General features: G+C 39.7%; 4 protein-coding genes across 7 annotated transcripts in view; 2 read left to right on the plus strand and 2 right to left on the minus strand.

Moving 5' to 3' along the window:
* Positions 1-1,149, minus strand: part of LOC140586896 (plasma membrane calcium-transporting ATPase 4-like) — a 33,419-nt gene extending 32,270 nt beyond the window's left edge. Inside the window, exon 1 of the mRNA XM_072708386.1 lies at positions 1,135-1,149. Coding sequence (XP_072564487.1) covers positions 1,135-1,149 — 15 coding nt within the window. The remainder of the gene's footprint in view (positions 1-1,134) is intronic.
* A 2,215-nt stretch (positions 1,150-3,364) lies between these two features.
* Positions 3,365-50,556, plus strand: LOC140586895 (plasma membrane calcium-transporting ATPase 1-like). The gene is made up of 20 exons (XM_072708385.1): positions 3,365-3,371; positions 5,099-5,296; positions 5,539-5,796; positions 6,608-6,733; positions 6,865-6,990; positions 8,930-8,965; positions 11,044-11,223; positions 11,499-11,713; positions 11,847-12,089; positions 13,048-13,292; positions 13,786-14,020; positions 16,488-16,667; positions 21,441-21,528; positions 24,174-24,280; positions 30,609-30,800; positions 31,073-31,286; positions 31,480-31,691; positions 31,898-32,005; positions 32,962-33,144; positions 42,493-50,556. The coding sequence occupies exons 1-20, from the start codon at positions 3,365-3,367 to the stop codon at positions 42,700-42,702; spliced, it is 3,363 nt and encodes a 1,120-aa protein (XP_072564486.1). The 3' UTR covers positions 42,703-50,556.
* A 20,514-nt stretch (positions 50,557-71,070) lies between these two features.
* LOC140586894 (protein Mdm4-like) lies at positions 71,071-104,349 on the plus strand. 4 transcript variants are annotated; one of them, XM_072708382.1, is made up of 10 exons: positions 71,071-71,231; positions 72,047-72,119; positions 72,380-72,476; positions 84,199-84,273; positions 84,461-84,594; positions 84,692-84,741; positions 98,392-98,456; positions 99,550-99,649; positions 104,077-104,136; positions 104,284-104,349. In XM_072708382.1, the coding sequence occupies exons 3-10, from the start codon at positions 72,399-72,401 to the stop codon at positions 104,289-104,291; spliced, it is 570 nt and encodes a 189-aa protein (XP_072564483.1). In that variant the 5' UTR covers positions 71,071-71,231; positions 72,047-72,119; positions 72,380-72,398; the 3' UTR covers positions 104,292-104,349. The 4 variants fall into 4 exon arrangements, 3 of the variants coding, with proteins under 3 accessions (XP_072564483.1, XP_072564484.1, XP_072564485.1); XR_011988685.1 differs by lacking the exon at positions 98,392-98,456 and having other exon boundaries at positions 104,284-104,339; XM_072708383.1 differs by lacking the exon at positions 104,077-104,136 and having other exon boundaries at positions 104,284-104,306.
* On the minus strand, positions 89,005-92,288 carry LOC140586893 (uncharacterized). Its single transcript, XM_072708381.1, has 2 exons — positions 90,149-92,288; positions 89,005-90,049 (listed from the first exon to the last, which is right to left on the minus strand). Exons 1-2 carry the CDS (start codon positions 90,919-90,921, stop codon positions 89,584-89,586), a joined length of 1,239 nt encoding a protein of 412 aa, XP_072564482.1. The 5' UTR covers positions 90,922-92,288; the 3' UTR covers positions 89,005-89,583.
* Positions 104,350-108,760: the final 4,411 nt, after the last annotated feature.

Here is a 108,760-nt window from a genome sequence, read left to right on the forward strand (position 1 = left end):
TAGAGGCTCAATGTCACAGTGGGCCTGCGTTCATAGTGGGGTACCGCAGGGTTCAATTTTAGGACCCCTTTTGTTCCTAATTTACATAAATGATATAGACACCAATATATACAGTAAACTGGTGAAATTTGCAGATGACACCAAGGTGGGTGGTGTAGCAGATACTGAACTAGCGGCTCAGCAGCTACAGCGGGATCTAAATTTAATTAGTGACTGGGCTGACACCTGGCAGATGAAATTTAACATAGACAAATGTAAGGTACTCCATGTAGGGAGCAGAAATATAAAGTACAGGTATTTTATGGGACCTACTGAAATAAAGGTAGCTGATTATGAGAAAGACCTTGGTGTGTATGTTGATGCTTCCATGTCTCATTCTCGCCAGTGCGGGGAAGCAATAAAAAAGGCCAATAGGATGTTGGGGTATATCTCCAGGTGTGTGGAGTTTAAGTCAAGGGAGGTAATGCTAAGATTATACAATTCCTTGGTGAGACCTCACCTAGAATATTGTGTACAGGTTTGGTCACCATATCTTAAAAAGGACATAGCGGCCTTAGAAAAGGTGCAGCGTAGGGCCACAAGAATGATTCCTGGTCTTAGAGGAATGTCATACGAGGAAAGGTTATTTGAGCTAAATCTGTTCAGCCTCAAGCAAAGGAGACTGAGGGGGGACATGATCCAGGTCTATAAGATTCTAACAGGTTTGGATGTTGTTCAACCGAATAGTTACTTCAGCATTAGTTCAAATACAAGAACTCGTGGCCATAGGTGGAAATTAGCGGGAGAACATTTCAAACTGGATTTAAGGAAGCACTTCTTTACACAGCGTGTAGTCAGAGTATGGAATAGTCTTCCTGATAACGTAGTGTAAGCTGAATCCTTGGGTTCCTTTAAATCAGAGCTAGATAAGATTTTAACAACTCTGAGCTATTAGTTAAGTTCTCCCCAAGCGAGCTCGATGGGCCGAATGGCTTCCTCTCGTTTGTATAGTTCTTATGTTCTTATGTTTGTGTACATGTGCACTTCATCTTCAATAGCAGCTGTCTTGTTTACAATCACTGACGGTGAATGGATGCAGTGGAATTATTAATATGTTTAAAACATGTACAGACGCTCTTCTTAAGAATGAGATACGTTCTGAACGGCCATTCGTAATTTGAATTGTTGATGAATGATGGTTCGGACAGGAAACAGGAGCCCAATGAACACAATTTGGACTTACAGTCCTCTTAGTTAGTATGTATGAAAGTTCGTAAGTTGAAAGTTCGTAAGTAGAGGAGCGTCTGTATATGAAAATTACACAGTGTGTATCGTCCCATATATTTTGATACTTAAAGCACCCTTAACTAGACATAACAGTATAATCTAGGTTTTTAGTTATTAGTCCATTAATTCTATGTTTTGTACTTTAAACAGATACATTTATTATTAGTAATGGAGAAGTATTGCAAAGGAATGCAAAACTATTGCAAAAATATTTTCCTACCCAAACCTCTTACTGCAGCTGTTCTGTAGAAAAAAAAAATCACTATCCACAAATATGCATTTTTATTTGTGTTGTATAAAATAATACCCTCAAATTTATGGACTGATCTGAACACGTGAAAAGGGTTTTGCAAATTTCCCATCTATTTTTGGATCACATTACAATTGTGACCTAGCTCCTTTTTATTTGGGGATTTTTGGCCAATTTCTACTGCAGCTGATCTATAGAAAAAATCCATAAATACAAGGTGCAACCATGATGTATATCGTTATCAAGATATGAGATGACTTGTATTGCGATATGAGGTTTTTGTCATATCACTCAGCCATAACTGGTATACAGATTTGCTTGTGCCCTTTACTAAGGACTTTACTAAGGTCCATCCAATGGTGATAAATGCAGCTTAAATTGGTGAGGAGAACTGTGCAGAGTTGCTTTTTACTATAGTACCCTTCTTTATCTACTGTAATAAGTCTGTTTTAATCAGTATAAACAAACAAGAAAAACAATGTGCTGTCAACCAGTTGTGTTGTTCGAAACAACCGAAAAAATGTGTTGATGTGTAAAAGAATTGTGCATCTTATGTCTTTCCCAGTTAATACTTCCAGACTGCTTTCCCTACGCACCCAGACAGGGCAATGTTTTCTGTGTCCATTTTGCTGCTATCAATTCTGGCTCATTACATTATCAATATGCAGACAGGCTTATCTGCACACAAAATTCCACCAGCGTGTGAAGAGGGTCATAGAATAAGAAATAAATGCAGGAAACAAGTAATTAAAATGTTTATAATTTTATCATAATTAGGGCTGCCACTAATGACTATTTTTCTATAGATTAATCTATTGACTATTTTATCGATTAATCTAAATGTTGTTCCAGAAAATCAACTTGACCGTTTAAGTAAATTTTGACAAAAACTCTTAAATAATGTATGTTGATTTTCGGCACTTTACGGGACTGTAGCGCCAGTGTGATTACTATATCCCAGCATGCTCGCTGGCAATTGTATCTCCTGTCTATCTACTGTAAATACATGTTTGTAGATGTAGTTCTGAAACCTGATATATGCATGTATTTGTATGTTTTAACAAATTGGGGAAAATATTTATTCTATCTCTATTCAGAAATCCATTTTTTTGCCTCTATAATCCATTGTTTGCCTCCATAATTTGCGTATCATGCCCCTAATTTGGCAACTCTGGACAGTTGTCCAGCTTTAGGTTTCAGGTCATTTTGCCAGTCAGTGTCACTTCAAGCCCCATCTTATCGTCCACTGGATTATTCATGGCTCTGTTGGCCGCAGCCACTCTTCCTTAAGTCCAGGGTGTGATTATGCATCATGTTGGTGTTGCATTAATTGAGAAGTATTCATCTGCAAACAATGGCTCCTCGCCCTTACCTGCCCTAGATTTAAAGTCTCTCCCTAAACTGCTTTGTGTCAGGGAGGCTTGGAAAACTGGGGGATGAAGTGTAGTGTTCAGAAAAGTACAGACAAAAGTCAGAATGTAGCATATTTTATTTACTTCATTTTTATGAAATGTACACTCACTGACCATTTTATTAGGTGCACCTCTTCAACTGCTTGTTGAAGAAAATATCTAGTCATCAAATCATATGTCGGCAGCACTGTCTGTAAATCATGCAGATACAGGTCAGGAGCTTCAGTTAATGTTCACATCAAACCCCAGAAGGGGGAGGAAAGGTGATTTAACTGACTTTGAATGTGGCATGTTTGGTGGTGCCCTGCTTATTTCAAGATTAACTCTGTACTTTCAGTATCCTACATAAGATAATATAAACTCTGGTTTGTAACTGAAATGTGTTTTCCGGTTTTGTTAAAATTTATATATTCAGTTTTTTTACATCCTTACAGTTATGAAGGGTATGGTGCATCAAGATAACAGCTAGTAAGGTAACCATTAATTCATCTAATAATATAGCTGTTTGGTTATAAAATGAAAAACACATGAGTTGGAGTTGCCAAATTGTAGGTGTGAATGTGAATGGTGTGTGCCTGCAATAGGTTGGCACCCCATCCTAGGTTATTCCCTGCCTTGCACCTGTTGCTTTCGGGATAGGCTCCAAACCCCCACAGTCCTGCATAGAACAAGTGGGTATATAAAATGGATTGATGGATGCTTCTAGTAGAATGTTCTATGCTACATATATTAAATACCCGTAGCTTTGTGCATTTTTGAGATGTTGTATCCAAATGTACATAATTTATTTACAAGCTTTTCATTATTAAATGACAGATTAAATTTCTCCTTATAGTTCTAAGTTAACAGTCTGTGTTAATAGCATTCTTTTCAAGAACCTGTTAATTGTTTTATATGCTCTAATTCATCAATACCTTTACCAAAGAAGACTCTGGGAAAGATATGTTAATATTGTTGGTAACACTTTCTATGAATGTCATGTCTATAAGAATCTATGAACACATTCATAATACGTTATAATTCATTCATAAAGCCTTATAAATAAGTATTTATAAAAATTAACACATTATAGCCATGTTTATTTTTCATTATGAAGCTCTTATTGTAACACTTTCTATGAATGTGATGTTTACAAGAATTTATGAGCACATTCATATTACATTATAATGCATTCATAAAGCATTATAAACACGTTTATAAATACATTGCTCAAAAAAAATGGAACACTTTTTAATCAGAGTATAACATCAAGTCAATTAAACTTCTGGGATATTGACGTGTTCAGTTAAGTAGCAGAGGGGGTTGTTAATCGGTTTCAGCTGCTTTGATGTTAATGAAATTAACAACAGGTGCACTAGAGGGGCAACAATGAGACGACCCCCAAAACAGGAATGGTTTAACAGGTGGAGGCCACTGACATTTTTCCCTCCTCATCTTTTCTGACTGTTTTTTCACTAGTTTTGCATTTGGCTACAGTCAGTGTCACTACTGGTAGCATGAGGTGATACCTGCACCCTACAGAGGTTGCACAGCACAGTCCAACTCCTCCAGGATGGCGCATCAATACATGCCAATTGCCAGAAGGTTTGCTGTGTCTCCCAGAACAGTCTCAAGGGCAAGGAGGTGATTCCAGGAGACAGGCAGTTACTCTAGGAGAGCTGGACAGGGCTATAGAAGGTCCTTAATCTATCAGCAGGACCAGTATCTGCTCCTTTGTGCAAGGAGGAACAGGATGAGTACTGCCAGAACCCTACAAAATGACCTCCAGCAGGCCACTGGTGCGAATGTCTCTGACCAAACAATCAGAAACAGACTTATTGTTATCCACAAAGGCCCAATGTGTATGTAGATTTTTGGGATAGCCTTTAGATCAGCTGTTGAAACCCAAGTGTGAAGACTCTTCAGTCAATCAGTCATCTAATTAGTAATCTAATTATGGAGTTGCAGCTAAAACCAGCATACACAGCAGCTCTTTCTGGGTAAGATTGGCCACCTTGCTGTAATGCTTTATTAATTCTTATACCAGCTATTATGATGGTATCTATAATGAATTGTAGATGACAGGTTTAAATAAAGCGTTACCACATTCTTTTATATGCATTCATAAAAACTGGAAAAGGTATTGCTTTTTTTTTTTTTTATTGTAAAACCGGTATTGTTTTTTCCCTAGGTCTTTCTGGCAACCCTACGGACCTGGAGAAGCGCCACAGCGCATTTGGGAAGAACTTCATTCCGCCCAAGAAACCTAAGACCTTCCTGCAACTTGTATGGGAGGCCCTACAGGATGTCACACTCATTATTCTGGAGATTGCAGCCATCATATCTTTGGGACTTTCCTTCTATCACCCACCAGGGGGCGACAGCGAATGTAAGTTGTTGGGTGGGTGGGGCTTTCCCTGGATGCATGAAAGAAGCCTTTCTTTATTGCTCTAATCTGTGTGTTTTTCTCTTTTTAAGGTAGAGCACAGTCCAAAATTATCTGAATAGCATTAACATTGTGTGATTTTTAATAAGTAGAATTTTGCAATTTCAGGCCGACTATGCTAAATGGTATTACATATATTATTGGTGGTGATAGTTGTGCCTTGTGGTGATATGTTACCTTTCTAGTGTGTGGCCAGGCAGCAGCTGGTGTGGAGGATGAAGGCGAGGCACAGGCTGGCTGGATTGAGGGAGCAGCTATCCTGTTTTCTGTCATTATTGTGGTGCTGGTGACGGCATTCAATGACTGGAGCAAGGAGAAGCAGTTCCGAGGGCTGCAGAGCCGCATTGAGCAGGAGCAGAAATTCACTGTTATCCGGAAGGGCCAGGTCATTCAGATCCCTGTTGCTGAAATAGTGGTGGGAGATATCGCCCAAATCAAATACGGTGAGAAAAGTCATTTGTATATATAACCAGATGGATTATTCTGGGAAGTACACACTTGTATTTTCTTTTATGGCTTCTTTTAACAGTTTTCTTTGCATTTTCGTATAGTTTGTATTTCTGAACCCTTTTCTGAACTATAGAAAACACAAAGTGGCTAGTTACATTACAGATAAGATAGATGTCTTCCACTTCATTAAGGAAAATATTGTATGCATTGCAATTTTGAGTAACAGTTTACTTAAAGCACCCATATATAATGCATTATAAATACCTATACAATGTATTATAAGGCTTTCATAAAGTATTATACACATGACTATATTTATTAAAAGGCATAACACATTATAGCTATGTTTGTTATGCATTATGAATGCTTTATGAAGCTCTCATGTGTAATGCACTATAAATACCTTCATAATGTGTTATAATTTCTTATACTGACCATTACAATGCATTATGAAGGATTTCTATAGTGCATTATAGATGAAGGGCATTCATGATGCACAACAAGCAAGTGTTATGCCTTTGTATAAATAGTTATGGATGTGTTTATAATACTTTATGAATGTGTTATTATGCATTATGAAGGTCTCTATAATGCATTATGATGATTGCTTTTAGTGTTACTGAATTTTACAGCATAAATTGCATCTTAGCATAAATTTTGTATATGCACTTGTGAAAATGTAGTAACAGTACAGTGTGTCTGATTTATAATGAACACTCTATCCAATGTAGTCACTACGACAAGAGTGGGTGAGAGGTGGGCTTGTTGGACTAAGCTAAGCTGACCTCATCTGTGTCATCTCAGGTGACCTGTTGCCAGCAGATGGAATCCTGATCCAGGGGAATGACCTTAAGATTGATGAGAGCTCACTAACCGGGGAGTCCGACCAGGTCAAGAAGTCCTTTGAGAAAGATCCCATGCTGCTTTCTGGTGAGAATTTCCCTTCATGCATTACTTGATGAATGATTTTATGTTTTCCAGTGGTCTCGACTTGACAGATATGGTATCTTGCTAATTATTTGTATTGCTTAGTGACTGATGGTCTGTTTCTCTTTCTCTAGGTACTCATGTAATGGAAGGATCTGGAAGGATGGTGGTCAGTGCGGTCGGCCTCAACTCCCAGACCGGAATCATCTTTACACTGTTAGGTGCAGGAGGTGAAGAGGAGGAGAAAAAAGTGAAGAAAGGTATGAAAATCTATCATGAGAAAAGTTCTTTCAGTCTAATCTTCCTGTTTTCAATATGTTCATTTTAACTCTGGGGTACTTTTAAATCAAATGTCATTCATAACCCCATCTACATTTCCCCACTACCACCTCTTCCTGACATTTAGATGCGTGTACTAATGTATAATTGTTATTTTATGTGAAACAATAGAACAAAAAAAAAAAAGTTGTGTGCAGTATTTTTATTATCAACCAACTTTAGTTTGGGCATTTGAGCTGGAATAAATTACAGACTATTGGGGTGCTTTCCTAAGTACATACCAGACATTTTCCAAATTTGTCTTTACCTTCACTTGTCAATGTTTTCTTTGTCGTCTTTTCAACAGTTAATTGCAGTAATTAAATATAAGGGTCCTGTAACTTGTAAGAAACGTTGGAACTGGTGTTAACCAAGCATGTAAATTGAAGCTTCACATTGTTATTAAACAGAGCATACATGTGGAAACTTTTTAAAATCTTTGTATGGGAAACATTTAGTGTACTAGAGCCAAACCAGTTTTGCAAGTTTGCCAGTTTAGCTAATTGGCATTCAGGTTCAGTCATGTGGTATTGATACTATTCTAAATGTATGTTTCAGCAGGGTGGTTTCAGTGTGTTTGACTATATTGGCCAGATCCAGGTGTTTGACAAAGTTAAATCGTTCAGAGATTTTTCCCCCTCAAATTATCTGTTGTATATTTCATTTGTAAATAACTTTTGATTTATTCCTTCTTTTCAGTTTGAATAAGTTGAAGTCCTTAACTCATATTGAGACAGTTTTTATTTGAACTCTTAATGCTATTTACCTTTTCAGCAGTTAATCATGGTGTTCATCAGTTACATTAGCAAAATGGTATTTAACAAATGCATAACAAGCACATTGTTAGTTGCATATCGATCACCTTATGATACAGGTGTATTGGATAATTGCATCTGTTCAAATTATTCCCACATCAGCAAATCATTATTTTTTTAGGAAATTACTATTTAGTTGACCCAAAGTTGTTTTAATAAAGATAAGCATGCATACCAAGGCTAAAGAAACCCAATCATAAATGCAATCCTACTTTCACTGCAGCAGTAAGCCATCAGTACTTGAATGATTTTATTGACACATCCGCTTGTCTGAAGTGATAGCCTTGCAGTCTTTTTCTGTCACATCATGGTTGTGTATGTTCACAAAGAATCTTAACCCAGCTCACTGCCTGGATAGAGCTTACAATCAAGCAGTTCAAAACCTTTTCAATGTAGCCTTCATGTTTTATGTTTTCATCAGAAATGGCATGGTAAAAAATGTATAAAATCAGATTGAATCATGGGGAATTGGTAATACAGAGCGCTTTTAAATGACCTTTAAATCTGTGACTTGGGAATCCTGATAAATGTGGCCTCTGAAACAAATGTGTAAATGTATCAAATATTATATACACACAGTGGGAATGTGTATTTACCTCAAGTAAACCTATTTTGGCACATTACAAAACCTTTGTTGTTTCCATGAAGTTCATTTATGCAGCTAATATTTAGATAAATTTCAGTTTATACCAACCAACTTTAGTTTGGGCATTTGAGCTGGAATAAAATACAGACTATCGGGGTGTGCATGCAACATAGTTCAAGGTAATCTCCCCCAAAAAAGAAAAGCAGGTTACTTCAGTTTCATTGAAGCTTTTCATATTTTTAAATTGTGAAAGTAGAATAGAAGGTAGGAAGCTGCTTTTCAGTAATAAGTGTGCTGCATCTTCGACTATTTCCATTTTACAGGTTTTCAGAAATCTTAATTTCTCTCTGATAGGACAGCTCCTATCAGTTTTATTTGTGACTTTTATCGGTTCATTATATTGGTTCAGTATTATTTTCAGTTTTTTTTTTCTTTCAACCCATGTGATCAGCAGTCCACCCTCTTTCTGTGTTTAAACAGGTAAAAAACAAGCGGCTCCAGAAAATCGCAACAAAGGTAACCCGCCCTCAGACCCTCCCCTGCACATCCAGCAGCAGTCTCGGAGTCCCATCTCAGTATTTCAGTCTTGTTATGGCTCTTTCTCTCACACTCTTACGCTGTCGCTTTTCTCTCCCACCAAGCCTGGAGGAGGTTCTCACCTAGCTTTATATGTAAAAGGGTGCAATTCTCACCTGCAGAAAAACATTGCTGTACTTCATGAAGGCTCATGAGTTCAGTTCATCCAGTAATGTTCTGATGTTGCTATGACATGATTATTTTTCTTTTGAGGAAAAAGACAAATTGTTACCATGGAAGCAGTAAAGTTTTAGGGCTCATGGTTTGTTTATTACAAAATTATTGATATTTTTTCAATGGATTTTAATGTTTAACATTTAGCAGGTTCTCAAAAGGAATTGTCATACTGTGGGACATGAGCTATGAAACCATCTACTTTGCAAGGGTTTTTTTTTATCATACTGATGTTCTAATCCTGTTTTTGTAATACTATAAATGCTTTATCAAATCTATGTAAAATGGAAAAAGCCATTGTTGACAATTTGCATCTGATAAATGCTATATAATAAAATTTCCAGTAAGGGCCAGGCAGATACGGATGGATTGAGAGTTGCACCCTTGCTTACTGATTGGCTGTGGATCGGTTTGCTCTTCTCACTGTTCTCGCCTCCTTCCAGGATATGCTCAGGACCTCATGCTGTCTTGTAACTTTATCTCACGTCACTGTTTAACTCTCTGCATTGCTCTCAATCGTCTAGAGAGCTTTCAGCTTCTTGTTGTTTTATAATTGATTTTTTTTTCCCCCTTGCTTTTTTTTGTGACACATTCGCCCCCTGTGCGTCTGTCGTGGCATCAGCCAGTCAGTTCGTTAGTCCCGTGTGTGGTTGTTTGGTCAGTCTAGTCGGTTTTGTGTTGTGCCAAGTCAGCTCAGATGCGATGACTCTTGCCCTTCAATTTGTGCTTTAGAGGCTTCATTTAGGAAACCAAATATTCCAGTTCCATGGTCAAGTTCATAGGGCAGGAGCAGCAGAAAAGCAGTAAAATGCTTTATAGGATTTTATTCTGTACCAGGGTTTTTTTTTCATTGAAGTTGCACAGCTGCACTTTAAATATGAAATATTGTATCTTGTTAGGATGCCATATCTGAATTTTCAACTTTCTATTTAGAATCAGGGCTCAGTACCTTTGGCTTTGTTTATTCCTTAAATGAGATTAATAAAGATGAAAAATATTCAGATATGATTGAATTATATGATTTTAAACACAACAGTTTTGACAGAGTTAAAGCTAACTGTATATTTGCAAATGAACCAGCGAAGAACCTACATTCTGCTCTTCAGTGAGACAAAAGGTGTTCTTTCTGCTTATCCCGGGGTACGCTATGGCAACCCACTCTTGTTATTGTCAAGATGTTTCTTTCCAGGACTAAAGTCTTGAAAGGGTGACATTTCTATTCTCTGATGCTTGTACAAAACATTGATGGGCTTTATTAAAGTGCTGTCTGTAATTTGAAAGTAAAAATGTAATTTCTGCATTAAATCTACTGCTTTTTCTCTTTAGGCTATTCTAGAGCTTCAGCGCTCCTGCAGATTCAACTAAACGTGTATTTTATTTGTACCTATAAATCATTTAAACCAAAATAAAGAACATTTTTATTTGTGCTTCTTTTTAGATTAAATAGAACTTAAATAACCAAATGTTTTATGATTTGTAAGAAAGTAATGGTGCATTTAAATTGCTTAAGTGAGACTGGGGACAAATTAATATTTTGGACACTAGTTTTTATACTGGGTTGCTGAAAGTGGTGGTATTTGGATTTGGTAAATTAGAGAAAGTGCTTTCTCATGCTGCTTCGGCCTAACAGTGTTATGCGGTGGCATAGTGAATGGGGAATTGCAGTTCGAGGGGCCTGTTCATACCTCCCGACTGTAGTCAGTATGTCTGGTCCTTGCTCACTTTAACACAGAATTTTGCCCCTCAAATCCCTTTGTTCCCCACATCCCTTTGCCTGTTTCTCTATCCCTGTTTTGATATGCCGCCTCCTTTCCTGCTTCCCCCTAAAAACACCTTACTGACAGCTAAGACCCAAGATGGGATTGCCCTTGAAATCCAGCCACTGAAGAGTGAGGAGGGAGCTGAGTCTGAGGACAAGGAGGAGAAAGAAGAGAAGGAGACCCGGAAAGTCAATGTGACCAAGAAAGAGAAGTCGGTGCTGCAGGGCAAGCTCACCAGGCTGGCTGTGCAGATTGGCAAGGCTGGTGGGTGAATCTGACCTGGGTTTTGAAATGCACTTCAATTTTAGCAATGGCACTGGTTTAATTACAAATTTAATTTCATTTAATTTAAATTTAATTACATTGTTAAAAATAATTGTACAAAAATAAAGCAATGTATAGAGCTGAGTCCAATATGATGAATTTGAAGCAGACAGGCATATAGTTGGAATGAAAGTTATATAGTGACAAATTTAGTTCATGAACATCTCAATGAGACATTTGCAAAGCAATACGTTCTTCCGTGCTCATTTTTTCAGGTCTGATCATGTCTGCTGTAACAGTGATCATCCTCATCCTGTACTTTGTTATCGACACTTTCGGCGTCCAGGGACGCCCCTGGTTGAAGGAATGTACACCCATTTACATTCAGTACTTTGTGAAGTTCTTCATCATTGGCGTGACAGTGTTGGTTGTGGCTGTTCCTGAGGGATTGCCTCTTGCGGTCACCATCTCCCTGGCGTACTCTGTAAAGGTGAGGACCAGGATATCTACTAGTGGTATAGCTGTGCATGATCCATTTCTTGAGTGTAGGGTAACGTCTATTCCACCATGTCCTTGAGTTGGAAACTTCTCTAGGGTGGTTCACCCCCTGCCTGTGATTTTAGAAAATGATGAAGGACAACAACCTTGTCCGGCATCTGGATGCCTGTGAGACCATGGGAAATGCGACAGCCATCTGCTCTGACAAGACGGGTACTCTGACCATGAACCGCATGACGGTGGTGCAGGCTTATATCGGTGACACACACTACCGCACTGTGCCCGAGCCAGAAGTACTGCGACCAGAGACACTGGAGCTGATGGTTAACAGCATTTCCATCAACTCTGCATACACAACCAAGATTCTGGTAAGCAACATCCTGGTGGTCATTCTCAGAATATAAAACTGCCTTGCAGTCAGTGTGCAAGACGTTTGCAGGATGCTGTTGCATAAAAAATATATAAATAAACAAGCGCCCACATATTGTGAGCTAACACAAACTAATCCGTGGTGGAATGGAGTGGTGAGTCATCTGTGTGGGATAGAGGTGAGCTGCTGTGCGACTCAGGAGTGCTAACCAGAAGGTGCTGGGGTAAAAATCCCTGGAAACCATTCGTTTTAAGCAAGGTCACATATTGATCTTTCGTGTTGCATCCCACGCACCTCCTACGCTACAGAAAGTACTTGTAGAATTCGTCTTTGTATGAATATAAATCAGTTGATGGAGTTAAAGAATTTGGGCACTCGTCAGCACTGAATGTATGGACATTGAAATAAACATGTACAAGCTCTGGTTAGTAACACAAATTTGCAATTTGGAATTTCAGTACATGTTTTAGTCCCATTTAGCAGAGATTTATACCACACAACAGTGTCAAACAATTGATTTACTTCCTTAATTTTAGCAGCTATTAATGCTTATCCCTTTTCGGTATAATGTAGTATAACTTTTTCTGGCATTTACTGTAACCATGTTTTTCTACATTATGTGAAAAATATTATCTAAGAAAAAAGTGAAAAAAACTTCTTAAAGCTTTTTATAACCACAGATCAGTTGAAATATATTACCTTTCAGTCATTTATCCATTGTAGGCTTGTGGGAGAAACACAAGGCACCTTGTACAGGATGCCAGTGTATTGCAAGGTTGCAGGGCATCCATACATTCACACACACGCACACATACCCACTCGCACTCATAATCTCATTATGGGCAATTTAAAGATGCCTACACACAATGTCACCTGTTTATGTAAACATACAAATTTTAAGATTTATCAAATACATCAAAACACTCCTATCATCTTCATCTGAAATTTTGATCTAGCCCCCAGAAAGGGAAGGGGGACTGCCTCGCCATGTGGGAAACAAGACTGAATGCTCACTGCTTGGTCTAGTGCTTGATCTGAAGCGAGATTATCAGCCGATCCGCGATGAGGTGCCAGAAGAGAAACTCTACAAGGTTTACACCTTTAACTCTTCACGGAAGAGCATGAGCACAGTGCTGAAAAACCCAGATGGTACAGGCTACCGCATGTATAGCAAGGGTGCCTCCGAGATAATCCTTCGCAAGTACGCATTTTTTCCTTCTATCATGTCATCATGTTTTGTTTTATTTCTTCTTATTGTTATTCTTATTTGCATGTTCTTGGTTTTTGTCCAAAATGACATAACTGAGAAGATCAGGGTCAGCCAGTCCATGGAACAATAGGGGTTAAGGGCCTTGTTCAAGTACCCAACAATAAAATCATGCTGCCAGCTATGGGATTATCACATTATCACACTAGAGGCAAAGCTGATTTGTATTTATGTATTTTTACTCAGCAACAGTCTGAAATACTTGGTGATTTGACTTTTAGAGAAACCATGAGGAGAGTGGCTGAGGACTGATTTAAGAGAAAAGTATGTCTCTGTCCATGAGAACAGTGGCCAGAGATTTCCAACTCTGTGTAAAACTCCATGAGTTCTTCCCTACCCCCACAGAAATAAATATGTTTTCATGTCAGCATTGTGACAATACTCTTGTTTGTGTTCTTCCTTCACTCTCCCTGGATCCACTTTCCAGGTGTTCCCGCATCTTGGATGCCTCTGGCCAGCCTAGGGTGTTTAAGCCAAAGGACCGTGATGAGATGGTGCGAAAAGTGATAGAGCCCATGGCTTGTGATGGCCTGCGAACTATCTGCTTGGCCATGCGGGACTTTCCCGGCGATACTGAACCCAATTGGGACAATGAGAATGAGATTCTGTCTGACCTGACCTGTATTGCAGTGGTGGGCATTGAGGACCCTGTACGGCCAGAGGTAAGATACAAAACCTTGTGTAAATGAGAATAACCAAACTGGTCTAGACAGTGACATAGGTTTCCAAACACAATGACAAATTGTTCATATAATTATGTAGTTTCCTTTTATTTACTTCTGAATGTGAAAGAACGCATGTACGTGAGGACAGGTTTATATAGATGGTATTTCTGAACCGCTTCTTTGTTGTGAATAGGACAGTTAAAGTTGTGTGTTTTGCTATTTTTATACTGTACCCCTTAGCATGAATCTGGCCGTGTTAGGTCTGAGCAATATAACAATATTATCCATAATCGGTAATATCAAACAAGTTACCCAGCATCAATATCTAACTAACCAGCAATTATCACCTTTGTTGGTAAATTTGGCTTAGGCTATACCTAGCAAGGTAGAGATTTTTTGCCTAGGTTTCCAATGAGGTTTTTTTAAATGCCGATTTGACAAGTCTTGCCTATTGCGGTAATATTTTGTTCACCATTCTTGTAAGTTGGGAAGTTCGACATTGTCACATCATCAACTTCTGTCTTCCAGTCAGCAGCCAGAATGTTAGCAGTTCCAGTGGAAATTCCTGGTGGTAATTTTGAACTTACCAACTTATGTGGATGATCTACCAAGACACGACCTTACCACTGTTAGTTCTCTTTCATGATAAGAAAATTATCAGGATAGCATTGATAGCCCAACTACAAATTCCTTCTTCCCGGCTACTTTCATTTATGGGAGGGAGTGATCTTCACAGACTATAGCTAAAAGTTGAGCTAAAAAAATAACCATTAACAATTTTAGATGAACTAGGGTAAGCTATTAATTAGTTTTAAAAGCATGTCTGTTGCAGTGTGCAGACCATCCTATATGGAAAAATAAAATGCATTGTCCTGTGCTTATCCATGAAAATGTGCAATTTGTCTTAGACATTTCTATGGAGCCCCTAAGAGGGAGGAGGAGAAAAAAAATTAATGGGAAGAGAAAAAAAAAAATACAATAAAAAAACAATGAGTTCTTTTGCCAGATTATTTGTGATTTGTGCCACAGTAGCCCTTCTGTTGATATGTACCAGAAGGGATAGCCTTTGTTCATACCTCATATCTTGTCTTACATCTCATGTCTTGGCTGCCTAAAACCCTGTTGGCAGTTTGTAGTTTTTCTTCCTCTTTGGACCACTCTTAGAGGGTGCAAGCCTTGGCATTTGGGAGATGCTCTGACCCGGTCATCTGGCCATAATGATGTGACCCTTATCGAAGTCACTCAGGTCTTTACCCCTGCCTATTTCTTTTGCATTAAGCACATTGCCTTTTAATTCTGGGTGTTAGGTGTCCATTTAATATATTGCACAATTGGACACCTGCTGTTTTAACAAGATAGCCTGCATTATTTGTTTCACATGGGAGGTGGTCATTATGTTTTGGCTCATCGAAGGTATAATTCAGTGCTGGTGTTTACAACAAAAAATGATGAAAAGGTATTGTTCGCCATGCTTATTATGAACAGCACTTCCACTTTGACTATGTTAAGATACCATTTAAAGAAGATATGTACCCAGCACAGTTGATGAGGATTGCCCAGAGCCGAGCTTTTTGGAAATATTTAATATTCATATGGTTACAAGTGGGGAAAAAAATTAGCCATAAAATCTCTACATTGTGTAATATTCTGTGGACCTTCTCAATATTATTGTGATTGGAGGAGGTGTCCACCCTGTCCTGTCTGTAGTGTGTTGGGAGATTTTTAATTGTGTATAAATAAATTAGTTGATTGGGTTTGAAGAGGGATGGGGAGTAATTCATCATCAAGCCAAATGTGGGTAAATACTGCAGTCAAGCCCCCCCCCCCCTCTTTACCTAACCTCCTCTGCATTAAGACCCCCTGACTAGACTGAAAAGTCACTTTGGGCTACAGCTTACTGAGCAAAGAGGAAGGCATAGTATCATGCTGAGGAAGACTAAAATAACCTAAGCAGACTGAGATTTAATGTCACTTTTCATCTCAGCAGTCTCTAGTCAGGATTACAAGGAAGTGCTGAAGGGATGTGTTATTTTTTGGAGGATTTTCAGATTATCATAATTTATTGATCATGAAGAAAAAAATCCCCCAACACACTTAAATTTTATGAATGAAGGTCACTTGTTTAAAGCTCGTTTCATTGATTTTTCTCACTGCAAATATGCATTGTAACAGTGGAAATAGAATAATGTCATTTTAATACTGCAGTATTTATCTAACTGAATCTCTTGGTACCACGATTTGGTAAGCATGGATTTGTTTAGAGGTTTTCAATCCATGTTCAACTATCTTCCAACTGCTTATACAGCATCATGTTGTCAGTCTGCGGCCAATCCAGTACAATCATTGCTCCTTTAAATGAGTTTGCCTTGGTGTTTATATGATAGAGCATATAATTTTATTTTTAATATTTTAATTCATTAATTTTCCAGCATGTGGGTTATCAGACTCATATGTGTCATTCTAGGTCCCTGAAGCTATTTCTAAGTGCCAGAGGGCTGGGATCACTGTGCGCATGGTAACTGGGGACAACATCAACACGGCCCGTGCCATTGCCACCAAGTGTGGCATTCTGCAACCTGGAGAGGATTTCCTGTGCCTGGAAGGCAAAGAGTTCAACCAACAAATTCGCAATGATAAAGGAGAGGTAAGAAAGAGGGAAACTAGAATTTTACATTATTTTATACATTAATATTTTTGCATTTACTCAGTCTGTTTTCAAATTCATTGTCTTAAGTGTATTTAACAAATAAAATCATTATTATCAATTGGTTGGTACAGAGTTGCTTCCAAGAGGCATATGTAATGTTTATTTTATTAGAATTAGGTGATCAGTGATCATACACCAACGAAATGTGTCCTCTGCATAACCCATATGTGACATAGCAGGGGGCAGCTAATTCAGCATCTGGAGAGCAGTGCTTGGGGGCGGTATCTTGCTCAGGGTACCTCAGTGGTGCCTTGCTGGTCAGGGATCTAAACCAGCAATCTTTCAATTACAAGTGTGCTTACCTGACCATTAGCCCACCACTGGCCACATTTTTTCTTTCTTTCTTATAAAGAATACAGTGGTACCTCAGTTCTCGAACTCACTAGAACTAGAATTTCTTGAGTCGAACAAACCAGTTTGACCTAGAACTCGATCTGAATATCAGAAGTCGAACCATGAACGATGACCTAATATAAATTGTACGCGCCAGGAAATGAGTCATACTACAATTAGGGCTGAAGGATTTATCGATTTCAAATCGAAATTGCGATTTGAAACAACGCGATTAGCAAATGGCAATGGCTGCGATTTAGGACTTACATTATACATCACGTCGGACCCAGGGTTTAAAACTGTTGTAAGAATAGTTTTCTAAACTCATACCATGCTTCCTATATGACAGTCGTTCTCACCAATCACAAGCGCCGTGCTCCTTATGTGACAGTCATGCTCACCAATCAGAAGTGGCCCGAGGCGACGGAATACACGCCCACAAACAGCAAACACGTGAAGAAAATGTTGCATTCGCGGTGCGGAAAAAATACTGATTCCGCGACTGAGCTATAAGTGAATTGCCTTCCTATTTCATGGTCCGAGATTGTTTCAGAAAGGTCCTATCATCAATAGAACCGGCGACCTCCTTTTAAACACCAGCTGCAATATACAGTACTTCAGCGTATCACACCTTTTGTTTTTGTTAAGGGAAATCACATTAGCATATAACCCATCAAAACAACAATGAGACGGTTGGTAATCCTGTGACCCCCAGAAGTGCCGTAAAATCCATAATACAGTCGTGTTTATGTCATATGTTTTTGTGCTCATTGATTTTCCATAGATTAATCTTGTGAAATTAATCTTAATACCACAACAGTAATAAAATGAAAGCCTCGCTTGAACACAAATACTAAAAGAACAGATCGCTTTAATCGTAATTACAGTTGGGTATGGGCATGGTCTTACTTAAAAAACATATAAAAAAGTGACGCATATAATGTTTTCTCCGTTTTATATTTGTCAGAGCAAGTCAAATCTTTGGTCAGCTGCCTGGAGTGAGGCTTTCTGTTTGAGACGAGTCTGCACATACATTTACATGTATGTAAGAGCTTTATTACCATGTAAATAGTCTGTAGGGTTTGCGAACTGCCCTTACGTTTTTGATGCAGCTAAGTCTAAGTTCATAATGGAATCATTTAGATTTGCCATAAGATTTCTTGTGAGAGAGTCTGAAAGCGTGTTACCCAAACCCGTGAGAGTTTGCAACCCTGAACACATACATTTTCTGTTTCCCCTGAATTGATTTGTATAAAAAATAACCTTATACAGTTGTTAAAAAGCGGAAACGTAGACCAACATGACAACCAATAAACTACGTCTATGTATTCGACATTTTATAAAATGCATACTATGTTTTACAGTTTCAGGACAGAAAAGCTGCTCTGATATGAACATTGCAGCTTTCTGAATGTTAGATTCGCTGCTGTTATTAACACTAATAACCAGAGGTGTCAAAAGTACACACATTCTTTACTCAAGTACAAGTATAGATACCTGTGTTTAAAAAGACTCTAGTAAAAGTTGAAGTATTGACTCAACTTTTTTACTCAAATTAAAGTGAAAAGTACAGGCTCTAAAACATACTTAAAGTATAAAAGTATAAAGTAACCTTGCGAAGGACAAAACCACCATTTTAGGGAAAAGCTTCCTGGACTCCATGTCCAAGTGCAAGCAGAAAAAAATTAAGTGAAATGAATACAAAAAGCTCCGTTGACCAATCTTTTCTAAACACATTCAAAAAATAAAACTGCTGTAAAAGATTGAGGGATTGCAAACTCAATGTGCACGGTGTTCAAAAAATTTATTGGTATGCAAATAGATATTAGCCTACACATAAATATTATCCATCACAACAGACTTCAAAGCCTAGACAATAACATTAAAAGCATACCCTATTACTAACTTCTATTTAACAGCAAGAGATCATGTGTAGGACTTTAGGTGCATCTATGTGAGAACTACCCACATCACTGTGTGTGTGTGTTGGGGGGAGAGGGAAGAGAAAGACACAGCCAATGATGTAATCCTTAACTCTGAATTTGTGCATGTCATCATTCAAAATACTGAGTCCCTTCAAAAAACAGAGAAGTAACTACACAACTGCCAAAACCTCATGTATAACTTTGTATACATACATACATAGTACTTAGTTTTGGTTGTTTGGAGGCTGGGCCTTCATCTGGCGCTGTGAGCCTTTTGGAAGTGAGGTTTGTGTACCTCTCCAATTGATTTTTGTGTTTTCTCTGGAGGCCAAAAGCAGACACACACACATTAGGACTACATGAAATAACAATTTCCTTTGAATAATATCTGGCTATACACGCAACAGAGTATGCTAAATAATATTAGGTTATGGTAATGAAGTGATTATGAGCTTATTTTCAAACTGATAGCTAGCTAACCTAAATGAGTAAACCAAGACACACCGTGTCGCTGCTAGCCGAGTACAGCATTGCAAACGTAGCCGAGCCATTATTACTAAAAACAAAGAATTAACTATCCATGACAAGAAGCATTTCTTACCTCCACATGTTTTTTCAAATTGGAAGGCGAATTCTTGAATGCCAGTTTTATCAGTCATTTCGCTGAACTTCGCTTCTTGGTGCCACTGTCGCGAATGATATGATTTCCCACCGAGTTGCCGCCTGGTTTAAATTTTTTTCTCTTACCCGCTTTACGTTCATCGTCTTGTGCGCAAATGCACCAATAGGATTGTCTTTTCTGTATGTGTTTATATACGTTTCTAAGCATAAACCAATCAGTCACGTTGTCTGCGTGGCGCGTATTATTGATACGGAATAGGTAAAATGCGTTGCAAAATGGCATAATAAATATGACATTTACTGTCTATGATTATGAACAAACACCATTTAAATGCAAGAGTAAAAATCTAGGGAGTAGAAAGTACAGATACTCGTGCTAAAATGTACGAAGTAAAAGTCGAAAGTTGACACAAAAATTAATAGTGAAGTAAAGTATAGATACCTGAAAATTCTACTTAAGTACAGTAACAAAGTATTTATACTTCGTTACTTCCCATCTCTGCTAATAACACATTAGCGCAAACAAAACGGCTGCATACACCGTAGAAGTTCTTGCTTGTTCACTGGCATGGGAAAGACGGTTCTAGTGTTATTAAGGGGGTAATCAGCATTACCTGCATAGCTGCATTTGTTCATTATTACATTATTTAACTTAACACACCACATCTTTAAATTCTCATCCTTGCATTAGAATATAGACCAGTTAATATTTTGATGGTATCTCGTGGTAATGCTGCATCATATGTTTTAAATTTACTACACACTGAATATTCAACTGAAGCTTGACATAAAAAATTATATCGCAAATCAAATCGTAATCGCAATGTCTGTCAGAAAAATCGCAATTCGATATTTTCCCCAAATCGTTCAGCCCTAACTACAATGCAATTCTTACTTGAATGCCTTCTTCACAGACTGGACGATTAACCAAATAAAGCAGCACAACATTACAGTAACTAACAATAAATAAACCACTAACTTACGTGTACTATTAAAGCATTTATGTCATTAATTTAAACTTTATTTTACCTGGTAAATTAACTGAAAACCAGTTCTCACGGCTTTACGTAATATTCAGGAGAAATAGCAGATTACGCATCGGAACTGCCTGGGATACAAACGTCATGCATGTAACTAAACTATTCAGCCAATAAGGGCAAAGGTGTGTCGTCACGGAGGCGGTTCCAGTTTGTGCAGCCGGGTGAGAGGTCGCAATGCATCTAACCGTAATGCATTGCATTACGGTTAGGATCAGAATGCGTTGCTTTAAGCCAGCGCTGTAAGAAAGTCGAATGCACCCAATGAGCGGACTGGCGAAGCAAACTGAAACGCGGACTTAATACAGAGGACTAATGAAAACAACCAGAAACAGTTGATCACATGGGGATCCCACACGAGGTTAACGAGGGGGCGTGGCACACGGAAGGAGCGGACGATCGGGGCAGGACAGGGGTAATGTTGGGATAAGATCTTTATCGTTTTGGAAGCCATTAAGAAAAAAATGCTGCTTTTGTCTTATCCTGTTCATTTTGTGTTTAAATGCTTTAAAAAAAAAAAAACAACATATTTAGGTGTAATTTTGGGGGGCCGGGAACCAATTAATTGGTTTTCCATTATTTCTTATGGGAAAAATTCGATCAGGACTTGAACTTTTTAGGATTCGATCCGGAGTCCGGAACGGATTAAGTTCGAGAACCGAGGTACCACTGTATATATACAGCATATTAAATATACAGCAATTTATATACAGCATATTAAAGTGTTAATCTCTGGTAGATAAGCGACATTGAATTGTAAAATGGACTTAATTTTCCCCTTTCTCCTTGTTTAGGTGGAGCAGGAGCGTCTGGACAAGGTATGGCCCAAGTTGCGGGTCTTGGCACGCTCATCCCCCACGGACAAGCATACACTAGTGAAAGGTAAAGCATGGCCCAGAATTTTATAGGCAAATAAATGCCTTTAATGAGTTGAGAACCAGGGTTTGTCTTTCGGTTTACAGAAAGTCATCTAAGACTTGACTGGATCAATTCACATTGGGAAAGGTTTTATAAAAAAATAATATATAGTGGGATTCATTTGAGCTTACTCATATACAACTGATGGCATGCAGTACTTTTTTTTCCCCAGATTAATTCATCTGGGTGTGGAGATGACTTCAGTCTTAGCTATGCCCTCCTTTCAGACAGGAATCCTTTTCCTTCATCTGTGAAATTTGTCATCCCTTTTATGTGTCAGTGTATTTACTCATGGTGAACCCAGGGGCTTTCAGACTTCTTCAAAGCCATCAGTTTTTTAATCTCATATTATGGGAGAGAGAGAGGTATATGTACGGGTGCTGGCTATGAATATCTAACTTGTATGTTGTTCAAGGAGTTACGAAACAGCAGTATAAGAATCTCCTTCTGGCTGAGACTTGCATAGGTTATGTAAACCTGCTATGTGCTGACTTCTTTGACACTTCTGTGGCACATAACACATAAGTACACCACATTTCAAATTATTATGCAAATTGTATTTAAGTGTCAAAAAGATTAAATACAATGGTACCTCGATTCTCGAACTTAATCCGTTCCGGACTCCGGATCGAATCCTAAAAAGTTTGAGTTCTGATCGAATTTTTCCCATAAGAAATAATGGAAAACCAATTAATTGGTTCCCGGGCACCCAAGTTACACCTAAATGTAATTTAGGTGTAACTGGTTTTCAGTTAATTTACCTGGTAAAATAAAGTTCAAATAAATGACATAAATGCTCTAATAGTACATGCAAGTTAGTGGTTTATTTATTGTTAGTTACTGTAATGTTGCACTGCTTTATTTGGTTAATCGTCCAGTCTGTGAAGAAGGCGTTCAAGTAAGAATTGCATTGTAGTATGACTCATTTCCTGGCATGTACAATTTATATTAGGTCATCGTTCACGGTTCAACTTCTGATATTCAGATCGAGTTCTAGGTCAAACTGGTTTGTTCGACTTTCAAGAAATTCGAGTTCTAGTGAGTTCAAGAACCGAGGTACCACTGTATTTTGTTTTTCAATTAAACTCATGGGGATGGTATTTTGTCTCAGGACTCTTTGGATCACTGAAATCAATCTTGGACACCTGTGATAGTTAGTTTGCCAGGTGAGCCCAATTAAAGGAAAAACTACTGAAGAAGGACATTCCACATTATTAAGCAGACCACCATTTTTAAGCAATATGGGAAAGAAAAAGGATCTCTGCTGCTGAAAGGCATGAAATAGTTGAATGCTTTGGACAAGGAATGTAAACCTTAGATATTTCACGAAAACTTTAGCATGATCATCGTACAGTTAAGAGATTTGTGGCTGAGTCAGAGCACACGGGTTCGTGCAGATAAAGGCACAACGAGGAAGGTTTCTGCCAGACAAATACATTGGATTAAGAGAACAGCTGCTAAAATGCCATTACAAAGCAGCAAACAGATATTTGAAGCTTCTGGTGCCTCTGGAATCCCGCGAACGTCAAGGTGTAGGATCCTCCAGAGGCTTGCAGTTATGCATAAACCTTCTATTCAGCCACCCCTAACCAATGATCTCCAGCAGAAACAGCTGCAATGGGCCTAGAACTACATGTAGACTAATTTTCAAACAGTCTTGTTCACTGATGAGTGCCATGCAACCCTGGATGGTCCAGATGGATGGAATGATGGATGGTTGGTGAACGGCCACCATGTCCCAACAAGGCTGTGACGTCAGCAAGGAGGATTTTGAGCCAGAATCATGGGGAGAAAGCTTGGTCGGCCCCTTTAGGGTCCCTGGAGGTGTGAAAATGACCTCTGAAGAGCATGTGGAGTTTCTGACTGACTATTTTCTTCCATGGTACAAAAAGAACTGTGCTTTCCATATCTTCATGCATGACAATGCACCATCTCAGGCTGCAAGGAATATCTCTGCATCATTGGCTGCTATGAGCATAAAAGGAGAGAAACTCATGGTGTAGCCCCCAACCTCCCCTGACATCAATCCTATGGAGAACCTTTGGAGCATTCTCAAGCAAAAGATCTATGAGGGTGGGAGGCAGTTCACATCCAAACAGCAGCTCTGGGAGGCTATTCTCACGTCCTGCAAATAAATTCAAGCAGAAACTCTCCAAAAACTCACAAGTTCAATGGATGCAAGAATTGTGAAGCTGCTATAAAATAAGGGGTCCTATGTTAAAATGTAACTTGACCTGTTAAGATGTTTTTGATTGAAATAGCTTTTGATTTCAGGAAATATGACCTTTTAATGCTGCAAATTCAACAAGTGACCATTTTCAGTTCTATACAACCTTTAAAATGTTTTGAAACTCTGTTGTGCATAATAATTTGGAACAGTGCATTTTAAGTTTATTATTTTTGAAAAACATACTGTTATCATTGGGAGGTTTGTTCAGTAACATTTGAATTATAGTCTAATGGTTGATGACTAAGAAAATCAGAGAAAAATATCATTTGCATAATAATTTGGAAGGCGGTGTACGCTCTTTGTTTCTTCACTGACTGGCGTTTTGAGTTTAACGTGGCATCCTGCTTTGGGTAATTCAGTCCTGGTTTGTGTTTTTCAGGCATCATTGACAGTACAGTTGGGGACACACGGCAAGTAGTGGCAGTGACAGGAGATGGAACCAATGATGGCCCTGCCCTCAAAAAAGCTGATGTTGGATTTGCAATGGTAATTTAATGTTTTCCCCCTTTTCATATGTATATTATAAACAATAGTATGCATTCAATTAAATAAATCACAACATTGATAACTCCCTTAACATTATTGAATGATTTGTTACTTTAAAAAGTCCGCGTTGTCACTGGTTTTTATCAAAAAAGAACTTAACATGTTAACCAGATTTTTAAAAGTTATTCAATTTATGCATACGACACTGTGCAATAATAGTTAGAATTCAGTATTATTGTGCTGATGTGTATTGTAGTTACAAAATTTTTGAATGAAATTGAAAGATGTGTCTTTTGACTAGATATCACCTTATATTCTCACTTATCTCAAAGTCCTTTGAGAAGAAGCTGCTCATCTGAAAACATATTAACATGAGTTTAACATTTAATAAAGTAAACAGCTTTGTGGCTGCCGGGATTGCTGTAGAGGTTGCTGGGATTGCTGCACTGTGAGGGAGTGGTGTAGATGCGGGGTGCACTTGTTGTGTTGTGCGCCTGTTAAAGCGGTTGATTGGAATTATTTGGAAGTATATTTGAGTGCTTGTGTGCCAGTATGGTTACGTGGGTGGTGGTTGTTACATTTTTTTTTCGGTTGGCGTGAGTGCTTGTCTGTCTTTGTTAATAAATAGCTGAGTGTTACTGACAGCTGAAGGGTGTCGCGTGAGCGGTGTTTCTGTGCGCGTACCTTCGTAACAAACACCACGGAGGTAATATCTAATATCGGTAACATTAACTCGGAAAAGGACAGTAGCTCCTGAAATTTGTTCGGTCACCAGTTGGGGCCGGGAGGACATTATCCACTTTTTTCCCTGCTCCAGCAGTAGCCTGCTTTGAGAGGGTTTTTTGTGGTTTTTTGGCCTCTGAAGAGCAACTTTGCTTTATTTTAGTTAAACATGATTCAGTAGGAAGTTATTCTCGGGTAAGTAATTGTTAATTTGGTTATTTTAGAAGTTTAATTTCTAAGGTTGTTATCTCTGACCCTTTCGGATACTTTAAAAAGTTCCGCTTTAACGCAAGTCTTAATTTAGTGTTTTGTTGTACTTGGCACTTAATTTAATTAACGTATAGTTAATGTAATAAAGTAAAAGTTAAATAGTTAAAAATAAATATACTGGGCTGGGAGTAAAAGATGGGGTCATAGTGGGTTAGGTAATTATGGGGCCAGCTCAGTGTTGTGTTTGTAAGATGTTTGCCCTTCTGGATGTTTGCGTCCAGTCGGACTTCATCTGCGAGCAGTGTAAGTTAGTGGACTCACTCATGGTCAAGGTTCGTGACCTTGAGGAGCAACTGGCTCTCATCCAACACAACTAGGAGATAGAGGAGAGAGTTAATACGCCTTTTAGGGAGACGGTGTACGTCACAAGTGGGGACGAGAGAGCTGGGTGAACGTAGGTCATAGACGTAGAAAAGGGCGTACACAGTTCACAGAGGTGGCATCACCTGAAGTGACCATGTCTAACCGCTTTCAGGTGCTTCCAGCTTTAGAGCCGGAAGAGACTGGGGAGGCAGGAGGGTCCTTGGGCACTGAGGAGCCCCCTCCCCCCAGGAAGAGAGAAGTTGTGATAGTAGGGGATTCAGTTATAAGAGGTGTAGACAGTTATGTATGCACCCGTGATAGAGGGTCACATATGGGGTCTTGCCTGCCTGGTACCCAGGTAGGGGACCTTCCAAATCGAGTGGACAGGCTTTTGGCCCCAGCCGGGGTGGATCCAGTGGTCGTGGTGCATGTTGGCACCAATGACATAGGCAAGGGCAGGAGGGCTGTTCTGCAGGATAAATTTATAGAAGTTTCGGATAAGCTTAGAAGTAGAACGTCCACGATGGTATTCTCTGGAATACTTCCCATGCCACGTGCGAGTCAGGTTAATTTAGCTGAGATAAGGGGATTAAATGTGTGGGTAAAATGGTGGTGTAGGAAAGAGGGGTTTAGGTTTATGGGGCACTGGAATACCGTCTGGAACAGGTGGGACCTGTTCAAGCTAGATGGGTTGCATCTGAACCAGAGGGGAACCAGTGTATTGGGGAGAGGTAGTTATGAATATAGGTGGGGAGAGACAGAAAGCCCCAATTAATATTAAAAGTAGGCACTGTAAAAGACCTACCCTTTGCAGTCTATACTTAAAGGCTAGGAGTATTAGAAACAAAATTCATGATTTAGAGGCTTTAATTTCTCCAGACTCTCATGACATTATAGGAATAACAGAAACATGGATCAGTGACAATGATGGTGAGGAATATAATATGATGGTTACACATTGTTCCGTAGAGACCAGATAGGCAAGAAGGGAGGTGGTGTTGCAGTATACATAAAAGAAAACATGCAGGCAAGGGAGCTCACTTATAATAAATAAAAGTACAGAAGCTGTATGGGTAAAACTAGATGCTAAAAACTCAAATGGCCTAATTGTCGGTGTTTGTTTTAGAGCACCTGATGTAGCTGCAGAGGAAAGCAGAATGTTATATGACAATATCAGGATTATGAGTAATAAAAATGATGTGGTGGTTATGGGTGATTTTAATTTACCTGGGATACAGTGGGACATAGTCTCTGGCTCTTCTGTAAATGAACTTGAGATGGTGGAATTAGTACAGGATTGTTTTTTTACTCAGTTTGTTAATACTCCTACCAGGGGAGAAGCCCTTCTTGATCTTGTTTTCTCTAACAACCAGGATAGGATTGGAAAATTAGAGGTTTTAGACCCATTGTACGGTAGTGATCATAACATGGTTAAATTCGAGGTTAATTTTAGTGTCCGAAGAGCAAAGTCGAAATTAAAAGTATACAATGTTAGGAAGGCTAACTTTAATGGTATGAGACGGAAATTAGAAACTGTAAACTGGACAGAGTTAAATAGCAAAACAGTTGAAGAGGCATGGGAATTTTTCAAAAGCACATTGTTGCAAGTGCAAGAGGACTCCATACCGGTTTCCAGCAAAACTAAATCTAGGAAACTGCACCCAAGGTGGTTTACTATGGAAATTAAGAATAAAGTCAGGAGGAAAAGGGCTCTCTTCCACAAATGGAAATTAACTAGCAATTTCAAAATAAAGCAGGACTATCCAAGTCTACTGGTTCAGTTAAAAAATAACATTAGACTCGCCAAGAGGAATGTAGAAAGGCAGATTGCATTGGAGGCTAAGGATAACATTAAAAGTTTCTTCCAATATTTTAATTCCAAATGAGCTCTAAAGGCTGAAATCACCAATCTGCAGGATAGTTAGGGTATTATAATTGAAAATGAAATTGATATAGTAAATGAGTTTAATGATTATTTTACACAGGTGTTCACAGTAGAGAACACAAGTAACTTGCCACCATTTAGTACAAGTACAGCGTTCTCTATGACCAATATATGTATAACTGAGGCTGATGTGATACAAAGCCTAGCTAAGCTCAAAATAAATAAATCGCAGGGCCCTGATGGCATCTTACCTATAGTTTTAAAAGAGATGAGGGATATTATTAGCCAACCTTTAACATTACTATTTCAGAAATCCTTATCTACTGGTGTGTGATAAGGGTAGTTATTAGAGGCACAATGTCACAGTGGGCCTCCGTTCATAGTGGGGTACCGCAGGGTTCAATTTTAGGACCACTATTGTTCCTAAATTACATTAATGATATTGACACCAATACATACAGTAAACTGCTTAAATTTGCAGACGACACCAAGGTGGGTGGTGAAGCAGATACTAAACTAGCAGTACTGAGGCTACAACGGGATCTTGATTTAATTAGCAACTGGGCTGATACCTGGTGGATGAAATTTAACACAGATAAATGTAAGGTAATCCATACAGGGAACAGAAATTTAATGTACTGATATTTTATGGGTTCCATTGAAATAAAGGTAGCTGATTATGAGAAAGACCTCAGTGTGTGTATGTTGATGCTTCCATGTCCCACTCGCGCCAGTGTGGGAAAGCAATTAAAAAGGCCAATAAGATGTTGGGTTGCATCTCTAGGTGTGTGGAGTTTAAGTCAAGGGAGGTGATGCTTCGATTATACAATTCTTTAGTAAGACCCCACCTAGAATATTGTGTGCAGGTTTGGTCACCATACCTTAAAAAGGACATTGCTGCCTTGGAAAAGGTTCAATGTAGGGATACAAGAATGACTCTTGGTCTTAGAGGAATGAGGAGAGGTTAGCTGAGCTGAATCTGTTCAGCCTCATGCAAAGGAAATTAAGGGGGGGCATGATACAGGTATATAAGGTTCTAACAGGTCTCGATGCTGTTCAGTCAAATGGCTACTTCAATATTAGTATAAATACTAGAACTCATGGCCATACGTGGAAATTAGCAGGAGAACATTTTAAACTGAATTTCAGAAAACACTTCTTTACACAGCATGTAGTTAGAGTATGGAATAGTCTTCCTGCTAGTGCAAGCTAAAACCCTGAGTTCCTTTAAATCAGAGCTAGATAAGATTTTAATTCTAAGTTATTAGTTAAGTTCTCCCCAAACAAGCTTGATGGGCCAAATGGCCTCCTTTCGTTTGTAAATTTCTTATGTTCTTATCTTATATGGGATTGTGAGACCCTATATGACACTCCATTTCATTAATGCTACGGCTGCTCATATTAAACCTGGAATCACTTCTGACGGTTTGCGTATAGTTGCATATTAAATTATCAGTTAGTCAATCAATTTTTTCACTTGTGTAAATGACAAAGTAATGTAGTCAATATGGGAAGTAAATTTTTCTTAAGTAGTTATTTATACACATCAGCACAATAATACTGAATTCTAACTATTATTGCACAGTGTCATACGCATAAACTGAATAACTTTTAAAAATCTGACTAACATGTTAACATGTTAAGTTGTTTTTTGACAAAAACTAGTAACAACACGGACTTTTTAAAGTAAGATTGGTATCTTAAAATCCTGTGTCGTTATTAAATTACATTTTTGGGTATTTATGGTTACCAGGTGGTTCCACAGTTTTACTGGATCTCTGACATTTGATTCCTTCCACTTCACTGAACTGAGAGCCTGCTGCTCTTTGCAGGGAGCTGTTGAGTCTGTCCATTCACCAAACGGTGTGAAACACATGCTCACTGAGCTTCTGCCTAGCTAGTAGGGGACCCTACAGCTCAATCACTATCAGTCAGCATGTCCGTGTGCATTGGATTGAGTTACAGTGTAGGAAAAAACTCAGCAGGGTGCACAGTGTAAAGGTGTGTAAAGAAAGGACACTGGGCTCTCCCATTACATAAATAATATGTGTATTTAACAAATAAAATCATTGACAGTAACACAATTAGTTGGTGCTTAATGTTAATGCTATATACAGCATATTAGTGTTTATGTGGGGGGCTCCCTGTGTAAGATGGAATAGACTCAGTTTAGTAGTGCAGTTAGTGTAATTCTCAACAAATTCCCTTACAATAAATATTTTTTTATTGTATTATATGACCAAGTAATAAAACAACAACTTTAACTAAATAGCAAAGCAGAGATAAGACAAACAAGGAATGACAAGAAAATAGAACAAAACAGTGAAATGCATAAACTAAGAAGTAGTTATATAATTATAATATAAATAAGTTATACTGAGTAAATTGAATATTTGAGGTGTAGTCATAACAGGCTGCTCAAATGATTAAAAAAATCTAAAAAAAAATAAGAACAAAATTAACTTTCATGGTAGCAATGAGTGAATTTAATACTGAATATTATGTGATGACAGTAGGGAGAAGTCAAATCTAAATATTTTTGTTCAGGTTGTATATCAAACACCAAGGACTAATTTGTAAAATTCCATGAAAGTTCCATGAAATTCTATTTGGATGCAGAGGTAAAACAATTTTCACCAAACATCAAATAGTTCCTTAATACAATGTAGATGAGTACCCAGGTAATAATATTATTAGTAGTATTTATATTGCAAGGAATTCAAGGGTATTGCATGATTTCCGCATATCCAATGGTTCAAATAAATCCAAATGTGAGAAATTTTTGATAAAGGAGCTCTACAAAATTCAGTTTGTTGCTTGCAAAAGTATGACTATTTACAAAAGGTATGAATATTTACATTATGTATAAGGGGATTTCTGTTTAGTTACATAGCAAACCCTTTTATCGAAGTAAAGTTATTTTATCTTTGAAAAATGTATGCATATAAAATATTTTTGTCAACAGTAACACCACTACGGGAACTTGAAACTGAGATTGATTTGATTACAAGGCTTATTTTTTAATCATTACACAACCTACTGCTCCTTACTATCTGCAAGAGTGGATGTTAAAGTATATAAGTGAATCACCAGTGTTGTGCTCAATGCTACAATGACAAATTATTGTCATTACAAATTTGCCTCCAGGGCATTGCTGGTACAGATGTGGCAAAAGAGGCCTCAGACATCATCCTGACAGATGACAACTTTACTAGCATCGTCAAGGCAGTCATGTGGGGCCGCAATGTCTACGACAGTATCTCGAAGTTCCTTCAGTTTCAGCTTACAGTCAATGTGGTTGCAGTCATTGTAGCCTTCACTGGTGCCTGCATCACCCAGGTACTGCTCCTTTGCACACAATTCTGATTCTCAAAGGTATAAATGTAGCATCTCTCTTGGAACTGATAATTATGCTGTTTTTCTTTTGTTGATATCAAGAGAACTAAATCAATACTGGCTCAGTAACTTGGATTTTGTAATGGCTTATAACTGGTTTGGATTTTGTAATGAAGCCAACGAGACTTCTTGAAGGAAACATCAATTCAGTTTTGAAACTAACTGCTTCGGTTGCCTTAAAGCACAGTGTTTACTTCAAACATGGTCTTGTCTAGGACTCCCCTCTGAAGGCAGTGCAGATGCTCTGGGTGAACCTGATTATGGATACCCTGGCCTCCCTGGCTCTGGCTACAGAGCCTCCCACAGAGTCACTACTTCTAAGGAAGCCATATGGTCGTGACAAGCCACTCATCTCCCGGACTATGATGAAGAATATCCTGGGCCATGCTGTCTACCAGCTGACCATCATCTTCACTCTGCTTTTTGCTGGTAAGGAGGACATAGGACATATGATTAAAGTACATGGCTTTTTTTCCCTGACCATGCTTAGTAAGTTTGTCTGGAGCAGAGGAAGCATGTGTTTAAAAATGCTCTTTTTTAAACATTTAATAGGATGTTCAATCTTGGGAAACATTGCCCTCTGTCTTATCATTTAATCGTTTTTATCCCTCTCCATCCACAGGAGAGAAGTTATTTGACATTGACAGTGGACGCAATTCTCCCCTTCATGCCCCACCATCAGAACATTACACTATTGTCTTCAATGTCTTTGTCATGATGCAGCTGTTCAATGAGATAAATGCCCGTAAAATCCATGGCGAGAGGAATGTCTTTGAGGGTGTTTATCGCAATCCAATCTTCTGTAGTGTTGTTCTAGGCACATTTTTTCTGCAGGTATCTGCCCTTTATATTATATTATTTATTGTACCATGTTATTATTCTTAATATCCAGACCAATAGTGGGTCAAAGCAAAGACAAAAAAACCTAAAATATAGCACTAAAAAATAAATGACCATTTCATTGATCTGCAGTGTTATCATTTTATTGTATTTTGATAAGTTTGACTTTTCTGACTTGCTTGTTGTGCTGTGTATTTCAGATCATCATTGTGCAGTTTGGAGGGAAGCCATTCTCATGCACTGCCCTGAAAATTGACCAGTGGTTGTGGTGTATCTTCATTGGTGTGGGGGAGTTGCTCTGGGGTCAGGTGAGCACAATGGTTTAAGACAGGGGCCACATTAGTTCTCAAGTAAATACCAGGAGCAGGTGTGGCTCATCAGAAGCCAGGTAGGATAGAAAACCTACTGGATAGTAGCCCTCCAGGACCGGAGTTGGTGACCCCTGGTTTAAGAGAATAGCATGGTAGTATGAGATTCATGATTTATAGTTCAAAACAGTAGCATTTTTAGATCTCAAGGGCACCATTTCCAATATTATAATTAATCCTCACCTACACTGTGTGTCTTGTGAAAGCAGACATTTAAAAATTGGTTGTTGAGTGTAAATTTGTTCACTTATCAGGTGCTGTCCTCTGCAGAGCTGTAAAATGAAAGTTTTACATTGATGTAATATGTTAATATCTAAAATGCTAAAAATTGCCCAGCTTTAGCTTCACTTTGACAATGAGCGCAAGTCTCTGTGCATCGGGTGGTACAGTGTTAACATGTTCACATGGTAGCCAGCAGGCTCTGTTCACCTATAAGCTCTGTCTGCTTACAACCCCTGCCCTGCCCTTGGTCAACTGTGTCTGTCAGCCTCTATCTCTGTAATTAGCTGTGAAAGCAGTCAATATTAGTTATTAGACAAAATGATGTACAGCTGGACAGAACAGCTGTCCCAAAAATGCATAAGACCTTCAAAATGATTTTGTGAGAATACCTCCAGATTACCAAGATTATGTTATTAGCTGATTGTTTGGCATCTTTTTATCAGTGAAGGTAATTTTTCAGCCGAAACAAAAGAGCAGAAAACCAGCAACAAACCCCAATAAAACCCAAAGTTATGTCCGGACTTCTCCAAAGATGGATATCAAGTTATACACATACTATTGAAAATACTGTGTAACAAAAGTGCAAAAAACTTTACAGTTAGTCATAGTTCTTTTCTACATAGCAGTAGGAGAATGAAGCTCAGGATTCCAGTGATCTTCCTTTCTCTTCACAGTTCATCTCTGCCATCCCAACGCACCGATTGAAGTTTTTGAAGGAAGCTGGTCATGGTATCCCCAAGGAGGAGATCCCGGAAGAGGAGCTGACAGAGGGGGTGGATGAGATCGATCATGCTGAGATGGAGCTCCGCCGCGGGCAGATTCTATGGTTTCGTGGTCTGAACCGTATCCAGACTCAGGTAAAATCCATCTTAGGCTCTTGCCGAGCATGTCTGTGGAATTCCCCCACTGTTTCGATGCCTCCTTTGTATCTTGCTGAGGCGTTAGCTGGAGCTTGTGTTCTGTCCTTTACTGGCCAAAGCCTGTCTGTCCCATTGTCTAGGAAATACTGCCATGGGAACATTCTGGTTGTTCTGTGACAGCTGATCTGTTTTTCAGATAAATCTTTGCATTGTTAGTTATTGTAATTTTCTGTAAAGAAGAAAGTTGTTTGGACAAGTAGAACAGTTTGCCCTCATAGTGTCCTCAATAGACTCTTGGTCTGATACAAACATTGTATCAGGAGGTAAAAAAGATCTGAGAAAAAACAAGGACCAATTTCTTATTTCTGCTTATTTTCACATGCATTGAGATATACAGTTGCCTGTACCACACATATGGATCTGTTTGTATTGTAAAACAAATGGCAAAATTTGGGTGAATGAACCATTTCTGCGCACAGAATTTCTTACTTCTCATCTTTGTTCTTGGAGTTTTGAAACAAGCAGGGATTGTAAAAATCTAACCACCATTTTTTTGTTTTCTCAAGGAGAGTTATGGGAGTGTCCCTTTAGAATGTATGTTTCAATCATATAACATAAACTGAACATATTTTTTCAAAACATGCTGTCTGCATTTATATATTTATAAATAAAAATATAATAATATTTATTGTTATATTTATTCATGATTCTTTGGTATGTACTTTAAGTATGGCTAAGAATGTTTTAGTAAGTATAATGCACCTTTAACTGAGTTTCTCACTTGAAGCCTAGCGTTCCAATAAACTATTTAGTTTCTGAAATTAATGTATTCTGGATACAGTTCATGCAGAATTCTTTTATGTATCAGTATATTGTGATCTATTTTTTGGTCTACTTATGGGTTTTATGAAGCGTTTATCTTAGTTTTGCAGATCCCAGCTGGATCCATGTTATGCTCTATTAATTCCAATTGATTTGCATATTCTAGGTAAAAGACACCTGTAAGGTCACAGCAAACTGACGAAACAACCATTATAATGCTGTTATTTAATTTATTAATAATTAGATTGAAATATATTTCTATATAATGCACAGATAAGAGAAAATTTCAGGCATGTTTTTTCACTTATGCAGGATTTTGAAAAGTTTACAATCCCTGTGTGTACTTTTATTTCTCATTTTTATACAGTATTAACTAAAAGCACAAAAAAATCCCTTATGTTGTAATTAGGCTACTATGGAAGTTTAGACATTTGACCATTTTAAAAAGTACATTTCCACAGGCTTAAATTTACCGTGATCTTAGCCATGAATTCATCAGTGACCTCTTCCCAACAAGTGTCACTTGTGCCTTCAGTTCTTCAATCAACAAGAGCTTCCCGCGAGCAAGATCTGCTTAAATACCAGATATTATCTCCTTTTTCTGTTGCTACCAATTTGTTTACCAATTAATGAAAAAATTACTTTTGTATTTATTGTGTTTTTTTTATTATTCTGTTGTTGTGGATTGCAGTCTGTCATCCCCTACCATAGCGATCATAATTAAGGAACAAGTGACAGTTGTGTAGTCTTACAATATTGCTGCTTATCCAAATTCAAAGTTATTCTGAATGAACAGATGTATTTTAATCATATTTAATCAGTGAAAGTTATCCATATCACAAAATAAAAGGTTTATACAAGAAATTTGGAGAATTTGCGTACGGTTATAATTTTACTGCAGAAGTACACAAATGGATTTTGTCAACTTTTTTGATGTTTACAATTTTTATAAATTAAGGGTCTTGCTTTCATTGACTTTGGCACATCAGCATCCATAGGACACAACTAATTTCTCACGCTGCTCTGATTTGATTTTGTTCCACTCGTCACCCAGTTTCTTCTACAATTTATTAACTAGTAGGTTTGTTTGCCATAACTTAGTTGCCAATTACCTTCCAGATATTTTTTTGATAGGGTTCCAATCAGGAAATTGGTCGGCCATTTCATAAGCTTGATGTTCTCACTTTTAAGGAATTGATTTAGCTGTTTTGTAGTGTGACAAGGTCTATTGAGTTGTACAGAAATGGCGTGTCAGCCTTCATCTGAACAACCTGATGTCACAGGGTTTCAGTCACCTTGGAAAGGCCCATTATCTCGCAGAATGCCTGCCAAATAGATTGCCTTTCTAAATAGTTTGGGGCTGCCAGACATTTCAAAATATTTCAGATTAGAAATGAAAACTGAAAGCATAACCTATACTTCTCTAATTTTGATCGCAGACCATCTTTGAATTTCTTGTTTAAACATCTTGTTTTTTGTTGTGCAATCAATTTTTACTGATTAAATATGATTAAAACGTATCTTTCCTATTCATGTCAGAGTAACTTTGAATTCAGATAGGCAGCAGCTCTGTAGATTACAAAAATGTCACTCGTTGTCTAATTGTGATCCTACTGTTTAATGTCCACTAATGGGTTTTTCCTCAAGTCTTAGCTCCATTTGATTTTATTGTCCTTTTGCTGTATCATTCCCATTTTCGTCATATCCTCTTCTCTAAAATATAGAGTCAAATCCCTGGAGTAGTAGGAGTTAGAGGCCTTGCCCAAGGGATTAGTAGTGATATAAATTCTCTGCTGGCCACAGGACTTGAATTTGCAACTTCCAGTCATGAACACAGATCCCTAACCACCGAGCTACACATCACATTCATACTTTTTCCTCCAATCCCAAGAGCTGGCCACAAAGTAGTCATGGTAGTACTTAGCTCTTTGCCACCCTGTGGTTTTGCATTATACATGGGGAGTCACAGTAAAAAGAAATAAATAAATAAACCGGGTATAGCCAATAGGAACCAAGGCCTCATCTCAGCAACTTTTTCTCCCCACTTAATGTCAGATTCTCCTCTTTTTTCTCAAAGCTATTTCCCTTATTGTCTTGCCTTTTAAATCACCCTGAGTCTCTCTAATGCTGTTCTCTTTTTTTCTCAATCAACCTGCCCAAAGTCTGTTCCATCTTGCACTGAATTTTGGTCTTTCTCCTGTCTCTGTTTTACGCTCACTTTCTCTCTCTCTCTCTTCTCACTTTCTCTCTTTACCAGTTGCTCCCTCTTACACTACACCCTCAATCTCTGACTCTTGCTGTTCTTTGCAGATGGACGTGGTTTATACATTCCAGATGGGCCAAACTGCAGTGCCGGGGGCCCTGCGCCGGCAGCCCTCAGTGGTCAGCCAGCACAACGACGCAAAAACTGTTTCTAGTCCCACCCATGTAGGGATTTCCTCTTCCTCGTTGTCTGCCAATTCTGCCATGGCTGCTCCGCCCACCTCTGCCTCCGCTTCCTCTTCTGCTGCAGGCAGTGAGTGTGCAGCCTCTCTACAACCAGTGCTGCATGTAATAAATGACTTCATGGGCAATACTCACTGATAATAATCACTCCTCTTTTTATTGTCTCATTCTCCCATTCTCCAAATGTCCTTTCCTCTGCTGTTATGCAAAGAAACTTTTCCTTTTCCAGCTTGGCATTCTTCTCTAAATATTGCTGGCTAAACACCCACTTCATAGTTTAACCCTTATGTGAATCTTAAGGATATACTGAACAATATTCAGTTTGCAAAGCATCATTGATTTGAACTCAACTGTTATTGTCTTAATTGATTAAAAAATATTGCTGTTGGTTCTGGCTGTTTTTGGGCCAAATTTGATAAAGGTATCGTTTAAGGGTTAATAGCTGAGGGTGCCTACATTTTTTATGTGCTTACGTATGTATTTATGTGTGTGGGTTTGTTACACTTTCCCTCTTCTCAAACTGATTTGCTTAACATGGTAAACCATTGATTAAGCAGAATCCAGTGTACTGACATTTAACAAAGGCAGAAAGAAAAGAAGCTAGAGTGTTTGCCATTACAACTGCGAGTGACCTTGTTTGTGCTGTGTATAGAGCCCCTGCTTGGACAGTATGCTGCCTGTCCCTTTGTCCTGAAAACGGCTGCTGCTGCTCTGCCTGCTAACAGAGCCTTGAGAGAGATGTTCACTTTGAAGTCTCAGACTTCATGGAGAGCTGGCAGCTGCTGGAAACACCTCTCTTTCACACACTTGATTTCAGTGAAGTCCCCCTCCTCCACTCATGTATCTGCTCCCATTAATGGCATTTACTCTCTTTACATTCTGTTCCTTATCCTGCCTTTTCAAAAGAAGTTGTGCAGTTATGTGAACATGTATACACAGTATATTGAACCCCTATACCTCAGCATATATCCTTCAGTAATGCAAATGGTCTGTGTAATAGCATTAATAGCTTTGACAGATGGGAAATCAGAAAAAAATGCGATGCTTTTAAAAAGGCATATATATGCAAAGCTTTCACAGTAAAATTTACACTTCTACCCCTGCAAAGGAGTAATATTATATTTATTAATCAACTTCAAATTTACTCTGGGGCATCAGAATTCCAGTCTTCTTCATATGCTTTGTCTGCTGAATGAATGATGTTGGAGCCCAACCACCTGACACAGTCTGAGTTAAGTTTAGCCAATTCCATCATTCTGTCTCTGCCTTTTTGTCCCTGTCCTTCCTCTCCCCATTCTATTTGGTTGGAGTCTGGCAGATACATTCTGCACCTCACCTCTTGATTGTGTTTTTTTTTTTTTACTTTATTGAAAACATCTTTATCACATACTCATGTGAGTTTTGTGTCTTAGCTTTGAAAACTAATGCTGAAAAAATATTTCAAGGGCAGATGGGCTTCTGGTTAGGGGTACTGAAAGCAGTGTTTATGTATCATTTCATTTTAGGCACCAAGAATAAGTCAGCATGTAAATTAAATCGGAAAGTTCCCAAAATGCAAGAAATAATGATGTTGTCATTATCATGTTATGTTTTGGAAGACTTGGAGACATAGGGAAGTTTTCCACATCTAATTGCCACTGCTGTAATGGCGTACACTTCTGTTACTTTTCAACCATTGAGTTTATTGTGTTACCATTTTTCATTTTGTCTTATGTAATCATTTCAAATGTATTTTTTCTAGAGGAGAATTTTCATTTTTAATATTGCTGGCATTTTCAGAGGTTGCACATGACAGATATGCCAAACTAGGTATGACAATGCCTAGTTTGGTTAATGGAGATGCAACAGGCATTAGAAACCAGATGTCTGGTGCTACCCCAGATGAGTAATAGTAGATTGCCCTTCAGGTGACACTCTATGGCTGCTGAGGTAGAGATAACTCCCATAAAAACAGTACCTTTCAGATGAATTTGTATGACTCATTGTAAAAAAAAAAAAAAAAATCCAAACAACTAAAAGATTTTCTCAAGTAAGATCCCTCTAAGGATAGTGTAGGTGTTTCTCCAACATGCTGGTCTTTCTCACTGAGCTAGAGGCCCACATTCTTATGGCTTTCTTTATTTCCCCTGCAATAATCTCCCACCAAAGGCAGTCAGATCATATATTTTCCTCCTCCTCCACCTCCAGCTCCTTCCACTCTGTGTGACTTCCTCAACAGTATTGTGTTGTGAGTGATACTGCAAAGTATCTCTGTCCTCCGTAGCATGCAACTGGATGAGTCAAAACTGGATACAAATGCTGCCCCCCTCAGGAGAACCAGTTGTTTGCCTTAATATAAGCTGACATGTCATTTTGAAATGTCAATAGTATTTTTTTCACAGCCCGCTTTTCCATGGAGTTGGCAAGCACTTCCAAAAAACTGTAAATCAAAACTTTTTAAAAGCAGTAAGCATTTACACAAAGAATATGAAATACAACCCTGTTTCCAAAAAAGCCATACTGTCTAAATAAAAACAGAGTGCAATGATTTGCAAATCATATAAACTCATATTTAACTGAAAATAGAACAAAGACAGCATATCAAATTTTGAAACAAATTTTATTGTTTTATGACAAATATATCACCTCTTCTTTTAACAACACTCTGTAAATGTTGCTGGAGGTTTGAAAGTGAAATGTCCCATCTTGAGTGATACAGGATTTCAACAGCTCAACAATACGGAGTCTCCTTTGTCGTATTTCATGATGTGCCAAATGTTTTCAGTGCGTGACAGGTCTGGACTGCAGGCAGGCCAGTCTGGCACCCGGACTTTTATATTGCGGAGCATGCTGTTGTAATATGCACAGAATGCAGTTTGACATTGTCTTGCTGAAATATACAAGGCCTTCTCAGAAAAAGACGCTGTCTGGGTGTTAGTATATGTTGCTCCAATACCTGTATATATCATACAGCATTAATGGTGTCTTACCAGATGTGCAAGCTACCCAAGCTATGGGCACTATTGCACCCCCATACCATCACAGCAGCTGGGTTTTGAACTGTCTGCTGATAATAAGCTGAATGGTCCCATTCCTCATTAGTTGGGAGGATACAGCGTCTATGACTTCCAAAATGTATTTGAAATTTGGATCTGTCAGGACAGTTTTCCATTTTGCCTCTGTTCATCTTAAATGTGCTCGGTCCAAGACAAGTCAGCAGCATTTCTGGATGATGTTTAGGTATGGTTTCTTTGCATGATAGTTTCATCCTGCATTTTTGGATACAGACAGTGGTTTTTAGTAGTGTTCCTGGGTCCATGCAGTGATTTCCACTCTAGAAACAAGTTGAGGATCTGATAATCACTGCTATCCAATATTTGTTTTTGGCCTTGCCCCTTGCGATTCTCTTAATCTTTTCATAATATTATGTACTACAGATTATGAAAATTCCAAATTCTTTGCAATACTAAGTATGTTCTGTAACCATTTATTTGGTAGTGGGGTAGAATTGCAGATGTGTTGATCTTTGATGCCATCTACTGGTAGTTTGGGGATTGGCAGCCATGTCTGTTGGTATCTGTCTTTAATGATGTCATCAGCAAGCATCCTCGGTTGTTCGGATGAGCCAGCATTGTTGTCTCCCACATTTTCAACTACTCTAATTTTCATGCCAGTTTTAGGAGGCACCGTTGGTATGTCATTTACTTTACAATGCATATTTATGTTAATTAGAAGCATTACCCAAAAGCGTTTGACGTGAATGTTTCTAAAAGGAACTAATTAGGAAAATCTTGGTGAATGTAAATTATCAGTAATGTAAAGGTGAAAACTAATCATTGTTTATTTGCTTCTAATGGCGTCATATGTTTATTTTTTAGTTTTACCCTACTTCAAATGGCTACGATAAAGAGTGAACTTGGGATCACTTGTCTGCGTGGTATTTGGAGAGGAGTTATTCTAGCTGTCGACTTCAGCAAGGCGTTGGGGTAGAGGACAGCATAAACTACATTGTTCTTAAAATGTTGCACTATTTGCCTTTCACAGAGTGGTGAACCTTCACTGCACAGAGATGACTGACCTGTTGCCAGTGAACCTAATTAGTTGTGAGATATTCAACCAGGTGTTTTGTTTTAGCATTACACATCTTTTCCAGTCTTTTATTGTCCCTGTCCCAGCTTTTTTGAAATGTGTTGCTGGCATCCAATTCGAATTGAGCATGTATTTCTCAGTTTCAACATTTGATATGTTGTCTTAGTTCTATTTTCAATTAAATATGGGTTTATATGATTTACAAATCATTCCTTTCTGTTTTTATTTACATTTCACACAGTGACCGAACTTTTTTTTTTAAATGAGGTTGTAGATATATCAGTTTCTATGACATAAAATGTATGGAATAATACTGAGGATTGGGCATTGCTCCATTTGCTTTTCAATGTTAGGACTTGCAAGTGCCTGTATGTCTGCTGTTTTTTTTTTTTTTCCTTCTCCCTCATTGTGTTTATATATGTCTGTTTGGGGGCGTGTCTGGTATTTATACAGAAGGACTGACAACTAATTTCTGGCTTCATATCGAAATAGTTTTGAGCAAGATTGTTATTCTTGAATTAGAATAAAATACAAATGGAAATAAGAACGTAAATCTCAAACGAACAAACAATGATGCCTCATACTTGTAGTTGTGATGGAACTCTGATGGAACTGAGAAGAATGTCCTTTTCGGCACATACAGTCCCCTTTGAGAGTGTTCTGTGCTTGGTTATATATTAATGCAGCCCTTAAACAAACTATTTTTCAGGAAAATCAGTGAGAATTACTGCAATGTACCTTACAACAAATTTATATTGAAAATAATTTAAGTGAACTGAATCTGTAAGTTTTGTTTAAGTATTCAAAATGCAAAAGCATTTGTTACTGATCTACCACTATCTGTCACTGTCTTGAAGGTCCACACACGCCCCTTTAAATGGTATCATTCACCATTTCCGGCTGGTTTATTTGTTGTTTGCACAAATCATTGGGGACAATGAGATTCGTAAGGCTAAAGGCAATATCTTTTCAGCAATGCTGCTAAAAAAATCTTTCCTTTTTTCAAATATAAATGTCATTTTCTGTTTTTATTTTCATTTACAACCTTCCTGTTGATACTTCCACATTCTATGAATGTTGTTTTTGTTCCTCTCCATTTAGGCAAACAGGTAAGTGTGTTACAAGGCATCCTTCATAGTTAATATACAGTGTAAATGTATTCTGTACATGCTGTTTTGCAAGAGGTACAATTTCTAAGTGTGTGCTGGTACCTGATGCCTACACTGGTAGGAACTGAAAGTTTGTCAGACACATCACTCAGATGAGTGATGTGTCTGACAAGTTGTGGCACCACAGAGACTGAGTTAATTGGATCTAAAAGTTGGCATTTTGTATTTGTACTATTGTCACTCTAATTTAATGTGTATGTAATGGTGTGCCACACGTTTTTTTTTTTTTTTTTAAAACAATGTCATTCCCTTTCACCCGTCTTTTTCCTCTCTCTGTATGTTTATGTTGACTCCAATAGCCAGAGAATTGTGTATTTTTACGCACTTTGATGGCTTTCTTTCTAGACAGGTAAAGAAAAGATGTTGCCTTTAAAAGTAGTGAGAATGTTTTTGCACGGGGTGTTCATGTATTAATTTATGCAAGATATAGTGATCCAAAATGTAATTCACACTTAATTTTCACATGGTCCTGGGATGTTTTGTTTTCTTAACATATTTCATTTGATTGGTTTATTTTTCCTTGCATTTCACTTTTTTTCCAGCAATACCTTTTTCAATCATGGTGCACATTTTATGGTTACATTTTAGTTTTTCCTGATTTTTCAGTGTGTTGTACTGTGTGTTGCTTTCTAAAAAATGCAAGTATAACCAAGGCTACAGTGATTGTAGTCATTTACAGCAATTGGTCATTCTTTTTCTGCAGATATAGCAACCCACCCCTCATTGCAAAGCAAAGTACACAGTAAAACTGTAAAAATCATCTGATACTAATTTTGCCTTTTTCTCTTTTTCTCTCCATATACTACGAATTCCACCTATCTGCGGATGCAACCGGCCACAGATTAAAGTGGTTAATGCATTCCGTAGTTCCCTTTATGAAGGTCTCAAGAAACCAGAATCCAAAAGTTCCATCCATAACTTCATGTCCCATCCAGAGTTTGTCCCAATATCTGAAGAGGCGGTTACAGTCCCTGTAGTTGAGGAGAGCACTGCTGAAGCTGAGATTGAGACTCTCCCCAGTTTCTCTAAAGAAAGACAAAACTTCCTCTAACCACCTCTGTAGTTTTCTGGTCTGTTCCACTGCCACCAACACTCTAGTAATCCTGATCCCTATTCTACGTCTTGGACACCGCATTCAGAAAATCTCTCTAGTGGACTTTTGGACATTCTGCAGCAACCAACTGTCTGCGACACTTTCCTCTATGAAGCAGGCAAAGACCCCCCCTCCCCCAGAGTGTGTATACTGTAAGTACTGGTGGTTGCATTACACAGTGTACACTAAGAGGTGGGAATGTCATCTTGGGCTGCATCTTCCACCTCACCCAAACACCACACAAACTCCATTCCTGTCTTTATTTTATTTCTCGTATAATCTATTTATTTTGTTTTTGTTTTTACCTAAAACTTTTTTTCTACACATTTTTTTCTACCTAGTAAAATGTGTTTTTAGATTTTTGTATTCACGTATATACTATATGCATACATAAACCTAAATAATTACATGTGTATATGTATGTATGTGTATATATTGTGCATGCATATGTCTTTATATTTCACAGTAAACCATAATGCTAATTGGCAGGTATGTGCTATACAATTAGGTGCTGTTATTCAATAGTTCTGTCACTGAAACATTTATGTAATTTTATTTGTGTTAAGACAAGAATGAGTCTCTAGCTGTGCTACTCCTTCAAGTGAATAAGTCAGTCAGTAAGTATATAAATAAATGTCCATAACAGTTCAAAGTCAATGAGCACCAATCTGCAGCTTAAAGTTAAGGTAAGGTTCAAATAAATCCTCCAAAATACTAAGTCAGGATATAGACTAGTGAAAAATCCAGTATGAATTCATGTTTGTCATGGAGATTTATAGTCTATCACAAACACGTTGTCTGCTTGCAACAATTTATCTAGATGAATATAATATTAAATATTATTTATTCATGATAGAACTTACTCTTTCATGCCTTTTAATTTAGGGAGAAAGTAAAATGGCACATTTTACCTTGGAATAAAATTGTGCTAAAATATTTCTGTTCAGGGCCTGTAAATGATGTATTGCAATTTTTAATTCCTGATGTAAAGAATCCTTTTATTTAGAAAAAGAAATGACATAAGAACTGAATAAACACACACTATCACCACTATGAAACATACCATAAGAAGCCTAATGATATAGCACACCTGTGCATGGTTAAATGTAAATTTAAGTAATACTTACCAAGCATTCGTATGCAACAAATGATCTTTGTTCAGTCCTGTAACTCTTCTGTTAGCCAACAGCTGCATAAATACTCTGGTCTCCTGGTTTGATGAAAATGTTCCTGAATGATGTTTTCTTATGGTTACCAATACTGCAGCACTGCCATGTTTAAACCATGCTTTTTATCTACCTATTGTTCTGTGAAAACTACTACTACTGTACTATTTAGTCATTAGCCATATTTTCAAATTAATTTGTATCCCATTCACTTAGATTTCTTCTTTCTCATCTTCCAAGCCGGCCAAAACAAAAATTGTTTCACTGCCCTCAGATGGATCACTGTTGTTTTTCAGACAAAGCAAAATGTAATGATTGACTTCTCTAAGAACATGTTGAGAAAAGATTTTTGTCTTTTTATTTTTTATTTTTTTTGTGCAATTTTTGCGAAACCTCTTGGATTTCATATAAACAAATTAACCGTTTAAAAATGTTCTGTATTTTTATATTTAGTATTTTTAATAATATTCTCTCTCATATACACATACATACACACAAAGCTTAGGTCACATTTAATAAATGAGATAAATGAGGAATACCAAAAAAAAATAAATTTAGCATATTACCCTATGGTTTGAAACTGTTCTTGATGTTTACCCCATTTGACATGACACTGGGCAGATTTCTTGAATTAGCACCATCCAACAAGTATACTATGACTGCATAACTTGCAGTACTATATTAATCTTTATTTATGTTGCTATTGCACCAACTTCCTACTATAAAGTATATGTGCGATATATATTACTTTCATAGAAACGTTACTGATTTTCTTTTTCTGCAATACATTAGTGAGTAGTTATCAATGGAATATAAAGCAAGAAACAGAACTTCATCAATATGGAATACTTTTGAAGTATTTTTATATATATATATTCTATATTTTTCTGTTATGATTGAATTATCAGCAGGTATAATTTACTGAGTAAGAGGAATGGTGCTTCAGATTACTGTTTTTGTTACCTTGTTTAGCAAAAAAATCTTTGATGTTGCCAATTATTAAATATTCCTAGAAAATACATTTTAAATGAGAGAACACCAAGGCAGTTTTTCACTGATGTACTTTGAAAGTAAAGTGTTACTGCCATAAGAGGGTGTAAAGCACACAAGAATCCATTTGGTGATTACAGTTACAGGCGTTAGAGATGTTATTCAGTGGGCCATTTGAAACAGAAACTAGCTTATAGTTCTATGAAAGCCTTAGATACGCAAAACTTTTCAAAATGACTCTTGCACATCCAACTTACTGTAAATAATGAAAGCGATTGTGATTTGCAGGTAAATTGTGAGTAATCAAATGTCAGGGACCACCAGCAAAGCTTTAGGAATGTTCTGCCAAAGTGTTGTGTACAGTCAAAGCTTTCTTTTTCCATTTTCTCTAACAAATTGCTATATATACTAATATTACTTGTGCTCCCTTTATTGTTTGCATTGTTGAAGTGTTGTTGATATAATCTTGTTTAAAGGCCTCCTTTTTAAAGGTTTTCAATGCGCTGCTGTGATCTGTTTTGACTTGATTGCCCTTCAAATATCATTGTTTAAATAATTTCTTTATTTGTAATCCCCACTAGGTGGACAGTATAACAGGAGTTACTTTTCAGGAAAGATGCGCAACAGTCAAATAAGTAAACTATGGTGAAAGCAAGGTATTGTTTGGTCTGCTTAGATGCCCTTGACAGCTGTTACACTTTTTCGCACAGATAATAGTTCTCTCTATTGTATAAAAATGCTTAAAGGTGTTCTGCAATAACTATTGAATGATGGTTACATATAAGAGCTAAATTTCTGTTCAGAGCATGACTCTGCTGATCTTTTATTTTTTTTTAAATTTCCCAATTTTTATTGAATTTGGTGGCATACTGGGGAACAAGATGCAACGGCTGTAAATAATATCATAATTTAAAATCAAAAATCCGTTGTTTAATTCATATTTACTTAAAACAGGTTGGCATAATTTACATCCTGTTTAAAATATATTTTAACATAATGTTTCTTGTGGGGGAAAAAAAGGATAACTTAGCAGTCAGAACATTTTAGTGATTTATAAGAAATAATAAGCACTGGTGTTTGTTTAAATCTTATATCATTTGTGTGGCATGCATGATAAAAATTTGATGGGTCAAAGCAATATATACACCTGGTGCAATTGGTGTTTTAGTGTCCTGTGTTGCCTATACCATGCTATGTATATATTAAAAAAAACTTTTTTGGGGGGGAAAAAGAAAACTAGAAAGGACTAACTGGTTAATATACAATATATTTTGTGTGTTTGTGTGTGTGTGTGTATACACACACACATGTATATTAGGGGTGTAACCGTTCAGTATGTGTCACGGTTTTAGGACCATGGTAACAGTTCGGTTTCGGAATCTTTGTATTTATCTTTATCTTTATATTTATGAAGAAAATAAAAACACATCACCCTAATTAATTTAATTAAACAGTGAACTCTGTTTCAATATAACAACTCTTCATTCAGAAAAATGGCAGCATGACTAACTAGGCACAGTTTGTGTCTGTACTGTATAAAATTAAGGAGAGAAAAGCATTAAAATTATAAGTGCTTCTAAACTTTAATAATCTGTAAGTACTTTTTATTTGAAGAGAATTTATATGAAGCTAAATGTGTCACTGTTAAAAAGCAAACACAAGCAGTTGCAACACAGTAAGTGTAGATGGATAATCAATATTACTCCACAACCCAAGAGAGCGTGTGTTTTTGATATGGTACACCCACATAAAGAGGACAAAAAAAAAATATTGCTCCGAGTTGTTGAGTAATTATAATAAAGAAGATGACAGCTGTTTTAAAACAAAATACTGTATTAACAGGCTTAGTAATAGCAATGGCACAACAAGGAAACCAAGAGTTTACATGACACGATTACACGCTAACAAAATGCACACATTCCACAGCAAATATTACACAGTTAAGACATTTGCAATTAACACAAATACACACTTTAATATACATCATTTAAAAAGTAGTGCAGTTCTGTACAAAGTATGCAGGCTGCTGACCAACCCCACGGCATTACTTTGTGTCAGCCATTTGTCAACAATGGGTGAGATCATTGCTCATACAACGTTGTATTGCTGAAATGACATAGAATATGAATATACAGCTACCTTTAGCCAGGAGGAAGATGACCCCACTTTTTATTAGTATTTTTGGGGAAAAAAAAACGTCTTACATTTGCGACAATACATGTAGGAAAATGACAGGCATATAGTAATACCACGGTTAATGTGTGTGTATTGAACCGTCGGGGCGTACCAGACAGTTTAATAATATGATAATATACCGTGTACTGTTACTACCCAAATGTGTATACACACACACACACACACACACAACTCTAGAACAAATTGACACCACTCCATTGTTTTTTTTTTATTTATTTGCATTGTTAAATTCTCATAAAATTTTACACAGAAGCATACCCATAAATTGAGAAATGAGTGAAACTAAAAATGTTGCTTTGGTCTCTTAATTTTTTCCAGAGCTCTCTCTGTGTATGTGAATGTGTGTGTGCATGCGTGCGTGTGTAAATATACAGATACACACTCACTGTCTGTCTGTGTTAAATGTTTGCTATGGAGTGAGACGCAACAAAGAGATGTACACATGTACATAAGTACACTTTAGGTATAGTTTTATATAGGGATACCTTCTAACAAGGTCTGTTTTGAAGCTTTTAATTTTACATGGCAACTTGAAGATATGTTTTTTTGGAAGTTTTAGTGGGATTTAAATCTTTGTTTCAAAGATTTAATGCCAAATGTTGTCTGAGATATGATGACAACTGAAATGTCTACTAAATTTCTTAATTAAAGGAAAACCTGCAAAATGGATGGGCTCGTCCATCTTCTGAGATGCACACATTCATCTGATTAACAGGCAGGCTTTGTACAGCCTCCTCCTTGTAGACTGTGCATTCCAGACGCACAGACAGAGAGCTATTCCCTGCTCGGGAGAAACCCACACTGCCAAGATGCTGTATGGGAGTTGGCAGCTGCATCCAATTTTAAAAGAGCAAGTAAAGTTTAAAGCTTTCCTTTTAAAATGTTCTCTGTAGAGATGCTTGTTTTGTACATTTCTTTGCTAAAATTCCATTCCTTCTTCCTTAAACTCTTCTTAGAGCTGCTGTCAATTATCATTTTTTCTGGTTGCAGGGAACAGTGTTTGTATTCATTTATATTATTGTGTCTAAAATTAATTTTCATAGAAGTAGGCATCATAGTTCTGTAGTATATTTGCTTTCAAAACATTCCTTTTAAACAAAATCTAGTGATGGGTTACAGATTACGTATTTTACATACGATTATTTTATTACCCTTAACCTCTCAATAACATGTAGTTTGCATAGAAAGTATTTGCTAAGTTTCATAGACGGATTTTCAAAGCCAGATGCTTTACAAGTTACAGAATTGGATGTAGGCTGTAAATTAGTGGTTCTCAACCTTTTTTGCACTGCTACTCAGTTTTTACCATGCCAGCTCAGTCGTGGCCCTATATCAGGTATACTGTAGGTTTAAATTAACCTTATGATCAAGCACGCAGTGCACTCTGCAATTTATGCCAATCAATGCCTATCGCACAATTATGATTGGATGTGCTATGGAATTTTAAATTAAGCATCTGTGGTTTGGTTTCTTGGATTGGTTGAATGTTCACTAGTTTTGCTCTAACCATTTGCAGACCCAAGACCCATTTCTGAAGGTTAGTCCTAGGATTGGGACTGGGAAATCTGATCGTGGATCAGCATAGGATTTTGCTGGTTTTAAAATGCTTACTTTTCCAACTCTGCTTGCAACCCTTTCATAACTTGCCGAGACCCAAATTTTGGTTGTGACCCATGTGTTGAGAATCCCTGCTTTAAATAATTGTTCTAAAGTTGGTGTGAGTATAAGTCCGCTTGGCAAAGGTTATAACAGTTATATTACTTTCTATCATAACATTAAACCATAGTTATTTACAGATTTACTAAAATGCTTTAAATGATGTAAATAACCCTAACAAAAGATTTTTTGTGGATAAAAGATTATCCACACATTAAACTTATAAAGATACATTGTCCCTGACGTAGTTATTGCATGTATGAAAACCTTTGAAAAGTGCAAAATATCTCTATATGATATACAAAACTAGGAGAACACTTGTTTAATCTTTTTTTTTTTTAAAATATACATGAAGGTTTACAAAAAGCTGCCTTTCATATTGGTTCCTGGCCTAATCTGAAGTGACAGCTTATTTGTGACTATGATGAGTATTGATGTACACAATGAAACTTTCAAAAAGCTATTGTGCTTTCCTGTTTGTGTCCACTGTTTACAATCACTGCCAATGCAGAGTGATGCCATAGGTATGGAAAAATAAGTGGGGCATCCATGTGTATGATTCAAATTTTGTTTGAGTGCTTTAGCATTTTAAGACATTTGATTTACCTAGTGAAAAATAAGGATTGTTCCCTCCCTGTTAACATACAATATACAATTCTGTGTTTCTTTCCATGCCAGATGTATGTGATGATGTTGCTTGAACTGCCAGCTGTCTGATATGGCATAGACTGATCTAGGTGTTAAAAAATGCTGTTTGACCTATAAGTTATAGATTAAAGATCTTGAAAGGGAATATAATTAAGGTGCTTTAGTAATATATGTACCCGTATAAAGGGTAAATAAGCTATGTTAAGGATTGAACTTGACACTGGTAGCATTAGAACTGCCAGGATAAAACTGTCATCCTCAGATGTAGATATCTTAATAAAGAGAACATGTTAGTAACCAGTTAGTAATCAAACCCGTCTTAAATACTTCTCATTTAATTTTAATAGTCAGTGTGAGAAAAGACTATAAATCACAGTGATCGTGCAGTCTTCATCATTTGAAAAACAGTGGGAAGTGAATGAGTATGCCATTGAAGAAATTTTAATTTCACAATGAGTTTTTTTCTTTTGTAACCATTTTATTCTAATTTGAATATTCCAGTGACAAGCCAAGGGAAAATAGTTTTACAACATTGCATTTTCTAGTTGCTGGATATATAGGTAGCCCCCTAAATGTCAAATTTGATTGACAGAATTAATGCTTTTTAAAAATGTCTTTTAATTATTGACTACAATGCTCTTCCTATAGCTGGATATTGAACTATTTTTGAGTAAGCAGTAATTAGACATAGGCAGTTCTTAAAGCAGCATTTACAGTCAGTGTGTGTCTCAACTTACAAAAGTATACTCAAACTAAATGTTGTCCTTTTGTAAATGCAATTCATCACCATGCCAAAAGGTCTGTCCTGTTTGCTTTTAACTATGCAACAAATTGCTTTGATATGTAAAAAACATTTATGAATTGTTCTTTGTCTTTGTGTGCTTATCCTTCCTTCTCAGAATATGCTATCATTCCCATCATTATCTTATTTATACTCAAAAAAAAAACAAAAAAAGTATCATTTATGTGTGTGTATAACGAAAATTCACAAATTTGTTTTTTTCTCTATCTTTTGTAATGTATCATGTGGAATGCTTGTTCGTTATGTCCTGTCATTTAAATTTAAGCAGAAGAAAAAAAAGTGATAATCCAAGCAATGATGATAATTATATATAAATCTATATCAATCAATATTAATAAAGCCATTTGGATTTAATTTTTTCTAGGTGTCTCATTGTACTGGTGTTGTAGTAAATGCATATTACAGTGCTCAAAGAACACCAACAAAACATACAATGTAATATAGTAGTATATCATTATGTTTTTGATTGTTGGGGTTAGATGCAATGGTTCCCAAATCTCCGAAACAGGAACTCTCCTAGGATTTTCACATACTACAGTGTTAGATTAGAGAGGAGGGTGTGATAAGTTCTGTTGGCAAAGACCTTTGAAAAGCATTTCTCAATGCAAAATCTTCAAACCCTGAGGAAGAGTTCACTTCTGGGATGAAGTTTTCTTGATCAGGTGATTACCAAAATGGACTGGTTCCAGGAATGTGACAGCGAGTTGAGTTCACTCCAAAATTGCCTACAGAAGTTTACGTACATATCTCAACCCAACAAAACATGCTATTGAGTCAGCATGAATCATGGTGAATGCTTTCAGCACCATGTTGAACCCATCTCTCAAAGAGTCCAGGCTGTACTGAAGGCATAAGCAGGTCTTGTATGTCCATCCATTTTCCGTAACCACTTATCCCATTCAGGATCACAGGGGTCCAGACTCTATGGCCACAAGGCAGGGAACAAACCAGGATGGGGCATCAACCCAAAACAGGGCACACTCACGTATGCACACCTATGGGTTATTAGGTAACACAAATCAATCTTTGAATTTTTTTGGACTGTGGGAGAGAAACTGGAGTACCCAGAGGAAGCCCCACAATGACATGGGGAGATCATGCAAACTCCACACACACACACACAGAGCTATAGCAGAGACTTGAACCTTGGTCCCAGAGATGTGAGGCTACAGTGGTGTGTTAGTGTGTGTGTGCACTTGCATGCATGCATGTATGAAGAGGACAATAAACGGTCTGAAAACGGAATATTTTTCTTCTGGTGTACATATACATAGATACTAGGGCTGTCAAATGATTAAAATTTTTAATCAGAATTTTCAGTGGATTAATCAGGATTAATCACTATTTGCGACTACACCTGAATCCTAACCATTTTTTTTTTCTGAAATGCATACCAAAAGATAAATAACAGGACACAGATACATAATTTTCATATTATGTCTGTTTATTAACACAGCCAAATAATGGTGGTTTAAATCAAGCTGAAACATACTACACATCATAATATTTGTATTTGCAATGTCCCACCGCTTCCTCTTTGGCATTCCTCTTAACCAGGATGTACAATTTACAGTATTCAATTGAACAGAAAGCAATAAATGTAGTCAAATCATAACAGTGGCCTACCACATTTTTATCATGCACAATTTGAGTCATCTGTTGTGTTTTTGTGTGGAAAAAAATATTTTCAATAAAACTTTTGAATCAAACCAAAAGAACAATCTTTTACCTTTACCTCCATTCTTTAATCCAGTTGCTCAAGCAAGCCTAACTACTATAACATGTTGCACTGAAACTGGTCTTTTTGTTTGCACATCACCTTTCAAATCTACTGAGCTTTATCATCTTTCAGCCAGTTGCTGAGGCAAACTAACTTGTTCACATTTTCCGAAAGTAAAGCTGACCTTTTCTTGTTCACAATGTGACCTGCAACTGAGAAAAGTCGTTCACAGGGAACAGTGGTTGCAGGAGAGGCTAGATATTTGTGAGCTAGTGAGGTCAGCTTCTCATGGGCTCCTGAATGAGATGCCCACCACCTCAAGGGGCAGTCCTCCAATTTAATGGTGGGCTCTGCTCTGTACCTGTGTATGGCAGGTTGGACCTCTTCATCTTCTGGTTCTGAATCTGAGCACATTTGCAGAAGGCTGATTTTCTATCTGGGTGGCCCATCATCATGTGTCTGTGAAGACTTTCTGGGTGATTCTTGTTGCAGCATTCCTTCAAGTGTGGTCCACACCTCTTCCCTGTCTGTCTTGGGCAGGCATTTCAAGTCTTTGAAACGAGGATCCAATACTGTAGCAATCTGGAGCCATGCATTGTTGAGCTGTTCTTGACGGGATGCTAGGTCCTCCTTGAACTTGGTCTTGAATCTCACCACATATGCAGGGTCCTCATCACAGGCTTCCATCTTGAGACGCAAGTGGCAGAGAGAAGGTAGTACCACAGAACAGGAGACATAGGCCTCCCCACCCAGGAGCTCAGTTACATACCTACACACACACACACACACACAGACAGAGACAGTGTAATATTAGAACAGAGGTTAGCAACATATACATATTATTATTATTAACATTATTTTTTTACATACATACTGTCACACCCAACTCCGTCCAATCCTCGTGTGTGCCACGCCCACCTCGTTACCTCGTGTTAATCCCGAATTGTCATCACCTGTGTCCTGTTCCTTTTGATTTGTCTGGTGTATATTAGTCCGCGTCTCCCACTGTCTCCCAGATCCGTCATTGTATTGTGATGTTTCGTGATGCTAGTTGGTGTGTGTTCATTGTCTGCCCTGCTAGTCCTATTAAACCCCGTTTGCCCATATCACCGACTGTGCTCGCCTGTTTCCCCGCTCGCCTGTCAGCACGCAACGTGACACATACATGTTATTGATATTTAACTTGGTTTAATTTATTCCAGAAAATAATCAAGGCAATGTTATTTGATAGGCTACAGACTGATTTACCTGCATGACTCTAGAAGTGTCTCCAGCTTCTGCAGTTTATCCCACTCTGCTGCGGTCGGCAAAACGAGTTTGTGCTCCTGATTGTCCTGGGCTGCGATGACAGCCTCTTTATTGCTGCTCAAGCGCTTGACCATTTCCAGCGTCGAATTCCAACGTGTTGGAACATCCTGGATCAATGGCTCTTGCTTCTTTCCCAGGCTGACTTGTTGTGCTTGAAGCTCCGCAGCATTTTCTGGGCTGTGCTTAAAATGACCGACAACTTTGCGAGCCTTGACCAAAGTTTTCACAAAGCCGCTGTCAGCAAGACTCACGGTGACACTTCTCTGCAGCATGTGAGCGACACAGTTCATGTGTTCATAGCGTGTAAGTCGAATTGCGGCAACCATGTTGCGTGCACTGTCAGTCCCAATGGTTGTCGTTTTGCCCTCGATGTCCCACTTATGTGCAACAGACAGGAACTGTCCTTTACAAGCCTCCGCAAAATGACGCTCCTCAGTTTTTAATATAGTCAGCGCAAAAGACTTCAGTTCCCACGTGTCACTGATGTAATGTGCAGTTACACCGAGGTAATTGTTGTTACTCACTGATGTCCAATGGTCTCCTGTCAGGGCGATATAATTTACTTGAGCCAAGACCTCTTTCCTTTTTTCTTTTTCGTTTTCATAGAGCTCGTGGATTTTCGTCATAACTGTGGCTCTTGACGGTGGCTTATAGGATGAGTCTTGACACGCCACTTGCAAAACATCCATGAAGCCATGCTACAATGCTAATGGGTCTACAATCCTTTGCAATCCATTTTGCTATTGTGTCGGTCAAATTATCTGAGGTTGATTTTGTTAATGGCCTGCGAAAATCCAGCGTGGTCTGGCGCAAACCACTTGCTGAACTTGATGGCCCAGCAAACGCATGTTTGGCGTTTACATGGTACCTCAAGCTTGAACAGCTCCGGTGAAATTGAAACTCCTTGTTACAAATCTTGCAAAAAACCTTGTACTTGTTAACTGTACCATTATCATTCTTTTTATATTTGAATCCGTCCATAGGCCCACCTTGCTCCATCTCGCCTTTAGCTCCCCAACCACTTTCCTGACAAATTATTCGTCACACTGCGCATGCGTGAAATGCATTAAAAAAATTGACGTAATTAACAACAAAAAAATAATTAACGTCGTTAACGCGTTATTTTTGACAGCCCTAATAGATACATAAAGAATAAACATAATGGAGGTGCTAAGTCCCGTTTCCCTCGCCCGGACTAGGGTCACCGGGGCCCCACCCTGGAGCCAGGCCTGGGGGAGGGGCCCGTTGGCGAGCGCCTGTTGGCCGGGCCTTGGCCCGTGGGGCCCGGCCGGGCATAGCCCGAAAGAGGCAAGCGGGACTGTCCCCAGGTGGGCCTACCACCCGCAGGGGGAATGTCAGGGGTTCGGATTAGCACCTCCAAGTCCGAGACCATGGTTCTCAGCCGGAAACGGGTGGTTTGCCCTCTTCGGGTTGGGGAAGACGTACTGCCTCAAGTGGAGGAGTTTAAGTATCTCGGGGTCTTGTTCACGAGTGAGGGTAGGCGAGATCGGGAGCTGGATAGACGAATCGGATCGGCGTCTACAGTTTTGCAGGCGCTTAACCGGTCCGTCGTGGCTAAGAAAGAACTAAGCCAAAAAGCAAAACTTTCGATCTATTGGTCCATCTTTGTCCCTACCCTCACCTATGGTCATGAGCTATGGGTAATGACCGAAAGAATGAGATCGCGAATACAGGCGGCCGAAATGAGGTTTCTTCGCAGAGTGTCTGGGCTCTCCCTTAGGGATAGGGTGAGAAGTTCGGACATCCGGGAGGGCCTCAGAGTAGAACCGCTGCGTCTTCACGTCGAAAGGAGCCAGTTGAGGTTTTCCGTGCATGTCCTACAGGGAGGAGGCCCCGGGGCAGACCCAGGACTCGCTGGAGGGATTATATCTCTCGGCTGGCCTGGGAACGCCTCGGTGTCCCCCCCGAGGAGCTGGTGGAGGTAGCTGGGGAGAGGGAGGTCTGGGTGCCTCTCCTGAAGCTGCTGCCCCCGCGACCCGAACCCTGGACAAGCGGTAGATGATGGATGGATGGATGTTTGAAACAAAAGAATTATGGCAAAAAATAGTTCTATTATGAACAACAGGGTCTATTTTCCCATGCGCAGGAATCAATAAAGGATGTAGCCGCCCTTAACTTCAACTGACTGACACTGAGTGCATCCACTTGTTTCCTGGTGGATCATGAAATGTTCCATTTTGTACCAATACAGAACATGATTTGTCCTGTATTTTCAAACCGATTGTTCCATAAATACACTGTCGGGGGCCCCTAACATAACATATAATTTGCCTAATTGGTAACAATTCTACGCTCATTGGTTTAGATATGTCAGTTTTTAGTGACAGTATGTAGCAACTGGTTTGGAATAATACATCGCAGCCTATGCTGTAGCACATAAGTTTCTTTGGACTATGCACTTGATTGCATTATTATTTTATCAGCACTGCATTCTAAAGTCTAAGCTACAGTCTATACTTTAGAAACATATTTACACCATATCTATTGTCTATTGCATATTTGATTTAAGAGTAAAAGAAGAAAGTTGATGGCCAAAAAGTATATGAATTTGTTTGTGGCTAACTTTGAATATCGGCAAAGATTAATAATAATTGATACTAGGGATGAGCGAGTACAGCATTATCTGTATCTGTATCTGTACTCGGAATGGGCGGGGCCTAACCCGGAAGTGGGCGGGGTTTGACCTGGAAGTGGGTCGGGTTGTCTTTAAATGGGTGGGGCTTTAACCGGTATGTTATTTTAAGCATGCAATTGATATGGGTTGATCAGAAATTGTTATATTTATTGCTGATTAGAAAACTATTTACATGACAGCATCAGCATTGAGCTTCAGATCAGTGGTTTTGATCACGATAACAAACGAACTATATACAGAACAAGTTTTGCAACAATGAATACAACACATGCGGTTGCAATTATGAAGTAAAATGTAATGAACAAGAGTTTTCATCTCAACATAACTTTCTTTTTTTAACTTTTAATTTTTTTATGATCAGTGTGATTTCTTTTTTTTTGGTTCTTTTTTATTTTTTTTATTTCCACACCAGGTATGTGTGAGTGTGTGTGAGTGAGTGAGTAAGAGAGAGACAGAGAGAGAGAGAGAGAGAGTGTGTGTGTGTGTTTGTGTGTGTAGCTTAATTTGTAATATTAATTATACCACAACTACCTTTATTTTTTTTTTATAAAATACAGCAAGAAAGTGTCAGACACTCAGTGCGTGAAGTAAAAAAAAACTGGCTAGAGCCAGCTGACGGTTAAAAAAGAAAAAAAAAACTCCGACAGGCAGAGATGCGAGTCGCATTCTACAAACAAACCTGAAGCTAAAGAAACCCTAAACGTTAACGGGAAAAAACCCGCGATCCTGAGTGACTGAGGGAGCGACAGAGAGAGAGAGAGCGCTGTTCTCTTCTCTTCTCAGTGTTCTGTGTGTGAGTGAGCAGAGCGGGACACAGCAACACAATAAATCTGTATGTGTGTAGGGGAGGGGCGCTGTGACTAGTCTATCACAGAACGCAGACACAGTCAGCTACCCAATGAGAATTTTTATTCAATCCGAGCACAGATATTGACTTGTATTACTCGTATGATACTCGTACTCGTCAAAAGTGCTTTATCCGTACCGGATACTCGTTTCAGCCGAGTATCCGGCTCAACTTTAATTGATACTGTATTAATCCCCGTGGGGGAATTGTGTTTATGCCTCCCTCAACTTGCTCTTGGGAGTTGGGGTTTAAAGGCCTTGCTCAAGGACCTGCAGACGTGCTGAGGCTGGGTTTGAACCGGTGACCTTCTGATTACAGGCACAGCCCACTGAGCCACACGCCGCCCCCCAAGTTCTTTGCAGCCTTTGTCGATTTTCATAAAGCATTTCACTCAGTTGATCGTGTTGCCCTGTGGGACATCCTGAGACTTCGCGGGATGCCCCTGAAGTTACTGGACATCTGGGATTGCAGGTGTAGTGGATAAAGACCAAGATCCAAGCATTTAATGACTTCTTGGGCACAGCCATCAGTAGTGTGTCTTTCTGCGGGGAGAATGTCGACCTTGTTGAGAGATTTACCTACCTCAGCAGTGACATTCATGTCTCTGGTGACTCTACCTATGAACTCAGCAGATGGTTTGGAAGAGCATGGGGGTCATGAAGTCACTGAAATGGGGTGTGTGGCATTCCTGAAATCTTTGCAAGAGGATGAAGGTCCATGTCTTTAGAGTCCTGGTGCTCCTTGTCTTGCTGTATGGCTGTGAGACATGGACACTATCCAGTGAGCTGAGACAAAGAATGAACTCCTTTGGTACTGTGTCTCTTCTGAGAATCCTTGGGTACCGCTGGTTTGACTTTGTGTCGAATGAGCGGTTGCTAGAGGAGTCCCGAATGAGGCACATAACCTGCATTGTGAGGGAGTGTCAGTTACATGGCCATGTGGCGCGTTTCCCTGAGGGTGATCCGGCTCGCAGAATCCTCATTGCTGAGGACCCAAGTGGCTGGACCAGGTCAAGGGCAGATGGATGGTCATTTCCAGAGGGTGGGACTGGATCGTGTATCAGCCTGGGGGATCGTCAGCCGGGATCATGAGGAGTTTCACTGTGTGGTGGGTGTGGCAACGTGCTGCATCAGCGCATGCTCTCCAACTTAACCTGACCTGACCTGACCTTTATGCTCTGCTCCAGCAAAACACCAAAACTCAAATCAACTGGGAGCTTGCATTTTAGTTAAATTATACTTTTAGGTTCAACTCAAGTAAAACACCCACATTCTAATAAGTTATTCAAGAAGTCAATGAAGAAAAACAAGCATCTTGGTTTCAACCACCTGTTTCTATGTTACGGTTATTAATATAAAACATTTTCTCATCTTATTTTCAGTCAAAATTATCAAAAGACAAATGGTGACAATGAAGAAAACTGATAAAAACTAATTCATTTACATTTACAATAGTTCTGTGTGTAGCACGTTTATTTTACTCTGTTTATGGATATCGTCGCGACTGGTGTCCGTACATACAACCGCCAGACACTTTTCTACCTAAACAACCCGGTTAACGACATCCACGATGGGCTGCGGGAAAAGCTACGCGACCTCGGCTTGCTGCGTGTACCAGGCCTCAAAGCCTTGGCGTTCCCTGATGCCGGAGGAAGGAGAAGGGGACATCGGAAACGGTGCGCGAGGAAGCGGAAGCGCGGCAAGCAGGCGGGAATCTGTGCTAGGCTAAAAACAAACCCAAGCCGGCTGACTCTCCTGTCCATCATCTTATCCAACGTCTGCTCCCTGGACAATAAACTGGACTACATCCGACTCCAGCAGGCTTCACAGAGTGAGGTTAGAGACTGCTGTGTCTTTGTTTTCACGGAGACATGGCTCAGCGACAGAGTACCGGATGCCGCTATTCAGCTAGACGGGCTAGCCTCGTTTCGCGCCGACAGAAATGCGGCTCTGTGCGGTAAGACTCGCGGTGGCGGCTTGTGTGTTTACATCAACACGAAATGGTGCAAGAACTCTGTGCTAGTTTCTAGTTATTGCTCATCGCTGGTGGAGTTTGTGACTGTTAGATGCAGACCTTTTTATTTACCATGGGAATTCACCACTGTTTTCATTATTGGAGTGTACATTCCACCTAGCGCTAATGCTAAGGAAGCGCTATGGGAACTGCATACAAAGATCAGTGAACTGCAAAATACACACCCGGATGGACTGTTTATTGTTGCTGGAGATTTCAACCATGCAAATCTCAAGTCAGTGCTTCCTAGATTCCATCAATATGTGGACTTTGCAACAAAAGGGGAAAACACGCTGGATCTTGTTTACACAAACATCCCCGGCGCATATCGGGCAGAGCCCCACCCCCACCTCGGCTACTCAGACCACATCTCTGTTATGCTAATTCCAGCATACAGACCACTCGTCAGGCGTTCAAAACCGGTTCTGAAGCAGGTGAAAACCTGGCCAGCAGGAGCCATCTCTGCTCTTCAGGACTGTTTTGAGAACACTGACTGGAACATGTTTAGGGTGGCTGCAACTTACGGCGACTTCACCGACTTCGAGGAGTACACGTCATCAGTGACCAGCTACATCAACAAGTGCACCGATGACGTCACTGTCTCCAAGAGCATCATCTCAAGACCCAATCAGAAACCGTGGATTACTGCGGAAGTGCGTGCACTTCTGAGGACCCGAGACTCTGCCTTCAAAGCGGGAGACAAGGTGGCCCTTAGAAGAGCAAGGGCCAAACTTTCTCGGGCCATCAGAGAGGCGAAGCGCTGTATTAGGATAAATTCACAGACGATTACGTCACCCACGTGATATGGAATTAATCCTTTTACTATAATATTAAGTTATAATTATGAATTAATTCTGATCGCGTGTGGACTAATCATCCTGAAATTTGGATCAATCGTCCATGATTCACCCCAAATGTCACTACACTGCACGAACAAGTTATTTACCGATCCCCTGTAAAACCTAATTTTGCCGTAAATAACTTGGGCTCATAAAAGAAGCCAGGATGCTCATCTGGGCCATTAGATCGGCATGCAGGATGCTTATCTTGGTTTCGGGAGATAGGGTGGGGGGTCGGTATACAGCACCCTATATTGCCTTTAGGGGGGAACAGGGAGGCGTTGCGCAAAGATACCTGGCGCCAGGACGCCCATTGTATTGTATTATCGCAAGCAGAATCACTCGGACTAAAGGGGGAATTGGAGCACCATATATTGCCTGGGGGGAAGGGGTGAGCCTGGCCAGCTTACCCCCTGCCCACACGCAACTCTAAATTTAGTATAAAGGAAGGGGGAGAACCCAGTACTGACCGGAGTTCAGCCGTGGGATAGAGCGCTCATCGCCCGGTACTTTCTCGGAACTCACGTGTTGGTCTCCTGCCAGGACTGAAAGGGCTCCCCAGTCCATGAAGGTGGGTGATGATGGCACGTCCGAGTGTAAATAGCTTTGCAACTGCTTATGCTTTCCCTTAATTGTTGCGAGTAAATTATCGCCGCTTGTGATAATATTTTGTAACTTTTTATGTTTCCTTGCTTCTTGTATATGTAATTGCTTCTTTTCTATATATATTCATACCTTTGCACCTAATACTATTAGCTATAAGATGTATATTATTTGATATTCGTTGTAGTACGAGATATTTTGCATTGCCTTCAATATGATAGCTCAGTATTGGTGTTAATGTGAGATCATTTTGTATTACTTATTAAAGTGTATTTGAGTGAACCTAAGCGTGCCTGTTTGTTCCTTGGAGAGCCGCCCTATATCCCTCTCTCATCCATTTTAAGACAAGCGCGCACACGCCCAGAGAATCCACAACCACTTCATAGACAGTGACACACGGCGCATGTGGCAGGGCTTACAAGCCATCACTCACTACAGGACGACATCACCTACCTGTGACGGTGACGGCTCCCTCCCAGATGCACTGAACAACTTCTACGCTCGATTCGACAGGCAGAACGACGTGGCGGCAAGGAAGTCCACCCCTCCTCCGAACGACCAGGTGCTGTGTCTCACTACAGCTGATGTGAGGAATACTCTACGCAGAGTCAACCCACGTAAAGCTGCTGGACCAGACAACATCCCAGGCAGAGTGCTCAGAGAATGTGCAGAACAGCTGGCAGATGTTCTCACCGACATTTTCAACATCTCTCTGAGCAGTGCCGTTGTTCCCACATGCTTCAAGGCCACTACCATCGTCCCCGTTCCCAAGAAGTCTACTGTGTCCTGTCTCAATGACTACCGTCCCATTGCACTTACACCCATCATCATGAAGTGCTTCGAGCGGCTCATCATGAGACACATCAAGAGCCTGCTGCCCCCCTCACTGGACCCACTGCAATTTGCGTACTGTCCTAACCGCTCAACGGACGATGCCATCTCCACTACACTCCATCTTGCCCTTACACAGTTGGACAAGAAGGACACTTACGTTCGAATGCTGTACATAGATTTCAGCTCAGCATTCAACACTATCATCCCCCAACAACTGATCGGGAAGCTGAGCCTGTTGGGCCTGAACACCTCCCTCGGCAACTGGATCCTGGACTTTCTGTCCGGAAGGCCTCAGTCAGTACGGATCGGGAACTGCACCTCCAGCACCACCACACTGAGCACTAGGGCCCCACAAGGCTGTGTGCTCAGTCCCCTGCTGTTCACACTGCTGACTCATGACTGTGTAGCAACACACAGTTCGAATCACATCATTAAGTTCGCTGATGACACGACCGTGGTGGGTCTCATTAGCAAGAACGATGAGTCAGCGTACAGGGAGGAAGTGCAGAGGCTAACGGACTGGTGTAAAGACAACAACCTGTCTCTGAATGTTGACAAGACAAAGGAGATGGTTGTTGACTTTAGGAGGACACGAGGCGACCACTCTCCACTGAGCATCAATGGCTCCTCTGTGGAGATCGTCAAAAGCACCAAATTCCTGGGTGTCCACCTGGAGAAGGATCTCAGCTGGTCCCTCAACACCAGCTCCCTACACAAGAAAGCCCAACAGCGTCTCTTCTTTTTGAGAAGACTGAGGAAGGCCCAGCTTCCACCACCGATCCTGACCACCTTCTATAGAGGAACTATCGAGACCATCCTGAGCGGCAGCATCATGGTCTGGTTTGGGAATTGTGCTATATTGGACTGCAAGACCCTACAGCGGATAGTGAGGACAGCAGAGAAGATCATCGGGGTCTCTCTCCCCTCTATTGGAGACATCTACACCACACGCTGCATCCGCAAAGCCACCATCATTGTGGCTGATCGGACACACCCCTCTCACACACACTTCACACTCCTGCCATCTGGAAAAAGGTACCGAAGCATTCAGGCACACACATCCAGACTGTGTAACAGTTTTTTTCCACAAGCCATCCGTCTTCTCAACAAAAAGGGACTGGACTAATAAAGGCACACACACACACAAACATTATTACTCAGCTCACCTCATCTACCTCAAAACATTGAGACTGGACTGACTAATCAACACAAGCGCAAACACACTGACCTACACTACCAAACTATCGTACACACCAACCTGTAAATGCTCTTTAGCACAATATTCAATACTGGATTACTTTTTGCACTAATTCCTAAATTCTTGCTGCTACGTTAAGGAACGTCTACTGTTTCTCCACTACCTCAACTCATCACCTCAACACCATATTATTATGTTATGTTATGTCGTGTTTATCGCACTTTTGTTGTTGCTCTTGTTTGCACATTCGCACGTACACTTTATTCTATGTTGGAAAATTATGTTGTCAATCTGTCTTGTCTCTGCTAGCCAGCTAACTAGGCCTCTTAGCTAGTTTTAGTTTTTCTGTTAATTTATGTTGTAAATTTATGTTGCATGTAGCACCTTGGTCCTGGAGGAACGTTGTTTCGTTTCACTGTGTACTACCTGTATATGGTTCAATAAAGCCTACTGACTGACAATATAATGCACTGCATCCACAAAGCAGTATTTCCTTGGTTCCCATGTCCGAAATTGTCAAATAAGAGCAGTGAAAAGTGACATTCTTTACATTTGGCTTATCTGGCTATTGCATCCAAATTTCAGTCAGTATACAGTTGCTTCCATAATCCGTACTTTCAGAATTGAGAACAGGTAAAGCACTTTAACTTTATGAGAATTAGCAGACTTACATTGCATAATTACAGGGGAAGTTCATATTACAACAATAAACTACACATAAATTATTCTGTACTTAGATCTCAAACCATGTTTTTTGTACACTGGATACAATATTAATGTTCATTGTGTTTGTTTTATCAACTGTCTGTATTTTTGGGGGTCAATAAAGCTCTATTTTCTTTAGTAAAACTCCTGTGTTTGTGCTGCCTTGGTGTTTGGTCCCTCACACTCTTAATGGCCAGAAATTCCAAATCCTACTGGGAGCGCTCTCAGTATATGCTGGGTCTGATCTAGGGGCTCCACCCAGTATAACATGTCCAGAACACTCCCTTAGGAGTCAACTAGATGCCATCACTGTATGAAATTATAACTGATCATTTACATTACATTTACATTTACAGCATTTGGCAGACGCCCTTAGCCAGAGCGACTTACATAAGTGCTTTAAGACTCCACAATGAATTTTTCCGGATACTAGCTCAGTAAAAACCAAGGCTATGAATACCATCGATTTAAGTAATGCAATTTTAATGCCAGAAGTGCTAATTCAGGTATTTCTGGAAAAGGTGTGTTTTAAGTCATCTTTTGAAGACATTCAGAGACTCAGCTGTTCGGACATCTAGGGGGAGTTCATTCCACCAACTTGGTGCCAGAACAGAGAAGAGTCGGGAGGTGTGTCTTCCTTGTGCCTTGAGGGGTGGTGGGACCAGTCGAGCAGTGCTGGAGGATCGGAGAGATCGTGGTGCAGTGCGGGGTGTGATGAGGTCTTTTAGGTAGGATGGAGCCAGATCATTTTTGGCTTTGTATGCGAGCATCAGTGTTTTGAATCTGATGCGGGCAGCCACAGGAAGCCAGTGTAGGGAGCGCAGCAAAGGAGTGGTGTGGGTGAACTTGGGAAGGTTGAAAACAAGTCGAGCAGCTGCATTCTGAAGCAGTTGGAGGGGACGAATGATGCTCAGTGGTAAACCCGCTAGGAGCGAGTTGCAGTAGTCAAGGCGGGAGATGACGAGGGACTGAACGAGTATCTGGGTAGCCTGTGTGGAAAGAAATGGACGTATCCTTCTGATATTAAAACAGGAGAAACCGACAAGAGCGGGAACGTTGGCGATATGAGAGGAAAAGGATAGACGATTGTCCATGGTAACCCCAAGGTTGCGAGCAGAAACCGAAGGACGGATCAGGGAGTTGTTGAGGGAGATCGCAAGGTCCAGGAGGGGGGATGAGTCAGCAGGGATGTACAGCAGTTCCGTTTTACTAGGGTTGAGTTTCAGTTGGTGAGCGGTCATCCAAGATGAGATATCAGCTAGACATGCAGATATCTTAGTGGAGACATGAGTGTCTGAAGGAGGGAACGAGAGGATGAGTTGAGTGTCATCTGCATAGCAGTGGTATGAGAAGCCATGAGAGGATATGACCTCACCAAGAGATTTGGTATAGAGGGAGAACAGGAGTGGGCCAAGAACTGAGCCCTGAGGGACGCCAGTGAAGAGACTACGTGGGGTAGATGTGAGTCCTTTCCATGTCACTTTGTATGATCGGCCTTCGAGGTAGGATGCAAGCCATTGCCAAGCCAAACCACCAATGCCAAGACTCCTAAGGATGGATAGGAGAGTCTTGTGGTTAACCGTGTCAAATGCTGCTGATAGGTCAAGAAGGATGAGGACAGATGACAGCTTAGCTGACCTAGCAGCATGCAGCTTCTCAGTTACTGCTAAGAGGGCAGTCTCTGTGGAGTGAGCTGCTTTGAAGCCAGACTGATTAGGATCCTGGAGGTTGTTCTGAGAGAGGTAAAGAGAGAGCTGGTTGTAGACTGTGCGTTCGAGGATTTTTGAAAGGAAGGAAAGAAGAGATACTGGTCGGTAGTTGCAAGTGTCCGAGGGATTTAGAGTGGGTTTTTTCAAGATGGGAATGACCCTGGCTATTTTGAATGCTGTTGGTACATGACCGGAAGTTATGGAGCCATTAATGATAGTGGTGATGAAGGGGAGAAGGTCCAGAGAGATTGTCTGGAGCAATGTGGAAGGGATTGGATCCAGTGGGCAGGTGGTAGGGTTGGAAGATGATGACTTTCATGATCTCATCAACTGTAAGACTGGTAAACTGGGTCAGTAAGGGGGAAGGGAAATCCTGGGTGTGTAGTGTAGTGGATGGGGAGGGAGAGAATGTCTGGCAGATTTCCCCAATCCTTTCGTAAAAGAAGGTGGCAAAGTCTTCAGCAGTCAAGCAGGATGGAGCAGGAGGAGTTGGAGGGTTGAGTAGTGATGAAAAGATATTATGGAGTTTACGGGGATCATGTGAGGATAGCTCAAGTTTTTCCTTATAAAAGGCAGTTTTAGCTGCAGTCACATCCGAAGAGAATTTGGATAGAAGAGTACGGTAGGAAGACAGATCTGCATCAAGTTTAGATTTCTTCCATGTCCTCTCTGCTACCCGCAATTCCCTTCGGTTGCTGCGCAATGCAGCTGAAAGCCAAGGAGCAGGGCGATTTTTCTTGGGGTTAAGAGACAGTGGGCAGAGGTGATCAATGGATGAGGAAAGTGAGGAGAGAAGAGTATCAGTTGCAGGTTCCAGTGCAAGGGAGGAAAAGGAGTTAAGGTCAGGAAGATAGGACAGGGTGCAGGAAGCAACAGATGAAGGGGAGACAGAGTGGAGGTTTGGTCTAGTGGGTGAGAAATGTTGAAAGCCAGGATTGGGTAAGACAGGAAGGGTGATGGTAAAGGATACTAAGTGGTGATCAGAAATGTGAAGAGGAGTAATGGTGATGTCGGTGGCTGGAGAGGGGCGGCTGAAAACCAGGTCGAGAACATTACCTCCTTTGTGTGTTGGAGAGCAGTTGTTGGATGTCAGAGAAAAGGAATAGAGAAAAGGGAGGAGACCAGAAGAAAGGAGCTTGTCATGGGGGAGATTGAAGTCACCAAGGAGAATGAGAGAGGAGCTGTCAGTGGGGAAGAGACTGAGGAGAGTATCCAGCTCCTCTAGAAAGTGGCCTAGGGGGCCAGGAGGGCGGTAGACAACAATGATAAGAATATTGAATGGAGAGGAAACTGCAACTCCATGGAATTCAAAGGATGAAATGTTGAGCTGGGGGAGAGAGAGGGGTGTGAAGCACCAGTTCCGAGGTAGTAACAGACCTGTGCCACCGCCCCTGCCAGTCTGGCGTGGAGAGTGAGAGAAAGCATAAGCAGAGGAGAGAGCAGCTGGTGTAGCCGAGTTCTCTGGGGATATCCAGGTCTCAGTTAGAGCCAGAAAGTCAAAAGAATGGTGGGAAGCAAAGGCGGAAATGAAATCAGCCTTCTTTACAGCAGACTGGCAATTCCAGAGACCGCCCAACACCCGACGTTGGGACTGGGATGACAGGGGAGGGTAGATAAGATTACTGGATGTGCGGCGCCTGGATGTTGGATGGGATCTTCTAGATCTAAGAGATAGGTGGACTGGGATAGGTCTGAGGCACATGTCTGCAGTGATGGTGTGAGTTCGCAAAATTGAGAATAGAATAGAAAAGGATAGAATGAGTAGTAACAGATTAACTGCGTTTGTCTCTAACCGCCACAGACACGTGTGTCTGTGGCGGACTCACCTTCAATATAACTCAGTTAGCCCCACCCCTAATTTACACCTTCAGCGAGACCGAAACTACACTTGATTGGCTACCTGAAACTACTGATTAACAGAAACTAGCAGACACTACAACAGTTTCAACTGAGTCCAAGACAGAAAGTAAACAAAGACAGAGTCCTACCTTACTAGCAGAGAAGAAATCCAAATCAGAGCTTGAAGCACACTATTCACAGATATTCTTTTTTTTAATCGAGATTAAACACAATTGACTTGTTTCCACCAAATCACCACACCAACCATGCTGCTCTTGACACTTGAGGCTGGAGTGCACCTTAGTCAAGATGCCACTCCTCTGCAGGGTACACATACGCTCATAAACACAAACACATTAAAAGCAATTTTCTTAAATGTGGTTTTTGTACTGTCAGAGAAACCCAATAAGCACAACACACAGACAGCAGGAATGATTCATCAAATACAGGTAATAAAAGTGAATTTGTGACAATTTAAGCAAGCAGCATAGGGTTGGAGTACACCCTGGACAAGATGTCTCACGTCTAAAACATAAACATCTGTATTTATTCTATACATGAACCACATTGACAACTGTAAGTAACAAATAATTTACAATTAACCAGCTGTATTGTAATCTCATGGAAACATATATTTATTTCTAATGGAATAGTTAAATGTGAATATTTACAACACAAAAAAACAGAAAAAAGCCAAATTTGACATCATTTCACATAAAACTCAAAATGGGCTGGACAAAATTATTGGCACCTTTTCAAAATTGCGGGTAAATCGTTTTATTTCAATCATATGATGCTCGTTTGAACTCACCTCTGGCAAGAAACAGGTGCTGGCAATATAGCAATCACACATGAAGCCAGTTAAAATGGAGAAAAGTTGACTCAACCTTTCTGTTGTGTGTGTGCCACACTAAGCATGGACAACAGAAAGAAGAGCAGAGAATTGTCTGAAGACTTGAGAACAAAAATTCTGGAAAAATACATCAACAATCTCAAGACTACAAGTCCATCTCCAGAGATCGTCATGTTCCTTTGTCCACTATGTGCAACATAATCAAGAAGTTCACAACATACGTCTTGTGGACAGATGAGATCAAGGTAGAGCTTTTTGGTAAAGCTCATCATTCTACTGTTTACAGAAAGCGGAATGAGGTCTACAAAGAAAAGACCACAGTACCTACAGTCAAACATGGTGGAGGTTCTAAGATGTTTTGGGGATGTTTTGCTACCTCTGGCACTGGATGCCTTGACTGTGTGCAAGGCATCATGAAATCTGAAGACTACCAAAAGATTTTGGGGCGCAATGTAGGGCCCAGTGTCAGAAAGCTGGGTCTGCGTCAGAGGTCATGGGTGTTACAGCAGGACAAAAACCCCAAACATACCTCTAAAAGCACCCAGAAATGGTTGAAGACAAAGTGCTGGAGAGTTCTGAAGTGGCCAACAATGAGTCCAGATCTAAATCCGATTGAACACTTATGGAGAGATCTCAAAATTGCTGTTGGGAGAAGGCACCCTTCAAATCTGAGAGACCTTGAGCAGTTTGCAAAAGAAGAGTCGTCGAAAGTTCCAGTTGAGACGTGTAACAAGCTTGTTGATGGTTATAGGAAGCAAATGATTTCAGTTATTCTTTCCAAAGGGCGTGCAACTAAATATTAAGTTGAGGGTGCCAATAATTTTGTCTGGCCCAGTTTTTGAGTTTTGTGTAAAATTATTTGTGTATTAATTATGTTTTCCCGTTTTTTTTTGCGTCGTTCCAATGCACATAAAGGAAGTAAACGTGTATACAAAAATACTTGTAATTGGAGCAATTTTCTGGGAGAAATGGTGCGTTTTCTGGAAAAATTCCAGGGGTGCCAATAATTTCGGCCAGGACTGCATAAGGACTGAATTGGTGAGCAAATCTATCCTTTTCAGTCTGTAAAATCAGCCCCCATTACGTATTAGTAATATAATGTAATTAGTACTCCTCTTAGTAAGAATTACTAATGGAGACCATGTACTGTATTCCAATGTAAATATATAAAACTAAATTCATTTACTGTACCTTTCCACATTTGCAATTTTTATTATTGCAACTGAAACCATATAAAACATCCTGTTTACTACCATTACTGTTTAATTTTTATCATTAGTATTCTTAAAAAAATAATTTTATTTATTTTGCAACCCTGCATCAAAAGTTGCAAAACTTGCTAACCACAAGGATAGCAGGGCAGTAAAAATAATTCAATAACAATCAAATGACTGTATTACATCATTGCTGTAATAACCAAACAAAATGACAGCAACAGAAGAAGAAAAGGTCATGTCATGCATGAACATCACAAACACCTCCCAGTAGGCCCCCATGGCTGTGCTATGTTAAATGGATGCCATCTTGCAGAACAGGGTGTCAAAACAAACCACTTGCTGGTGGAGATCCCTAACAACTACAAAGACATGCCTCATGAGTGGTAAACAATCTATTATATAACCTCAGTAACTGAAAGAATTAAAATTCAATCCCTGTCTTCTTGTTATCTGACTCATTCAGTGATACAGTAATACAACAGATTAAATTATTGACACAGTAATTACATTATTTTTAAACTATTATGATAATTCTAATACAGATTTACATAGCACAAATTGAAAGTGGTATGGACAGATAAATGAAAAGAGCAGATTAAAGTTTTCAGTGCAGATGTCAGTTGGAGAGGGACAAGATGGCAGAAGGAGAGCTGGAATAGTAGGTAGCAGAGTTAAAATGATATAGTAGCAATAAAAGGAGATGCATGGGGTTAATGAAACTGCAGAATGGCATCCTGTCATTTGCCATCCCACCCCCCAAAATATTGTGAATTATATAACAAAAGGTTAATGGTTGCTGTTTATTTGATTCCCACCCAAGTCTGTGGCCTCTTAGTTTTCATGTTTCATTATTATACCAATTGACAGTAGAACAGCAATTACAACCAAACTAGTATTCAGTTCCTAGTATTTCATTCTGACCACCAATGCTGTGATAATCAATTTAATTTTCACAACAAAGTTATTAGCATCATTGGCGGAGCGGGGGGGTGGCTTACTGGGCTTAAGCCCGGGTTGTTGTTTCAGAAGCCCAGGGTCTTTTGGAGTGTAATTTGTTTCATAATTAGATGCCTGACTGACAACTGTATAAAACAAAAACTACACACAATATTCGAAGCACATAGCGCACAGTCGTAAATTCCCCCTAATTTTGGTATGATCCGAGCTCAGGCACTAGGCGACTGAGCACAGCACTTACGCATGTGAGCGAGGGGGGAGAAGCTGCTGCCTGCGAGTTTGCTGTAGGAGAAGTGCAGACAGGCAGACAGAGGAGAGCTTAAGTTTGACCAGGTACCAAAGCAAATCATTCGTACTGTACAAATAATGTAAATATGACGGTGTATCACAAAAGATTGATATCAAACTGATCACTTGACCCATATTACGTTACTTGCTGTTCGAGTGAATCAACAAATGGAGTCTTTGCTTACATGTGTGTTTATTTCATATTTTCAGTTGTTACCCTCCACGGCTAAATAAAGCACTCTAAATTGGTTTCAGTTATGTACTGATGTACACAACAATGGACATAAGGGGCTTCTTTCAAAGAAAAAACTCAGGTAAATGTTATTTTATATATTATGCTTTGTATGTTATTCAATATATTTCTATGCAAAACAAGAGGAATTTCAATACACAGCAGTATATTCACAGTTGAAATCAGATATTTACAACATACACTTTAGGGAAAAAACATTTTTTTTTACTGTTAATCATCAAACTGTTTTGTTTTAGATAAATAAATATTGAAATATCTTTTGAATTAGTTAAATGTCAGAATAGAGAGAGAGAGAGATGTCTATTTTCTATCACTTTCATCAAATTTAGGAGTATATATACACTACGTTTATTGTGTCTTTAATTAATAAGAAAACTCCAGACGATTCCATTCTGAGCTTAAGAAGCTTCTGATAGGTTAGTAGAGTCACAGCCTAATAAATCTTCAACTTCACAGCATGTTTTTCAGTCATTTCTAACCGCCCCCCCGCCCCAATTCCACATGCATACTACCCTTTGGGGCTAAGCCCCGGGTGTATAAAATGTCTGGCTCCGCCTCTGATTAGCATATTAGCAAACCTATAAATGACAAAAAAAGGAAAAAAAATACTTGTTTGAAATACCACATAGATTCAACTACACTGTGTCACCAAAAGGGTGTGATTTTTTTTTACACTTTTACTCATGAACGATGTTCAATTTACCATTTTCAATATATAAGAACACAGTGTTGAGTTGTAACATTTTCCCATGGTCTAATATACAGCTAAGTACTAATATACAGTTCAGTTCTAATGAAACATACAAAAACACTTTAAAGTGTTTTAAATTGTTTTATGATAGGCCTGTTTTATATATTTGCCCACCAAAAAAAATAAAATAAATAAACACATCGAGAAAGCGGCCTTAAATTTCATAAGTCCATCGTGTAGATCCGAGACCGTGACACAGACACGTTGCTGAGAGTGAGTTTCTGCCCAATCACCGCCAGGCATTTCAAAAATGACCCGGAAGATTTTATCTACCATCTTGAATACTAATGTTCGAGCGCCGTTTTTCCTAGGCAGACTCGAACTACGCATGACATTTATAGTTAGGTGGTTGTTCCTGTACCTCTAATCATTTGCATAAATTTAAACAGTTTCCAGACGGATTGGTGTTACAATGTAGTAGAAATGCGATTTTAATCATGTAAGTCACTGTCTTAAAGATCAGACGGCTTAGTACGCTGAAATTACTATTATTTTTTCAAGTTCTCATGTCTGTAACTATATAGCAGCGAACTAGGATATCAGTTATTTTAGCAAATGAAATGAACGTTTATTGAAAAATTCTGTATGCTAAAGTAATATACTCAAACGTATACAATAATATGAACGTTGTTTTATTGTTGTTTTGTGTGATGTTCCACGAATGTTACCTCTGCAGCGCCCTTCCAAAGGGCAATAGAGGTGGAAAATAAGGGCGATTTACGTTGACTAAATCACGTCACTTATAGCAACGGAATGGTCCTCGTACAATGAATACATTTTTTGGTTTGTTATTTAACTTTATAATGCATATGTGTGAATTGCATAAGGTGCAAAATTTGTGTAACATTGTATACTACGTTCGTTACGTCTAAAGCAGGGGTGGCCAATCTTATCCAGAAAGGGCCGTTGTCTATGCAGGTATTGCCTGCTGGTCCCTAATTAGATTACTAATTAGAGAATTGATTGGCTAAAGAGTCCTCACGCATAGGCTTGAACAGCTGACCTAAAGGCTATCCCAAAAACCTGCATACACAGACTCTTTGTGGATAAGCTTGGCCACCCCTGCTATAAAGTGTTGCAATGATGACATCCGTCTTACCAGTATTGAGCAGCGCGGAAATAGTTGAAATTGATATAGAAACTTTTTGTTTCGCTGTAAGTGGTCGCACCATTTGTATATCGTATGGTATAAAATAACGATAAGTACAAGCCGACTGGTTAGCTTATTTATTTATTTGTTAATTAAACCATCAGTCAACGTGGCGTAAGATACAGCTCGAATCACGAATTACACCCATTACAGACTGGTAGCAGTATGCTGCTAAAGGTACGTAACTACCTGATACTCAGTTGTTCATAAAAACACAAAATTGGTATTTAATAACTTTAGTTTCTCGTAGTTTGTGTTTAGAAACTGAAACCATAATATTTCATAATAATCACGTTTTAGACATGATTGTCAAGTTGCCATTTCAAGTGCAGTTAATCTACTGGTTACAGTGGTACCCTTTTTTGAATTCGATAAATGGTTATAGCTACAATGATACCTATTTAACCATTTTTTCCCCCTTTTTATGTATTTTCCAGAGCTATCTCACTGCCCAATATGACCACACTATCAAACGCATCCCAGTATCCAGGATCAAGTTTGACATGCAGGCTACTACCAGGAGATGGGACACAGGTAAAAAAAGAAAAAAAAAAAAAAAAAGTAATTTTGCATTGTCATTAAGTGTAATTTTCCTGAGCATACTCTACTGAGTATTAATTGTGACTGCTGTTTTTTGTGTTTGGTGCTGTTAAAAGCAACACTAGCTCAGTAGTTTGAAATCTAACACGTAGTATATGTAAAAAAGCCAATCATAATAATTTGAGTCATAAATTTGGCCGGTCACGTCTAATAAGAGACGTGGGCTCATATCGATTATAGGTACTGGAGTCGAGAGTACCATCAAAACTGTGAAGACCAGATCATTGAGTGTATTTGCCACTAAATTTTCCCCAGACCTGGAAGCAGAGACGCTTGCCTTGTATCTTATAGGTAAACTTAACAAGGAGGTCACCTGCCAGAAAATCGACAATGTACGCAGCAGGGTTGGCTCTTTTAAAGGGACTGCTGAATGTAATGACGTTGGTGAAATGTACACTCCTGACCTCTGGCCTGAAGGGGCTCTGGTCTGGTGTTATTATGAACCACGTAAGGCCAGTACTGTTGGATTGAATACTGTGCCTCCCATAAGGGAGGTAAATGTTCCCTCTGGTGCTAATGTATTGGTTTAATAATGTCAATTAGGGTACTGTCTTACAACTGCCGTGGCCTGCATTTAGGGCAGAGTGCAAGGGATAAAGCTCGGTGTTCTGTTGTGGACAATTTGCTGACAGAATGTGACATCTTATGTTTGCAAGACACATTTTTAGCTAAACAAGACTTAGAAAAATTTTACTGTTTTGATCAAAACTTCCTGGGTGTGGGGGAGTCAAAGATTGATCTTAGTGAGACGATAGAGGTAGAATTCTAGGAGGGGTAGCTGTGCTCTGGGATAAAAAGCTTGATGGTGTGATAAAGCCGATTAGGCTCGATGTAGATTGGTGTATTGGTATACAATATACTCATGAATATAATAATTTTGTCATTCTAAATGTATATATGCCATATGAGTCTCGTGAAAATGAGGATGAATATCTCAATAAGCTGGCTTTTATTAATGCTTTTTTACAAGACAATAGCACCTGCAGTGTATATGTGGTGGGGGACATGAATGCTGATATTACAGATAGAAACTCTCAGTTTGCTAGTCATTTGATCAACTTTTGTAGAGAGAATTTTATTCTTTCAAGTAAAGTGTTGCTGCCCTCAGACAGTTAGACATACAGTTACGTGCAAAATAATAGCAGTCTAACATTACTAATGTGTTTAAGTACTGATTTTGGCCGAAATTATGATACAACATGGGAACAAAAAATGACTAGGTGTAGCAGAGTAATGGCCAACCAGCAGACTTAACAGACATGACATGCATGCTGCTAATTGGGGGTAATTGACTCATTTAATGAAAGGGGTGTGTTCAAATTAATAGCAGTGTGGAGTTAGGGGGGTCATTCAATCTGTGAAGAAATGGGTGTCAATTATGGCCCTTATTTAATGAAGGAAGGCAGCAGATGTTGTACCTGCTGGTTTTAGCCCTTGCGTAAAATTGGTCGTTCCAGACATTGCACTGATGGAGAAAGAACTTTGATCAAAAAGTTGATTGGAGAGGGTAAACGTACAAAGAAGTGCAGAAAATAATTGGCTGCTCAGCTAAAAAGATCTCAAATGCTTTGAAATGGGGAAAGAGAACCCGAAACACGTGGTAGAAAAAGGAATACTACCTAGATCATAGAATAATAAGAATGGCAAAGAAGCATCCAATGATCAGCTCCAGAGAGATCAAAGAAGATCTCCATTTACCTGTGAGTACTTCAACAATCAGAGTGAGTGACCTAAAAAATTCTGTTTTTGATGCAAAACCCAAGAATGCCAAAGATCTGTGGAATGTAGTCCAGTCAGCTTGGGCTGCAATTTCTGTTTGCAGGTGTCAAATGTTAGTTGACTCCATGCCACACAGATGTAAAGCAGTGATCAGAAATAATGGTTATACAACTAAATATTAGTTCAGTGCTTAAAGGAAAAGCTAAATCTTCATTTCATTTTCAGTTTATACTGTCAATATACTGTTTGTAAGTTATTTTATAAGTTGTAAATGAAAATGCAGACACTGCTATTTTTTTGAACAACCTAATATTCTTTTTCTTCATTTTCAGTAAAAAAAGAAGAAAAAAATGTTCATGTTTTCATTTGGAACAAGCCTTTGTATATATGGAAATAAATGCTATTAGGAACATGGAACTTTTCCTCTGTTTTAACCCCCTGGGTTCGGCGGTCCCACCGGCGGGATCTGACAAAAATTTCGCAAAACCGTCTAAATAACTCAGAGTTTTTGTCATATACACATTTTAAAAATACTCTCAGAAACCTTGGACGGTCTACTTTTCAAATATATATAGGTAGAGACTAGGGGTGGAGCCGAACCCGAATACGGTATTCGGAAAGGCACAAATAATGTGTTTTTTACGAATACTTATTTCGAACAAATACTTTAAAAAATATTTGTATTCGGGAACAAGAAAAACTTTATATCAAAAAGCTGCGTTTCCTCTTGAGACCGCAGTGCATGCCCGGATGAGTGAGTGAGTGAGTGAGTGAGTTCAGGAGTCGGGGGGGGGGGGGAGTAAAAGAGGTGACTGACACAGGCTGCTCCACACAGCAACAGAGAAGGCTCGGCTGAGCGAAAAAAGACTTAACTGTATCACTGTTTTTGTTGAATAGATTTTTGTACCTTAACTGGGTTCCGGAGGCAGTTTATAACTTTCGGGAAGCGGAGTTTGATCGGGAGATTATTCCATTACGCTGCATTATTGACGTCTGCAGTCAGGTGCTCTCATGTTCGCTCTATTTACGTAGCTCTGTTAGCTCGGTAATTTAGACAATAGGCTGTTGACAGAGTAACGTTAACGTTTGGTTAAAAAGGTTAAAACAATGCTTGTGTAGTTGTGTCGAATTGGATGCACTTGTAGGAGTTATATGGTACGTTTAAGTTACTCTGTCTACTGCATATCCATAATTATTATAATGGATATAATTAAAGAATACTTACACTATAACGTAAATTAGAAGTGCAACGCAAAAAAACTGGATTTTTACGCCTATTTTGAATTTTACTCGAATACGAATACAAATACAAATACTTTTCCCCCCTCAACAAATACAAATACAGATACAAATACCGGCTGCTTTGCACACCCCTAGTAGAGACTAAATATATTTTTACAGCTTCGTGATACGAATTGAAAGAACAAGAGTGACTGACTTAAGCGTCTGCGTCTCGAAGCGGCTCTGATCGCCCACCCACTTGCAAATCGCGCTATTCGCATGATAATAACATGATAATCCGACAGTTAGTATTGGGTAAAGAAATATGTGAATACGCCCATTGTGACCGAAATAAACAAGAGCACATGTCTGGGTAGTGTTTACACTGATCGGCTACAATATAGCACACGGATACGTCTCTGCCGCTGAAGCCAGTGTTGGCACTTTCAGCAGCGAAGCTCATACCTGCATTCATGTCTCAGTGGGCTAAGCCCATGTGCCTGCAATCACGTGGTCGCCGATTCAAACGCAGCGTATTTAGAACGTGAATAGCGATCTTCCGCTGAGAGCGGTCCTAAACGCTCGCGATACAAGTAAAACAAAGAAAGGTGACACGATTTGCTTTTTTGCCTATTTAACCTAATTTTAAAAACTTTAATACTTCTGACAATGGAAGTTTTGAAAAGAAGACAGATAACGGATTTAGTCGGTGTTTTTTTCATGATTTTACATAATGATTTCAGCGAGATATAAACTGAAATACACGACAAAGATACGCGGTCGACGATGCCCTCGTCCCCAGAGCGTTAATAATAGTCACTGCATCATATTTATCGCTTTCTATATTTATATAGTAACAGTTTTTCATTTTTCATTCCATCTACCAATAAACTGTGAAAGGGATTTTATTGTTGCTACTTTTCTTGCGTTTCAAACTGCCTTTCCAAAGTGATGGGTGTGGGGTGCAGTGACATTCCAGACTGATGGGCCATTGACAGCATGCAAACTACTACAGGTGTGAGGACACCTATCTCATCAATATTCATTTTGAAGGCCACTGACTTTGAGAAAAAGAGTCACTCTAAAGTACTAACACTTTAGTAATCAAACTACATAAAATTTCAGAATGTCACTTTCACCTATGTGTAGCCAACCCCTGTGTCTATAAGTTTCAGAGCTCAAAAGTCTTACCTAGAAATGTGTATAATGTGATTTTTTACAATTTCTCAGCATGTCTGAAAATAGGTTTTTGAAAAGTATATGTTTAAAGTTGATTTTAACAAAAAATAGAATAATAACATTCTAAGAGGTCTCAGATTATTGGTGCTGAGTTTGTGCTGAATAAAAGCAAATGTATCACTTTGGGATAAATGTTTTTTAGATAGGTGAAATATTTTAAAATGTCAAGGCATGTCAGACTACCCCGAAAGTGGAAAAGAGGCCTCAGACCCCAGGGGGTTAAACACACTGCTATTATTTTGCACATAACTGTACATAAGTGAAGCCTGGCATACTACATCATGGCTTGACCATTGTTTTAGCATGGCAGATAGGCATGCAGCTTTAGGGAATATGTATATTGGGTATGGGCTAGCACTAACAGACCATATACCTTTTGGTTTTTCAATAAATGTTGAAAAATTGCCGTCAACAGCTGGTAATAACAATGCTTCCAGTGGTGTTGCCACTGCAAAATTAGATTGGTCAATTCTCACTAAAGAGGACTTCTCGGTTTATTATAGCAACAGATAAATATTTAAGTAATATTTATTTACCTAGAGTAGCTCTTTTGTGTAGGGATGTCAACTGTCAGGTTGAGGAGCACAAGAGAGATCTCTGTTGCATGTATGAGGATGTAGTGGCTGCTCTGTTTGATGGGGGTAAAATTTTTCACAAACAATATAAGGGTAGTAGGACGTATAACATTAGACCTGGTTGGAAGGAGCATGTTGCTCTATATCATGCTGAAGCTCGTGAAGCTTATTATCTCTGGGCCTTGGCTGGAAGACCAAGGCAAGGCCCGGAGTTTGACCGTAAAAAACTTTCCAATGCTAGATTTAAGTACGCTGTTCGGTTTACAGTGGTACCTCAGTTCTCGAACTCATTAGAACTCGAATTTAAGTTGAACCAGCCAGTTTGAAAAAAAATTACCTAGAGCTCGATCTGAATCTCAGAAGTCAAACCGTGAACGTCGACCTAAGATAACTTGTACGCGGGGGGAAATGAGTCACGCAGCACGTCTCTCAGCGGAAACAAAGGGTAAAGCTTCAGTCTCAGCCTCGCATTTGCTGTGATAGCATCATGCATGTTTACACTAGCTGAATACATATATTTAGACAGTAAAAATACATTTAGACAAGGACAGTAACAGTATTATATAAAAAAAAATACATTTAAAAATAAAGATTTTATTCATTATTTTAATATTAATATCCATCCATCCATTTTCTCCCGCTTATCTGAGGTCGAGTCGCGGGGGCAGCAGTCTCAGCAGGGAAACCCAGACTTCCCTCTCCCTGGCCACTTCATCCAGCTCCTCTGGGGGAATCCCGAGGCGTTCCCAGGCCAGCCGAGAGACATAGTCCCTCCAGCGTGTCCTGGGTCTTCCCCGGGGCCTCCTCCCAGTGGGACATGCCCGGAACACCTCACCAGGGAGGTGTCCAGGAGGCATCCTAATCAGATGCCCGAGCCACCTCATCTGACTCCTCTCAATGCAGAGGAGCAGCGGCTCTACTCTGAGTCCCTCCCGAATGACCGAGCCCCTCACCCTATCTCTAAGGGAGAGCCCAGCCACCCTGCGGAGGAAACTCATTTCGGCCACTTGCACTCGCGATCTCGTTCTTTCAGTCACTACCCACAGCTCGTGACCATAGGTGAGGGTAGGAATGTAGATCAACTGGTAAATCGAGAGCTTCGCCTTTTGGCTCAGCTCCTTCACCATGACAGACCGATGCAGCGCCCGCATCACTGCGGACGCCGCACCGATCCGCCTGTCGACCTCCCGCTCCATCATCCCCCCACTCGTGAACAAGACCCCGAGATACTTAAACTCCTCCACTTGGGGAAGGATCCCATCCCCGACCTGGAGAGAGCATTCTACCCTTTTCCGGCTGTGGACCTCGGATTTGGAGGTGCTGATTCTCATCCCAGCTGCTTCACACTCGGCTGCGAACTGTCCCAGCGAGAACTGAAGGTCACGGTCCGATGAGGCCAACAGGACCACATCATCTGCAAAAAGCAGAGACCTAATCCTGACGTCACCAAACCGGACACCCTCAACGCCCTGGCTGCGCCTAGAAATTCTGTCCATAAAAGTTATGAACAGAATCAGTGACAAAGGGCAGCCCTGACGGAGTCCAACCCTCACCGGAAACAAGTCCGACTTATTGCCGCCCATGCGGACCAGACTCTGGCACCGGTCATACAGGGACCGAACAGCCCTTAAAAGGAAGCCCGGCACCCCATACTCCCGGAGCACCCCCCACAGGACTCCCCGAGGGACACGGTCGAATGCCTTCTCCAAGTCCACATAACACATGTAGACTGGTTGGGCAAACTCCCATGAACCCTCCAGAACCCTGCGGAGAGTATAGAGCTGGTCCACTGTTCCACGGCCGGGGCGAAAACCACACTGCTCCTCCTGAATCCGAGGTTCGACAATCTGGCGGACCCTCCTCTCCAGAACCCCTGAATAGACCTTACCAGGGAGGCTGAGGAATGTGATCCCCCTATAGTTGGAGCACACCCTCTGGTTCCCCTTCTTAAAGAGGGGGACCACCACCCCGGTCTGCCAGTCCAGAAGCACTGCCCCCGATGTCCACGCGATGCTGCAGATGCGTGTTAACCAAGACAGCCCCATAGCATCCAGAGCCTTAAGGAACTCTGGGCGGATCTCATCCACCCCCGGGGCTCGGCCACCGAGGAGCTTTTTAACCACCTCAGTGACCTCCGCCCCCGAGATAGGGGAGTCCACACCCAAGTCCCCATACTCTGCTTCCACATCGGAAGGTGTGTCGGTGGGATTGAGGAGGTCTTCGAAGTACTCCTTCCACCGACCCAAAACGTCCCGGGTTGAGGTCAGCAGCACCCCATCCCCACCATAAACAGTGTTGATGTTGCACCGCTTTCCCACCCGGAGCCGCCGGATGGTGGACCAGAATCGCCTCGAAGCCGCCCGGAAGTCGTTTTCCATGGCCTCGCCAAACTCCTCCCAAACCTGAGTTTTTGCCTCAGCGACCGCCGAAGTTGCATCCCGCTTGGCCTGCCGGTACCCGTCAGCTGCCTCTGGAGTCCCACAGGCTAAATAGGCCCAATAGGACTCCTTCTTCAGCTTGATGGCATCCCTCACCACTGGTGTCCACCAGCGGGTTCGCAGATTGCCGCCGCAACAGGCACTGACCACCTTACGGCCACAGCTCCGGTCAGCCGCCTCCACAATGGAGGTGCGGAACATGGCCTGGGAAAAGTTCTGCCGGAGGTAGGAGTTGAAACTCCTCCTGACAGGGGATTCCGCCAGATGTTCCCAGCAGATCCTCACTATACGCTTGGGCCTGCCAGGCCTGGCCGGTTTCCTCCCCCACCAGCGGAGCCAACCCACCACCAGGTAGTGATCAGTTGACAGCTCCGCCCCTCTCTTCACCCGAGTGTCCAAGACATGCGGCCGCAAGTCCGATGACACTACAAAGTCGATCATCGAACTGCAGCCTAGGGTCTCCTGGTTCCAAGTGCACATATGAACACCCTTATTCCTGAACATGGTGTTCATTATGGACAATCCGTGGCGAGCACAGAAGTCCAACAACAGAACACCACTCGGGTTCAGATCGGGGGGGCCGTTCCTCCCAATCACGCCACTCCAGATCTCACTGTCATTGCCCATGTGAGCATTGAAGTCCCCCAGCAAAACAAGAGAGTCCCCAGAAGGAGTGCTCTCCAACACCCCTTCCAGAGACTCTAAAAAGGGTGGGTACTCTGAACTGCGGCTCGGCGCATAAGCGCAAACAGTCAGAACCCGTCCCCCCACCCGAAGGCAAAGGGAGGCTACCCTCTTGTCCAATGCGGTAAACCCTAATGTACAGGCGCCCAGTCAGGGGGTAATAAGTATGCCCACCCCCGCTCGGTGCCTCTCCTCGCAGGCAACTCCAGAGTGGAAGAGGGTCCAACCCCCTTCAAGGAGACTGGTTCTAGAGCCCAAGCCGTGCGTCGAGGTGAGTCCGACTATGTCTAGCCGGAATTTCACAACCTCGCGCACCAGCTCAGGCTCCTTCCCCATCAGAGAGCTGACATTCCATGTCCAAAGAGCTAGCTTCTGCAGCCGAGGATCGGACTGCCAAGGTCCCCGCCTTTGGCCACTGCCCAGCTCACAACGCACCCGACATCTATGGCCCCTCCTATGGGTGGTGAGCCCATTGAAAGGGGGACCCACGTGCCTTGTTCGGGCTGTGCCCGACCAGGCCCCATGGGTATAGGCTTGGCCACCAGGCGCTCGCTATCAAGCCCCACCGCCAGGTTAATATTAATATGAATAATAAACCATTAATAAGTTTAATTATAATAATATTGTTGTGGCGAGCGGGGACGGAACGAAGACGTCAGGGTATCAGGGAATACGGGGTTTAATTACAGGTAAGGCAGGCAAAACACAGACGGACAATACAATGACCGGACAGGGGAAACAAACTGAAACGCGGACGAAATACAGAGGACTAAAGACAACAACCAGAAACAGCTAATAACACGGGGATTCCACACGGGGTTAACAAGGGGCCGTGGCACATGGAAGGAGCAGACGATCGGGGCAGGACACATATTTTTTTTTTTTTTTTAACTTTACACATTGTTTGGATACATTTATTTTCTTACTTTACAAATGATTGTTTTGGTAAATGTGCTTAGATGTGTTTAGTACAGTATATGCTGCTCTTGTTTTATCCGTTTCATTTTGTGTTTAAATGCTAAAAAAAACACATTTAGGTGCAATTTTTTTGGGGCCGGGAACCAATTAATTGGGTTTTCCATTATTTCTTATGGGGAAAATTTGATCACAACTCAAACTTTTTAGGATTCGATCCGGAGTTCTGAACGGATTAAATTCGAGTGCTGAGGTACCACTGTATTTCTAAAAATGAGCAAACTACTCTATACTGCCCAATTGTGATCATCTTACAAAAAATCTAGCATGCAGAAGTTACAAGTTGCATATAATGACACAATGAGAATCCTCCTTACGAGTCCCAGAAGAGGGAGTGCCAGTCAGATGTTTGTAACTGCAGGAGTCAGGACCTTTAAGGCACTATTGATAAATTTGATGTTCACGTTTATGCAGCGTTTGGATCAATCTACTAACAGTATCATTTTAGCCCTATCAAATCCTAGCGTGAGTTGTTCCTGTTATGCATCCAAACTGAGGGTGCATTGGCTGAGATGTCTGTATGTTATTTGATTTTCTTCACATTTTTATCTGTCCTTTTTTGTGTGTGTATCTATAGACCTGAGTCTCAATAAAAGTAATTGATAAACTGTGGTGCAATCAGGCCAGGCATAACAAATTTGGAGCCCTAGGCAAGATTTTAGGTGGTGCCCCCTTGCATCGCAGTAAATTCCACTGCTAGTGTACATATACAGTGGTACCTCAGAACTCGAATTTAATCCGTTCAGAACTCCGAAACGAATCCTAAAAAGTTAGAGTTCTGATCAAATTTTCCCCATAAGAAATGTTCCCGGCCCCAAAAAATTACATCTAAATGTTTTTTTTTTAGCATTTAAACACAAAATGAACCGGATAAAGGAAGAGCATACACTGTACTAAACACATCTAAGCACATTTGTCAAAACAGTAATTTGTAAAGTAAGAAAATAAATTTATCCAAACAATGTGTAAAGTTTAAAATAAAAAAAAAAAACAATGTGTCCTGCCCCGATCATCTGCTCCTTCCATGTGCCACGGCCCCTCGTTAACCCCGTGTGGAATCCCCGTGTTATTAGCTGTTTCTGGTTGTTGTCATTAGTCCTTTGTATTTAGTCCGCGTTTCAGTTTGTTTCCCCAGCCCGGTCATTATATTGTCTGTCTGTGTTTTGCCTGCCTTACCCGTAATTAAACCCCGTATTCCCCGATATCCTGACGTCTGCGCCTTTGTCTCCGTTCCGTACCCCCTCGGCACAACAATATTATTATAATTAAATGTATTAATGGTTTATTATTAATATTAAAATAATTAATAAGATCTTTAATTTTAAATGTTTTTTATTGTATAATAATTACTGTTACTGTCTATCATTGTCTAAATGTATTTTTACTGTCTAAATATATGTATTCAGTTAGTGTAAACATGCATGATGCTATCACAGCGAATACCAGGCTGAGACTGATGCTCTAATCGTTTCTGCTGAGAGATGTGCCGTGTGAGACTCTTCCGCGTGTGTACAAGTTATCTTAGGTCGGCGTTCATGGTTTGACTTCTGAGATTCTGATCGAGTTCTATGTAATTTTTTTCGAACTGGTTGGTTCGACTTTTAAGAAATTCGAGTTCTAATGAGTTTGAGAACTGAGGTACCACTGTACTTACAAAAAACTGAATAGCTTTGTCTTAGACATTCTTTTATTTAAATAAACCAATTGCATATTCAAAATACTTTAGAAATAAATACAAAAAAATATTAACTGAATATATGAAATACAATATAAATAGCTTGCATAAAGTATTAGATTTAAATATTCTCAAAATAAAAAGTGACAATTTAAATTATAAATACAATATAAATAAGGCACTGCACAAAATAACACAAAGAAAATTTAACACCAGTCTAATAATAAACACATGATTTCAAGAATAAAATTAAATTAAATAATATAAATGAAACAAAAATCTGAGATGTGTGCATGATGTAGACTGTACTGTATAATATACAATGTGCTTTTTTTCTGATATGCAAATTATATTAGTATAAACAATGTCATAACATATTTACTACTACGCTACGTTACCTCTGTCTTTGTTGCATTTTTCCTCCTCTTCTATTCTTTTTTTCCTCCCCCATGCACCAGATAATTTAGGACGTTTAGGAATGTTCCTCATAGGAAAGTTACGTATCATTATTATTATTATTATTATTATTATTATTATTATTATTATTACTACTACTACTTAATAGGCTTTGCTAAGCAGGTAAATTCATGTGGGCTTGTTCTTTTCATATTAAGACACATTAATACCAACTAGTTTTAAGAATAGTGGAATGTTACACTTTTTTTCTTCCTCCGTTTGTGGCACCCCCTGGATGGATGGTGCCCTTAGCATTTGCCTTTATTGCCCATGCCACGGGCCGGCCCTGGGTGCAATTATGATAAATTTAACAGGAGGAGAAAAGTTAACAAGACCTGGTCAAAAAGACAGTCACATATGGAAACATGTTTGACTCCATAAGGATGATATTAGGCAAATAAAAAGTAACGTGCAATGCTTTGTGTCAGCATAACTGGGGGCAACATGAACAACTTGACAGACTTATTTAAAATAAATTCCACTAAACTTAGCTTATGTTTCATTATATTGAAAATATCGGTCATGTAGTATTGAATTGAATAGTATCGCAGTAGCATTTCAAATATCGCCAGATATCAAATTGCTGCCTTGCAAAATCAAAATCAAATCAGCTTGCAGTTTACACTGCTGATTTGATTCTGTTTTATGTTGATTTTTTTCCTGTTATCCTGTAGGTCCAGCCCAAGGCAGCGCTCCTTCAGCTTCTATGTTTGGCTGGGGCCCAAGGCGAAACATTTACACTAAAAGAGGTGAGTGCAAATGGTAAAGCAGGCTTTTATTTAGTTTGACCAGTAATTTCAAACATTTACAGTTGCTTTAAGAGTGTAGAATTTTGCTTTTGATTTAATTGTCCTTGCTAAGTAAAAGTTTGCTAATCTTCGTAAATAACCTAGCTGAGAATGTAAGTTAAATGCTTCTTTTTGTGGTGTGGGGCAGGTGATGCACTATCTGGGTCAATATATCATGGTGAAGCAGCTTTATGACAAGCAGAGGCAGCACATTGTGCACTGTCAGGATGATCCTCTTGGAGAGCTACTGGAAGTTGAAAGTTTCTCTGTCAAAAACCCAAAGTGAGTCACTGTCCATGGGAATATGTTCACTTGCCTTACCTCTACAGAATTACATATGATTCTGGTTATTGATAGAATGTCATTTTTATGATTGCAGTCCAGTGTATGAGATGCTGAAGAAGAACTTAATCATTCTGAATAATGCCGGTAAGCTGCATTTTAGTGATTCAAGTTGTACATGTCTTTCGTACTCATGTTCTTGTGTTTTTTTTTGTGTGGCATAATGTATGTTGATAATGTCACTGTTTTTTGATGCAGAAGTGTCTATCTCTTAACTTTTTTTAATGCTGCTTTTTGTTAGATCCTGGTTGTCTGCTATTACTGCCAAATTTCCATGGTAAAGTAACTTACAAGAGTGGGACCACATTTCATTTTTGGACAGTATATTTTTTTCTTTAGTTACTCAACAGCATGGTACTCCACAATATCAGCAGAATGGCTTCTTTGTTGAATATGTCTAGGGGTTTGGTTTCTGTTTGTTTTACTTCTGTTTTGCATCTGTCCCTTGTGTCATCATAAGCTCAGTAAGACTGTTTTTTTCTTTGATGCAACTGGGTTTATTTTCAGTTTGTATCATTTAGTGAATTTTGCTTTAATCATTTAAACTGGCTATTAGGCACAGTATTTCTGTCTCTCAAAAACCTGGCTGTCGCTTTACCCAAATGCCGGTCTTGTTTATCTGTGGTGTTGTGAGGTGGAGAGTGTGTTGTGTAGTTGATTGATACTTATATGCTTGGTAAGTTGACTAGGTGTTGAAAGAGTAGAAATGTTGCAGGGGGGATCAGAAGTATTGACTTCAGAGTAATTTCTTAAAATGGTTTATCTGGATGAGAGCACCAGTTAGGTCAAGTTTGCAAGTGTGTCTTCTCAAAAGCTTAGTTACAATTTTGAGTATATAAACCAATTCTTTTCTGCTTCGCTTGGTCAACATAAGACAGAACAGTACTAACTAGAGGTCGACCGATATGGGTTTTTTAATGGCCGATACCGATATTTAGGAGTCAGGGTCAGCCAATGGCCGATGTATGCTGCTGATTTTTTTTGGCCAATAATTGGATGTTTTCACCTCTATTTGCATGGTAAAATATCACACTAATAATAACAAGCGATACACAAAATTTCTCAACTTAGCATTTTTTGAATACTGTGTAAATTTAAATATAAACTTAAATAACAAAAACACAATACAACTTGTGAACAATAACTTAAACTTATAAACAATAAAAATAGCAGCATCAGAATTCCAAACTGTCAGAATAAATGATCCTTAACATTACCTGTAAGCTACAGTTGGTTGAAGGCTCATCATTATGCCAGTTCCTGACAGCGTAATTCGCCATCTCTTTCAAAAGCGTTCATGTTTTCTTTTAAAGCAGCATTTCATAGCAAACCAGTTAAATAAATAGGTCTTTGAAAGATCAGAATTTAAGTCTTACCGTCTTTCCAGGACTCTTCCAAAACTTCTGGTTGGGGTCCTGCACAAGGCAGCATGGGCCGCGTGTTCCACAGCAAGAATAACACTGGGCTGCCCACAGACGTGCCTGTCTGTAAATCGGCGAACTACACTCGGATATCGGCTAATGCCAATACATTAAAAAATGCCAAATATCGGCTTGATATATCGGTTGACCTCTAGTACTAACCCAAATGTTATTTAGCATCTATGAACTGTAACTTGGTTAGCTCCATTGTGTGTGTGTGTGTGTGTGTGTGTGTGTGTGTGTGAGAGAGAGAGAGAGAGAGAAAGAAAACAAGAGCGCTTTATAGTAGTGCTGTACCAAACGTTTATTTTTTAAACAATTAATCTAGCGATTATTTTTTTGATAATTAATTGTTAGATTAGTCGAATATTTTGGTTGATCTGATGATAAATTTATTGATGAGCAATTATTTTCAAGTTAGTCATTTCATAGAACAATTCACCCTCTCCTTAACTCATTCTCATTAACATTTCAATTTATTGAAACATTTCTTAAACATTAGAGCAATATTAACAAAAAAGGCAGATCTTAAGAGATTCAATAGGATTTCTATGTTAGACTGAAGTTAATAATCACTGCAATAGTTTTTACTTATTTCAGTACACCAAATCGACTTTAATTTTAGCAAATAGATGCTAAAACATGTTTTTAACAAACACTAGCAAAGGTAGCTTATAATTAAGCTTATTTCAGTGAGCAAGGTACGATTTAGGCTACAGTGTGTAAGAGTAGTAGTAAACGTTAATTTGTCTCAGTCTTACATTACAGAATAAGTAAACAGAAAATATAAAATGGCTGATAAAGCGTCATTAACGTCAGCTACAGTAGAGGTACAGAAAACAGGGTCTTAAAAAGTCTAAAATTCAGAAAGTTACATTTAAGGCCTTAAATTGTCTTAAAAATGCCCAGATTTTCATCCTAGGTCTTAAATTTAATTAGTCTTAAAATTCTTACCTCAGTTCATTCCCAAAAAGCATTGTCCACAGAAAATAAAATAGTAAAATGCTGTAAAACTAATCCGTTGGTTGTGTTTTCTGGTCTGCACCGGTGTCTGCGTGGTAATAAAACTCCCAAAATAATCCCATTGCGTGATCACTGCAGCTAGGCAAACAAACAGTTTGAGAAGGGTCTTCAAGCGCTAACTTAGTAGTTGAGGCCAATGTGAACGGTATGTTGTTTTATTATTTGTATTACTGAATGATATAGTTACAAGTTTATTTCATGCCATACATGATTGCAACGTAAATGTTTTGATGTAGTGCGTTAGTAACTTTTTTCTCTGACTGGAGTGAATTTTCAGTTAAAAGGCAACTACTAGCCAGTTGGCTCATGTTATCTTATCATAAAATAAACACATTTCTACTTTTATAGAGCTTTTCATGGAGTTACCTTGTGAATGTCTGTTTCCAGCATATAGTTTTTAGTTGTTTGTAGAACGTTTCTCGGTCTCTTTATGGTAAGGCAAGGCAAGTTTTTATCATACACAGGGGTTATTTAATGTGCTTTATAAAAACAAGATTTTAAAAAGTTAAACCAAGACAAAAAAGCAAAATAGAGATGAAAAAAAACTTATTTGAATAAAAATTGCTTAGAAAATCTAAAAAATCTGATTAAAATTGCAGTATGTCCTGCCTCGCTCGTTTGCTCCTCCCGTGTACCTCGCCCCCTCGTTAAACACGGGGAATCCACATGGGGTTATCAGCTGTTTCCAGTTGTTTTCATTATCGCTGATGGGTCTGCAACGTAACTTCCGCGATAGGCAGGGGATCACTATATATTTTAAGGCTTAAATTATAAAAAAGTTTATGTACAGATCCAGCCACTTAAAATTTCCCCTCCAGTCTGGCTGGCAGCCAAATCCCAGCCAAGTTCCTTCCAAATACCAGCCGGAAGCTAGAGCCCCCCTTCTTCTAGGGGTGGGCCTATATTTGACTATAAACCCGCCCATTCATTCACTTGCAGGGTGATACCATTAGATGGCGCTGTCTTTACAAAAACTTTACTTTTCTTTTTACAGGGTTAAATGATTGAATGGTCTTTGCTATGACTTAAAAAAGCTCATTTTTCTTTTTAATTTATTTTATTTACTTATTTTATTTTATTTTAATATGCTTTATTGGTTTGTTTATTGTCTATTCTTATTTATCCTTTGTACAGCACTTTGGTCCTACAGTATATTGATTTGTTTTAAAGTGCTTTATTTTAAGCATAGTCCACAAATTTTCAATAGGGTTCAGTTTGTTGGCTTTGGGAAGGCTGTTCTGACGTGTGTTGTGATCATTGTCCCTGTATCAACTGTCCAGCCATTGATTGTTGATACTGTAACTGTTGATTGATTAAAGAATTTGTAGGTGATTGGGAGTTCATGATCCTCACCTGCTGCAGCAATCAGAATCAGAATCAGAATCAGCTTTTATTCGCCAAGTGTGCTGGGGCACACAAGGAATTAGTTTCCCACAGTTTGATACTCTCTCATACACAAACAATAAGTTAGAGCTGGGCGATAAATCAATTTAATTGATTAATTCGAATTTACAGTTCAGGACGATGTGTTTTCATGAAATCGATTTTATTACTTTTTTTACACACAAGCGCCAAATGCGGAACTAATGCGATGCACCATTCCTCATGGGTAAATTAACACTGTAGCAGATTCACTAACAACATGGCAATGACAGGGGAAAAGATGGCACATGCCCAAAGAAAGGTGTTGCTACTTCTTTAATATGGAATTGTAATATAATATGTCAAACCCAATGGCATAAAGTATTTACTTAATACTAAGCTGACATGATAAAATTATGTGTTTTTTTTCTATTATTATTACAATATTACTTATTACTTTTATTTATAAGTTTGAGGGTGTATTGTGTTGTTGCCAGTTTTAAAATAAGCTATAGAGAAACCTTTCTAAAAGTGTTCACAATAATAACTGACACTTTATTGATCCCCGTGGGGAAATTGTGTTTATGCCTCCCTCAACTTGATCTTTGAAGAATAAGTTGTCTGTGAAGGCCACCTGTTGGGGCCTTGCTCAAGGAGCTGCAGACATGCTGAGGCTAGGCTTGAACCAGTGACCTTCTGATTACAAGCACACAGCTTAGCCCACTGAGCCACACACTGCCCCTAAAGGTGTGGTCTAAAGTAAAAAAAGCTAAATAAAGTAGTTTGATTTTGTGTAGGGGAGGGGAGAATCGATTGAAATCGGAAATCGGAGATTTTATTTTTAGGCCATATCACCCAGCTCTACAATAAGTGACACTTTAAAAACAAAATACCCTATACAAGAAATACTGTACAAATACAGTACAATACAACACACATACAATACAAATGTGAAAAATTATAAATATACACAGGTGAGTAACACTGTGCAATTTTAAGGTGCGAGGTATAGTGTAAACAGTTTTTGTAAACAGATCTGTAGCGTCTGCCAGAGGGGGGTAGCTGGAGAAGATTGTGTCCAGGATGTGACGGATCTGAAATGATTTTAACTGCTCGTTAAAATCTATGCTCGTTTAGCCGAACTAAAGTCCACAAACAGGATCCTGGCATAAGTTCCTGGACGGTCCAGATGTTGCAGGATATAATGCAGCCCCATATTCACTGCATCATCCACCGACCTGTTTGCCCGATAGGCAAACTGCAGGGGGTACAGCTGGTGTCCTGTAATGTCCTTTAGATGGGCTAAAACCAGGCGTTCAAAGGATTTCATGACCACAGACGTCAAGGCGACAGGTCTGTAGTCATTCAGTCCTGTAATGGTGGGTTTTTTGGGGACCGTGATAATGGTGGAGCGTTTGAAGCAGGAGGGAACTACACACAACTCCAGAAATCTATTGAAGATGCGGGTGAAGATGGGAGCCAGCTGATCAGCACAGGTTTTGAGGCAGGAGGGGGATACACCGTTTGGTCCCGGGGCCTTCTTGGTTTTCTGTTTCTGGAACAGCCGGCTCACTTCCGCTTCGTGTATTCTGAGTTCCAGGGGGGAGGATAGGGGGGTGAGAGGTGTGATGAGGGTTATTGTCTCTGGAGTGGGGTGGATGGGGGGTGTGAATCTGTTTATCTCAAACCTGCAGTAGAAGTTGTTCAGCTCGTCTGCCAGGTCTTTGTTTGCTTCAGCGGGGGGTAGGGGTCGTCTGTTGCTGGTGATATCTCGCAGGCCTCTCCACACTGATGCAGGGTCATTGGCTGAGAACCGTTCTTTCAGCTTCTCAGAGTAGCTTCTTTTTGCCACTTTGATCTCCCTGGTCAGCGTGTTCCTGGCCTGCCTGTACAGGGCCCTGTCACCACTTCTGTAGGCATCCTCCTTGGCCTGGTGAAGATGTTGCAGTTTGGGAGTGAACCATGGTTTATTGTTGTTGTATGTGCAGAAGGTCTTGGTCGGGACACACACATCTTCACAAAAACTGATGTATGATGTCACAGTGTCTGTCAGCTCATCCAGATTATCAGATGCAGCTTCAAAGACAGTCCAATTAGTGCAGTCAAAACAGTCTTGCAGTTCCTGCTTTGCTGCATTGGTCCACTTCTTCACAGTTTTGACTACAGGCTTGGCACGTTTAAGCTGTTGCCTGTAAATTGGAATAAGATGGACCATACAGTGATCAGAATGTCCTAAAGCTGCCCGGGGGACAGAGCGATAGGCATCTTTTAAAATGGTGTAACAGTGGTCCAGTGTGATGTTGTCCCTGGTGGGGCAGTCGATATGCTGTCTGTGTTTAGGAAGTTCCTGGTGTAGATTCACTCTGTTAAAATCACCAAGGACAATAAAAGGGAATAGGGATATTTTCTTTCCAGGGGGGGTGATCTGGTCGGCCAGCGTGCATTTACATCTGAAGCTCATTTACATCTGAATGTTGGTGGTGCTGATAGACTGTGAGAATTGTATGCTTTGAACTCTCCAGTGCTTTTTTAATACCATTCAGTGACTGATGTTGGGAAGACAATGGATATTTACTGTACACCTCCATGTCTCCTGGATTACTGACCCCAAGTCATTTCTGCTACATGGCTTTACACTGTACAATATTTATATTTACATTTAAAGCATTTAGCAGACTTATCCAAAGCAACGTACAAGGTATCAAGGTACAATAAGCTGGGTTTAGAGGAGCTTACAGTTTTGATGACGAGTCCGGCTCTGTGATGGAGAGATGTTAAAGTGTTTTCTGTCTTGTGATTTCTTCTATTTCAGGGGCTTCTGGTGTGTTTAGCCGTTTAGATGGTGGACCAGACTTCACGAAATAGCGCTCTAATGTGACTAGCCTTTTTCTGCGTATTGAAACTTTTCAGAAATGCAAGACTTTGCCAGTGCTTTTGTTCACCACCCGAGCGTATAGTCGTGAACAGATGTGAAATTTTGGCCAACTTTTTCATTGAAATTCGATTTGTATGTGTTCAGAAAAATTTGTGACCAGAGGCTTTAAAAGTGTTTATCCAAATAGGGACCTCAAAAAATGTCCCCAAAAGTAGGAAAATTTCAGGTTTTACTACACTTTGGGGGCAATTTGGTCCTCAAATGTGATCTATGCAAACCCACACACAAACACACACATACTACCAGTCAAAAGAGATGTTAATGACTTTCACACATTCAGTTGACCCCCCAGCCCCCAGCCCCACCACTTTTCTTGTGCTTGTGGGCAGTTCCTTGCTCAGGGTATTTGCTATGGTGAACTTTCATGCACTTCCAGGGTCCCTGTGTGGCTCAGTGGGCTAAGCCTGTGTGCTTGTGTTCCCTGGATCACTGGTTCAAACCCAGCCTCAGCATGTCAGTCATGACTATACAGTGTATAAATGTTTTTGGTAGACGATCATACTTTTTTTCCACTATAGTCTTCTGGTTTCTAATTTACATGCCAACAACAATTTTGACTGGTAGTGTGTAATGACTGTTTAGTAGTGTTTATTTAACCGACTGGCTTGATAGTCAGAATATGGAATAGTCTTCCTGATAACATAGTGCAAGCTGAATCCTTGAGTTCCTTTAAATCAGAGCTAGATAAGATTTTAACAACTCTGAGCTATTAGTTAAGTTCTCCCTAAGCGAGCTTGATGGGCCGAATGGCCTCCTCTCGTTTGTATAGTTCTTATGTTCTTATGATCTGAAAGCAGTGTTTCTTATGTTAAAAAAATAACCTCACCTTGACCGCTTCAAACATCTGTCTCATCTGTCTCATTGTTTCATTGTGGCCAAGCAGAGAAGTTAATGACACATTCACACATCACCCCCCCCCCCCCCCCCCCCCCCCCCAGTGGATGCGCAGCCACCAGCAGCCTATCCGGCTGTGTTAGCCAGACAGAAAGAAAGAACACACCTTTATTCTCCACAGTAAACCTTATTACTTTGTTTAGACCTGTAATTAGTCTGTCACAAACATCTTCGGTCACTCTCTTCTCCCAAAATAACTCTTGGACATGCTGCTGCTTTGTACCTGGCTTGGCCTCCTTGCGGATGAAATCTTTCATCTTGTGCCAAACAAGCTTAATGGGCTTCAAATCTGATTAATTTTCATATACCTCTCATTGCTTGACAATATCAGTCTTAATACTTTGTTTAGACCTGTAATTATTGTATTGGACATATCTTGGGACCGCCTCATCTCCAAAGAGGGAAGTAAAATAAAATTCTAATTTCATCAATAAACTGACTAAAAACACATTTTGACAGTTTTAGGCCATCTTTGCCTCACAACAGAAACTATTTCTAAATTTCACAGGCCATTTATTGCAGTGTAGTAAGTTTATTAATGAAATTGGAATTTTGTTTAAATATAGGAAAATTGTACTTGCTTAGATTTTCATTTTTTGCAGTGTAGTTACAATACCTGATTCAGGTATCTTACCTGATTTCAGGTAAGTCACTTCAGATTACTGCTCTCCCTGGTGGATGGATAGATCATTGCAAGTACTTTACACACAGAGAGTTGAGGGGTGGATCATGCCGGCCCCCTTTTTCATTACATCATCGTGGGGGATCTCATTACAGTCAAGGACCAGCCAAGAGCCAGTCAAGGTCCTGTCAAGGACCTGTCATGGAAAGTGGGGAAATTTTAAGCGGCTGGATCTGTATATGGTCTTTCTATATCGTGGATTTTCATCTATGGCTCATTTCCTTTTTGCAGGGTGAAAGGAGATGTCTCATTAATATTTGAGAGAAGAGCTACATGATTGGCCAGTGCATACCTTACAAAATAGTGTTGCACTGCTGGCACCAGCGATATTACACAAAACTATATTGGCCTTATAAAATAGTGTGGCACTGCTGGCACCGGCGATATTAGACAGAACTGTATTGGAACTCAGTCTATAATTGATATAGTTTTAACAGTGCCAGCAGTGAAACAAATAGCCAGCTTATTAGCGGAATAACTTTGTATTGTAAATGAAAACCATGCCACAGGTCCAATAAATAAAATATTGTAGGTCTCGATTGGCGAAGAGATCACGAGGTAGACAGTAAAGTTCAACTATTAGCAGACTGTTTTATTGTGCAATTCGTAAATGGACAGCGGTAATCTGCTCATGAGGGGATAAAGCAGGGTTCCCCCTGGAGTTTGATTTCAATTCTTCACTTTTCTTTGTATTTTTGCTTCTACTAATCAAATTCTTCACTTTTTTTCAGCATCCGTTTTTTTTAATCACTCTCTCTCCGCTTTTTAATAAATTAATCATTAAACCTTTTCCTTATAATGGGCGTCAATGGAAGGGAAAACGCTTAATGTAAAATAAAGTCCATATTCCTTGTATTTCAGTTTTGATTTTTTGTCAGGTGAAAGTCTTTATGACCAGATGTGTGTGTGCGAAATTTGGTGATTATTGGTCGCTATTTTGGTACATTAAACCACATTAAGCGTTTTCACATTAAGCGTTTTAGAATGTCCCCACACCGATTGATAACATTTGCTACTTTTAGAACGGCCCATGCTCATTTGACATGGATGATCGACGATCGTGTGTCCGGGGCTCCGGGCCAGTTTTGATTAGGCCCTACGGGTGCTACGGTTGAAAATTGGGTAAAAATGAAATTCGACTTTTCAAAAATTCAAAATTCGTCATTTGAAAATTGAATTCACCAGAGTGACGATTTGATGCCGTTTTTCTTCGTCACCATGGGTTCCGTTTTCGTCAATGACGACAGTGACGTGCGGCAGCGGGAACCCTGGGATAAAGTACTTTCCCTTACAATACGTTTAGCTTATCACTTGCATTGCAGTTACAACACATTTACATAGTTTTACACAACACGTCGATTTACATCGAATAATCGTCCCTGCCCTAGCTTATAGTCCTCATCTGAATTTAGTTGTCATCAGTTTGTTTACAATCTTTATTTGAAACTGCACAATTTTTTGGAATGTTCTGACATAGACAGCATTGCACTATGCTGGGATCTGCAGAGAGAAGGAAACTTTCTTTCTTACTTGCACACACACTTTTCCTGAATCCTAAGAACAGTTTCTAATCAAATGGAACTTTTTATATTGTTTTAAAATAATTATCAGAATAATTTCTTATTGAAATAAGGTACAAATAATAGTATTTTATGATGTTTTATAATGGCTGCCATGCAAGATATGCCTTCCTGTTTATTAACATTTATAACACAGCACGACCTCTCAAAATACAGTAAAACCTGGGATTGCAAGTAACTTGGTCTGTGAGTGTTTTGCAAGACGGACAAAAATTTAAAATAAGTTTTAACTTGATATACGAGCGAGGTCTTGCAATACGAGTAGTACGTATATGCTTTGTCTGCCAACACCACCCAAATAAAGCTGTAGCAGTGTGAGCGATGCAATGTCACATTTCCATGAAATCTTCAAAATGTGGCAAAAGCAACTGTCATTGGATAGGTTTCTTGTAAAAATGGCACAAAAAGAAAAAGATTCCAGTAAGCCAACAGATAGCAGTGATTCTGTTAGTTATACTAAAAGTCATCCCACAAAATAACCCTTCTCCTCCCTGTTCACTTATGTCCCTCACACCAGCCACGATTCTTTTCAAAGGTAAAGTGCAGGTTAATTTGTTTTTATCTATTTTTACTTTTATATTTTGTATTAATAATTTTATATGAATATTTATGGGTTGTGGAACGAATCATCTGAGTTTCCATTATTTCTTATGTGAAAATTTGCTTTGATATGAGTGCTTTGGATTACAAGCACATTTCTGGAGTCAGAATAGTGCCATATGTACTTGTATGTGTACTTTCCAATTTGCACCCGTAAAAAGAAATTTGCTCGCACTGAACACAATTTTCATTCGCAAAAACAGATATTTTGCAAATGCAAGTCAATATTTTTTGTAAATGCGAAACCAAACATCTTAATAAAAATATTTTTTACAAAGATATAATGATTTTCAAGTACAAAACCTGTATTGCAAATCCAAGTCCTCTTGCAAATACCAACCTGCGAGTGCAAATTCACACTTGCGCATATAAATAATTTTGGCACTAATTTGCCTAGCGCTTTGCAGATAAATATTTGCTCGCATAGCCACCAATCAAATTAATTCATATTGTAACCAATCATAAAGCTGCAGGTAAGGTAACAACCAATCCTGGCCTTCCAGCAAAAAAACATGCTGAAGAAGAATTTTATCTTGTTTCCGTGACATTCTAAATAATTCTGACTATTGAAGATGAAATAATGGCAAAAAAGAAAAACACGTTTTTGTTCAAATGTGGTCTATAAACTCAACTTTTTTCAAGTAGCTAGCAACACATTGCTTTTTGGGCAGATAAGTGATTTTGCCATAAATTTCGTGAAACCGGTAAAAATAAATAAATAAATCAATCAAATTTGGTGAAATTTTTGCGGAAGAAAAGTACATGACATACCTTGGGAACAGCCTCTTCACTGAATCATATTACCCCAGGGGTAATTCTGCGAAGCATGATTTTAGCTGGGTTAACTTAGGGCTGGGTGATATGGCCTAAAAATAAAGTCTATGATTTCTTTTCAGCCTTTACCCAATTTATGATTTTTTTTTTTTTAACCAAAGGCATCTTTTAGATAAGCCTTTTTAATATATACATAGCAAGTTTGTGGAGCTACACAACTCCAGCCACTAAGCTGCATGCCTCTGTCTGAAATGCTGAAATAAGTTTGATGTGCTGTTGCCTTTAGTAGCCACAGATTTCTGATAAACATTACAACAGGCAGTGGTTTGTTCTATGTTGGACTTCGGATAATCAAACCCCTTCCAAACCACAGAGGAGTCGCTGGCAGTTTTCGGGATGAGCTCCTCTCTTACTGACGTGCTGCCTTCTTGATTTTGTTTGTTGGTGTCTGAGGGGGTGTGGGGGATTGACAGAGCGGTCCAGCATGCTGTCATTCATGGAAGTGGAGGGAAAAAAAATCTTTTTCGTATTAAAAAATTTGGGAACTTTGCAATCTCCATGTTAATTTGCTAGTTTAAAGTAAATCACAACATTCATTTTACACATCGCCCGGAACCAAAAATTCAAATTAATCGATAAATCGATTTACTACCAGCTGTAGGTTAACTTTAAGATAGAAGTCTTGATTGTCCAGAATTTAGGTAAAGAGCATTCCTCTTGGACAATCATTACTTCTAGCTTAAGTTAACCCAGTCCTGGTGTGAGAATCATTTTGAGTGAAGAACAGCCACTGTTGAGATATAGGTAATATAGGTAGATATAGGTAAGTGTAATGTTAACTAGTGATGGCACGTAAAATGCAATGATGCTTCTGTTGCCTGAGCACCAGAGGGTAAATATTTCAATCATCTCTTTTAATAACGCATTTAATACATTTTATATCTTAGCTGGGTAGGTAGCTATGAGTAATGTACCAATTGCTAAATTACTTTTTAGTTTTTAGGTAATTTGGCAGGTGTCTTTTTAATAATAGTAAAACTTTTGGAAATCCTGCTGTTGCAGTGCCTTTTAACTTAAAAGGGAATATGTGCAATCAACAAGTTAGTTAACAAAAATTTCATGTTGGGTAAATGCGTTTCCTGTATTATCCAGTTATATGGTTGAAGTTGGTGGGCAGCAGGAAGTTACAGCATGCATTCACTTGGAATAGCTTATAAAAAGTTGCCCTAAAAAGTTTCACTACACAGAGCTCTTACCCCTGATTTAAACTGGATGCGTATCCGCTGCGGTGCGTTTCCGACACGGCAGCCGCAGGCAATCGCCGCCAATAAAGTCAATGCATCAGTTTACACCAGATCCGCTGCGTTGCGTCTCCGCTACGTCTCTGTTCCGTCACGCATCCGGCAGTCCGTCGAGATGTGCATCAAGTCTATTTTTGACAGATACGGATCAAGAACGCAACACAGAGCGCATGCACCAATTCTCCGTCACATCATGGACGAGGAAAAATTAATTTTGGAGGTGGAGAAACACGGAATTGTGTACGACCCCAGACATCCTTTTTACAAGGATAATAGTAGAAAGGAGAAGGCGTGGAGTGAAACTTCAGAAGTTTTGGGATTTGACGATAAGTTGAATCTTGCAATTAACTATGTATATACTTGATTTTTAATGAAAGTAACCTGTACTGTGAAGTACTTGTAAACTCCTAATAAAGTGTTCAGTAACCTATATGGGAGTGACACATTATTTTATCCATAGAAACATAGATACATGTTATGTTAAATGCTATTCTCCCGTGGTCATGTGATCTCGCAAACCAGCTGCGCGCCGGATCAGATACAGACCACAAACGCATCCAGTGTGAATTGGCGGACGGCCTCGGACGGAATGGGAACGCAGCGCATACGCATCCAGTGTAAATCAGGGGTTACACTGTCCTTCAGTTGTTTATTCCAGTTAATAGAATTTTGAATGTTGTAAATTTGGTCAGTTTGCTATTTTTATTTTTTATATTTCTTTTTGCATTTTGTGTGGATTCTAGTGGTGGCTACTTAGTTTTCAATTAAACTATATCTTTCTGCAAGGAAATTTCTAATGTGAGTAATTATAAACTGGGAATTAGGTGCAAGGAATCTTGTCGTTAGTGGTATTTACAGTTCCTATCCAAATAGCTGAACATCGTATTTAAACTAAGATTATAAAAATAGAAGTTTTGGGCTCTGCTTAAATCTCTATAGGCTCCTAAAAAGTGTCCTGGTTAATATATTGCTTTGTGGCTGCAGGCCTCTTTCGTATCTTTCAATTCAAACTGAATTTGTGCAGTGTCCTGTCTCATTGGTATTTGCTAGAAGCTGCTAGGAAGTTCAGTGTATTGAGGGATGCGTCCAGAGTGAATGTACTGTGTCTGAAGAGTAATTATCTGGAGGGGTGTTTCTGTGTTACTGTGTCTTATTTGAAACGCAGACGCTGCAAAGAATCTTTCTGTCGACAAGGATTCTAATGAGCCTACGAGTGAAGATCCTGGTCAGGTAAAACTCCAGCATGGTGCTGCGGAGAAATGGCCCGCCAATCCTTTTTCTCGGCAAACAAACTTAAATCAACCACACATATCTTATTCTAAAGGTTTTACCGCATAATAACATTTTAATTTAGCCTGTTGTATCTAATTTTTTTAGCAAGCAATGTTTATATTGGAATTGGAGAATGCTTATTATTATTATTATTATTATTATTATTATTATTATCATCATCATCATTTATTTCTAATTGGGCTTTGCACATTAAGCTGACCCTGAAGCAATGTCTCCATTTAGGCATCATGCTGATTAATTGTTTGCCGTGAAAGAGAGGACCGCTGTCTCCATCAGTATACCTGTACAGAGTGGCACCGTCTCTGTACTTCCTCACACTTGGACTACCCTTGCGGTTTTGGACAAGCCGCCAGAGTAGCCTGGTTGGTGGGGGACAGAGTCAATGTCTCTGTTTGTCGCTCAGAGTTACCTTCTCTGTTCCACTTATTCTTCCGGGGGAGTCGCAGTTTCTCTTCCAATCACAGGCTGGCCTTCAAACCACACCACACCCAACCCCTGACCCACTCTAGCCCCCAAAAATTGCACCACTCTTGGCCTTACATCCACAGTTTTAGGTTTGGTGTCACTGAATCTTTATGTAGTTTGGCTTCACGATGAATAGCATTTTACGGTTTTTTTTTATGAATGTAAAGGCATGTATTTAACATAAGCTTTGTGTCGTGATATGGCAAGAGGTTTAAACGTGCCAAGTGATGTATAACCTATGCATATTTACAAAGTTTTGTTAGTGATCAAATGATTATGTATTTTAAACAGTTAACATCCTGTTTATGAAGTTCACTTCAGAATAACTAAAAGAACAATTGCTTTCCTTTAGGGGTCCATGTTAATTCCTATGCTCAGTATTGTGTTCAGTCTGGCACTTTAGTGCTATGGTGTCCCCTCCCAGCCTTTCTTCCTCCAATATTTCTTATGGAACTGCGTGGCCCTTTGCTGCCGCACAGTGAGACCTCTGATATGAAGACCCTGCTGCTCCCCCATGTCTACTGCTGCAGCCGCTCCCACTAACTTGCTTTATGTCCTTGCGCAGACCTCCAGTGGTCCATCCGAGTTGGGCCGGGCACCAGCGGGCTCTGGATTAAGCACATCCAATACTACATCACAGCGCAGACAGAGAGAGCCAGATGGAGGTAAGATGACAATGCATTTACTCAGGTTTCTTTCTGTAGTGTAGCTTGCTAAGTAGCCATAGTTTGGTAGTACTTTTGTCTGATCTCATTCAGTTCATCTTTGTGCTGGCAACATTATATGTGGCAGGCTGCTACATTACATGAGCCAGGAGGCTAAACTGCAGACACAACGTTCTTTTTGTTTTTGCTGTAATTTTTTCATCTTTTCACTTTAGAAACTAGGGCTCCTTTTTAACGCAGGACTTATTTGCCTGTTGAGTTTCTTTTGATGATAAATATGTTCTCTGGTTTGCTTTTATTATTTTATATTCTGTTCCATTTAATGTGGTCATAGGTTTCCACTATTTGGTTTGTATGCTCTGCAGTTATGATCCTATCGCCCATATGTATTATGGATGTATATCAGTACACAAAAATCATGGTTTGGTACACAGTTTGGTTTTGGGTTCGTGGTTTGGTGCAATTTTGTTACAACAGGGAAAACAATTATGATATTGTTTATTCTTAAAACTACAAAGACAATTAGGAACAGTTGTAAATCAAACAAAAGGCAATGTTGAGGTCTTTTGAATAACAAAACATAAAAGATGCTTAATTGTACATTGTAAAAATAAATATATAAAATAAATTAAATTCAAAATTAAACTGCATCATAGCAGTCATAATGAACTGAATCCTGTGTTCTTTACTACTGTGTATGGTCGGCTATCTGTAAACACCCTAGTGTATCAGTGACCTCCTGATACGATATCATCACCATATCTATTGTGATTCTGTAAGTATTGAAATTCTATGAATATCCTAATTCAATACTATAATTTATTTTATTTTATTTTATTTTTTTAGCATCTTAAAACCTTGCAAAAAAAGCTCCTCCCGTTTAAATTTTGAAATACATTGGATTTAAACTGTGAAGGGACAGCACAAATCTCTGCTATGTTGTCTGCCATTCTCGTTATTGCTAAGCAAAATTACAAAATAATTGGCTCCTACCCTACTACATGGGATGCTGTGCTGCTAATCAATGTGGGAATACTTTTGAGTGCGCCACCTGTAGAGGAACTGCAGTGTTTCTCCACCTCAAATCTGAACACATATAAATGAATAAAAAATCGATTTCAGAGTTAATGTGACGATGCATGAATCACCGCACCAAAGAATCACTATACAAAGCCAAATCGATTTATTATTAAATTTATTTGTTTTAAATTATGCGAGTCATACCCACGCTGACATAAGCAGGGCCAAAAGTGTGACTAATCCAAGCTGTTTGTATCAATGTCATCCGATACTGGTGATATGTGTCGATATAGGTGGATTATACTTGGAAAAGGGCATATCCTTATTGTTCATTATTAGTAGTACGGTAGAAACCGCTTATAGTGATCACAGTTACTATAAGTTACAACCACTTATATGGATCAAAAAGCTTGGGACAGAATCATTCCTGTACAAATTAAGTGAAGTGAAGTGAAACTTTATTGTCATTCACACCATACAACAGTACAAAGACGGATGCAGGCAGAACGAAATTGCATTTCTCCAAGGCTCAATGTGCGGACATAAGGGACAAGTGCACTCAAGACAACATACATACAACATGCAGACATTTCACTTTACAGAGGCAGTTAAGACAGCATGGCAACAAAAAGCAGCAAAGTACAAACAATAAATATATATACACGAATATATTCAGTGGGTGATATATAGTATGAAAAATTATTGCACTACGTTTCACAGTGAATTAGTTATTGCACTATATAAGTAGAATGAAAACTTGAGACCTATCAGTGGTTATAAAGTGCACAATAGGTAGGAGAGTAAAAGGTCAAAAGGTTATTTAACAGAGTTTAGTATTCTGATGGCCTGGGGGTAGAAACTCCTGTTAAATCTGGCTGTTCTGCAGTGTATACTGCGGTGGTGTTTTCCAGACGGCAGAAGTTCAAACAGTCCATGTGCTGGGTGTGTAGGATCTTTTATGATCTTAATGGATCTGCTATGGCAACGTGAGTGGTATAGTTCTTGAACAGATGGGAGTGATGACCCGATGATGTTCTCCGCCGTCCGCACCACTCAACGAAGTATCATCTGTTCAGTGGCAGTGCAGCTACCATACCAAATAGAGGTCGAACGATATGGGTTTTTCAATAGCCGATGCCGATGACGATATTTAGGAGCCAGGGTCTGCCGATGGCCGATATATGCTGCCGTTATTTTTTGGCCGAAAATTGGACGTTTTCCCCTCTATTTGCATGATAAAATATCACATTAATAATAACAAACGATACACAAAATTTCTCAACTTAGCATTTATTGAATACTGACTTGTGTAAATTTAAATATAAACTTAAATAACAAAAACACAATACAACTTATAAACAACTTAAACTTATAAACAATAAAGATAGCAGCATCAGAATCTCTTTAGCAGCAAACTCATTCTTCAGCTCCCAAGCTCACCAGTCTGCTGCAGATATTGCACCTGGCTTTTCCTGGTGTTGGCTTTGTGAAATGCTGCCATACAGGATTAGATTTTTGTTCAGCCATCAGACAGCAATTACTAAAACAGAAGAATAAATGCAAGGTTAGAATTTTTATTATAGTACCTTCATCTTCAATTCATTCTACAATTTCAGTATTCCATGCACATTAAAACAATTACACTCTAATACATTTTGAAACAAAAAAAAACACTAAGTGCATCATGGTATGATGAGTAGTGTACACTAACATGTTGTTTCTGTTGTTAGCAGACAGATAGCTTAAAGCCAAATTCACAATCAGAATCTAGTGATCCCGGAAAATAAAATAAAATAACTGTCGTATTGCACAGCCTTGTATGCAAGGACAACATAAGCCCCTAGTGATTGTGACGTTGTCTACGTATAAGCCCGTATAAAGGATAGACATGTTTAATGAGGAAACTAACTGCGCAAAGTCATGCACTTTTTATCTAGACGTCTGACAAATTGTTTGAATCTCCGGTCTCAAATGAAAAAAAGTTGCACAGAAGGACCATTGTCAGCATCAGCTCAAGTAAATGGTAACCACGCTTTCGAACAAACACTTTTCTCCGCCATGCATTGTTCTTAGCAGCTCTGTGTCTCTGAGGACGGCGCTGTCTGTGATCAGGGCAGAGTAACGCAACTCTCACACACGCTGCAGTATTTGAGAGCTGCCTGCTCCGCCCCACACACTCACAGAGTGAAACTCTCCGACACAAGAAAAAAAACAGATAATAACTGATAACATCGGGCTGATATGGTAATAATTAAAATGTTAACAATTAAAATGATTTTTAACGATTAAAAAACGTCTGTGAGCCCACCAATAAGCGCACAAAACGAACTCTATTAGAATCAATGATCCTTAATGTTACCTGTAAGCTACAGTTGGTTGAAGGCTCATTATCAGTACCCCAGTTCCCAATAGCGTAATTCGCGTTTTCTTTTAAAGCAACATTTCATAGCAAACTACTTAAATAAACAGGTCATTGATAGATCAGAATTTAAGCCTTACCGTTTTATCCCAGGACTCTTCCAAAACTTCTGGCTGTGGTCCTGCACAAGGCAGCATGGGTCACGTGTTCCACAGCAACAATAACACTGGGCTGCCCGCAGACGTGCCTGTCTGAAAATCGGTGTAGTGCACTCGGATATCGGCCGATGCCGATACATTAAAAAATGCTAAATATCGGCCCGATATATTGGGCGGCCGATATATCGGTCGACCTCTAATACCAAATTGAGATACTGCTGGTCAGTATACTTTCTATAGTGCCTCTATAGAAAGTTGTGAGGACAGGGGAGGTGAGGTTTGCTCTTTTCAGCCTTTGGAGAAAATGAAGTCGCTGTTGTGCCTTCTTGACCACAGAAGAGGTATTTGTGGACCATGACAGGTCATCAGTGATATGCACTCCCAGAAACTCCACACTGTTTCCATGTATAGTAAGTGGCCGGTGTGGGATGTGCTTTCTTCTGAAGTCGACAACGATCTCCTTTGTCTTGTTGACATTCAGCGCCAGGTTGTTTTTACCACACCAGGAAATGAGTTGATCAACTTCCTCTATGTATGCGGAGTCATCGTCATTTCTGATGAGGCCCACTACTGTTGTGTCATCTGTGAATTTTATGATGTGATTCGAGTTGTGATTGGCACAGCAGTCGTGAGTCAACAGGGTGAACAGTAGGGGGCTTAGAACACAGCCCTGGGGAACTCCAGTGTTCACGATGATAGTCTCAGAGGTGTATTTTTCCAAGACGTACTGTCTGGGGTCTGTTCGTGAGAAAGTCTAACAACCAGTTACATAGAGAGGTGCTGATGCCTAGTGACTCCAGTTTTTTTACCAGGTGCTGTGGGATGACCGTATTGAAGGCGGAGCTGAAGTCAATAAAAAGCATCCTCACATGACTGTTTGTATTTTCCAGATGAGCCAAAATCAGATGCAGTGCAGTTACTATGGCATCATCAGTGGAGCGATTTGGGCGGTATGCAAATTGAAGTTGATCAAATGTGGCAGGCAGACTGGATGAGATGTGTTTTTTGACTAACCCTTCGAAGCACTTCATCATGATTGGTGTAAGTGCTATTGGGCGATAGTCGTTCAGTGATGATGTTGGTGATTTCTTTTGCAGTGGAATAATGTTCGTGGCTTTGAAGCACTGAGGAACGATGGCTTGTCTTAGGGAGATGTTGTTGATGTCAGTGAGAACAACTGTAACTGTAAGTACACACCCTGGTATGTTGTCGGGACCCGCGGCTTTCCGGGGATTGACCCTGCTCAGGGTCCTCCGAACATCACTGTGGTCGACACATAGTATTGCATCGTCCATAGTGAGAGTGGCTTTTTTGCCGTTGTGTTGTTGTTTTCCTCAAACCGGCTAAAATGTGTGTTAAGTGCGTTGAGGAAGTCTGTGTTGTCATCACAGGGAGGGGGGGAGGGTTTGTAGTCTGTAACTGCCTGAATGCCTTTCCATAGGTGCTTGGAATCTTTTGAATCAATGAAGTGACTGAATTTTATGTCCATAAGCACGTTTTGCTGCTCTCACGCCACGGTTCAAGTTAGCTCTAGCTGACCTAAGAGCGTCTCTGTCCCCGGATTTGAAGGCTGTATTTCGTGCTCTCAGGGGGGCATGCACCTCCCTGGTAAGCCACGGTTTCTGGTTGGCACGTGTGGTGATGTTCCTAGTCACTGTCACATCTTCCACACACTTGGATATGAATCCTGAATACTGTTTACATTAAAATTATATTATATTAGGGCTGCACGATTTGGTGAAAGTCATATTGCGATTATTGTGAACAATATTGTGATCTGCGATTGCGACATAGTAAACATATGGTATCATGAGTCTACCTGCTTGGTTATCAAGGAATTTGCACAGATTACTGATCATTTTGAAATGTGTATTTCTCAAGCTCAAACATATAAACTTAAACTAGCATAAAAATACAAAAAACTAAAACATTTGTACAGTACGTTTTACAAAAATCTTTTTTTCAAAATAAAGGCATTTCTGCAAACTTCTTTAAACTTGTTTTCTCAGTTGTATAGCTAGATAAAATAAATTGGGCAATAAATAAGAAACTACAACGTTTCATTAAAATAAGACACATTTTGAATGCTCAAACAAATGAGTGATTAAGTTACAAAATGGGGCACTACTTTGTAGAACCCCTTCTACAAATTAAATTAATATAAAATGCAAGTGATGCTTCAGGTTGTTCACTCAATCAAACCCAAACCCCTAAACCAGTTGTCTGTTAGAGCTGTAACTAATACAGAGGGTAGGGAATACAAATAAACATCACGATACTTGGAAGCGAATATGAATATTTATTCATGAATATGGATATAAGTTGTGTTCAACAAAAATAACCTCACAAACTAAACAGACATTTAAAAAATGTAAGCTATGGCAACCTGTCATGACAAAAATTGTCATAATAAGAAATAGCAAATCATAAAATCTCCACCACCTTAAGGGTAGTCTGACATGCCTTGACAATTTAAAATATTTCACCGATCTAAAAATCATTTATCCCAAAGTGTTACATTTGCTTTTATTCAGCACAAACTTCGGCACCAATAATCTGAGACCACTTAGAATGTTGTTATTCTATTTTTTGTTAAAATCAACTTTAAACATAAGCTTTTCAAAAACCTATTTCATATGCTGAGAAATTGTAAAAAATCACATTATAGACATTTCTAGCCAAGACTTTTGAGCTCTGAGGCTTATAGACACAGGGGTTGGCTACACATATGAAACATTGAGACATTATGAGACATTATGAAATTTTATGTGGTTTGATTACTAAAATGTTAGAACTTTGGAGTGACACTTTTTCTCAAAGTCAGTGGCCTGCATAATGAATATTGATGAGAGGTGTCCCCACACCTGTAGTAGTTTGCATACTGTCAATGGTCTGGAATGTCACTGCACCCAACACCCATCACTTTAGAAAGGCAGTTTAAAACGCAAGAAAAGTAGCAACAATAAAATCCTTTTCATAGTTTATTGGTAGATGGAATGAAAAATGAAAAACTGTAACCATATAAATATGATGCAGTGCCTGCAGAGTTAAAATAAATAAAATAATTCACTATTAACGCTCTGGGGACGAGGGCATCGTAGACCTTCGTGTGTATTTCAGTTTATATCTCACTGAAATTTTTTTATGTAGAATTATGGGAAAAAAACACTGACTAAATCCGTAATCTGTCTTTTCAAAACGTCCATTGTCAGAAGTATTAAAGTTTTTAAAATTAGGTTAAATAGGCAAAAAAGTAAACCATGTCACCTTTCTTTGTTTTACCTGCATCGGGGAAGTGTAGTACCGCTTTCACCTGAAGATCTCTATTCACGTTCTAAATAGCTGCATTATTGCGTATTCAAACCGCATTCGCGTGCGAATGAACAGCGCTGACATGAACACTGGTATGAAATTCGCTGCTGAAAGTGGCAACACTGGCGCAAAGCTTCAGCAGCAGAGACGTATGCATGTGCCATTTTGTAGCCGATCAGTGTAAACACTACCCAGACATGTGCTCTAGTTTATTTCAGTCACAATGGGCGTATTCACATATTTCTTTACCCGATACTAACTGTTGGATTATCATGTTATCATGTGAATAGTGCGATTTGCAAGTGGGTGGGCGATCAGAGCTGCTTCGAGATGCAGACTTTTAAGTCAGTCACTCTTGTTCTTTCTATTCGCTCCATCCATCCATCATCTGCCGCTTGTCTAGGATTCGGGTCGCGGGGGCAGCAGCTTCAGGAGAGGCACCCAGACCTCCCTCTCCCCAGCTACCTCTACCAGCTCCTCGGGGAGGACACAGAGGTGTTCCCAGGCTAGCCGAGAGATATAATCCCTCCAGCGAGTCCTGGGTCTGCCCCGGGGCCTCCTCCCTGTAGGACATGCACGGAAAACCTCTCCGGGTAGCCGCCCAGGAGGCATCCGCACCAGATGTCCAAACCACCTCAACTGGCTCCTTTCGACGTGAAGAAGCAGCGGTTCTACTCTGAGGCCCTCCCGGATATCCGAACTTCTCACCCTATCCCTAAGGGAGAGCCCAGACACCCTGCGGAGAAACCTCATTTCGGCCGCCTGTATTCGCGATCTCATTCTTTCGGTCATTACCCATAGCTCATGACCATAGGTGAGGGTAGGGACGAAGATGGACCAATAGATTGAGAGCTTTGCTTTTTGGCTCAGTTCTTTCTTAGCCACGACGGACCGGTTAAGCGCCTGCAAAACTGTAGACGCCGCTCCGATTCGTCTATCCAGCTCCCGATCTCGCCTACCCTCACTCGTGAACAAGACCCCGAGATACTTAAACTCCTCCACTTGAGGCAGTATGTCTTCCCTGAAGCGAAGAGGGCAAACCACCCGTTTCCGGCTGAGAACCATGGTCTCGGACTTGGAGGTGCTAATCCTCATCCCTGCCGCTTCGCACTCGGCTGCGAACCGCCCCAGTGCATGCTGGAGATCCCCAGCAGATGAAGCCAACAGGACGACATCGTCTGCAAAAAGCAGCGAGGCAATCCTGAGGTCACCAAACTGGACACCCTTAACACCCTGGCTGCGCCTAGAAATCCTGTCCATAAATATTATAAACAGGACCGATGACAAAGGGCAGCCCTGGCGGAGCCCAACCCGCACTGGGAACACGTCCGACTTATTACCGGCAATGCGGACCAAGCTTCTGCTCCATTCATACAGGGACCAAATCGCCCACAACAGCAGACCCCGGACCCCATACTCCCGAAGCACCCCCCCACAGAGCACCTCGGGGAACCCGGTCGTAAGCCTTTTCCAAATCCACAAAGCACATGTAGACTGGATAGGCAAACTCTCAGGCCCCCTCCAGTACCCTTGCAAGGGTATAAAGCTGGTCCAAATCCACAAAGCACATGTAGACTGGATAGGCAAACTCTCAGGCCCCCTCCAGTACCCTTGCAAGGGTATAAAGCTGGTCCAGTGTTCCACAGCCAGGACGAAAACCGCATTGTTCCTCCTGAATCCGAGATTCAACTATCGATCTCACCTTAAATCGCCTTACATCAGAAAACAAGTGACTGCTATAAACATTACAAAAGACCGTCGATTGCATTTTTGTTTTTTGTTCTTTTGCTAAACAGACAAGAATGAGTTCTGATTTTACGAATATTCAAATATTTACCATGCGAATAATGAATATGTATTCGACTACCGGCAATATTTGGTGCACCGAATATTCAAGTGTAATATTCGTAATGGCTGTATTGTCTGTACATTTTTTTTTTTTTTAATTATCGAGCAGTACTTCCACATCTTTCTAAAAGGTTCCAGCTATCACTTCAGAGGTTCTTTACCAAAAAACAGCATGTTCACCTTGTCTGGTTTCAGACAGGAGTGACTGGCTGACACAACATCACTACCAGTGCTAAATGCTCTCTCTCTGATGCAGAGCTTGTTGCTTGTATGCACAGATATTTCTGTGATTGTATGCACCGCCAAGGCAATTTTATTTTGTGGCCTTTCCACCATTTCAGCAAATCTTCTCCATGGTCTTCATGTAACACATACATGTAAATGTTGAGTTCAGCAGTCACTAGTTCCCCAAAC

This window comes from Paramormyrops kingsleyae, unplaced genomic scaffold (genome assembly GCF_048594095.1).
Source record: "Paramormyrops kingsleyae isolate MSU_618 unplaced genomic scaffold, PKINGS_0.4 ups82, whole genome shotgun sequence".
In the NCBI taxonomy this organism is placed as follows: Eukaryota; Metazoa; Chordata; class Actinopteri; order Osteoglossiformes; family Mormyridae; genus Paramormyrops; species Paramormyrops kingsleyae.

Bases quoted from the DNA above. Each gene is read 5' to 3' on its own strand.
- LOC140586895 (XM_072708385.1), top strand. The intron at 31,692-31,897 runs GTATCTGCCCTT...TGTGTATTTCAG, and splicing joins TAGGCACATTTTTTCTGCAG to ATCATCATTGTGCAGTTTGG. The intron at 32,006-32,961 runs GTGAGCACAATG...TTCTCTTCACAG, and splicing joins GGGAGTTGCTCTGGGGTCAG to TTCATCTCTGCCATCCCAAC.
- LOC140586894 (XM_072708382.1), top strand. From the start codon at position 72,399: ATGACCACACTATCAAACGCATCCCAGTATCCAGGATCAAGTTTGACA. The intron at 84,274-84,460 runs GTGAGTGCAAAT...GGTGTGGGGCAG, and splicing joins AAACATTTACACTAAAAGAG to GTGATGCACTATCTGGGTCA. The intron at 84,742-98,391 runs GTAAGCTGCATT...TTTGAAACGCAG, and splicing joins AATCATTCTGAATAATGCCG to ACGCTGCAAAGAATCTTTCT.
- LOC140586893 (XM_072708381.1), bottom strand. From the start codon at position 90,921: ATGAGCTTCAGATGTAAATGCACGCTGGCCGACCAGATCACCCCCCCT. The intron at 90,050-90,148 runs GTTTGAGATAAA...CCTGGAACTCAG, and splicing joins CTGAACAACTTCTACTGCAG to AATACACGAAGCGGAAGTGA.